This window comes from Lepisma saccharinum, chromosome 17 (genome assembly GCF_977018435.1).
Source record: "Lepisma saccharinum chromosome 17, izLepSacc3.1, whole genome shotgun sequence".
Classification (NCBI taxonomy): domain Eukaryota; kingdom Metazoa; phylum Arthropoda; class Insecta; order Zygentoma; family Lepismatidae; genus Lepisma; species Lepisma saccharinum.
Genome location: NC_139245.1, coordinates 50624839 through 50769017, shown reverse-complemented (window position 1 = coordinate 50769017; position 144179 = coordinate 50624839). Strand labels below are relative to the sequence as shown.

At 37.0% G+C, this 144179-nt stretch overlaps 1 protein-coding gene across 1 annotated transcript; it reads left to right on the top strand.

Annotated features, from left to right (window-relative positions):
* The first annotated feature begins 80894 nt into the window (after positions 1–80894).
* Positions 80895–138629, top strand: LOC146001409 (uncharacterized). Its single transcript, XM_083138726.1, has 5 exons — positions 80895–81488; positions 82832–82873; positions 85890–85914; positions 111882–112284; positions 135702–138629. Exons 1-5 carry the CDS (start codon positions 80895–80897, stop codon positions 136942–136944), a joined length of 2307 nt encoding a protein of 768 aa, XP_082994852.1. The 3' UTR covers positions 136945–138629.
* Positions 138630–144179: the final 5550 nt, after the last annotated feature.

The following is a 144179-nucleotide window of genomic DNA, read 5'->3' as shown; positions in this document are numbered from 1 at the left end:
AGAACTTATTTTTAAATGTGGATTCAGAAATCTATATCGTTAGTTCGATTGTGAAATTAAATTTGAAAAATAAAAATTCATAAGTGCACAAGGGCAAAACTATATCAGAAAATAAATCAATTCAAACAGGTTCTGTCAGTGATAGAGACAAGTAAAAATACACAAATTCCTCACACCCAGACAGCGGTCTCAAGAAGGGCTAAGGTTTCGAGTCTAATTAAGTCTAAGTCTAATTAATTGTCCACGCTGATACCCTCAACGAGTGGCAGAGCGAATAAAACAAAAGGGCTGTAAGGTCACTGAGGTACGAAGTGGGGAGCTGATGGAGCTATAACCCCTCCCAAAATTCTGGTGAAAGCAAAATTTGCAAATGAAAGTAAATAACTGAAAAAAACTAAAGTTCTAAATGTAAACATTCATATAAATGACTACCAAAATGTAACTAAAAAAAATAACTGTTTAAAGTATAAATTATTCATAAATTTGTCAATTTGGTCAAAATGTATATTTCATCCTACACATGTTATAGATTGTCTTTACTTGTCATACTCTTCTTGTGGGGAAAAAAATATAACACACGGAAAAAAAAACTTTTTCCAGCCGAGGGTAAAAACATTTGATCACACAATTTTATACTGTAAACTAAATAAAAACATGATAATATACTAATTTATTGTATCAAATATGCACGACAGTAAAAATCATTAAAAAATGTGATAAAAAGTAATGTTTTATACAAGAAAAATTGTAACAGTTTATATTCTGTGGATATAGTGAAAGGAGATTGCTTTTAGAAACACTGGGGAGATGATGATGGACGAACAAACAATGAACAGGTTGTAGTGGGTGACCTGAAATTAGAATTAAACTTTTGGTAAAATAAGGCAGTATAATTAGCAATCTAAACAACAAAAATGTGATTGAAACAATCAAGAACAAATTATGATAATAATTAGGCAGAAAATAAGTCCTATAACTGATATTTCTGCAATGATTTGTCTTTTTTGAGAAAGCATTTGGAATGCTGAAGACACACAGATAAGTATTATCATTTACTTTTAATACGTAAAGATGACTCAGAAGTGATTTAATTTGTTATATATGACAAGTGAAGATGTCTTTGGACTTGTTTGACAAAAAGTAGCAGATCTAAATCTGTAAAATACTTCGATTTCTACAACATAAAAATGGTGTTTTAAGATAAAATAATATGTAAAAATATGATTTGACTTTGAATTGTAATATCTGTATAACTAACTAAATATTAAATCTTAATTGATTATTCACAATTTAACTATTAATCATAACATGATATATTGTGTGTTTATTCTCTTTCATATTGAATACTTGTTGTATATCACTAATATGATATCTGAAAAATAAATATATATATATAATAGCTGAATTCTAGTTATATGAAACCTATATAAAAGAGTAATATACAGCAACTGATTGTTAAATCTTACATTGTTTTATTTGACGTGGTATGTGTAATTGACGAGTAATACGTATTTGATTATTTTTTATAAAGATAACTTGATCTAATTTTCAACAAGCCTATTAGCTCCTTTGGGTTCCTACTTGTGCAAACTAAATATTTTAAAATGTTTGTTTTAGATTTTACCGAGGAAGAAATGTAGGTAAAGGCATCTCTTATTGTTCTCAGTCTTTATCCTACGAAAGAATATGTAATAAAAGTTCTTAAAACGCTCTAGAATTAAAATTTCAAAATATTCAATAGTGCTTTATAATTATTAAGTAATTTACGAAAAAACGTTAAAACAGGTAATGAAAAATCACATTTTCTCCATGTTTGTAAATATATTTAAAACAATGTGTCCAGTACGTATAATATACTTTATTCAATAAATTACCCAATCGATTTTCTTTCATTTGGTGCGAAAACAAAGGTTTTGTTTATATCCTGTGAGAAGTTATACTCATTTCAAGATTGCTCTACAAATTCTGACGGCGGCCATATTGATGACGTCATATTTCAGAAACCCGAAACGGAATTCTTTGGGACTGTTTGTGAGAAATACACCTCAAGTAGTACTACATGCTCCACCAAGTTTCGTTTCATTTTCTTGAGGTCCAGGTTAAACTATAATTTGACTAAACTATACGGCCATCGAAATCATAGACGCCTACATGTCTCCTGTATATGGAGAGAACTGCTTACACCTGGTTAAATGCCTCGTCACACGTATTTCACGTGTTGAATCTTTGTAAATATTTCTTAATTTGTTTAATTGTAAGTAAACGTTTAGTGTTTTTCTATTGATGGACTTCTTACACGTTCTTCTATCACAAAATTTATTTTAATATGAACAGTTGTTGCATTTCTTGATATTTGCAATTTAGCGCAATTTTCCTAATTCCCTTCTCAGTTTCTTAGTCTACTATTTTATTTTCCAGATAAAATATACAAGTATAAGGCGAATATTAACTGTAACTGCCTGCCTACTTGTGAAAGACAAGAGTATTCTCTTATACACAGCCGAAGAACACGGTAAATATGAATCCAATATAAACTTAGGGAAATATATTTTTGACTCTCAAACACTTGCTGTCCTCCTACGTTGAAGTGCATCTTAGTTATACTCCTTACTAGCTCTAAATAGGTATGCAATAACTCAGCACTATGAGCTTTTTCATAGACAGCCAATGATAGAGAATATGAATAAATGTGATACCTTTATCAGTCAATCCTTTCTGATGGAGGATTTGTAGACATGTTTTCACACAAAACGTTGCTCTATAATTCTGGATATACAGGGTGGCTCAAAAAATCACTTAACACCCTCGGTACAAGACCACTGCAGCGCGCAACGTGGAAATGGTGATGACCAATCGTTATCAGGCCAAGGGGGAACCACATTGACGCCACCCGCGTGGTCGGCGGCCATCTTGAATTCAACTTCAGAATTTTAAATTGGAAGGGGTGATATGAGATATCAAATCAGGCTAGAATTTCACGAGAAATGCAATGGTGAAGGTTTTTTCGACGTATCTTTAACCAGTAAAAAGTTATGACTTAATTCTTGTACCAATTTGCTCCTTTTCGAGGTGTTAGAAAGTTACTTTTTGAGCCACCCTGTATAACGATTTTAGGGCATGCATCTTCAAATGATTGAAAGTCTAATATAATTCACTGTCTTTTCTGTGTTAAATTTAGCAATAATTTGGAATTTGGAACACCGTAACTATGGAATCTGGAATTAGGAAATCTCGAACACTGGAACTCGGAAAATCTGGCATTGGAACTTTGCAATACTTTGCAATGGTGTAACTCGCGATACACTCTCCATGCCATAACTTCTGTTCCATTCTGCAATAGTTGTCCTCTCCGCACCCAGAGCAGACAACATTGCCGTTTCGGGAGCATTAAAGTTAATGATCATTCCACAACAATCCTGAAGCAACTGGAGAAAGGAAATATTGAAACTTGCCCATAAATATATGTTGACATCAAAATCGAGGACAATATGAATCTTGTTGTCACACAATATAACTTTTTTATTTTTTCTAAGAGCTCTAACCTGAGATGTCACAAAAGACTAACTAACTAACTAACTCTCTATCCTTCTTAAACTCGAAGGTTCATGGCTGCAGCAAAAGACAGAATTCAATATTGCTGTACGATAAAAATAAATAAAAACCTATCACCCCCACTTCACTTATACATCCCTCTACAGTTTAGTTAGAAAAATGTCTGTTTGTATTACAATTTCCTATGTATTCAATTTCCTAGTCACGGACACCACTGAGTTTTAACAAAGCAATTCGCACTTTCAATGAATTTGTTACAACCCAAACGTTTTCGTGACTGTATATGTGAAATCGTTTTCTTTCTTTTACATGTGTTCTAAAACCATCTTCTACTCTTTACTGTCTTAACAGTATTCGCTCTTATATCTGCCATTTATCCTTAAAGATGTTAATATAATATTTTGAGAGGAAACTGGAGAAAGGTATACAATTGGATATGTCTTTCCAGCTACCTTAAACTGAACGTGAATGTAATTTTGAAGAGAGAAATGGTTATTAAGCGTCAATTTTGTGAAGAGCATGATTCCTCTTTGCACAGTTCTTTGTGAGTCCTCAATATTTTCAACCAACACACTTATTATATCCTCAGCTAATGGTATACAGCTTAAGAAGATAAGTCTCTATCGTGCACATTACTCGCAACATATATTTATCTCATGTGATTTGTTTTCAGTGTAGAAGGATATCCGACTTACCATGTTAAACTGAAGTTTTTGCACTCTCAAGAAACTGTGAGGCTTAAAGTAGTTCGTGGACCTCTGGATGTATTCAGTAAGTAATATTTTCTGAAACTATGTATTCAGTGTTATGGATTAATAGTGGATATGAAAGCTGCATTCATATAGCTCGCATAGTGCACATACAATTTTAGGAAACAAATTGCAAGCTGACACAAATAAAGGTCATCGTTTCTAATACCAATACACAACGTAACCGATCTTTCTATTATTGTACTATATTTCCTTCGCTTGTTCTCTGCCCTATTTAACTGCAGCGTAATAGACATACATCGCTTGCTTATATCCTATTACTATGGAAGAAGACTGTGAATGGGAGACAAAAATAGTTTATGCCATGACAGTAAGATCCTGATCAACAGGGCATATGGACTCTGATGACATCTCGGAACCTGCTTCGTGGATAGAGAAAACATAAGATTAATTGATTTAAGTAGTTGTATTTACAATAGGATGAGGACACTTATAGCGTAGAAAAGAAGAGGTTATTTGATTGAACAGCTCGATTTGCCTACACTTAAAACAATGCCAAGAGGGGCTTATACTCTAATTCTTCAAGTGTGATATGCTCTTAATTTTAAGAATTTTGAATTCTAGTGTAGAAAAGATGAATCCCCTCAGACAGATTTGTCTACACTTAAAACTATGCCAAGTTCTCATATGATCTTATTGTTTACAGTGTGTTTTTCTGTCAAAATCCCAGGAATCTTGAATTCTAGTGTAGAAATGGTGAGCCCCCCCCCCTCAGATTGATTCCGCCATGTGTATATTGATATAAAGCTCATAGCTCCTGGGTTCTGAGCCCCATGGTTTTTATTGCCTTGTAAACAAGAGCTCTGAGTTCAAGTCCTAGTAAAATGTGAAGCCTCCCCTGATTGCAAAGTGTTAATATTGTTGCCTTGTAAAGAAGAGGCTCGGGTTTGAGTTCTGATAAAATATGAGATTGAAATACATGTGGCAAAATAATATCTCCACACGTGAGATTTTGAGAATAATTACTGCTAGTTGATATACAACTGATAGCTCCCAGATCTGAAACCTGGTAAAGAGTGTTATACAACAGCATAAAAGAGCAAAATTATTTTATATTGGGGATCACCAGAGCCTAGTTACTGCTGTTGTCTGGGTATAAAAACACCAGCTCAGTTACTAACTGCTGTTATAATTGTTTTGGCTACACTTGAAATTAAGCGAAAAATACTTATATTTTTTATGCAAGCAAAATTGCCCGCTCAATACAATAGGAGAAGAGCGGGCAAGCATAATTAATTGCTTGCATGTTTTTTCTAATCTTTGATCAATCCCATGTCCCGGCCAGTAATAAATTATGCACGCCTGGGAGATTATATCTGCTGGCATGCAGGAAATATAATCTACACTGTGTCTTTTCAGGGGAAAATTACATGTCATCCATCATGTTATTTACTCAAAGAGAAATTCTTAGTAAAGACAATATTGGCTTCTTTCTGTACGCCTGGGAGATTATATCTGCTGGCATGCAGGAAATATAATCTACATTGTGTCTTTTCAGGGAAAAAATTACATGTCATCCATCATGTCATTAACTCAAAGAGAAATTCTTATCTACACTGTGCCCCTTCAGGGGAAAATTACATACCATCCATCATGTTATTAGCTCAAAGAGAAATTCTTAGTAAAGATGATATTGGCCTCTTGTAGGTTGTCATGCAAGCCTGAATTGGACGTCTTGTAATAATATAAGCCCGAGTGTGTAACTTACAGAAATATTCATTGCATATTTCTGTATTCCTGCAATGCAGATGTGCTGTAAGAGCTTCCCTGCAATAGGCAGAAATATTGTAAGAGCTTCCCTGCCGCGAGCAGAAGTGCTGTATTTGAGCTTCCCTGCCACGAGCAGAAGTGCTCTTAAATTTGGGGGTAAGTAATATATATAAAAGCTTTCCTGCTGCGAGCAGAAGTGCTGTATTTGAGCTTCCCTGCAACGAGCAGAAGTGCTGTATTTGAGCTTCCCTGCCGCGAGCAGAAGTGCTGTATTTGAGCTTCCCTGCCACGAGCAGAAGTGCTGTTAAATTTGGGTAAGTAATATATATAAAAGCTTTCCTGCCACGAGCAGAAGTGCTATAAGAGCTTCCCTGCAATGCAGAAGTGCTGTAAGAGCTTCCCTGCAATAGGCAGAAGTGCTGTGTACATAGTTCCATGGCTTATATGTTTTAAAATTAAGAGGCCCCCCCAGGTTTCAAACCTGGTAGAGTGTGTGTGGGGCCTCCCTGACGGCAAAATGTTGATATTATTGCCTTGTAATCAAGGCTTCTGTGTTTGAGTCAGCCCTCTAGAATTGCTCTGTGACTCTCTCATTTCTTACATCATAAACATATGATTTTTCACCTATGAGAATAACACTACATATGGTGTCATCGGGGAGTGTATCGTGGAATTCACAGATAATTTTAATGTTTGTCCTGTCATTAACCACAACTTGTTTCCTTTTTGAAGTGTTGATGACAAACATGGGCCTCTGTGCTTTGAATTCATCTGGTGTGTAATACATGTCAGTATTGTCAGTAGTGACTCTTTTGTATGCTGAAAATGCTTCATATAATTTGAGGAAATCATCCTTGGACATGTCTAAATTATAATTTTCTCTAGGAAATACCTCATTTCTGCCATTTTTAAGATATATGTTCTTGATGTTGCAGTTATCAAATTTACTTGAATTTTTTTCCTGAGTATTGTGTCTTCCAGTCTGAAACAGCACCACCACAAAATCCGGCATGTCATATTGTATACTGGAGAATGAATTTGTAGCATCAAACTCATAATAGGTACCAGATGCAGGCTTCTGTACACATTGATATGTATAAAATTGTAGAGGAACCTGTGGATTTTTTAGAATATCTGCTTTGTATTTAAGAGCATAACTGGCTTCATATTCAACAACAGGAATTCTTAGCTCCATAGTCTGAATAATGCATTTGCCCTCATCAGGTAGGGTATTAGGCAGAGCTTCCCCTGTAGAGTTTAATGTGCTGTACCTCATCAAAGCATTATTATCATTGGCAGCTCTTCTAAATGTAATTCTTAAACCACCCTTCCACATAATATCTTTGTAATCCGAGAAGAATCCTGGCAACAGGCGCATGGGGAACAGCACTGTGTGGCTCTTAGATATTATCTTATCACCAGCCTCAAATCCACCTATTTTGTAGTAAGAAGCCTCGGTTTTGGATAATTTTAGTGTGGCCAAAGCTGTGGAGGTAATACCCGGATAATCTACTCTGTTTATAACAACACCATGTTTTCTGATCTCAATTTCAGAGAACAGATGTGGCACAAAATTGTCCACCAATCTTATATTTGAATTTGCCGGATAATCGGTACCATCGAGCTTTACAACATCAAATTTGATGTATAGATCTGCTCTGTGGGGGTGTATAAAGCCATCCCCTACATCAAGATCAACCTCAATCTCTGTGTTGGGTTGATTTAAATTTGCAAATGTCCTCCTGTTTGGGGGGAATGATTGTAGCTCATAACTCTCAATATTTTCCATTTTTTTTTGTATGTATTTTTATTTAAATATTAATCTCTATAATAGCAGTTGTTGTGGCTCCAGCAAAATCAACTAATTCTTCTTTTTCATTAGTGACCATCAATTCAATATTATCTATTCTATTATGGCACACAGGAAAATATAATGTTGGGGATGGATTGTAGATGATGGGCTCCATAAATTCAGAGTTAGGTTTGAATGTTGCAATGATGCCGGTTTGTTTGTGAGTGCCAATGCCATTTGATTTGGTGATCATACCCTCAGCCACATTACAGTGAATATTCAGAGTCTCTATGGATAAGAATTTAGGTATATTCATAGCAGTGTGTTTGATGGCCGCTTCAAGTTTTGTGTTGTTCTCAAAGCCCAACAGCTCTCCTATAGTACCCAGATCCACTGTTTCTGTAGCAGATACAATCTCTACTCTGTGAGTGACAGAATTTTGACTTAACACTACACCTCTGGGTAATTGAGCATTTAAAGTGGACAGATTATATTGCCCTGGAGTGATGACAATTTTTTGATCCCCTACTGCAATTGTGTTGTTGTGGTGTGTAATATTAGGGATCAAGTACATGCCATAAAATGCTCTGAGAGCTATTGTTTTGGGATACACTATATCATCATGTAATTTGAGTTTCAATATTGAATTTTGGCTGGTGAGATGGAATACCCCCATGATGTTTCAGATACCACAAGACTTTTTGAAAATCTTCAATTGATGGTTTATTTATTTGAGACATATATCTAAGAACAGATAAACACAAATGTCCGCAATTAACATCTTTGAAGTTTTGAACACGGGCATTATTGTAATAAAGATTAGTTGATTTTAGATATTTTACTAAATTTTCAGGTGGAACACCTCCAAATGAATCAAACACAAATGCCTCATCTTTTAAATATTTAAGATAACAGATCCAGTGAGTGCCCTGATTTTTGTACTTATCCAAATTAACAATGCCACACCCTTTGTTGAGTGGTTGTTCTGGTAAAGAATCAGACATGTACACACCTCTAAAATTTTTGATCCCCAGTGGCTTGATTAAAGCTTCAATATCTTGGTTTGTAAGCGGCTCTTGTTTTTTTTAAACTTATTCATGGCTCTCTTAACTCCTTTGCCTTGTTTCTCAATGGCCAGGTTATGGCGCTTCAATTCATCTAATTCTGCCCTATTCTTCTTGGCATCTATTACTGTTTTTGCTATGGCAGCTGATCCCCCAGCCAAGCTCCCAACAGCCCCAAGTGCAGCTAAGATGGCCGGGATAGTAAATATAAATCCACCCACATGTGATTTTTTTCTAGATTGTTGTAATTTCTTTTAATTGGGGGGTGCTAAGCAACAATTTCATACCATGGCCATTGGCAATACAAGAATTTTTTTTCTTGCGCTGCTTTTTGGTCAAAAGGCTATCAATAGTTTTAAGATATTTAAGACCTGCATAAGGTACTTGATACATAACACACTTGGGCTTCATTGTAGGTTTATTATATACACATTCACAATCCCCACCCCAGTTTTTGTTTGGTGTTCATAGCTATGGTGGTTCCCAATGCTGCTATTTTTTCACTTAAAGAAGCATCTTTGCTTACAAATCTACCAAATAAAGCCTCTTCTAATTTCTTGTCTGCAACATGTCTCTTGTCAAGATCAGAATGTGTGTTGTATGCTATGTCATGGTCTCTACAAGCAGCATCTAGGGGATTAACACCGGGATCACCTCTGTTTAATCTATGGTCCAATTTTGTGCCTGGACCACAATACTGATAGCCTGGAATGTGTAGTTCAAATGGCAACTTGTTTATAATGTCATTAACCAACCCCCGACCCTCAGAAATATTCCAAAATTTGGGGGGTAGAGTATTAATAATTTTTATAAGATATCCAATCCCCTTAGTGTCATTCACTATAAAATTAGACAATTTTGTGCTTATCATGTCCATAATTCCAACTTTTTCATTGTAAAAATTGTGGTTGCCAGCATTTTCCTCAACAGCTATTACCAATAACCTATCTACAAGTTTCCTGACATCATCAACCCAGACAAATTCTTTAGGCAGGGTGTTGTATTGTTTGATTCCACTACCAGTCTTGATCTGTGACCATATGGGCTTGATTAAATTGTTGTATTTTGCTCCACTGCTAGACTTGACTCTTTTTTGTGTGGGATCATTGTTCTGGTATAGAGCATCTGATTTTAATAATATTTCTTTGTAATGCTCATAATCTTGATCTGTATAGCTGCCAGGTCTCTTCCTAGTCATCAGTTCCCACAATCCAGGTGTTCCGAGATACTTAACAAAACCACATTTTTCTCCAAGATGAGATTCTGAATATACAATTATATCATCTCCCATAAATGTTACTCTGAAATTGCCAATTCTATGTATGATGCTACCATCACGCTCTGTGTCAGCATATAAGCCCAAGACCTCATCTTTGTTGTCTTTAAATGTGCTTAAATATTTTTGAGCAAGAAGACCCAATTCAATAGGATCCTGAGTAGCTTCAATTCTTCGAGGCGCAATAGGACTAGGTGTATGAATACTGAAAAGTGGGGTGATTGGATAATCTAATATGTTGCTTGCAGCTACAGGTACAAGCTCTGTGATCAAATTTTGATTTTGCTCTGTAACAGTTTTGATATTTTTACCTAATTCACTAATAGCATCAATAATAGGCTGTTCTGTGCGCTTGTGTTGCTCATAAAAACCTCGGTTCTCTGATTTCCATCTCTTAAAAATTTTTACAAGATAATCTCTTAATTTAAGATCATCAATGATTGGCCTTTTCATGGTTATTTATTTATGTTTCAATGTCTAGAAAATTGTTGATTTTATTTCTATATTTGCCACTATTGGGTGTTCTTGTCATATCATTTGTAACAAACCCATAACTGTCCTGGTTCCAGCACCTACTGCAAAACTTGGAAAAATCATTGTAGCTCAAGTCCCCACCTACATATTCATCATGTATGTGTTTGAGGTTGGTATGGTCTTGATGAAACACACATATAAAATTGCTGTTGTCTCGGATCAGCTGCTTCGGAATTTTAGAAAAAGTCTGTGCCAGGTAGAAACAATCAATGTTTTTGTGTCGCCCCTGTGTAAAGAAATTTCTAACCTTGTTTTGATTATCCAGTATAATGTCATCAAACACAACAACAGAATTATCGAGACATTCATGGAGTGGCTTAACATCTGGTTCAAAAGTGGCTATATCCAGTCCATCATATAGCTTCATCAGTTGCTGATATTTTAATTGTTCCAAGCTCTTAGAGAAGACATACATGTGCCTGTTTTTCCAGTCTAACCAGTTGGGTGCCAATAAAAAATTATCAACCATTAGTGTAGTTTTACCACAAGCAGATGGCCCAACAATAAGACATCTAATATTATCAGGCAGCAAGTTGCCATTTCTCTTATTCTGCTGTTCAGGTTCTGGCAGCCTCTTTATAACATCCCAGGTGCTCATATTATTATTTTGTTTGCATCGATCCAGTTGTGTTCTGGGAGTCCTAGCCATTTGACAAATAACTTGTTGCCTTTTCGCGGATGATTTTTTCTATGAGATATGTGTCAGGCTGTTTAGTTTTGCTGAGCTCTTCTTCATAGAACCTGCCTTTGAGAATTTCTCCTCGGTGGTCTTTTATTATATATGTGTTAAGGGTCCCAGGTTTAACTTGAACCACTGTAAATAATTCAGTGCTCCAGTTTCTTGTAAAGCCTCTTTTGAATAAGTGCTTATATTTGCTGATTCTTACTTGATCGCCCACCCTGTATTTGGCTTTTCTTGTTGTTGGCTGGTATCTAGGATAATAAACAGTTCTGATCAAAATTTGTTCATCAGATGAAGTTACTTCAGAGGGTTTCATGTTGATTGTGGAATGGACCGAATTGTTATATTTTTTGTAGAAGTTCCGGAAGAATATTAATCCATTTATAATTACCTTGAAGTGTAAATTGTTTATACATATGAATTTTTAGGGTTCTGTTGAATCTCTCTACAATTGAGGCCTTGAGATCACTGTAACTCGAGTAATGTTGTATTGCCTGGCTTTTAATAAATAGTTGGAACACAGAATTATAAAATGCTTTGCCATTATCTGTTTGCAAATAGCGCGGTGATCTTCCACTCTGATTGATGATTGTCCTGAAGGCTTCTGTAACATATTTTCCAGCCTTGGATTTGAGTGGCACAGCCCAGGCAAATTTTGAAAATGTGTCTATTACAGTGAGTAGATACTTGTAGCCCTTGTTGATTTTGTCTAAGTTTTTCAGCTGTCCACTTGCCATCTCAATCAAGTCGCTCTGCCATAAATCATCTATGCCGTTTGTGACTACTGGCAGTCTCTTAAAATTATGTCTGGCTTGTCTGTGTAATTCATCAACAATAATTTGTCTAGACATAATATGTAAACAAGAATATTGCAACTATAGGGTGTTCAGCAGCTGATACTACAGGATTTTCTAAATATAATTTGTCCCCTATTTGTATTTTAAATTCCAGAGAGCCATCATCTTCAACATAGGCTGTTTCTAATGCATTGGGATCTGTAAAATCCTCTAATTCTACACTGGTGATTTTTGCTTTGTTATCAGCATTTGTTATTGATAAGGTAGGGTAGTGGTGTGCCGGTGGTTGAAGCCAATATTTGATTTTGATTGGTCTAAGTGTGCCCCCAAAAAAAAACTGGTAATAAAATTGTGCAGGGGACAGCATATATATTTTGCCGCCTGGTGTAAATGGTGAATCATATTCTTTGTTGGGGATGCTATACAATTCAAGAATTACTGTATGTTTAGGATTCTCGATTATGCCTGTTATTTCCTTTTCTGCTGTGAGCAATCTAATTGTTACAGTTTCAAGGTGCTCATTCATAGTCCTAACAACATCATCATGGCCTGGCTTGATTTTTATGTCCACAACAAGTTTCTTGTATTGTTGCACAATTTCTTGTAGCTGGGTGGCAAAAACAGACAGAGCATTTGCTTGATTGGATTCCATGGTCCCTAGCTGTTGCTTGATATTAGCTACAATTTGCTGTAAATTTTCAACAACTGCCAATTTTGAATTTTGAGCAGTAAGATCATGGACCTGTCTTCTGATATCCTCAAACAGGGCATGCAGTTCATTAATATGTTGATTAGTTGGTAGAGTGGCCACTGTCTGAGTAAGTTGTTTGATCTCTGTCTGGATATTCCTGATATCTTCTGATTTCATATGCGATTCACAGCTCTCTTAATATTTTTAAGTTCCTGTGATGTAGGCAGATTTGACACAGTATTTTGCAAAGATTCAAGTGCCAATTTCACATTGTTTAATTCAGAAGCATCAGCCACATTTTGCATAGCATTTTGGAGCAGGGCTATATCTGCCTGAGTGGGTGTTGATTGTTCTAAAATTTCAAGCTTTGTTTGGATATCATCAATCAAGTGATGAAAATGAGATAGCTCAGATTCAGTGTTGAGGTTTTCAAGCTTTGTGATTTGTTGCTGGACACTGACAAGGGTATCTACAATACCGGGCAGGCGGGATTCTAGAGTTTCTTGTACATTTGTCAAATCATTTTGCACTGCTGCTATTGTACCCTCAAGATGGGTTATGGTACTTTGAATTTTTCCAAAATCTTCATATGTTTCAAGTTGCAGCTTGATGTTGGCAACACTCCGAGTTATTGCATTCAAAGCATCAGAAGATGGCAAATTGTTCATAAAATTTTCAAGTGTCTCAATTTTTTCTTTAACCTCGGCTATGGCATTGTTCAGAGGGTCCAGATTAGGTATCTGGAGTGACTGAATCTGTTCCTTTAGAGTGGAAATCACTAGATCAAAATCTTCTTGTGATTTTATGCTTTTGACAATTGTTTGGAGCTGTGTCTGGACATTATTTATCTGCTCTTCCAATTGTTGTTTCAATTGCTCAGAGTTGGTGGCCTGGGTCTTAAATTTGGCTTGAAGAGCTGCTACAGCTTCTTCTAAACTTTGAAAATTATCCAATGTGGCCAAGTCAGTATATTTTTGAAGCAACAATTTGAGTTCAGAATCAATTTTAAGAAGAGGGTCCATGCATTGTGATTGTAAATTTGTAATTTCTAATTGAAGACTGGCATTGAGTGTAGTTTGTAAAGCTTGTAAATCACTTCTTAATTTCTTGACTCTGACATCAAGCATCAGAATCTCATCACTATGATCTTCATGTCTTGTATGGCCAAATATATCATTAGGCATTTTTGTTTTAGTGGTTATTTATTATTAAATACCTGATTCTTAATTCTATAAAAAAGGTATAAGTTTGTCATATGATCCCGGGACCTCAATATATAAGCAGTCACCAGCAGAAACAGTATAAACAGTGCCAGAAATCATGTTTGAGTGCTTAATTCTATAAATATTTCTCCCTACTGAAATCTTGACATCACCCTCTGGAGTTGTAATAAATTGTAATTGACCACCTACAGGTAATTGGTAATGATTTAAATTATTGTTAAATATGTACAATGTTTTACCTGTTTCATCATCAACATCTGTAAGTATGCTGTTCAGATGAATAATTAACAAAGCACTTAGTTTAGATATTATATCAGAAGAGGGTGATGGTGTTGGCAGCTCCATAATAGCCTGTTTTTTGAACCCAAATAAGTTCATAGGCATGTTTATTTATTTCAAATCATGCTCTGTAATTGGGCATTGATTACCACTTCTCAAATAACAATGACCCCATTGTAGAGTATGTATGCCACATGATAAAATGTATCTCTTATCATCATGTGGGTCCAGAGCCACTTTTCTTACAATATTGCTAGTCAACAAGTGATCCACACTCTGGATTCTATTTTCTGATGTTCTGATTGTGCTACATGATTTGAGGCAATTTTTGTAATCTTCAAATTCAAGCTCTTTGTCTACAGTCACTCTGCCAATGCCCTTGGCTTTTTTGGCAACAGCACCACTACATGTTTCAAAGCTGTACATCTTGGCCCTTAACCCAGCAAATGCCACAATAACATCACCAAGTGTCTCATCTTTTAACTTGCCAGGCACCTTTTTGTTGTGGGGTTGAATTCTTGTATGTTCACTGCTATCAAAATATTCAAGCAATTCAGGCTGGGACATATCTTGATAAACATCTTCTGTCTGAATATCAAGAACAAAACTATCTGTGTCCATGTGCATCAGTTTTACACGATCCTTATAAAAAGGCTTCAACACATTATAATACAATTTTAACATGTGTAATTTGGCCAATTCCAATATCACAGCCCCTACATAAATAGGCTTATCAAACTTAATCTTTGTTTTTTCATATTAAAAAGTGCCATATTTTCATCATAAATTCTTCTATAATTGAAATTAGGCTTTGCAATCAATTTTTTGCTCAGGCTGGGGTCAGTAATTATTTTAACATCAGTATGTTTTCTGACATTTTCAATAGTTTTGCCATACACAGAATTGACCATCAATTTAAACAAAGATTTATCAAATTGGCTCATTGCAGATGTTCGAAGCTCTGTGTTTGTATCAATATATGGCTTCAACCATCTTGAGTGCCTGAACCTCAAAACGTTTCCAACTTTGGTTACTTGAACACCATGATGCATCAGGAACTGGAGGTTTTTGTAATATATGACATAACCCTGTTTTGGCTCCAGTGTCATCATGAGCTTCTTCTGTTTAGAGCCAGGTGAACACTCAACCTCAGGAATTGGGGGCAGATCAGAAAATTTGTTGTGTAAATCATCTGGAATTGTCAGATCAACCTCTAAGAAGAGGCCATAATTACTGTCATCAAAATCCTGAAGATCTTTAATATTGAAATCTTCAACCCACTCAAGCCCTGCATATGGCAGTTTATCCATCATAGCGTAACCATAGAGGCTGTTGGCATCTACATACAGTATATAATTTGATGGCAGTGCTGGATCATAATCAGGAATATATTTGTTATTTGCTCTGGCATATCTCTGAGAACATTGCACCATGCCTCCTCTTATACATTGCTCCATGAACAGATACATGTTCTGATCCTGGATCAGATCCAATTGCATTTTAGTGTTTAAAAACATTGCAGCCCATGCTAGGCCTGGGGCACTGTAGAAATACATTGGATCCAGTTTATAATTTTGCATGGAAGTTTTTCTGAATGCCTGAAGTATATCAGCTAAGAGAGTAACATCAAGTTTTAAATATGCCATGTGATAATCACCAAATGTCTGGCATTTTAAATTGTTCCACATCAACTGGGCATGGTGATAATCATCATCAGTGATTCCAGATCCTCTGATTTTGCTGTAAAACTCTTGTTGTGGTAGCAGAGCACACTCATCAAATTTAGAAAAATCTGTAACATAGTCATATGGATATACACCCTTCCGCCTAATTAATTTCAGGTCCTGATTTGGAAACATGGTACATGTGATTTTGAATTGATCATCAGATAATTGAGTGGCCAGTGTAGCCAGGCTAGCCGATAAAATTCTGTATGAATCAAGAAATCTTAAGTGAAGAGGAACACCATTAACTTCAATTTTCTTGCTAATAGCAATATATTTCTCATCATTTTCAGCTAAAATATTTAAATTCTGCTTCTCAAACCCCTCGTATCTGATCAAATTATGAAAATCATAATTGGATGCACCATGGCAAAATATAGGGACAAATTTTGGTCTCTGGATCTTAATATTACAGCTATTACACAGGGCCATTAAGAATTTACCATCTGTATGAGAATGGTGTTTCACCTTGATATTTATATCTGAAAATTCAGAATCACATACCGGGCATTTTTCTGCATTATTGAAATCTTCAATCTGTTTCTCTGTTAAAGGCAACATGGGTTTTGATTTTAATAAGACATTAGATGCTATGTCACGGCACTCATTTTCTATTCTATGTGCAAATTCTTTGATGGCATCTGGTCCCATGTATAAGTGTGGTTCACTAGCTACACCATCCCGTATAACTATATAACAAAAACTGGAAGGTTCATGTAACTGGTATGGTGTAATTGAAGATTCATCAGGATCTGGGCTGCAGAATGCAAGAGGTTTGAGATTTGATTCAAAATCACAGACTATATATGCTGGGTGTTCCAACAAGGCTTCAAACTTTTTGAATTTTGCATTTTCACTTGGCATTGGCATCACCATATATAGTTGCCACAGTATTTTAAATGTTCAATTAACTTGTTTTTAGCAATTTCTGCATTCACTTCCCGAACCCCATTCACCATTTTTTGACCATCAAATACAGTTAAACATCTTCGGCACAACTTGAATATTGTCTTAGATTTGTCTAATTGTTTTCTGACTAAAGCTTCAAGACTGTGTATCAGAGTGTAATGATATGTGCCACCCCCTTCAATTAAGAGCAGATCAATCGGAACAGCAGAATCATCATCAAATGTACTGATTCTGAGAGGTGCTATCAAGCAATTGCCACGGCCAGTGGAACGAATAAATACATTAATAGATAATTGTTTTCCATTGATATCCCGGGCCTTTTTTTCAAATTTATCAATATTCTGAACAGACATTGGATATTCTAAACCCTCCATTGCTTCATCGAAATTGTGTTCATGCTGTTTATAATAACTTATTCTCTCAGGATGCCTTAAAACTGGAAACAAAGCAGCTAAAATACACCACAAAAAGCATTTCTGGTCGGTATTTTCTATGTTAACCACGGCTCTTTTGTTTTTAATATTGGCAGGTAATGGCAGATATGTGGAACCTTGTAATGGGTTGAATTCAGAAATATTAATATAAAACTTGTGTGGAGATCCACATAGGCTCCATCCAGACTCTTTTGCTGCAAATTCAGAGTGTTTAATATTCAATTGATCTATCAAACTGCTTATTATTTTGTCTGAATTTGTATTTGAATATACCGGTACAGTTTCTGTTATGTGGGGCTGTGTAAATTTTGTGCCATTTGGTTTCTTATATTGTGTAAACAATTTGAGAGACAGCTTATAAGAGCCATTTTGTGCATTTAGAATTGCCTGCACATCAGAATTTATACTGTTCAAAAAATTCTTAATACCACATTTTTGCTCTGATTCAAACCGGTAATCCCTAAGTTGGCCATTAAAACTGCTATGGATAGGTGGTTCATAGCGTGGCTGTTTTGCTGCTCTAGCATTAACAGGTGCTTCATGCTTCCTTTTCAGACCAGATGTAGATGGTTGTGAGGGCAATGTTGATGACTGTACATAAGAATTACACTTGTGCCATTTGTAATATGCCTTGCTTAATATTTTATGGCATCTTGGACACATTTTTGTGGCCTTTCTGCATTTCTTAGAGTCACAAATATGCCGGTGCCTAGACCAATTAGAACTAGATATATTTTTATTACACTGATTGCAATATTTTTGTTTTGGCATTTTTATTGTTTATTTATATAAAATTTCTTGGTCCAAAAAAACAGAACTGTGCCAAAACAATTATAACAGCAGTTAGTGGCTGAGCTGGTGTTTTTATACCCAGACAACAGCAGTAACTAGGCTCTGGTGATCCCCAATATAAAATAATTTTGCTCTTTTATGCTGTTGTATAACACTCTTTACCAGGTTTCAGATCTGGGAGCTATCAGTTGTATATCAACTAGCAGTAATTATTCTCAAAATCTCACGTGTGGAGATATTATTTTGCCACATGTATTTCAATCTCATATTTTATCAGAACTCAAACCCGAGCCTCTTGTTTACAAGGCAACAATATTAACACTTTGCAATCAGGGGAGGCTTCACATTTTACTAGGACTTGAACTCAGAGCTCTTGTTTACAAGGCAATAAAAACCATGGGGCTCAGAACCCAGGAGCTATGAGCTTTATATCAATATACACATGGCGGAATCAATCTGAGGGGGGGGGGGCTCACCATTTCTACACTAGAATTCAAGATTCCTGGGATTTTGACAGAAAAACACACTGTAAACAATAAGATCATATGAGAACTTGGCATAGTTTTAAGTGTAGACAAATCTGTCTGAGGGGATTCATCTTTTCTACACTAGAATTCAAAATTCTTAAAATTAAGAGCATATCACACTTGAAGAATTAGAGTATAAGCCCCTCTTGGCATTGTTTTAAGTGTAGGCAAATCGAGCTGTTCAATCAAATAACCTCTTCTTTTCTACGCTATAAGTGTCCTCATCCTATTGTAAATACAACTACTGATTTAGAATTTACAGTTTTTTTTGAGCTTGTAAAAAAACAGTATCTCAAAAACAGTGTTTGCCTAAGTTATATTCTTGATGATCATTTCATACATTTTCATCTACAGTTACAGATTTTTCCTAGTTTAATAAATAATTTCAATGATTTCACATGAACAATTACATCTTCATCCATCTTTTATAAATAATTACAATGATTTCAGAATCTAACAACACTATGCAACTTTACATGTATTTGTGTACCTCCTGTCTTAGTATCTCTTCCATATTCTCAAAAACCCCTTAGGGCCTCTCCGATGGTGCAGTGGTAGCGTCGTCGCCTTGTAATCAAGGGGTCCTGGGTTCGATCCCGGTGGAGGCACATAGTGGTTCGGATCCCAGTTTAAACTGTAGGTCCAGTCCCGATTAGCCTTAATGTGCATAAAGTGTACATAAAACATCAAGTCAATCAATCAATGAATCAAAAAACCCTTTTCACTAGCATAATCATTGGCAACTATCAGGGAATGAATACGAATACAGATACTCACACCAAATTAGGTGCTAAAAGAATACTTTCATTTTGGTCACGCATGTGTAGTATATAGTTTTCTACTCTAACCATTAGGCTATAATACAATTTACTAATTAAAATAACCCGCAACACATTTGTTTATTAACGTTTATTTCCGTAGCTAATAATACACTGCTCCACAAAACTTAAGCAACTCTACAACGTGCGATAGGTGAGTTGTGGTGCCCATTCAACACTTGTATGAAACATGTACAAACATAAACAAGCACAGGCAGTGCGAGTACCCTCTATAACGCGTGATCAGCACCATATAAACCAAGATTAACAGCTTGTGCCTGCCAGCGAAAACAACAGCCTAGTATTGTCCCAGTCCGCAAGCAGTGAAGTGGTGGTTCGTGCGTGGGATATTAAGTGTAGATACCTTGAATGAATCGTAGAAATAATTTGAGTGACATTGACCGAGGTGTATTAATTGGGCGAGTGGAAATGGGTGGGTCCCAAGTGGAAGTGGCACATGAATTCCATGTGAATAAAAGTGTCGTGTCAAGGTTGTGGCTTCGGTTCCAAAATGGTCCTACTGTCAGTAGACGTCATGGAGGAGGCCGTCCGAGGACGACATCAGCAGCTGATGACTGGTTTCTCACAATCCGTACCAGATGTAACCGCCAAGAGTCATGCTCTCAACTGGCAAATGAGTTGTTTCAAGATACGGGATGACGTCTTAGTCGTGGAACTGTTCGTAGGTGGTTGAATAAAACAGGACTGTATGCCAGGAAGCTTGTGCTGTGTGTGCCATTGAAACGGGAGCACAAACGTGCGTGATACACATGGTGTCAGGAACATGTCGAATGGGGAGAAGACCAGTGGGCACGACCAATGTTCTCTGATGAGTCTCGATACAGCCTGCTGTCTGATTCTGATCGGATATTCGTGTGGAGAGCCAGGAACACGATATCATCTTAAATTCATTGCTGAAAGGCCGTCCTTTGGAGGTGGTTCCATCATGATGTGGGGTGGTAACATGCTGGATGGGAAAATGGACCTCCATATTGTGGAACATGGAACTTTGACGGTACAACGTTATCAGAATGAAATTCTCCATTCACGTGTTCACAATTTCCGTGTATCATTTGGTCCGGACTTCCTTTCTATGGATGACAATGCACACCCACACCATGCACATCTTGGGTCTGATTATCTGGAGACATAAGACATTGCCCGTATTGAATGTCCTGCATACTCGCCGGACCTTAACCCAATCGAGAATGCTTGGGATGCTCTTGGGCGAAGAATAGCGCAGTGCAATCCACCACCACGAACAATTCCTAAACTGCGGACAACACTTAGAGGAAAACCCCCGTCTTCCTCAAGACTTGATAATCACTCTGATCTGCAGCACGGAGGCCAGAAGTCATGCCTATGTGTCTGTTCGAGGTGGCCACACACTGTATTGACAGCCTGTGCCCTCCCAGATTCCAGCTTTCCATGCAGGGTTATAGTGGTACTGAACTTTCTGGCCACCCTGTACACCATATCTGCATTGTTGGTGTTCATTTGTGTTGCATTGTGCATCTGTACCTTCCTTATGTTCATTAAACTTGGTGAATTGACATTTTATTTTCATTTAGTCCTACTTCGTTCAAGTTGCTTAAGTTTTGTGGAGCAGTGTACTAAAGGAGTGACCTTTTGATTTCCAAAATAAAATCTGTTTCCGAAAATATATAAAGTGTACTGCATATTAAATTTGCCTATTTTCGTATTTCCATGGTTAGTTTGGTATTTCTTTGTTAAGAGAATCCTCACTAATTGGACTAATTGATTGGTTAACTCACATAATTCTTTGAAGAAGCAATATTTCAATTTAGATTCTAAAATTGCATTATAATTACATATAAGACTGTAACGCTAATCAACATTTGCAGTTTCTTTAGCAGGTCTGGTTGGACTATTCCTAGGAGCTAGCGTTATGAGCTTTATTGAGATTCTGTATTTCATGGTACTTAAACCAATATTGATTGTATTAAGAATATTGAAGTATCAAGATAATGTTCCACCTAATCACAAATAATGCACGAGTATGTAACTGATTCAAACATATTGAAATAATAGGTTTCTTTATTGATTTAAGTTCAAAATTCCAAAAGGAAAGTATATATGTTCACTTTGTAATGTAATGTATAGTTCATTTTTATAGTGAATGCATTAGTATTTGTAATTAATGTTACACTTTCGCATAAGTTAGAGTTAGGACAGATTGAAAGCAGTAAGAAAGAATTGGAAATTTTGCTACTTTTCTAATGGTTTGTTAGACATATTCGGTAAACAACAATTTGAATATTACTGTGTGGCTGATAAAATGATTATCAGCATGGAAAGAAAAATAGTTCGTTAGTCTTTCAAAACACACGACTTACATAATTGTCACAAATTTGTTCTTGTCAGAATTTACATACCAAAAGCTACTATTCAGTTTTCATCATTATTAAGGCTATTGTCACACCGATAAACAAGTTTTGCTGAACTCAATTCTCAGTTCATCTCTTTCAAGGGCCTTCAATTGTAGAAAGATATGAAAGTCATTCGGTAACAGATTATGGGGATTGCTAGGGGTGTGATTTCATTCATCCCATCCTAAACAAACTGCAGGCGACAAATTCAGCTTCAAGGTGTTTCTTCTAGCCAGGGTGCAAATGGAAATCCACCAAACATCAGACATTTTGTGATTTCATGTGGAATTAACTGTAACGTCTCAGGGATGCTTGCCCTTGGAAAGCCAGAAGATTTTTACTCACTGATAGTTGATGACTATGTTTTCAGTATTATTGCAGAAGAAATAAATTTGTATGCAACGAAGTGTATAATGAATCGCGAAAGTGATGTCCCACCATCTTCTAGACTACATGAATGGGTTCCAGTGACTGCTAATGAGATGAAGAAGTTTTTTTGGCTTAGTAATTTGGATCGGTATACTGGAGTCAAAATTGTTTATACAAGAACACTTTCGCAGCATCAGTTATGGGAAGAAATAGTTTTGAGCTAATTATGCGAATGCTACATTTTTCTGATAATGAACAATGTGCCCCTAGAGATAGATTTCACAAAGTTCAATGTTTGGTTGATCTTCTCAATGATAAGTTTCAGGAAGTATATGAACCCGGTGAGTTTGTCTGTGTTGATGAAACTCTTGTAACCTTCCTTGGAAGAGTAACAATATATGCCATTGTATGAATACATATTTAAAATATATGCTAAAGATTATCCTTTATATTTTAAAAAAAATATAAAATAATACAAAAATATAAAAAATATTAAAAAATAAAATGAAACATATATTTCACATAATTGGTGAAAATAACGTAAAGGCAACAAATGCAAATATTGTGCCCATTCTTATAGGGATGCCTCGCCAAAGAGTTACATAGGGACAAATAGCCTCAGTGTTGATGCAGCAATACCACTGTCTAATTATATATACAAATACCACAAATAAATTAAAAATAAATAAATATATTTAAATGCTGTATTTAAATAATGAGCAAAGTCAGGTTACTTACCCATAAGACGTTCTGAGGAATATACATGCTTCAACAATAATAATAAATATTTAAAAAAAATGGCTTTGCTGCTTATAAGTTGCCAAAAATGCATGTGCCGTTGGATTGTAGAGCGCCGTGCCGGACCTTTCCAATATGAAATATGCGTGCGCGAAGGACCGTTGGCCTGCCAGAGTGATTCGAATTAGACGTTAGACGTTACATGGGACCAACACGGTATCATAAGAAATCTTGATGTCGGGCCCATGGGACCGGCAAGGCAGTTAACGTTATTTGTGCTGACTGCTGTTGTATCCAAAGGACCTGTTTAAAAACGTTTTACCATATTTATTACATTAATAAATTTCTTCGGGTGTACTACATCTTCGAAGTCTTATTTCTGGTCAGAAATTGTTATATTGTACATATATTGGTTTGCACTGTGTTTTCTCATTTTCTCATATACTCGTATACAGTTTTTAAAACATAAGAGATGAAGTGAAGGAAGACTTCAAGAGTCCTAAGTTTGAACAGTGAATAAAGCGACATTTCATTTTTTTCTTAATTTGTTTCATCAATGCATTATTTACCCTTATCTTTTCGAATTACTTATAAATAGCAACCGACTTGAAAAACAAAAATTAAACAAAAAAGTTTTCTTTTTTCTGAAAATCCTTGTCAATACCTAATACTAACGTAATTTGCAAGTTTATACCTATCAATTTGTTGCGTGTTTGCAGTTCTGTAAATATTGAATTGTTTGGCTCGTACAATTTCGAACTGAAGCTTCTATTTTGAATTTCAACTTGAATCAGGTTTTGCTCAAGAAAAAACCAACAACCTACTGAGAAAACACATAGTTACAACACTTCAGGATCTTGAAGCAAAATTCAACGCAACACTATGCACTAAGCAATACATACACAGAGAACTCAAAGTGTGTCAATTGACACATAAAAGTGCATCATTTTTTGCCTCCAATGACATATTAAAAATGCATGAAACCGAAAGATCCACTTAAATGCATCAAAATAAATGTGTGAAATGATTCACTAAAATGCATCAAACTGGATGATGCACCTACATGCATCAAAATAAATGTGTCAAATGACACATTAAGGTGGATATTTCATTTGATGCACCTAAACGTGTCGTTGGAGTAAAAAAATGGATGCATTTTTAGTGTGTAGGTTGACACACCTAAGTGCGTCAGTTTTTTTCCTTATCTTACTCATGGCGGTTGCATACCTGAAGGTGAAAAGTTCCAATGTATTTCTCAACTGTAAAAACTATTGTACTTTTCAAACACTTTCTTGAAGCACTTCACATTTAATGTGCTTCAGGAGTGATGGAATTGCTGAAAAGTGATAGAAATTAGTATTGTTAATATTAAAATATTATACAACTAAATATTACAATATTCAACTGTATTGAAAAAATAATTATTTTTTCACACGTTTGGAACATGCTGAGAACATTTCTTAGTGAAGAATGAAATAATTCATTACTGGAAATTTTTAGGTGGAGGGATGATTAGTGTAAATTTCTCTACTGCAAGTGAATAGGGATGTTAGAGTACTGACTTGAAGCTGCACTTAATTAAATATTGGGCACTTCTTGTTCTATTGTGCACTGACATATAAACACACTTTTCTGTTTTAAGCTGGCATGGCCTTGAGTGTTTATGGTTATAGGTGCAAATATTGAATTGAATATTGAATACATAAAAATAACACTTTCAGGCCATACTGAAAATAACTTTTGCACAAAATGAGAGATCATAATAATTTTTAGGCTGAGAAACAGAAGTAAATTGAATTTCCTTCCCATTTAATCTACATTTTTCTTTGTTTTTTGGTCTTGTTCTGTTTTGTTTTGGGTGAAGCGCTTCTAAATTGATAATTGGGTGTTATATAATTCTATAGTATAGTTTAGTAATTTATATTAGATTATATTTGTGTATGTGTTCTACCTGTGTTATGTCTCACTGTATTATATTATGTGGTTCTCTTGTTTTTGTTTTTCTATTGGCTACCTTCTATAAAAGGAGATAATTTATCTGTTGAAGGAAATAAATAAATAAATGTTTATGTCTTACCATGTACATGCAGATCAACAATCACATAAAAATCCAAAAAGGAAAGATGTTAAATTATGAACAAAAAATAAATGATTTAGGAGTAAAAGGCATTGTCATTAATCAAGAAATTCAACATCCTGTAACCTTAAATTAAACACAAGCAACGTAAAACATAGAAAGACAATGAATGCCATTTTCAATCATGACACCAATGTTGTTAGTGAACAATAAGAGAAACTTAGGTGCAATTCATAGTTACAAATGATACAGAAGATCCTGAGACAGAGTATTTATTTTTTAACACATACACTGGTGCTAAATGCACATCCTGTTTTAAATCCGTGAACTTCTCACATAAGATAGATGACTTGGGGCGACAGTCTGTATTTATGGCCTAATAGTATGTACTGGACTACTGTCATAACTGTAGCACAACTTTTGGAGTAGTCTAATTCAAAAATATAGTATTTGTCAAGTTTTGTAAAGTGGCGCACTGCACTTTCTAGCATCCAGCTACCAGGATAACATGCCTTCCACTAATAGTGCCAGATAGGCTGCTTCAATCTCAAAATCTTCTGTTAGCAAATGGTGATACTTCCTGAAAATAAATTAATATACCACTCAGAAATATATTTTTTCTTGAATTTTATTATAGAACATTGCATTTATTCCTGATCAAGTATTATCCATTTAAAGCAATCTCTCTCATTCACGCAGAATGAGACTTGATGTCCTGACTATACACCAGCCCACAAAAAAAAACAATGCCCTCAAATGCCTGTTGTACCATAACATTTAATTTGACTTACTTAATATCTGGTATGACTCAAGCACACAACTCATCATGCTTTGGCATTCAAGCAGATCCCTCTGCCAATTTGCTTTCATTTTATCTAGACTAAATTCCATTACCCCCACATACCTTCGGGGAGTCGAGGCCTGCCAGGCGGCTTTTCATTGGATAATATGTGGTTGATTCATTGTGTACCGTCAGCACTGTTACTTGTGTTCTAGGTAAGAGTCTGTTATTTCAAGTCGCTCCCCAAATCTTCTCATGATGTTGGGTTAATAGAGAAACTATGGAACTACAGAGAGTTCGAACCAAGGACCACTCATATTAAAGACGAGAGCAGTAACCAACCACTCGGCTCTTCCATTTTACTAATCACTATTTCTACCCCTTGTGACCTATTAGGTGGGTGCTGGATTAATTAGCAAAAAATATGAGAAGACGTGCAAGGAGGCCGTGGATGCGAACTACGCATACCCAACGTAATGGTTACAAACGTTGTTGTTTTTTTGAGATTAATGGAGCGTATTTTGTACGACCACCTCAGTCTCAAGTGAGAACCAATTAAATTAGTACAATGAGGCACGTTAAACAAGCGACTTCTTCGTACTGACGTCAAAAAACTTGTCCCCCTTCCTTCTTCTCTGTTATGATCACGTAAACCTTAAATTAGAACGTAAGTTTTGCCACGACTCCATATTCGAACAACCACAAGCTCACTTTCGTCCAATTATAATCTAAGGTGCAGTTTTGGTATGGCAAACAAACACGTACTACCAAAATTAGTTTGCGACGCGAGGTCAATTTTATTATATTAACCTCGCAACGAAGAATGGTTAATATCTTTTCTCATTCAAATAACAAATACATCCATGTAACTACACCCATTCTTTCTTGATGAATTAGACAAATATTCAAAATTTTGACATTCCCTTGTAACAATATAATAAATTAATTGAACAAATAACACATGTATATAAACGTACGACCGGTACAAAAATACCGTTAAAAGTTACAACATCAATTCTTGGCTTGTAACACCACAGCTTTTTTTCTTGGGAAATGTAACCCCCCCCCCCCCAATTCCTTTGATGCTCTTGTTCTTTTTTTGTCAAAAAAATATATCAAGTGCTTACTTGTTTGTTCGAATGCCAACAAAAATTACTTAATTGCATTCCCCTCCCTTTTTTTTAAATTTAATTACGATCAGTGCTTGCCTTACGAGAAAAATGGAATGGAACAGAGGTCGTGTCACTACCAATTAGTGCAACCGCGATGACGGGATGCAAATAAAGGAGGAAACGTCGATGAACTTCTCATTTGAGTTTTCCTTTTCTGACATTTCGGCGGGTATCGCAACTCGTGGTTAATTGCTGAGTGACACGTTCATTTGTCGGAAAAAACACTTCACTGTTCACTGAGTTAATGGTTGCAAAAGTACATACCTCAAAACAGGACCAATTGGGCTGCGTGGCTCATCAGTGGCGGTTACTAGAGAACCGAACGAGACCTTCCAATAGTACTGTCCGCAATCATCCACGGTATCTTGTCCTGTCGTCTCTATACTTCCTTCTCGTAATTGCCAAATTACGTCTTCTAAACTCCGGGTTCCATTTCCGACACGGGAGAAACGACGATCAAAACGGCCAATTGTCAAAACTGATCCACATGGTCCCATCCACTGCTTACTGTAGTTTCTCCAATAAAAAAAAACACTGTAACTTCCACGTATCGTTCGTAACTCAAGTGCGAAAACAAGGGGCAACTCCACGACGTGTTTGAATGAAAATAGCGTGGTCCCCTTCTACCACAGATCATCGAAAGCCCGACTGAGGCATGTCTAGCGATACGAGTTCCTCATCGCTCCCACAAGTCGAGGTCGTGACTTCCTGTCTTCCGTGCAACTTACGAACTGAATTTTCCTTTCGATCGTGATCACACAAAAAAAAGGAATTTACCACTGAGGGCCTCTAGCGGTCAATCGACCATCTAGCCGCCAAATAACAAACTGACGCACAGGCGTACCGAAGAATGAGGGAAATGTGGGGCTTTTTCACGCAATAAATTTAACGTAATACTTTTTTATTACAGTTTGCGGGGAAAAACGTCACACCCTCCGTTCCTCCCCTCAACTAGTGTATGTGCTCATCTTTGATGCATGAAGACAGATTCATAAAAAGCCGGACTTAAACCAGGAGTGTGCAGGTGGTGTAAATATAATACCAATAATAATTTTTGTAAAGCTATAAGGGAAACAGATACTGAAAAATTCTTATAGGCCAAGACGAAGTGATGTAATACTTTACGCAAAACATATAGGCTATAATAAAACTTTGGCATTGATTACTTTTGTGTTCATAAACGTTTATCCTCATCAATATATGAACATATGATTAAAAAATACAATACAGTAATTTTTCCTGATGCATCATACTACCTAGGTTATAAAATGAACGCAAAAGAGTGAGCACTCTTTCACAGAGGAACTTGACTTTGAACTCGAAAATAAAATAATTAGGGACATATGTGGGACTAAAACTGATGAAAACAAACAACATTTAAAAGACTGCATAGTTTTGAATCATGTAATTTGTATACGTATTACGATCACTTATCTCTCTTCCTCCTTTTCATCCCACCACCTTTCTTTTACAAAAGGATACGAAAGTTGAGAGGGGAGGAGGGAGAGAGAGAGAGAGCCAGATGCAGGGCTTCCTCTCTCCTTTTCTTGCTTTCTCTTCCTTCTCTCTCTCTCTCTCTCTCTCTCTCTCTCTCTCTCTCTCTTTCTGTTTCTCTCTCACTCACTGTCAATAGTCACGTTCGTTCATCTTTTCTTTCTTCTTTCTTTCTAAAAGAGAGACACACTCTCTCTCTCATATATATATATATATATATATATATATATATATATATATATATATATATATATATATATATATATATATATATTAAGAAAGGGATCTCTTTCTCTCTTTATTTGTTTTCATTTCTCTTTCATCCTTTTTCTGAATATTTTCCACCAAAACATCCAAGGTATAAACAATGACAAAAACTACAGATAGAATCACTGTTAACAGATAATCTAGCAGACACAGACATAGTCTGCTTCACAGAACATTGGCTAAAATCAGGAGAAATTTCCTTCATAATTTTTCAGACTTTTACCTAGCTTCAATCTATTCAAGATGCAACATGGGGAGAGGGGGGCATGTATATTTATAATAAAGAACATTGTGGCAAATGAGTGCAAAAAATTTGATCATCTCAATATTGAGAAACACCTCTCTTTAAAATAACAATAATATGCATTTCCAGAACGCCGGATAGCGATTTAAATATATTTATCAATAATGTAGAAAACATTCTGAATCACTTCCAACAAACCAACAATAAAAAGGTAGCATTAATAGGTGACTTAAATATTGATTTTCTGAAACAGAATGTACACCATAAACTTAGCATGCTTTTAAACACCTTCAGCTTCCAGGATATGGTAAAAGAACCGACCAGAGTGACAAAAAACTCCAAAACTGCTCTGGATCAAATACTTTTAAACACACTACATTTTTAAAGTTCAGTAGAGGTTTACGACACAGGTTTTTCTGATCACTTTGCACAATCATTTAAAATTTCCATTCCTTTCTCTGACAAAAGAAATGGAACTGAAGCCACAACTGAATACATAAAGAAAAGAATTTTTAATGACAATAATTATGTCTACTTCAACCACTTGCTTAATAAAGAAAACTGGAAAGATACGTATATACGTATGAGTGCAGTACAGTAAATCAGGCATTTGATAAATTCTATAATACTTTTTCCTACTATTATGATATTGCTTTTACAAAACGATGAGTTAAGAAACAAAAACAGATGTGATCTTGGATCACAACAATTATAAAAACAGCAAGCCAAAAAATGAGATTGCTTAACAAAGCCAGAAAAACTACAAACATAACTAAACATTTTGAAGAATATTTCAGTAAATATAAATCAATATATAGAAAAGTGCTACAAGCAGCAAAAAAATGCACAATGACAAATTAATATCAAACAACTCTAACAAATCGAAAGCTATGTGGGATGCAATAAACAAAGAATTAGGCAGAAACAACAGAGTACAAGAGAACATCAAACTGCAGCACAATGAGTTAACCCCCCAGACAGTCGCAAAAATGTTCAACAAGTACCTCACTGAAATAGAGATAAGCAAACTAAAACTACATCAAACCTATTCACAAATAAAGATAAAATCCTGTAACACATCAATGTACCTACAACCAGTCACTGAAAAGGAAATGGGAAACATCATTTCAAATATGAAAAGTAAATGGTCCACCAGTCTGGATGATATACCTTCGACAGTAATAAAGAAAAGTCTTACCAATATCCTTCATACAATATGCTATCTAGTCTTAGAGTATAGAAGGTATAGAGAGAGCGTGTGTGACGTCAGCTGAAGCCAACATAGCTTGCGGCGGCCGCCATATTGGGATGTGCCACCCAGCTGTTGCGTCTATTTGTTTACATTCAGAAAGAATTTCGTCGGGAAAATTAAGGCTCCTTGTTATGTTTATTTATGTTTAAATCGTCAGAAACAGTAACACGAAGCTCTTAGTAACTAGTTCTGATGAAAAACAAAGAGATCTAGACCTTTTTATGTACTGGGGAGTGTTCATTTACCATATGTAATGCTACGTTAGCATGCCAAAAAGAGTTTAATGAAATAACAATATAATCAAAATAGGAATTGCATTATAACTCCTACACTCATAAATGCATCACAAAACATTATTATATAAAAATATGAGCTACGTACAAAGGTTTAATTCGATTTAATAACACAATTTATGCCACCTCAAAAAGTAAGCCTAAGTCAAGATTATAGGTAGATTTCGGACTGAAACATCAGGCGATAGGCGACAAAAGACAGGAGCCCGTTCATTCAATCAATGGAAGCATTCAAACTGAAGCGACAAGCTATAAGTGTCACTCGGACTGGGTCATTTTAACAATACCATACGTAGTGTCGATTCGGTGTGTTGTTCGCGCATCTGCAGTGAATATTTTGCTTTGGTGAGAATTCACACCGAAGCGACAGGCGACGCGTGTCGCTTGGGAACGAACCAATCAAGAGCAAACGTTTCGCACCATAGCGACATGACAACCTGCATCATCAGAAATTACTTAGACCTTCCGAACCGAAGCGACGCGACAAGCTGCATGTGTGGCTCGGACTAGGCCGTTTTCTTAATACAGTCCATCGTGTCGCCTTGGTTTGTTGGTGGGGCATGCACAATTAATTTTGTTGCATCTGACTGAAGGGACTCGTGTCGCTTGTGGTATCAAATAATTCATTTTTCAGATCTAATGTACACGCGACTTGTGTCGCGTCGGAACGACAAGCTAATGTTTACACCTGCCTTAGCAGCAAGACAGACCGCACAAGGATGCATTGGTCAAATCCTCAAGCGAAATGCCGTGTCACTTGTTGCTTGCCACTCTGGTGTGAATTCTCAGGTGCTCGCGCGACACATGCCGCTTGAGAACGAGCCTATAAACAGCAATGTTTCACACCATTGAGGCGTGACAGGTCGCACTATCGTGTCGCCTCGGTCTCTTTGTAGCGCATGCGCGTGAATGCTTGCTTTTAGGTGCCTTCGCTTGGTGGAATCCTTAAACTACACATGCCGCGTGTCACATTTCGGTGTAAAATCTCCCTAAAAGGAAGCATTCACGCGCATGCGCTACAAAGAGACCGAGGCCACACGATAAACGCTATTGGGAAAACGGACCATTCTGAGTGACACATGCAGGTTGCCGTGTCGCATTGGCTCAAAAAGTTGCATTGATTTCTGAGGGTTCGCTTCCAAGCGGCACGTGTTGCTTGACGCTTCGGTCTGAATAGAGAGATTTCATATCGGAAAGTAGTGTATATAGGAGAGTACCACCACATACTTTGTAGGTATCCCCTATTTCTATACATTTAGTCTGAGTTGTATCATATTATGACGATTTTTTTGTAGGCTTTATGGCATTCGAGGACATTCCAGAACAATTTTCATCGCATCTCGGTTTTCTCCACCTCATACTTTGTAGGCATGCCACTATCTTACGTGATATAACTTAACCTATTCACTTTTTTACAACCTTTTACGAGCTAAGTTAACCTATAAGTGTTGTTTTTTTTTTACGTCCTTTTCTTCTTACGATCGTACGTGATATTACTTAACCTATAATTTGTTGTCTGTTAGAAAACATACACATCCTATGACCTACTTGTGTAGTATTGTTAAACGATATGAGCTGGAGACATCATTTGACCTACGTACCTACGTGGAAATAACTACTCCATCATAAGTACGAATTTCATCACAAGTACGAAGGGCCCTCAGAGTAATCTTCTACAATGTATTTTTTGATTTTTCATGCCCTCGGAGTAGCCTCTGTAGGGTTAAGCTAACCTAAACACACTGATTATTTCTTACACGCCATCATAAGTACATATTTCATCATAAATACGAAAGGCCCTCAGAGTAATTTACTACGATGTATTTTTGGGGGGGGCACGATGTCATGGGACGTTTTTTTTTTCCTTGGGAGGGTAGCGTTCCACACACTAGAGACTCTTATTTTCACCTCCTCCTCGGGCAGGAGAAACTTAACGTGTGTTTTGTTAAGAAAAATCCATGGCCCCCAAAGAAACACAGTTCTATCCACAACACCTCACGCGTTCATTATTTTTTTCTTAAACCCCCACGTGCGTGTATGTAGCTATCGATTCTAGTGTGATTGATGTTGTTTTTGACGATGTGGAAAAAATAGAACCTATTGAAAAAAATAGCATATTGGATGAATTGAATGTTTTCATAGTGTGATAGGAAGGGGATTTCGGTACCTGAAATAAATAAAAACAAGCATAGTATTCGTGAAACTTGTGTCCTTAGTGCTAATTTACAATTTGCGCGAAAAATGAAAACTTTGCTACTTGCAATTTTTTAGAACTGTTCCGTGACTCGTTCATTCTTCACATCCTGGACGAACGATTTACTCTGCCACCAGGATTACGCTTCCTCTTCGACCACAACCTGTTTATTCTTCGACGTGTTGATGACGAACATGGGTATGTGTGTCTTGAATTCGCTTGGGTTTAAGTATACATCCACATTTCCTGTGGTCACTCTTTTTTATGCGGTGTACGCTTCGTATAATTTAAGAAAATCATCTTGTGCTATGTCGAAGTTGTAGTTCTCGCGCGGGTAAACATCGTTCCTACCTTTCTTGAGGTATGCGTTCTTGATCTTGCAGTTGTCGAATTTGCTGGAATCTTTTTCCTGATCGTTGTTCCTCACGGTCTGGAAGTGTATTATGACGAAATCTGGCATGTCGAACTGTATGTTGTTGAATTGCGTCTTGACGTCGAATTCGTAATGGTTATCGGTAGCAAGTTTCTGCACGCATTGGTAACTGTAAAATTGAACGGAAACCTGTGAGTTTTTCAAGATATCTGTTTTCTACTTGAAGGTGTGGATGGTTTTGTATTCTCCAACTGGAAGTCTTAGCTCCATGGTTCGAATGATGCATTTTGCTGCTTCGGGTAAAATGTTTGGAAGCGGAGTGATACCGTCAGGACCAAAGTTACTGTATCAGTAGTATATATTGATTGTTTCAGTCATACGTAGTAGGTATCCCCTATTTCGATGCATTTAACCTCAGTCGCATCATATTATGACGATTTTTTTGTGGATTATATAGCGTTCGATGACTTTCCACTACAATTTTTACCGCAACTCGGTTCTTCCTACCTCATCCTTTGTAGGTATGCTACGATCTTACGTGATATAACAGGAGGGGGTGTTTCCGAGATACGGTCGCCATTTTATGATTTCTAAAAAATGGTTATACTTGTTCTTAATTTTGACGTTAAAACTGTTCCGTGACCCTCTCGTTCTTGACGTCTTGGACGAACGACTTCTCTGCCACCAGGATGACGCTGCAGACGTTGTTGTTGGGGAGTGCATTGTGAAATTCGCATACGATCTTGATATTTGTTCTGTCGTTGAACACCACTTGTTTCCACTTCGACGTGTTGATGACGAACATTGGACTTTGTGCCTTTAATTCGCTGGACATGTATGGGAAAATATAGAACCTATCGAAAGGCAGCATATTCTTAGTTAATTAACGTGGATGAATTGAATGTGTTTTAACTAAAGTTTTTTCTAGTGTGAAAGGATGGAAAAAATAGTTGATTTCCGCATCTGAAAGAAGAAAAAAGAATATTAGTGCGATCACTCAACCACATTGGAATTGACCTTCAATATTTATCCTCGTCGTTGCGATGTAAAGAGGAGAACATTTTTCCATAAGAGTTTTCGTATTTTGAATTAAAGAAGCATGTTTAAAATCAGAAAAAAATACTTGTCACGGTTTTTTTATGTTATCTGTAAAAAGCATGGACTATGACGAGAGTGTGAGCCATGTCGGAAATATAGCTTGCCCCCTCTTCTCCTCTAGCTAGCTTCTGAACATGTTTTTTTATTACATATTTTTCTCTTGCAAGAGAATCTCAGTTTGGACAATATGGACCGTGAAAAACTCGTCCCTTTTTGATACTAAAGTTTGTCATGTGCATTCATGTGAGGTAATAGCATTCGGACAATGTATATCTATTAGTTGTCTCATCATTTAGATCTGTTAGGAGACACAATTTTTTTATCTGTCTTCCACCTTCTTAGGATTTTAAGTATTTATAATATAAGGATTTTAGTTTCTGCGATATTATACATATTATCTTATTCATTCTTCCTTTTACATTAACTAACTATCTCTCTCTCATCTTGTTTCATATTCTTATTAACAATTCTGCAAGCAACAACGTTGTTCTTATTTTTTCTTGTTCAATGCAACAGGACTTTATTTTTTAAACACACTTAATGTATGTACCTCTTTCAATGAAAGAGACTAAATTTTTTGAATCCATGGACAAAATTATTACTGTGTATATATTTTAACTTTCAGTTTCTTACACGAGAAGACAGAGAAAAGTAACACACATTTTCCGAATTAATGCTGCTTATTATTATTTTTTTCATTTGTTAGTACTTGAATTTGGAAACTGACACACACACTGGTATTTTACGATAGGCTTTTGTGAGTATGTGTTAAATCGCAACAATTGAACCACCACGCCCCACCTTGAGAAATAATATCCCTTTGCTGCGACAAACAAAAACAAGGTAGAGAACATGTTTCTAAGAGATAGGGAGATAATTGATCAAGATAGAGATAGTGAGAAAACAGAAAATGTGTAAGCGGAGGATCATGAAAATTTTACATTTTGAGTTCCCCATCGTGATAGAAACAAGGAGATAAACGGATCAACTTTTGCAACATTTTATTCTTTGCTATCATGTCACCCGTTTGCATTATCCCCCTTTCTATCATCGGTTGGAGTACAAATAATGTGTAGTAGGATATACGGTATGTTTGAAACCATTTATTTTGTATTTTTTCATTTACCCTGATTTTAGCTAATTTTCCAAGGGGAAAATATCCAAAAAATCTAAATTTTATAGCATAAAAAATAATTATGTTTTTTTTTATCAAAGTTAAGCTACTAATTTTTATAGGGCAAAATTTACTTTACGAGTCTAAATCAGTATATTTTAAGCATACATTTACAATTATCATATTTTTTAAGAAAAATAGATGTGTTGATAGTGATTTTGAGTTATTTGCAGTGCAGTGCAGTACAGTGCAGTGAATATATTCAAATGTGTATTCTCATTAATTTTATGTCTGAAATGTAGATACTGATTTGAGTTATTAGCAGTGCAGTATATATAATTATTTCCCAAATATATATATATTCTGATTAATTTTACATCTGAAATGTATTTTTTAAAAAAAAGCTATGTATAAAAATATATACATACCTCGATGTAAAGCATTCAAAATTGTGTGTAGTGATGAAGTTAATTTTTATATATATATATATATATATATGTGTGTGTGTGTGTGTGTGTGTGTGTGTGTGTGTGTGTGTGTGTGTGTGTATTGAATAATAACGTAAATTGCGAAGCAATTAGTACTAATGCATCAAAATTGTTTCATATTTAAAATATCAAATGTAAGTGTTAGTATATATATCAAATCTACCTTGAAGAGGCTTTTAAAAATTGAAAGATTAAGAAAATCTTGTAGAATCTTGAAACTATTACAAGTTAAAGCTGGTAATATAATATTTCAAACACACAAACAAACCAGTACTAAAGAGAAAATTTCACAAGTCAAAAAAGTTTAACTTTCAGCTTCATGCTATGCTGACAAAAACTCTGATTGAGACTTAATTGCCTCTGATGGAGACTTAACTAGTTCTGATGGAGCAAGTGGTTGAAGCTCCGTACTGTCTCTATCATATATAATTTTTTAACATGCATTTCTTAGTTTTAGCAAGCTTATTTACTCACGAGTGCATACCAAAATGAAATAACTGAGTAGCCACATGCAAATACCTTTATACACTCGGACACAATAAAGAAAACGGGTTTTCCCCGTTTAAAAAAAGCTCTTCCACTGGCTGCCCATGATGTCATGAAAGAAAGCTAAATAAACATTACTAAGAAATATACGTCTTTCCTGCACAGTGTCAACCAACTTTCTGACGCGGGTTTGTGCAATCAATAGTTAACGGGGTGAATACTCCTTTAATGATGAAGTTGAACTTTGTGGCATGTGCCAGTAAGTCTGGAAAATAACACGCAGTAAATACCGCATTCTAATCATCAGTTTTCACAGTAAACATTCCTTTGTTTCGCGTGACATCCAAAGAGATCGAACATAACTCGGAACATGGTAATGTCTGACATGAAAACAAGTTGAACTCGGAATATGGTAGTGCGAAACATGCAAAGATTATTATCTGCTCTTGCATGCTATGAAGAGAGGCAGTATGCGTTGGATTCCCGTATCTTCTTTTTTGATCTTTTAAATTCTTAAAACACTTATATCTCGAGAAGCAAGTAAGGTAGAAAGGTGCGGTTTTTTGCATTGGTTTTGTTTCGATGTTCTCTATAATTTGATACCAAACTCAATAACAAAATAGAAAATAACAAACAAAAATAGAAATAACAAAAAAGAAAAAATGCCCATGAATGTGTTTGGTTTTAAAAAGCATATTCAACAAATAGTGAGAATTCCAGTAAACATGAATATCATTAGGGATATTCATCATAAACTAAGAGATCTGGTTATCATTCATCTAAATAGTATCTGGTATCAAGTTGGTCAGGATACGGATAAACAATTACATGTATTCAATAATAATGAACCATCATATAAAATTCCCGTCACAGGGAAAATTCAAATAAGTATCTCTCCATCCAATGCAGCAGTCGTAAACATAGGTCAAAATTTGTACAGGATTAAACACAATGCAATAGATCCCAACAAAATATACGATGTGGAAGCAGGTGATTTCTTCTATGCTGAAATAATTGGGAGTATATTAATTAATTTCTCTCTTTATCGAAATAAAAATAATTTATTCTCTCATGAATATATAAAATACCAAAAACAAAAAAAATAAACAAAGTAATGGCAATATTTGGAAATAGAAGGCGACAAGAGATACCAGATAATTCAAGCGACGTTGCCAGATTAGACTAGCGTCTTAAGGAACTAAATGCTGATTTATTAATTTTACAAAATTCACTAAATTTAAATATACATGCTGAGATTGCAAATCTCCAACCTGAATTAATTAATCCCATAGTCAAAATTGATGGCGAAATTAAATCCCTACTCCAAAAATATACTAATTTAGCCTCAATAGACAATGTTCAAAATTTAAAAGAGACCACAGCCAAGTTGAAAAATGAACTTAATAAATTCCGACAAACTCAATCAAGCACTTGGGAGCAATCAAAACAAGAATTAAACAATCAAGCAAATACTATTCGTACCGAACTGCTTTCTATTATTCAAAATATCAAAACGCAAGAGCCATACGAACAGGTAAATGCTAGTATTCTCGAATTACGAGAGCAATTTCTATCTTTCAAAATTCCTACACTAGAAAATATTAAATCTGAATTGGAAACAGATAAGTTACACAGGGCCATAACAGAAGTTGAAGCCAAACTAGAAATGTTTGAAGATTTTATCAATAATTTACCTTCATCTTCCGAATTAAATGCCATCGCACGCAGTGTTGCCAGTATCAAATTACAGTTGGAAACTTATGAAGATATCGGGAAGATACAGGGTACCATAACTCATATTCAAGACACTTTGACAACCATGAGAAATGAATTGAAAAATGTACAGGAAACTCTCGAATTCAAGTTGCCAAGCATAACCGAAACTTTAAACATAATTCAACGACAGATTACTAAATTAGAAAATCTCAATACCGAATCTGAACTATCTCATTTTCATCATCTCATAGATGATATTCAAAAACAAATTACAAATATTACAAGAATCTACGCCTACACAAGATGACATACAACAACTTAGAGATCCTTTGAGCAATGTTGCAGATGCTACGGAGTTGGATGCTGTCAAACAACCTTTGACCACACTTCAAAATACTGTAGCTAATTTACCTACTTCCCAGGAGTTATAAGGTATGTAAAAAGATCAGTAAATCGAATACTCAAGTCAGAGAACATCAAGAACATTCAAGCGGAAATTGCTGTAATTCAAGACACCATCATTACTTTGCCTACCAACCAGATAGTCAACGAACTTCATGTATTGTTTGAAGAAATTGGAAGTCAGGTACACGATATTGCAAGCCAGAGTATTAAATTGAAACTTGTAGAAAGGTTTCAAGAGATTATTTCTAACCTTAAGCTACAAACAAGTCAAGAATCTGACAGGATATTATTTCTAACATTAAGCTACAAATTAGTACCCTCGAAACAAGTCAACAATCTGCTTTATCAAGTTTTACCTCGCAACTTCATGATCTCAAAGAACAATTTAAACAATTAAATGTCGATGTGAAAATCAAAACCAGTTACAATGAAGTGATACGCACTATAAACGAATATCAAGAATCATTATTAAGCAGATTAGACGATCTTGAATTACGTCAATTTTTCACTGTTGAGATAGTTAGACTTGAGAGTGTAGCAAATGTACGAGGGCACTGGACTTATGTTAATGCAGGTAATATTTACAAATTGTATCCCTACAGTCAGTCTCATGAATTTTTTCTTGATGGTAATATTAGGTTTTTAAAACTTGGCTATTGTAAAGAAGGGAAAACATGTGGAAGTGCCAAATTTCACCATACAGAGAAAAGATGGTGTGTACAGAGAACTTTAGATACCTGTTGCATATTGGGATGAACAATTATCTGGTTTTCATGCGGAAGCTGGTCACCAATTATTATTTGAAGTGAAACAATTATACCCCGAAAATAATCCATTTTATGTCATATTTTCTTATAACACTCGATGTCAAGACAAGATATAGTTAATGATTTACATAAAGAAGCTCGTTGCAACTACAAACGATTGAGTGTGGTAACGAAAGGTGTAGATGATTTGTTTCAAGCTTATCTGATAGAAATGAGCACAGGAACTTTAAAAAAATTACAGAAGATAAATCATGGTTACAAATATATGCTCACAGTTATTGATACATTCATTAAATATGGGTGGGCTATTCCTCTAAAGCCAAGACAGGTACTTGTGTTACCGAGGCTTTAACGTCTATATTTTGTGAGGGTAGGATACCAAAATATTTACAGACAGACAGAAGAAAATAATTCTATAATTTTAATTTTACCAAGTTTATGCAGCAATATAATATTAAACGTTATTCTACATACAGTGATTTGAAAGCCAGTATAGTGGAACGATTCAACAGAACATTAAAAAATCGAATGTGGAGGCAATTTACTCTACAGGGTAACTATAAATGGGTACAAATTTTACCCGAGCTAGTTCATAATTATAATAATTCAGTACACTGAACTAATCACATGAAACCTGCTGAGGTAACCAAGTCTGATGAGTCTAGCTTGATTTCTCCTGTTTATTGTCAAAAATATAAATACACTACAAAGAAACCAAAATACAAAATAGGAGATCAAGTGAGAATTAGTAAATTTATACATTTATTTGAAAACGGATTCACCAAAAATTGGAGTACAGAGTTATTCACTGTAGTTCAAGTTTTACCAGGGATTAGAAATACATATATCATAAAATATAATTATAATAAAATATTGAATGGGGGATTCTATGAAGAGGAACTCAGTAAAACAAAATATCCAGATACATATTTAATTGAAAAAAATATTACGTCAGAAAAGTAATAAATTGTATGTTAAATAGCTAGGACTGCCAGAAAGAAGTTGGATAGAGGCAAACTAGGTGATTCTTTGACACCAACATGGAATGTGGTACAACGTTTACCAGATTTAGTAGAAACTAGTAAAAAAATAAGGAGTTGTTACCCGATAATATAAGGTGCCTCATTGTAGGTCCCTCTGGTTGTGGAAAAACCTCTCTGCTCGTAGATAATTTCCTGCTTGCCCCTAATTGGCTAGATTGGGAAAATAGACACCTGTATGTATTCTATAAAATTTTAGAACAACCGAAATATCAACAACTCATGAAGCTGTAAGAGGGACTAAAAATAGCTACATTTGCATCAAAAATATAATCTCTAAATGATTGTTGGAAAAATTCTGTTGTAGTTTTTGATGATGTCATTCTAGAAAATCAAAACGAAATCCGAAATTTCTTTACACAGGGTCGTCACAAAGAAATTAGACTGCTTTTATTTAGCTCAAACTTATTCCAAAATTCCTAAACAATTACTACGAGATAATACAAACCTCATTTTGTCCGTTTGAAGTAATCGAGGTCGTCACTTACTTTCATAGAAAATTGTTTTGAATGCTTCGACTACACATGTTCCCGTCTTGATTTTTAGAGGTAAAGTTCATGCGAATTTTGAAAATGTATCTATGACGGTGAGGAGTTACCTGTTGCCCTTGATGATTTTATGTAAATTCTTCAAATTACCGCTGCTCCTTTCGACGAGGTCACATTGCCACAAATCGTCTATGCCTCTTGTCACCACCGATAAACGTTTGTAATGGCGACGCGCTGGTTTGTGTAACTCGTCAACTATGGCCTTCCTAGATATTGAGTGATAGATTTCTTTTGAAGAGAATGACTAACGTGATTGGATTGACGGTACTTCACTGGTATTTTGAATATAAAGTTTATCTCCAGCGACCACACCAAAAACCGTAAGATCTTCATCGTTATGTATTTCATATACAGAATGAGTTTCTTCCCAGTACGCTAAAGGGATATTTCCTGCCTTCTGAACTCCGCGCTTGCTTATTAATGTCATTGTAGGAACGGCGATCTGTTTTCCATGTACCCAGTATGAAAATTCGCGTATTTGTATGGTACCGTCGATTAAAAATCTGTAATATGGTTTATGCGGGCTTAATACGTACAACTTGTTGTCCTTAACGAACGTGGAACTTCTTTGCATGTTCGGTATGCTATTGATTTCGATAGCTTGCAAGGTAAACAATTTCGCAATTTTAGTATCGATAGTAACAAGATTACTGTGAACATGTCCCAGTTTATATTCTGGGGGTAACAATTGCTCGACGATATAATCCGTTATGACGAAAGTGACGGTTTGATTTTTATTTCAACATTCAACTGTTTGTAGTTACCGTTCAGTTCTTGCAACTTAGATCTGAAAGCGGCTAGCGTCGATTCCTGAGAGGCAGCATTGGTTTCCAGAACACCAACCTGTTCTTCGACGCCTACGACAATTTGCTGAAGTTTTCCAATAGAAGCAATTTGGAACTTTTCGCAGTAAGATCGTTTATTATGTTTCTCATCTCGGTAAACTGCGTATGGAGATCGATCACACTCTGCGATGTCGGTAACGTGGACACTATGTCGCGAAGCGAAGAAATTTCCTTTCGTATCTGATCCGTATTAGTCACTTCCGTTTCTATCTGTTTTAGTATGCGTGCAACATTTCTTTTAACGGCGCGAAGTTCTTGCGAGGTGGGAAGACTACCTACCGTGATTTCGAGTGCTTTGATACTTTCCACGATTCGGACAATGTCGACACCGCTGTTTTCAACTTCTGTAAATTTTCGTTCGACGGAACACTCTTCTTCAAAGTTTCGAGATCATGCTGTATGTTGTCCAAGAAATGACGAAAATGGTTGAGGTTAGATTCGACGTTCAAATTTTCTATTATAAGTAATCAATCTAATCAAGCTTCTGCTTAACCGTAGTTAACTTGTATTGAATACTGATCGTCTGATTTTGGAAGCTCATTATGAGAGCGTGGATATTTTTAATTTCGTCGTTAATCACCTCCAAAGACGCCTGGAGTGTAGCAATCGTAGTTTGAATGTGTTCAAAATCTTGGTACGTCTAACTGAAGCTTGATATTCGCTACGCTCTTACGGATAACTTGCAATTCGTCGGAGGAAGTTAAATTTGTAAGGGTGTCTCCTAAAATCTGCAATTTACTCTTAATTTCTTCGAGAGTGCTATGAATGTCTTCCGTTTGAAGTTTCTCTCTCATAGAATCACTTTCGATCATGGAAAATTCATCACGTAAGTTAGAGATGGCGTTATGTAACTGTTGAACGTCAAAATCATCTTAAATGTCGCCTTTCAAGTTTTTAAGTTCGAACATTTTTTTTTCTACATTGGAAGTTTGCTCTTCAAGTTCATGTTTCAATTTCGTTTGAATCTGCTGTAATTTGACCAAGTCGTTCTGAATCGAACCAACGCTCAACTGTATATCTTGCACGTTGCCAACCGACGGTACGTCGACATAATATTTTAACAAAGATTTCAGTTCAGATTCTGTTTTGAGAATAGGGTCCAAGCATTGAGACTGAAGACTTGCTATTTCCGACTGTAAACTGGCGTTTAGTGTATTTTGCAAAGCTACCAGATCTCTCCTTAACTTTTTAACCCTGACATCCAACATAAGAATCTCACTGGCATGATCCACGTTCTTCGTGTGTCCAAAAATATCGTTAGGCATTATGGCTATTTATTTATTATCGGATACGTGATTCTCAATTCCACGAAGAGAGGAATGAGTTTGTCGTATTCTCTCAGAAGCTCGACGTACAGGCAATCGTTGGCGGAAACATCGTGGCAGCATCCATCGTGTCGTGCTTGATTCGATAAATGTTCTTGCCGGAGGAAACCTTGATTTCACCCACATTCTCTCGATTTACGATTAATGAAGTTTCTCGCCAATCGGAATCTTGTAGAAATTTAGGATGTTGTTGAAGACGTAAAAAGTTTTACCAACTTCGTCGTTATATTAAGTCCAAATGCTGTTCAGGTGAATAATCAGCAGACCGTTGAGTTTAGATAACATTGAAGGAAAGAGATCCAAGCTCGGCGGTGCAGTTTCCATGATAATTTGCTTTCTGAACCCGAAAAAGTTCATAGGCATGCTGGTTATTTGTTTATTTATTTTTGTATGATGGAATGGATGATTTTTTTTATGGACATTCGATACATTTCTTGTCATCTTTCAAACGATAATGACCCCAAGACAATGTATGAATCCCACACTCGAGGATGCATCTCTTATCGTCGTAAGGATCCAGGGGCACTTTTCGCAACATGTTTGTTGTGAGGACGTGATATACGGTTTGGATTCTTTCTTCGGCCCTCAATATCGGTGACCATGAGTTAAGACACTCGACATAGTCTTGGAAGGTGAGTTTGTTCTTCACCGAGTTCCTACCAATACACTTAGCCTTCTTGGTGACGCCACCTTCTGCTCGAATCGCGTACATTTTTGAACGCAAGCCAGCAAACTCAACAATAATATCGCCATTGCATTCATCTTTCAATTTGCCGAGAACCTTCTTGTTGTGGGAAGGAATTCCAAATCTGTTCGGTTGAGGATAGGCAGAAGTATGGAAATAATCAAACATGTAAGGATGTTTCAGGTCTTCGTATAAGTTCGGTGTTTGTATGGAATAAATACAACTGTCTGTGTACAAAAATGATATATTATCATTGTAGAATGGTTTCATAACGTTATAATGAAATTCGAACATGTGCAGTTTCGATAAATCTAAAACCGTAACTCCAACGTAAATCGGTTTTCTGAATTTCATTAATTTTATTTCGAGATTAAAAAGTGCTAAAATCTCTTTGTATATTTTCCGTGATTTGAATCTAGGATCGGCCACCCACTTTCTACATTTTTCATCTGAAATCAATTTTATGTCTATGCTTTTTAACATTGTCCATTGGTTTTCCATACACCGCGTTATTCATCAGCTTGAAGACATCTTTGTCTAAAATCTGAAGTGGCGGCGGTGCGATGTTTGGTGTTAACCTCGATATACGGACGCAACAATTGAGAATGATTAAACTTGAGAACCTTTCGGATATGCACTATACGAATTCCCTTCTCGAACAAAAATCTCAGTTTCTTGTAGTGGAAGACGAATCTATTTTTAGAGTCAAGAGTCATCAGAAGCTTGTTTTCTTTTGAGTAAGGTGGACATTTGATTTCGGGAGTCGGAGGTAAATCCGAAAATATGTCGTGCAAGTGGTCGGTAAATTTGAGGTCCACCTCAGAGAAGAAACCACATTCCCTATCGTCGAAATCAAAAACATCTATCGAAGTGGGATAAACCCATTGAAAACCACCGTAGAGAAGTTTCTGTATCATACCGAATCCACACGTCAAGATAAAATATGTAATTGGATGGTTGATTTGAATCGTATTTATTCTCAGATATATGAACGTTGTTTGCCTTCCCGTGTCTCTGCGAACATTGAGCTATTCCACCCCGTATCCTCCGTTCTATGAAGAGAAGCATGTCTAAGTCCGATATCAATTCGAGTTTGATCTTGGTTTGGAACAACATGGCCGACCACGCCAAACCAGGAAGACTGTAAAAATGTGCAGGATTCAACTTGTAAATATTCACTGCTGTTTTCCTGAATGCTTTAAACCCATCTGCGAGTATTGTTGCGTCTAATTTCAAGTATGCGTCGTGATAATCCCCGAGAGTATTGCATTTCAATTCATTCCACATTAATTTCGCGTACTCATATTCTTCATCCGTAATATCTGAACCTTAGAGTCGAATGTAAAACTTTGACCGTGGCGGAAGAGGGTTGTCATTGTATTTTGATTTACCGGTTACATATTCGTATGGGTAAATGCCTTTACGTCTAATAAGTTCTATATCTACGTTGAGAAAACTAGCTCTAGTTTTATTTTGAATTGTTCGTCTGAAAGATTACTCGAGAGAGCATTCAAGCTGGTAGAGAAATCTGTACGAATCTAGAAACCTCATCTCTATGGTTTGTTTTGTTCCTGGAATCTTCACTTTCTTACTTATAGAGATGTAACATTCTTCATTTTGAGCAAGAATATCTATTTTTTGTGTATCATAGCCAAGATGAAGTCGTAATTGGATCCATTATGAAACAATATTGGGACAAACATTGGTCTTTGGATTTTAAGGTTGCATGTGTTACAGATTCCATTGATGAAACGACCGTCTGTATGTGAATGGTGAAATACTCTCCGGTTCTCATCTGTTAAGTGTTGATCACACACCGGACATACATCAGTGTTACTATAATTTTGAAGTTGATTAGTAGATAACGGAAGCATTGATTTCGATAATTGCAATAAGCTGCCAATTTTCTCAAACTCTTCGACCATTTTATCCAAAAAGCGTTCGACAGCATCTACTCCGCGGTATGTGTACGCTTCACCTATTCTATCCTGCTTTACGACAACGTAACCGAAACTATGTGCTTCATGAAGTTGGTAAGGTGTGGTGGATTAAATTTCGGGATCCGGTTCGCAATGGAGAGTGGTTTGAGGAAAGCCTCAAAATCTGCTATGATAATGGCCGGATGTTCAAGCAAGGCAGTGTGCATCCTGAATGCTTCAGTCTCTTTCGGTTTTGGCATCAACATGCGAGGTGGTCTGTTAACTCCACAATAGATTATATGGTATGCAAGTTTTTCTCCAGGAATTTGACGTCCGGTTTATTTCGGGTTGTTGGGTTGTTTTGAATCGTCGAACACGGTTAAGCAACTTGGACAAACTTCGATGTGGCCACTATGCTTGGTTCTTTGACCGCTAACCAACCGGGAAAGTGAACGTATGAGGCAGTAGTGATGAACATCCTCGTTGGAAACGAGAAGGAGATTTAATACAGGAGGATGTTCATCATCAACGTTGCTTATCCTGACGGGATATACGACATGCTTAATTGATGTAAATGAATATAAATTGATAGCTAACCGATTGCCTTCTGCATCTCGTGCACGAGTTTCGAACTTTGATATATCTTTAAGAGGAACTGGATTCTTGATGCCCGCCATGGCATATTCAAACTCATATGCAGATTACTAATGTCGGACACAAAAGATTTCATTTCACGCAAGGCGCTACTGATGTCAGAGCATGCTTCTGATCTGAAAATATGGAAGTCTTTGAGTTGTGCACCGAAAGCAGTTCGACGTAGTTTGACTTCAACCGGCAACTTCTTACTCTGTTTTGATTTGGGCGCATCAGTTACAGGATTGTCAGTTTTCTTTTCAGAACTATTTGACTAGTCGTTGCTGCTTTGGGAATTGCAGAATTAGGTGACGCTGTGCAAATCTTAACGTACTCTTTTAGGTTGTTAATTCTAATTTTCTTTCCGCATTGAGAACAGGATTTGGTGAGCAACAAACGATTTATGCTCGATCCCGTTTCGCTACACCTTGCCCTGTGTACTAGTAAATTGTTTCTTGAGATTAGCTTCCCACAAGTAACGCATTCGGTTTTATCATTTTTGCGAGTGAAACTGGTGAATGCCATTTTTTAAATACGATTTCACACAAATCAAAAGTTTAGTAAAAAAACAAGAGAATTTTTAGGTATGTTATTTATAGAGAATTTTTTGTAAAAGGCACGTAACGCCCGATCAAGTCAAAATTCAATCTGGTCGAAATCACTAGGAAACACCTTTAAACTTGAAAAACAAGTTAAAGGACTATGATCGCAAATACGATAGAATTTGCATGTATGTTATTTATGTAAAATTTCTCGGGAAGCATACAGAACACCAGTGGGAGCTGATATTCGGTCTGATCGGGAGAAAATGAATTCCTTATAAAAGCGTCTAAACACCTCGAAAATACTCTTTAAACTTGAAATAATTGGATGAGTATGACTATTAATGTTAGGATTGAAAAATGGTTACAAGAACGGTGAAATTTGCAAGTTTGTTATTTATAAAAGATTTTCCTAGAGAGGGCACAAAACACCAGGGCAAGCTTAGGTCGAGACAACACACAAATTCATTATAAAACACCTAAACACCTTCGAGAAACGATTGAAAACAAGTTCTTGCACAATGGTAACAAGGAAGGTGAAATTTGCAGGTATGTTATTTATAGAGAATTTCTTGGGGACAACACGTAACGTCCGATCAAGTGCAAAATTCAATCTGGTCGAATTCACTAGGAAAAACACATGAAACACCTTCAAATGACACTTTGAAACTTGAAATAATTGGATGAGTATGACTATTAATGTTAGAATGAACAATGGTCGCAAATACGATAGAATTTGCAGATATGTTATTTATATAGAATTTCACGGGGACAACAAGTAAAAGCCGATCAAGTCAAAATTCAATGTGGTCAAAAAAACTAGGAAAAACACATGAAACACCTTTAAATGACACTTTAAACTTGAAATAATTATTCGAATGTAGCTTTAAAACAAATTATTGCTCAATGGTAACAAGGAAGGTGAAAGTTTCAAGTGTGTTATTTATACAGAATTTCTCGGGTACCACAAGTCTGGTTGAGATAATTCAATTTCAAACGTGTTTATATTTTTTTTAAAAAATGCAAAATACGCCTTACAAATTTCAAACCCATCCCTTTCTAACTAGATTGGAGAAACCTGTACCTATTGTCATTTTCACGAACTTTAAATTACCACCACAGTAGGTGGTATGGTACGTTCTGGCTGCATCCTTTGACCTACTTTTTATTTTACGACGTTTTACGCACTAAACTAACCTACAATGAGAGAAAAATGGACAGAAAAAGCTCTGGCATCACTTTTTAAGCTATTTTTTACCTCCTGCAAATTTTGCTCTTATGCTAACTCGTCCTTTGACCTACTTTTGAAATGACTTACGACATTTTCCTATAAGGAGGCTGTCTCCTCTTACTGTAAGGTCCCTTAGTGTAATCTACTACGACCTGCTAATAGAGGCTTCTGCTCTCAGTGTAATCCGTTTTACGGACTAAACTAACCTACAATGAGAGAAAAGTGGACAGAAGAGAAGCTCTGGCATCATTTTTTTAGCTATTTTTTACCTCCTGCTCTTATGCTAACTCGTCCTTTGACCTACATTTTTGAAAAAACTTAAGATATTTTCCTATAAGGAGGCTGTCTCCTCTTACTGTAAGGTTCCTCAGTGTAATCTACCACGACCTTGTACTCTCAGCGTAATCTGCCACGATGTTTTTTTTATTTTTTTTTAACTCATGTGTGATCTTCTACAATTTGTGTGTGCCCTCCACCCCCCTGCTACGACCTAAACGGAACACCTCTCTCCTACGATGTTTTTGGGCCCCCTCTCCTCCTGCTACGATGTTTTTCTCCTCATGATGCAAAAAAAAAATGATATTGTAGCGACTGTGCCGGGTGAAGGGCACACACATGTTCAGTGAACAAATAGGATATAGAGCTTGTGGGAGAGAGTATAAGCAAGCGCGCGTCCCCTCAATGTTTTTTTTTTTTTTTTCAAGAAATTCTATTTGTCAAGTTAGTTTTTTGATCCTCTGCAAACCTATTGGAGTGCTTTGGGTGTGTTTTAGATTAAAAATTTTGTAATTGGGATTGTAGAAAAAAGCCATTCTTGCTTGTTGGCGATATTTTTTTTAAAACTGCTCCGTGAGCCTCTCGTTCTTCACGTCGTGAACGAAAACCTTCTCGAAAACGTGACGCCAAGCTAGAGCGTTGATGCAGTCGCTCTTGAAACTAGCCAACGGGGCGGACAGATCGAGCTTCCTCCCCAGATCGAATTGCGTCGCGTGCCTTTCTACAAACGCCAGGTAAGCCTTCGCCGTGGGCCATACAATTGTCGTGACGATCTGTTCCACCGAGTCCGTGGTACGATATCCAGTGTTGAAATATTCGCCCCATGCTTTCTTCAAGATTGTGAGTAAAAAATTTCTCTCTCGCACGTCTATGGCGGTCCTCAACCCTTTGAATTGCACCTCGTCGCTGTCGGCCAGCTGCACGACGTATTTTTTCTTGGTTAGCGCGAAAAAAATTTTCAACACGAATTCGACCTTCACCCGCAAGTTCGGGAACCAACCGCTCGTGCAGGTAATCAATTAGGTTAGCCTGATGGTGATTCTCCATGAGAATGAAAAGCGAATCCGTATCCATGTACATCATGCGCGGACGTTGGGGTTCGAGGGGAAATTTTCCACCACGTCTCGCGATTTCAATAAGATGGTCCGAGATAGAAAAGTAACCAGAGAAGCACAAGCTGGGGGTTCTTGGAAACGAACGAGCCCCCCAGGTTTTTCCGTACGGCCTTCGAACGTAGAATTGATTAACGTGGGGGCGAATCTCTTCCGGAATGTCTTTCAATTCGTACATCTGACCATACATGCTATTCATCATCAATTTAGCCGTATTCTGTTTGGCGTCCATTTCGAGCAGTTTGCCCGGCGGTAAAGTCTTATCGTTTTTAAATTCTTTGATTTTTTTACGCAAGGCCATGATCTTGCGTATGCACGTGGCATTGAGCGTGTCCCGTGAGAAATACACGTGAAGATCAGCTTCCGTGCAGCCTGTTGGATTCGTAACGCCGCGATAAACATCAACTTCCGTGCCGGGCGGAACGGACGTTCCGTCGTGGAAAGCGCGCCACTCCCAAAGTTCACGTTAAAAGGGGAGAGTCCGGCTACGACCATGACGCATGAACCCCGAGAAAATTCTATATAAAATAACATACCTGGAAATTATATTCACAGTAGATTTGAATTTTGATTTTTTTTTGTATTCCCCCAAGAAATTCTATATAAAATAATATACCTGAAAATTGTAACGCTATATATACTAGACTTTTTTTGATTTCTGTGATTTTTTTGGAGAAAGCGCAATGGCATCCACCACCAGTTTCAATCGTAAAAATAATAAAACTGAATGTGTTACTTGTGGGAAGCTAATCTCCAGGAACAATTTATCGGTACACAGGGCAAGATGTAGCGAAACAGGTTCGAGAATTAATCGTTCGTTACCTTCTAAGTCTTGTGCTCGATGCGGAAAGATGATCAGCATTACACATTTAAGTAAACATCTTAAAATTTGCAAACCATCGACCGAACGAGGAACATTGAAAAGAAAAATCGATGATCCAGAAACGGAAGCTTCCACTTCCAAACAAGTTAAATTATCTGATGAACGCAAACCAATTAGATCTGCATTCAACCGTCATATTCAGGATTTCTCTTTTACTTCGGAACCAGGCCGGGACATTCTTAGTTTCTTGCGTGAAACGAAAACATCCGTGATAAATATTCTAAAAAATAAATTGGAAAATAATTCCATAAAAGTATACGTTGATCTATTTTCCGAATATGAAAAAGTCGATGGTACAATCAACGGCAAATGAATTAGGAGAAAAAAGATTTTCTCGACGAAAAATGAGTTGGCAATGCTGCGAACACCGAGGCATTTGAGATAAGACGCTTGAGGAGCCTCAAGCAAAGTTTTCTCAACGCACAACTTCAGTACCGAAGGTCATGTCGATTGGCAACTTTCGGGAGCATGTTGTCTGTCTACCTGTACACAGTTCTCCCCAAATGCCTGTTTGAAAATGATCTGATGTTCACTTTTTTTTTGCCAACATAGTTCTGACATTGCAGTAATGTTACAATATTTTTTTTCTTATTTTGCTTTGTTTTTACCATGACACATTTATAATTTATCGCAACTATGAGGATGGATGATAATTACATTAAATTGATAAGGAAACACTGCAGAGATAGAACTCCATGCTGAGACGAGGCCTCGAACTCGGAAGCAAGAGCGGGGAAGTTTAGTCACATCGTTCTAACTCTCGGCCACGAGTTAGCTTATAATTATTTGTAATTGCTAAGGAGTATTTCATCGGATATTCATGCCTAATATCTGTTTCTGGACACTTAATTTATGAGTGGTATTAGATCCAATGTGTTCGTCGGGGAGAATCCGCTTTTTGTTTGACGGGGCGTTTGGGGAGCCACATCTCGTTCATATCCGAGAAACAATTAGAGTAAAAATTGACATGTGTGAAAGTTTAAGAAATGTGTGAATGACGGGGATACTACCGAATAGGTGTATTCCTCTTTTTTTAAAAAAAATACCGGCCTGGGCATTGTTTTTTGTGCGCTTTTATCACATCATGACTCATCGTCATCGTCGTGATTCTTTCAACCATGGTGTTCACCCTCGTGAGGGCAGACCTCACCCTCACCCTTCGGAAGACTTGTGAGGGTGAGCGCGACTGCGATCTCGGGGGGTGAGGGAGGTTGATTCCAAATGAACACCTCTGCTTTCAACACGTCTAGTATCCGCATATTCTGCAACAATGCAACTTGCGATCAGTAACTAACTGTCACAAATTTTGACTAAGTAATTTTTTCAATCCAGGTTTTGCATAGAAAAGCTAATCGGGACTTGACATACGTTGTAAAGTGAGATCCGAACCACTATGGGCTTCCACTGGGCATGGAACCCCGGTCCGAAAGAAGTAAATAAAAAAAAAGTGCCTTGGCCTATCTCCCGGCTGCCAGTCTCCCTCCCACAATGAAAGAAGTAAATAGATGAATAAATAGTTCAAAATTGAAATTATATACACAAGTATTGCTTTCAGTTATGTTCACATGCTCTAGAGCAAATTATGGGTCTGCATTACAGGGAAGATTCACGAAGACCTACACTCATTTGATATGCAATGATCGAGATGGAAATTTCTGTGAGGTGGATGCTGGATCGATCCTTGAAAACAGGTCGGGGGGAGGGGATGTTTAGTGTATTTTTTCGCATAATTTGTAGGTAATTACAAGAGACCTGAGATACAAAAGTAAGTAAGTAATCTCCATAGGTATAAAATACAAATCTATCATATTCAAATTTTACGATATCACGTGTATCATCAGAAAACCAAACATACCAAATTTTGGAAAGTAGGAGCTAGTAAGTGAAATATATTTGAAGTTGATGATTTATATTTGTTAGAAATTCTATTAAGATGTCTAACCTGAAGCCCATAGTCAAGTTGCATGATGAAAGGATAGAGGATAAGCTTAAATCAAACTTAGTATATGCTCACAAACAAAAATGGCGACTGAGTGACCTACAGCAACGCAAAGCAAAGAAAGCACTCGATATTAACACTCGAATCTAAGTCAATCGAATATACAGCTTGACGAGGGGGCGAAAATGACAAATTTTCCATCCCATGAATAAGCTATAGCGTCCCTGGGCTAGAGTGCTGCATAATTTCTACATTTAATTTGAGAAATCATTTTAAAAGATCTATATTTTTGTTCCACAGGTCCCAAAAATATCCTTAACTAGTAGCCTAAATGTTAACAAACCTGAAACTTTTGGGGCCAAGTGTCTCTCTTTCAGATGCCAGAATTTGAACCCTAAAATAATAATTCTGAATTTACGGATAGTAGCGTGTTGAATGGCAGTGGGTAATTAAAGGTGCTGTGCGTATTATTGCTTTCCGAATTCATTTTCGTTCTGAAGAAAGTTGCCATTCCGATACAGACAGAATATTTCGAAAAGTCCTTAATTATTCTGAGTCTGAGTTTTATGCACAAATAGGCAAACCGGGACGAGATCTACAGTTTAAACTAGAATCCGAATCACTATGTGCCTCCACCGGGCATCGAACCGAGAACTCCTTGATCACAATGCGGCGACGATTTCCTTGCGCCATCGTGGAGGCTCTCTTAATCAGTTGCATATGCATAAATTAGTATAAATTAATTTAAAATATATTTCTCATACTACATAGAATTCATTATCACCACAGTCGGGAAAAATAGCTTTAGAGAAAATTGAAAATAGAGGAATATCTATAGCTCTTCTCGTTTTACTATTTCTTATAAAATCAGAAGCATTTCACATCACTGTCACAATCTAGAGCCGCTATTGAATGCAGAAACAGCAATACTTCAAACTTTGAAATCGACACCAAGGGTGATAGTTTTGTTATTTCACGTCACTGTTCTACCAGTTTCGGATAATCGCAATAATGAAGGTTGAAGATGTGATAGATGGAAGTGGGATGCAGACAATGACACATCCTCACCTTACTTCGAAGCGCGTGCTCTAACCAATTAGCCACGGGGTTGGCTTTTTTGTGTTTATAAGTTCACCAAATTAATTTATTCGTCATTCAAGATCCAGAGGTAGAAAAGCAACGTAAAGTAACAAAAACAGAAAAAATACCATTCACTTATCATCACCCAACAATTTCATGCTGACCAAATCCACACACGAACCTCTTTTGGCATTCGTTTTGCAGAATGGCCTTGGGGATTAAACATCGCCCATTTACTGGTTCAGCTCGAGACAATCCAGGTGATCATGTTATCGAAGCTTATCTTCAATCCTTCACACAACTTCGCTATTTGCTTCTTACAGGTTTGACATCTTAACAGAACTTCTATCGAACATCGCTCATAGAGTATATTTTACCTATCAGCTCTTAATTAACCTTCTAATTCCACATATATTTTTTATTTTTATTTAGCGTCGCTTTTCTTCCACTTTTGGGCAATCGCGACGATGAAGATGAGTGAAGATAAAATAAATAGAACATTCAGAAACAACACCAATGCCCAGACCGGTATTCGAACCTAGGATCCCTGACGTAAAATCGTCTAGTGCTACCAGTCAGTCAATTTTCACATAGAAACTTACACTTACACACCTCTTCCTTACATATGTGTTTTGTTTTACCTGCTGCACTTCTCTTATGGTGAATTCTAACCCCTCATTTCAGGTTTATCTCATGTTTATAGCTATTGCTTTATAGTGAATGATAATCCTATTACGCCATGTGAATTTTACTCCAACGAAAACCCTGTTAGAGGATGGAAACGTTACGTGTGAAATGTTGTTAAAAGTCTGCTTTGGTTAGCTTTTTTAGTATATTGAATGAATATTGCATTTTCATTTCGTGTTGAGGCATATTTTCGTCACCTACATTTTGCGTTTAAAATATGTAGGTCCAGTATATATTAGTCATTGTGAATTCGAGTCAATTAAAACATTTTGCGTTGTTGCGAGATTATCTATGAGGCATAATGAATAAGTAGAGAAAATGCAACTTGTTATGTCCAACTGATCTCCGAAAGTATTGTTTAGCACGTCACATTTCAAGTATAGTCCATGATTGTATCTAGTATATCAACGAGATGTGTCCCTCCTCTCAAACAATACGTGGCTTGTCCCCACCGAACGAAGTGTGTCACTTATAAATTAAGTGTCCGAAAGCAGGTATTAGTCATGAGCAGAACAAAAAATATTCCTGAGCAATTACAAATTTTATACTCCAGTTCATGGCCGGGAGTTATTGACGGTCTCCCCACTTTATCCGCTTTAGGTTCCGGGTTCGAGTCCTGGTCTGGCAATCTCTTTTGTAAGTGTCTCTTCATCAATTTAATATCATTATCATCCATCTTCATAGTTTCGATTAATTGTAAAGGTGACATAAAAGCAAAGTAAAATAAGAACAAATACAAATAATTGTAAAATGACTACAACGTCAGAACTACATTTGAAAAATAAAATGGGAACAGAAGGTTAATCGTCAAACAGGCATTTGGGGAGAATTGTGTAGACAGACAGCATGCTCCCGAAAGTTGCCAATCCACGTGTAGCATGACCTTCGATACTGGGGTTGCGCTTTTTCAGGAAAGTTTGCTCGACGCTCCTCAAGCGTCTTATCAAGATTGCCTCGGTGTTCGCAGCATTGCCAACTCATTTTTCGTCGAGAAAATCTTTTTCTCCTAATTCATTTGCTGTTGATTGTACAACAAGTATTTTTTATCATCGAACAAAAAACCAGGCTCTTCATTTGGCGGACGTCGATAATTTGGACGAATTTTATTCTGATCTTTCAAATGAACTGGTTAAGAAACACGACGATTTCGAGGCTAAAGGGTCGGGATGGTCTCTGTGTGGAAGTCCTCACACGTTAACCGTTTACGTGAACCGATTCTCGCCTCTTCGCGCTTCCAGCTACGTTCCTCTTCCACCGAACATTCAACACAAGAGGGCTGTGTTAAATATACAGAACAGCGATAACAAGTGTTTCCTTTGGTGTGTGTTGGCGGAACTTCACCCGATTCATTGGTCAAATAATCCAGAACGGGTTTATCATTACAAGCAGCATGAACCTGAACTGGAAAATGCAATGTCTGGCATCGAATACCCGGTGACCATTTCTGATATATCAAAATTCGAAACACGAGCACGAGATGCAGAAGGAAAACGCTTAATCATCAACGTGTATTCCTATACGTTTGATAAACATGTCGTGCATCCCGTCAGGATAAGCGATGTCGACGATGACGATGCTCGTGTGATTAATCTTCTTCTAATTTCAAACGACAGTGTTCACCATTACTGTCTCATTCGTTCACTATCACGCTTGGTCAGAAGTCAATCAACCAAGTATGCAAACAACATCGAAGTTTGTCCAAGGTGTTTGACCACGTTCAACGATCGACAACAATCCGATTATCGAAAATACACCGGACGTCAGATTGCTATCGATAATCGGATTGTTGTCGATCGTTGAACGTGGTCAAACACCTTGGACAAACTTCGATGTTGTTTGCATACTTGGTTGATTGACTTCTGACCAAGCGTGATAGTGAACGAATGAGACAGTAATGGTGAACACTGTCGTTTGAAATTAGAAGAAGATTAATCACACGAGCATCGTCACCGTCGACATCGCTTATCCTGACGGGATGCACGACATGTTTATCCAACGTATAGGAATACACGTTGATGATTAAGCGTTTTCCTTCTGCATCTCGTGCTCGTGTTTCGAATTTTGATATATCAGAAATGGTCACCGGGTATTCGATGCCAGACATTGCATTTTCCAGTTCAGGTTCATGCTGCTTGTAATGATAAACCCGTTCTGGATTATTTGACCAATGAATCGGGTGAAGTTCCGCCAACACACACCAAAGGAAACACTTGTTATCGCTGTTCTGTATATTTAACACAGCCCTCTTGTGTTGAATGTTCGGTGGAAGAGGAACGTAGCTGGAAGCGCGAAGAGGCGAGAATCGGTTCACGTAAACGGTTAACGTGTGAGGACTTCCACACAGAGACCATCCCGACCCTTTAGCCTCGAAATCGTCGTGTTTCTTAACCAGTTCATTTGAAAGATCAGAATAAAATTCGTCCAAATTATCGACGTCCGCCAAATGAAGAGCCTGGTTTTTTGTTCGATGATAAAAAATACTTGTTGTACCATCGACTTTTTCGTATTCGGAAAATAGATCAACGTATACTTTTATGGAATTATTTTCCAATTTATTTTTTAGAATATTTATCACGGATGTGTTCGTTTCACGCAAGAAACTAAGAATGTCCCGGCCTGGTTCCGAAGTAAAAGAGAAATCCTGAATATGACGGTTGAATGCAGGTCTAATTGGTTTGCGTTCATCAGATAATTTAACTTGTTTGGAAGTGGAAGCTTCCGTTTCTGGATCATCGATTTTTCTTTTCAATGTTCCTCGTTCGGTCGATGGTTTGCAAATTTTAAGATGTTTACTTAAATGTGTAATGCTGATCATCTTTCCGCATCGAGCACAAGACTTAGAAGGTAACGAACGATTAATTCTCGAACCTGTTTCGCTACATCTTGCCCTGTGTACCGATAAATTGTTCCTGGAGATTAGCTTCCCACAAGTAACACATTCAGTTTTATTATTTTTACGATTGAAACTGGTGGTGGATGCCATTGCGCTTTCTCCAAAAAAATCACAGAAATCAAAAAAAAGTCTAGTATATATAGCGTTACAATTTTCAGGTATGTTATTTTATATAGAATTTCTTGGGGGAATACAAAAAAAAATCAAAATTCAAATCTACTGTGAATATAATTTCCAGGTATGTTATTTTATATAGAATTTTCTCGGGGTTCATGCGTCATGGTCGCAGCCGGACTCTCCCCTTTTAACGTGAACTTTGGGAGTGGCGCGCTTTCCACGACGGAACGTCCGTTCCGCCCGGCACGGAAGTTGATGTTTATCGCGGCGTTACGAATCCAACAGGCTGCACGGAAGCTGATCTTCACGTGTATTTCTCACGGGACACGCTCAATGCCACGTGCATACGCAAGATCATGGCCTTGCGTAAAAAAATCAAAGAATTTAAAAACGATAAGACTTTACCGCCGGGCAAACTGCTCGAAATGGACGCCAAACAGAATACGGCTAAATTGATGATGAATAGCATGTATGGTCAGATGTACGAATTGAAAGACATTCCGGAAGAGATTCGCCCCCACGTTAATCAATTCTACGTTCGAAGGCCGTACGGAAAAACCTGGGGGGCTCGTTCGTTTCCAAGAACCCCCAGCTTGTGCTTCTCTGGTTACTTTTCTATCTCGGACCATCTTATTGAAATCGCGAGACGTGGTGGAAAATTTCCCCTCGAACCCCAACGTCCGCGCATGATGTACATGGATACGGATTCGCTTTTCATTCTCATGGAGAATCACCATCAGGCTAACCTAATTGATTACCTGCACGAGCGGTTGGTTCCCGAACTTGCGGGTGAAGGTCGAATTCGTGTTGAAAATTTTTTTCGCGCTAACCAAGAAAAAATACGTCGTGCAGCTGGCCGACAGCGACGAGGTGCAATTCAAAGGGTTGAGGACCGCCATAGACGTGCGAGAGAGAAATTTTTTACTCACAATCTTGAAGAAAGCATGGGGCGAATATTTCAACACTGGATATCGTACCACGGACTCGGTGGAACAGATCGTCACGACAATTGTATGGCCCACGGCGAAGGCTTACCTGGCGTTTGTAGAAAGGCACGCGACGCAATTCGATCTGGGGAGGAAGCTCGATCTGTCCGCCCCGTTGGCTAGTTTCAAGAGCGACTGCATCAACGCTCTAGCTTGGCGTCACGTTTTCGAGAAGGTTTTCGTTCACGACGTGAAGAACGAGAGGCTCACGGAGCAGTTTTAAAAAAAATATCGCCAACAAGCAAGAATGGCTTTTTTCTACAATCCCAATTACAAAATTTTTAATCTAAAACACACCCAAAGCACTCCAATAGGTTTGCAGAGGATCAAAAAACTAACTTGACAAATAGAATTTCTTGAAAAAAAAAAAAAAAACATTGAGGGGACGCGCGCTTGCTTATACTCTCTCCCACAAGCTCTATATCCTATTTGTTCACTGAACATGTGTGTGCCCTTCACCCGGCACAGTCGCTACAATATAATTTTTTTTTTTTGCATCATGAGGAGAAAATCATCGTAGCAGGAGGAGAGGGGGCCCAAAAACATCGTAGGAGAGAGGTGTTCCGTTTAGGTCGTAGCAGGGGGGTGGAGGGCACACACAAATTGTAGAAGATCACACATGAGTTAAAAAAAATAAAAAAAAACATCGTGGCAGATTACGCTGAGAGTACAAGGTCGTGGTAGATTACACTGAGGAACCTTACAGTAAGAGGAGACAGCCTCCTTATAGGAAAATATCTTAAGTTATTTCAAAAATGTAGGTCAAAGGACGAGTTAGCATAAGAGCAGGAGGTAAAAAATAGCTAAAAAAATGATGCCAGAGCTTCTCTTCTGTCCACTTTTCTCTCATTGTAGGTTAGTTTAGTCCGTAAAACGGATTACACTGAGAGCAGAAGCCTCTATTAGCAGGTCGTAGTAGATTACACTAAGGGACCTTACAGTAAGAGGAGACAGCCTCCTTATAGGAAAATATCGTAAGTCATTTCAAAAGTAGGTCAAAGGACGAGTTAGCATAAGAGCAAAATTTGCAGGAGGTAAAAAATAGCTTAAAAAGTGATGCCAGAGCTTTTTCTGTCCATTCTTCTCTCATTGTAGGTTAGTTTAGTGCGTAAAACGTCGTAAAATAAAAAGTAGGTCAAAGGATGCAGCCAGAACGTACCATACCACCTACTCACCACCATTGTTATTTTTCGCCAATTTTCGACGAAAGGAAACAGGTTGTGGTCAACGACAGAACGAACATCAAGACAGTCTGCGAATTTCACAATCCACTTCCCTACGAAACCGTTTGCAGCGTAATACTGGTGGGAGACAGGTCGTTCGTCCAGGATGTGAAGAAAGAACTAGTCACGGAAAACTTCTAAAAAACGCAAGTAGCAAAGTTTTCATTTCTCGCGCAAATTGTAAATTAGCACTAAGAACACAAGTATCAAAAAGTATGCTTGTTTTTATTTTTTTCAGGTGCCGAATTCCCCGTTCTATCACACTATGAAAACATTCAATTCATCCAATATCCTATTTTTTCAATAGGTTCTATTTTTTCCACATTGTCAAAAACAACATCAATCACACTAGAATCGTTAGCTACATACACGCACGTGGGGGTTTAAGAAAAAAATAAAGATCACGTGAGGTGTTGTCGATACAACTGTGTTTCTTTGGGGGCCAGGGATTTTTCTTAACAAAACACACGTTCAGTTTCTCCTGCCCGTGGAAGAGGTGAAAAAAAGAGTCGCTAATGTGTGAAATGCAACCATCTCAAGGGGAAAAAAACGTCCCATGACATCGTGAAAAGTCGTGGTCCTCAAAGCAAATACATCGTAGAAGGTTACTCTGAGGGCCTTTCGTATTTATGATGAAATATGTACTTATGATGATGGCGTGCAAAAAAAAAATAGTGTGTTTAGGTTAGCTTAACCCGACAAAGGTTACTCCGAGGGCATGAAAAATCCCAAAATACATCGTGGAAGATTACTCTGAGGGCCTTTCGTACTTATGATGAAATTCGTACTTATGATTTGAGTAGAACCAGTTATTTCCACGTACGTACGTAGGTCAAATGATGTATCCAGCTCATACCGTTTCACACTACTACACAAGTAGGTCAAAGGATGTGTATGTTTTCTAACAGAAAACAAATTATAGGTTAAGTTCTATCACGTACGATCGTAAGGAGAAAAGGACGTAACCAAAAACAACACTTATTGGTTAACTTAGCTCGTAAAAGGTCGTGGCATACCTACAAAGTATGAGGTTGAGAAAACCGAGATGCGATTAAAATTGTACTGAAATGTCGTCGAACGCCATAAAATTAAAAGAGATATCGTCATGATATGACACAACTGAGACTAAATGCATAGAAATAGGAGATACCTACAAAGTATGTTGTGGTACTCTCCAATATACATCAAGCGATATTTGCTGCTTTGAGGATTTCACCAATGCTGGCTTGTGCTGTGCGGCCTGTCTTGCCGCTAAGGCAGGTGTAAACGTTGTGTTGCTGGTACCGACGCGGCATGAGTCGCGTGTACATTAGATTGAAAACCCCATTATTTGAGGAAACAAGCCATACGGGCTCCTTCAGTCTGAAGCAAAAAAATTAACCGTGCATGCGCCACCAACAGGCCGAGGTGACACGATGGACTGTATTAAGAAAACGGCCCAGTCCAGCGACACGTTCAGTTTGGCGTATCGCTTCGCTTCCGAAGGTCTCATTTATTTCTGATGGTTTGTTTCTCTTTATTTCCATGTCTGAAGTCTCTCTTTGTTCGTTCAATGAATTTACATATCACAAAGTTCTCAACACGTATAAACATTTGCAATAGTTACCTTTATGAAACGTGCAAACGATTTTCACTAATCCGAAATGTCACAAATTTGAATTTAAAATTTTATATATACCGTTAATAATAATAATAGCACTAATAAAATCACAACAGAAATGCGTGTATAATAAACGTAAATATTTTGTAAGCATGTTTATCTGGGGATCTCTCAATTCCTTCTTTTTTAAAACATTTCTTGCCACTTCTATTGTTGGATCTGAAAGCTGCGCACAGAGGCATAGCTTTTTATCTATTATCTACTCGCAGTGTCACTGAAATGTATAGATAGTATGCACTATAAACGAACATTCCACGCTCAAATCCCTACTTCAACCACTGTATCAGCTGTAACTGCTGCACATCCCAAGATGGTGGATCTTCCTCACCTCCTTCCCCTCACGGCTTCATTCCCCTCGCCCAGAAAACACGCTTGAGCTGTCTCTGTTTCCTTCTATACTCTAAGTATCTAGTCAACCTATCCTTCTCCACAGGAGTTTTCCCAACAAATTAAAGGTGGCAAAAATTAAACCAATATACAAAAAGGGTGATAAGCACAACATAAGTAACTACAGACTCATAGCATTACTCTTCCCCTTCTCTAAGTTCATAGAAAGTGCAATGAACAAACAATTGACAACCTTTTTAAAAAAGAACAACATAATCTCAAATTCACAACATGGCTTTTGGAAAGTCAAATCCATAAATACGGAAATATTTGAATACATAGAACATGTCAGAACACTCTTCGACAATAGAAAGCAATGCGTTGGACTATTTCTAGACTTAACAAAAGCATTTGACACAGTATCGCATGACCAACTCACAAATAAACTAAACCACTAAGGTATGACGGGTTTGTAAACTCATGGTTCAAGTCCTATTTACAAAACCGCAGTCAAATCGTGGAAATCGTACACACAAAAAAACTTGTAAAGTATCATGTGGAGTACCCCAAGGCTCGATCCTGGAAAAAATTCAATTTATAATATACATAAATGACTTGTCATCAAACTTAGAGCCAACCAAAACAACTTTATATGCTGATGGCACAAGTAGAGTGCTGACTGGCAAAATTGAGCAAACACTTAATTCCAACATCAAACACACAACAGACAGACTTTCAGAGTGGTTCAGCAGCAACAAACTAACAATAAATAAAAACAAAACAGTGGCAATAAAATTCCACCACCCAAGAAATAAAACCAACAACATATCAACTGTAAACATAGAAAATGAAGATTAAATTTGAAAATTCCAGAAAATTTCTGGGCATGTGGATACAAGAAAATTTCAATTGGGACACCCATATTAACTATCTAGCAGGAAAAATAAGCAAAATCATATATGGCATAAGAATCATGAAAGATATTACAGAATGGGGCACAATAAAAACCCTATATTTCAGCCTGTTCCAATCACAATTAACCTATGGCATTATATTCTGGGGAAATGCAGCAAACAGCACAAAAGTATTTAATCTTCAGAAAAAAGTATTAAGAATTTTGATGGGTTAGAAATGGAATAAACCATATAGGGAAATCTTCAGGGAACTTGGCATTCTACCACTACCCTGCCTCTATATACTTAATTTATTATGGCATGTAAAAATGGATCTGCTAAAGTTCTCCAAATACAACAACAACACGAGGAATAACTCCAATCCTGCAGTTCCAATGCTTAACACATCACTATCTGAAAAGGTCCAAAATCCACAGGCATCCACTTATAAAACAAGCTACCATATCACATAAAAACTATTGAACCAGTAACCAAATTAAAAAAGAAATTAAGAAATCATCTGTTGTACCATTGCTTTTACTCAGTGAGTGAATTTTTGGACATCTAATCCATCAACTCAGTTGTGGGTTGATGGATTGGAGGTTCATGGATTCATTCAAAAGAGTGCTGGATCCAATCTTACATGTTGTACGTACCTGTTATATCACATGAGTGAAAATACAGTATAACATTATAATGTTATTAGTCTTACCGTTATATTATCTCTCAATATTAATGTTTTAATCCATTACAGAATATTATTTTTGTATTGTAACTTTAACATGTCTTACTGATGTTACTCTTATGTATAGACAGTAAAACTAATATCTATTATTCTCACTTTTGCTGGATTGGTAAGGGAACTTGTGGGCGATAGAACCTGAACAGACTTCACCAGAGCATCGGAGACTCAAAGCAGATGATTTGATGAATGAATCTAAGTAGGGTCATAGGTTTTCATAGTGTAAAGAGATTCTTAAAATTTTTATTTTAATACATTTTTCAGATTTTTATGTTAACAGATTTTTATGTTAATAGATTTTTATGTTAATAGTTAATAGATTTTTATGTTAATAGTTAATAGATTTTTATGTTAATACATTTTTATGTTAACGGTGAATAAGTTATGTAGAGTTTTCTTCATAAAACAAGAGTTTCCCAATTAGTAAATTGAGGTTTATAAATAGAAGTTTGCTATCTTAAATCATTATTTGAGAATTATAGGTTGTGAGAAGATGTTAGTTAATAATTAATTACCTAAAAATTATAGTATTTTGAGAAGAAATATACGAAAAAGTAAATATTTATTGCAGTGTATAGTATATTTTTTATATTTTTATATATGATAACGAACATGTTTCTGTGTGTCTTGCATTCGCTGGACATGTATGGGAATAAAATAGAACCTATCAAAAAACAGCACATGATTGAAATGTGTGATAACTAAAGTTTTTTCTAGTGTGATAGGAGGGGAAAAAAGTTGAATTCGGCATCTGAAAAAAAAGGAAAAAAGAAAATTAGTGCGATTGCTCAACCACATTGGAATTGACCAACATTTATTTATCCTTGTCGTTGCGATGTAAAGAGGAGAACATTATTCCATGAAAAGCTAACTTGAGTTTTCTTATTGTGAATGAAAGATGCATGTTTAAAATCAGAAGAAAAAAAATATCACGATTTTTGATATTATCTATAAAAAGCATGGACTATGATGAGAGTGGGAAGCTGTGTCGGAAATAAAGCTTGCCCCCTCTTCTCCTCTGTTTATTCTATCCGCTAACTTTTGGACATGTTTTTCTCTTGAAAGAGAATCTCAGTTTGGATAATAACTCATCCCTTCTTGATCCTAATGTTTGTCATGTGCATTCATGTGAGGTAATAGGATTCGAACAATGTATATCTATTAGATGATTATATTATTATCTCATCATTTAGATCTGTTAGGAGACATATTTTTTTTTAATCTGTCTTAAGATTTTATGTATTTATAATATAAGAATTTTAGTTTCTGCGATATTCTACATATATTCTCTTATTCATTCTTCCCTTTTACATTAATTAACTATCTCTCTCTCTCTCATCTTGTTTCATATTCTACAAGCAACAACGTTGTTCTTATTTTTTTAACAGGATTTTATTTTTTAAACATACTTAATGTATGTACTTTTTCAATAAAAAAGACAAAGTTTTTTGCATCCATAGACAAAATTATTAATTTGTATATATTTTTAATTTTCAGAAGACAGAGAAAAGTAACACTTATTTTCCGAATTAATCCTGCTTATTATCATTTTTTATTTGTTAGTAGTTGAATTTGGAAACTGACACACACTGGCATTTTACGATTGGTTTTTGTGAGTAGGTGTTAAACCGCAACAATTGAATCACCATGCCCCTTCTTGATATTATTCCCTTGCAGCGACTGTTGTACATTTAAAGAAGGTAGGGAACATTTTTATAAGAGGTAGGGATATACTTGGTCAAGATAGAGATTGTGAGAAAAGATAAAAATGTGTAAGCGGAGGATAAGGAACATTTTACATTTTAAGTTCCCTATCGTGATAGAACAAGGAGATAAATGCATCAACTTTTGCAACATTTTATTCTTTGCTATCATGTCTCCCTTTTTTAATTATTGGTGTGAGTACAAATAATGTGGAGTTAAAAAAAATTAGATTGATGAGAGTTTTGTATCGTATAACCCAAAACAAAAAAAAAATACATTAGCATCTTCGATACCAGGTGCATGTCATTACCTAATAGAAATACACCTGGGTAGTTAAAGAACAGCATGTTTTAGAAGTAACAAAAAAGAGATTACTTGAAAAGTAAAATTAACGGAATTGAAATAAAAGTAACAGAGGTGCAAATGAATTTAGAAAGGGGTGGCAACCTAAAGTAAAGTTGATAAAAATGGCTGATTCAAGCGATATTTTAAATATATGGAAGAATTATTTTAATGACCTTTTAAATGTTCATGTAGGAGATAAATTAGAAATAAATTAAATATGTACAGCAGAACCTATAATTCCAGAAACTAACTTCATTAAAGTTAAGGATGCTAAAGAGATAAATTATTCGAATTTGGAATACCTAAGAATCTTGTTAATATGTCTGACAAATGTATAATTCATGATGGATTTAAAAAAAGAAAATGTATTATATGTATTGCTCTTTAATTTTTGCCTTAGAATATGCTGTTAGGAAGGTAAAAGAAACTAACGAAGTACTAAAATTAAAATGGTTAGCATATGCAGATGATGTAGACTTACTGGCGAATGATGTAAATATAATTAAGAATAATGATAAAATAATTTTTCAAAGCAGCTAAAGAGATACGTTTGGAAATTAGCAATGAGAAATCTAAAAATATGTGCTTACAGGCCAAAACTAAGTGATAACAACTTGTTTGTACCAGTTTTCCAACTTCAAATATTTTGGAGTAATACTAACAAATGAAAAATTATATTAAAGAGGAAACGAAAGGAAGACTTAATTCATATTACTTTTCTCTGTCTTCTTGTTTTATATCTAAGGAACTAAAAAAAAATATATATATATTGATCAGGAAAAGGACAAATTGAACTCTAACCATGAAATTTCGGGTTCAAAAAGGCTAGAGAATATTGATATTATGAATATTTAATGTAATATGGTTTCACATATTTAAAGAAACAAAACGAACTGCACTCAAAAACAAATATATTTTCCATCCTTGAATTCTAATATGTTTCCCGCTCGTTACAGTCAAGCATTTTTTCTTTGTTTTTGACTGCAGTTCTTTAATTCTCATTTCCATTTTTCTTTCAACGCATAAATTCATATTATCATATTCATTCATATTCACATAGAAAATTCTTCTCCTTTTTGCATTGAATAATTAAAGATTTGAAGTAAAAACAGGATGTAACTGCTATCAGTAAATTTACAAGCAAAAAGAGGTTTGTAAGAATTCGTTTTGTCAATATGAATACCATCTTATTACTTTGTTTTTTTTTAAAAAAACACAGAAGACTCATGTTTGTCATCATATATAAAAATATAAAATGTACTATACACTGCAATAAATATTTACTTTTCTATATATTTCTTCTCAAAAGAATATAATTTTTCGGTAATTAATTATTAACAAACATCTTTTCACAACCTACGTATAATTCTCAAATAATGATTTAAGATATCAAACCTCTATTTATAACCTCAAATTACTAATTGGGAAACTCTTGTTTTATGAAGAAAATTCTACATAACTCATTCACTTTTATCATAAAAATTTATTAACATAAAAATCTATTAACATAGAAATCTGTTAACATAAAAATCTGAAAAATTTATTAAAATAAAAATTTAAAAAATCTCTACACTACAAAAACCTATGACCCTACTTATATTCATTTACCAATGCTTTGAGTGTCCGATGCTCTGGTGAAGTCTGTTCAGGTTCTATCGCCCACAAGTGCGTTCCCTTACGAATCCAGCAAAGGTGAGAATAATAGACAGCGACCTTCTATTTATACTCTTAGGCGACTAGTCAGCAGGGCTCACATGACCACATGACCACATTGGAAGGGAATGACATTCCCGAGCCAGTATTATTAATGTAACATTCTTAACAGGTCAATGCCTCAATGTTCATTTACAGCTACTTCATACATCATTTACATCTAAGTGCATCAATGTCTACACACGCACACACTCAGGAATGTTTAAAATGCAAAACTATTAATCGGGAAATTCCCCTTAGCTAACCAAATAGCACAATTCACATGACTCTCTCTTTTTGTAGAGAGAGAGGATCATGACATTCCAAAGCCAGTATTATTGATGTGACATTCTTAACAGGTCAATGCCTCAATGTTCACACACACTCGTAAGTGCATTGATTTCCACACGCACACTCAGGAATATTGGAAAGCAAAGAATTCTCGTGACAATACTATTGATTTGTCTGAGTAAAAAAACTAGGTTCTTGCATGAGAATTCTTGCATGTCACGCAAATTAGGTTCCCAAAGATACTTTCGCCATTGCCATCTAGTTGCAAATAAATGTACTTAGAAAACACGAAAGCAGTAAATATTTGTGTAGAATACACATTTGAGAAATAATTATATACTCTGCACTGTAATATAACTCAAAAATCAGTATATACACATCTATTTTTCTTAAAATCTGCATAATTGTAAATGCGTGCTTAAAATATACTGATTTAGTCTCAGAAAGTAAATTTTGCCCCCCATTAATTGAGCTTTAATTAAAAAAACATAATTATTTTTTATGCTATAAAAACAGTAAAATTTAGATTTTTTGGATATTTTTCTGTTGGAAAAGTAGCTGAAATCTCGGTAAAATTAATAAATACAAAATAAACGTTCCAGAACATAACTAAGACACTATTAGCTCTTGATAGCAATGATAATAAATTGCAAATAATAAATTGCAATGTCCATACTAGAGAATATGGACGCTATAATACAAGTAAACTATGTGATAAATGTTCATAAATTAAAATTATTTTCTAAAATAGTATTAAAAATTGTTCTATCACTCTCTCATTTTTTACATCATATATATATGATTTCTCTACAATTAAAATTGCATTGCATATGGTATTTTCAGATAAAGTTTCATGAAACTCACATATTAACTTAATATTTGTTCGATCATTAATAACTACCAGTTTTCTTTTTGATGCATTTATTAAAAACATTGGTCTGTGAATAATCATATAATTTCAAATAATCTTGATCTGCAATTTTAAATTGTAATTTTTCACGTGGGAATACCTCATTTCGACCATTCTTCAGATATATATTTTTAATTTTACAATTATCAAACTGGTTGCTATCTTTTTCCTGATTGTCATCTCTCCCTGTCTGAAACAATACAGCTACAAACTCTGGCATATCGTATTGTAGAGATTGAAACTGATTAGTAAAATCGAATTTTAAAAAATTACCCTCTACTGGCTTCTGTATGCATTGATATGTATAAAATTGTATCGGCATTTGAGGATTTTTCAAAATGTAAGCTTTGTATATGAGAGCATAATTCGATTCATATTTAACTATAGGCATGCGTAACTCCAAAGACTGAATCCCACATTTTGCAGCTTCGGGTAAACTAGCATCATTGGCTGTTCCATCTGGATTCAAAGTTTTGTATCTCATTATCGAATTATGATCATTGGGTGATCTGTGAAATATGATACTTAAACCACCTTTCCACATAATTTCTTTATAATCAGAGAAAAAGAAAAAACAATCTCATAGGGAACAGTACTGTGTGACTTTTTGCTTGAATCTTTGTTCCAGCCTCGAATCCACCAACTTTTACACTCTCTGATTTGGATAGTTTCAATGTTCCCACTGTAGTGGATGTAATCCCAGGATAATCAATTCTGTCTATGACTGTATCATGCCTTCTGATTTCAATTTGTGACAATAAGAATGGAACAAAATTATCTAGAAGTTTTACATTAGCAATAGCTGGATATTCTTCACTATTATTTTTCTTGACGATGTCAAATTTTATATACAGATCCGATCTATGTGAATGAAAAAAACCGTACCCTTTTGTAATGTCAAATTGAATATCTTTATTCGGTTCATTGTGGTTAGCAAATGTCCTGTTTGGAGGAAATGACTGCAACTCATAATTCTGGATATTTTCCATTGGTATTTATTTATTTATTTAAATATTAATTTCTATAATTATATATAGCACCGGCAATATCGATGATCTCATTTTTCTCATTTGTAATTTTTATCTCTATGTAATTAATTTTATCGAGAGATATAGGAAAATAGACTGGTGGGATTAGGGAATAGATGATATTTTCCATAAATTGTGAATTTGGCTTAAATGTAGCAATGATACCTGTGTCCTTGTGGCTACCAACTGAATTTTCTTCAGCTTTGAGAATCATTCCTTTAGAAATGTTGCAGTGAATATTCAATGTTTCTATAGCTAAGAAGTTTGGTATAAATGTACCTATGTGCCTAACACGTTCGTCTAATTTGCTATTGTTGGGGAAACCTAGAAGTTCGATCATGGTAGATAGGTCTACCGTTTCTTTGGTGGATACGATCTCCACTCTGTGTGTTACAGAGTTTTGAGATAGCAATACAGTGTTAGTAAGTTCAGATTGTAAAGTAGATAAGTTATATTGTGCAGTAGGAATAATACTTTATTTTGCAATATAAGGCCATGGATGTTCCCAAGGTAAAATATTCCGGAGGTAAAATAGTCCCCCGTTCGGATCTCCGGGTGGGGACTACTTTGGGAGGTCCATGGACTAAGGATAAGATCTACGTTAGGAATAAGGATATTAAATTAGGCACCTGGAATGTTCTGAGCCTTTACCGGCCTGGGGCATTTCAGTGTACAGTTAATGAGATAGTTAAGTATAAATTAGATGTAGTAGCTGTCCAGGAAGTTAGGTGGTCAGGAGAAGGGAATTGTAAAACTAAAAATTATACTTTTTTCTATGGTGGTACTGAAAATCATAATTTTGGAACAGGATTTTTCATAAAAAATAGAATTATCTCTGCTCTTAAAACAGTAGAATTTATTAATGATAGGATATCATATGCAGTTTTACAGGGTAGGTGGTGAAAAATTATTTTAATAAACATACATGCACCAACGGAAGATAAAGATGATAATACTAAAGATGATTTTTATACACAGTTAGAACAGGTCTTTGATAAATTTTTTCAGTATGATATGAAAATTCTGTTAGGTGACTGTAATGCACAGATTGGCAAAGAAGAGACATTTAAACCCACGATTGGTAAAGAAAGTCTTCATGAATTAAGTAATGATAATGGTATAAGATTGATTACTTTTGCAACCTCAAAGAATTTAATTGTGAAAAGTACCACATTTAAACATAAAGATATCCATAAATATACCTGGTCTTCTCCAGATGGTAAAACTCATAATCAGATAGATCATATTCTCATTGATAAGAGAAGGCATACTAGTATAATTGACGTTCGTACACATAGAGGTGCTGACTGTGCCAGTGACCATTATTTAGTAATTGCTAAATTAAGGGAAAGACTCTCAGTGATAAATCATAAGCAACAAAATCTAAAAGTTCTAAAATTTGATACAGGAAAGTTTACTGATGAAAGAATTAAGAAAGATTAAAAAAAAGGTAAAGTGTTCCCCTGTGCATAGCACCACGCCATGAAGGCGTATAGGGGGTGTGGGGGTAACGCCCCACACTTTCTTGATCCGGTCGTGAGTAGGGGTGATGTGATCAGCAACACGCCCCTGACCGCCTTTACCCCCCAGGGTTTCCCCCAGGTACCCATGTTATTCGACTCTGGGTGGGCGCCGGGGCCGCTTCCAACCGTTAGAAAAGTTCCCGGATTTGAACCGGCCGGGGATCGAACCCGGGACCTTGAGCATGGTTACCAAATTAAACTGTCAAATAGATTTGATGTTTAGCAGGATTTAAATGATGATGAAAATATAAATGAAACAGACGTAAATAAGAATTGGGAGCACATATGTAATGCAATAGAATCAGCAGCTAAAGAAAGTATAGGATACCATAAACCGAGAAAAAGTAAGCCATGGTTTGATAATGAATGTCATAATGTAATAGAAATAAGAAATCAGGCTAGACTTAGGTGGTTAAATTGATACAAATCTAAACAATTATAATAGAATAAAGCGAGAAGTTAACCGCTAGTTAGAAGTAAAAAAAGAGATTACTTGAAAAGCAAAATTAACGAAATTGAAACAAACAGCAAAAATAAAAATATCAGAGATTTATATAAAGGTGTAAATGAGTTTAGAAAGGGGTGGCAACCTAAAGTAAACTTGATAAAAGATAAAGACGGTGATTTTCTAGCTGACCCAAGCGATATTCTAAATAGATGGAAGAACTACTTTAATGACCTTTTAAATGTTCATGTAGGAGATAAATCAGAAGTAAATGAAGTACACACAGCAGAACCTTTAGTTCCAGAACCTAACTTGACTGAAGTTAAAGATGCTATTAAAAGGCTAAAGAATAACAAAGCACCTGGCATTGATTTAATACCAGCTGAGTTAATTAAATATGGTGGAAATTCATTAATATGTCACATTCATAAATTAATTTGTTTAATATGGAATAAAGAAGAAATCCCTCAACAATGGAAAGAATCCATAATTGTTCCTGTGTTTAAAAAAGGTGATAAAATGAACTGCAATAATTACCGTGGAATTTCTCTACTCTCAACAACATATAAAATATTATCTAACATTCTTTTAACAAGACTAACCCCATATGCTAATGAAATTATAGGTGATTATCAATGTGGATTTAAACGTAACAGATCAACTACAGATCAAATTTTTCACATCAGACAGACACTTGAAAAAAAGTGGGAATATAATCAAAATGTCCATCAGCTATTCGTTGATTTCAAAAAAGCATATGATTCGGTCAAAAGAGATAAATTATATAATATATTAGTAGAGTTTGGAATACCTAAGAAGCTTGTTAGTATGATAAAAGTATGCACGAGTGAAACAGAAAGTAAAATTCGTGTGGGTATTAATATGTCTGACAAATTTACAATTCATGATGGGTTAAAACAAGGAGATGCATTATCTCCATTGCTCTTTAATTTTGCCTTAGAATATGCTGTTAGGAAGGTAAAAGAAACTAAAGAAGGACTAAAATTAAATGGTGTGACTCAGTTGTTAGCATATGCAGATGATGTAGACTTACTGGGGGATGATGTGAATACAATTAAGAATAATGCTAAAATATTTTTCAAAACTGCTAAAGAGATAGGTTTGGAAGTTAACAAAGAGAAAACTAAATATATGCTTACAGGCCGAAACCAAGTGTTAGGTAATAATCAAAATCTAATTATTGATAACAACTCGTTTGAGCCAGTTCCCAAATTCAAATACTTAGGAGTAATATTAACAAATGAAAATTATATTAAAGAGGAAATAAAAAGTAGGCTTAATTCAGGAAATGCATGTTACTTCTCTCTTCATAAACTTTTGTCTTCTCGTTTAATATCTAAGAAACTAAAAGTTAAAATATACAAAACCGTAATTTTGCCTGTAGTATTATATGGATGTGAAACTTGGTCCCTTACATTGAAAGAGGAACATAAATTGAGAGTATTTGAAAATAAGATCCTTAGGAAAATCTTTGGACCTAAAAGGGATGAGGAGACAGGTGAGTGGAGAAGGTTACATAATTTAGAACTACATAATTTGTATTCATGTCCAGATATTATTAGAATGATTAAATCAAGAAGACTTAGGTGGGCAGGCCATGTGGCACGAATGGGAGAGGAAAGAGGAGTTTACAGGATTCTTGTTGGGAAACCTGATGGTAAGAGACCTGTAGGAAGGCCAAGACGAAGATGGAGGGACAACGTTGAGATGGACCTAAGAGAAATTGGTAGGGATGGAAAAGAGTATATAGAACTTGCTCAAGATAGGGAAAGATGGAAGGCCTGTGTTGCTGCAGCCATGAACCTTCGGGTTTAAGAAGGCTAGGGAGTTAGTTAGTTAGTTAGTTAGTTAGTTAGGAATAATATTTTTATTATTACCTACAAATATAGAATTGTTGTAGGTAGTTACATTTGGAACTATGAATTTTGGATAGATAATATTATCGTGGAGATGTAGTTTCAAGACCGAAGTCTCGTTGGAGAAATGAAAATTCCCATATTTAATATTCCACACTGCTCTTTGAAAATCTTGTAATTTGATGTTATGTATTATTTTTTAATATTCTAAGCATCGTCATGCAAACATGACCACATGTAACTTGATCCAAATCTTGAATACGTTCGTCGTTGTCATAAATCTTAACATGTTTTAAATAATGAATTAATTCTGTAGGCGGTACCCCTCCGAAAGAATCGAAAATAAAAGCTTTCTTATTTTGCTTATAATAGCATATCCAGTGGGTACCGATATTTTTCGACATGTCCAAATTCACCACTCCACATTCTCGTGAGAAAGGGAGACTATCTTTAGGGAGAGAATCAGACATGAAAATCCCCTGAAATGTCGAATTTTAAATATTTAACTAAACATTCAATGTCTTGGTTCGTGAGTGCTTCTTCTTTTTTTAATTTTCTGAGTGCTCTGGACTACACACCACTTCCTAAGTCTCTTTGCATGGCAAGATTATGACGCTTCTCCTCTTCTAGTTCTGCCTTATTCTTTCTTGAATCAATTACAGTTTTGCCAATAGCCGCGCTACCCGCCGCTAAGCTCCCCACCTCCCCCTAAGCCGCCAGGATGGCTGGAATGCTGAATGTGATTTTTTCTTGTATTTTGCAAACGTTTTAATTGTGGTGTACTAAGTAATAAATTCATTCCATTTGCTTTGGCTATACATTGTCTCTTCTTTTCCTGTTGCTTTTTAGTTACAATGGGATTAATTTTTTAAATTTTTATGATCATGATATGGAATTTGGTACACAATTCCATTAGTTTTCTTGTTGTTTTTTATTATTATTATTTATTTTTTCAGGGTATTTATAATTATACATATATTATAGACCCCATCCTAATTTTTGTTTTGTATTCATAGCAATAGTTCTACCCAATGCTGTTATTCGTTCACCCAAAGAAGCATCTCTGCTAGTTAATCTTTCAAATGCAGTATCTTCCAATTTTTGATCAGCCACATGACGAGTATCCAGATATGCATCTTGTATGCAATGTCATGTTCTTTACAAGCTGCATCGAGAGGATTGATCTTCTTCTCCCCCCTTTTTAATCGTTTTTCAAGTTTTGTCCCAGGGCCACAGTATTGGTAACCAGGTACATACAACTCGAATGGGAGCTTATTAATAATATCATTTACCAAACCTCGACCTTCTGATATATTCCAAAATTTAGGGGGTAGAGTATTAATAATTTTAATTAAGTATCCTATACCTTTGGGATCATTTACAATAAAATGAGCTAGTTTATTGCTAATCATGTATACAATACTCATTTTATCGTTGTAAAAGTTGTTGTAACCAGCATTTTCTTCTCCGGCTATAGCCAGCAATCTATCTATGAGTTTCCTCATATCATCTACCCACACAAATTCTTTAGGTAAAGTATTGTATTGTTTGACACCACTACCAGTTTTGATTTCGTTCCAGATAGGTTTAATGCGATTCTTGTATTTGTCCCCACTGCTCGATTTAACACAATTTTGAGTGGCATCGTTATTTTGATATTAGGCATCAGATAGTATCAAAATATCTGAGTAACTCTGATAATCTTCTTCTGTAAAATCCTTTGGTTGTTTCTTAGTGATGAGCTCCCATAATCCAGGAGTACCAGGATATCTAGACCAGCTGTTTTCCCACCCCACCCATATTGTTTTTTATGTTGTCCGCTTCGAATGTTACTCTAGATTTCCCAATTTTCCAAACCACACCCTCATTTGTCTCCATGGCTGGATACAATCCAAACACATTATCTTTTTCGAGTTTGCCTGTACTCAGGTAATCCCTTGGCAAGGGACCCAATTCAATTTTCTCTGGTTCTTCTATGACTGCTTTAGGTGGTTGTTGGAGGGTCAGAGACTAGATAATGGTGTAGGAGGAAAAATGCATAATTTTTAGCAGTAAGAGGTACCAATTCATTTATGAGATTTTTATTTTGTTCTGTGACACCCTTAATCTCTTTACTGAGACCACTGATTGCATCGATAATTGGTTGGTCTTGACGTTTGTGTTGTTCATAGAATCCTCGATTCTCAGATTTCCAACCTTTGAATCATTTGGTCAGTTAATCACGTAATTTTAAATTATCTTCAATTATATGTTTTGACAAATTTATTTTTTGATTAGAGGTTATTTTATATCGTTTCAACGTTTAAAAAGTCGTTGATTTTATTTCTAAATTTTACATTGTTTGGTTTTTTAGTCATGTCGATGGAAAAAATCCAAAATCATCACTGTTCCAACGAGATGAACAGAATTTTGAAAATTGGTTGTATTTTAATTCACCCCTCATAATCATCACATACATGTTTCAAATTAGGGTGATCTTGACGAAACAAACAAATTAGGTTTGCATTATTTCGTAGTAATTGTTTAGGAATTTTGGAATAAGTTTGAGCTAAATAAAAGCAGTCTATTTCTTTGTGACGACCCTGTCTAAAGAAATTTCGGATTTCGTTTTGAATTTATGGAATGAAATCATCAAAAATTACAACAGAATTTTTCAAACAATCATTGAGAGGTTTTATTTTGATGCAAATGTAGCTATGTTAATTACCTCGTACAGCTTCATGAGTTGTTGATATTTCGGTTGTTCTAAACTTTTAGAGAATATATACAGGTGTTTATTTTGTCAATCTAGCCAATTAGGGGCAAGCAGAGTGGTTTTTCCACAACCAGAGGGACCTACAATAAGGCATCTTATATTATCAGATAACAACTCCCCATTTTTTTACTAGTTTCTACTAAATCTGGTAAACGCTGTACCACATACCATGTTGGTGTCAAAGAATCACCTGGTTTGCTTCTATCTACCTTCTTTCTGGCAGTCCTAGCCATTTAACATACAATTTATTATTTTTCTTACGTAATATTTTTTTAATTAAATATTTATCTGGATAATTATAGAATTATTTTCCTCTGTTTGTCTGTAAATATTTTGGTATCCTACCCTCACTAAATATCGACTTTAAAGCCTCGGTAACAGAAGTACCCGTCTTGGATTTTAGATGAAAAGCCCACCCATATTTACTGAATGTATCAATAACTGTGAATATATATTTGTAACCACGATTTATCTTCTGTAATTTTTTTAAAGTTCCTGTGCTCATTTCTATCAGATCAGCTTGAAGCAAATCATCTACACCTATCGTTACCACACTCAATCGTTTGTAGTTGCGACGAGCTGCTTTATGAAATTCATTAACTATATCTTGTCTTGTCATCGGGTGTTATAAGAAAATATGACATAAAATGGATTATTTTCAGGGTATAATTGTTTCACTTCAAATAATAATGATCACCAGCTACCACACAAAAACCAGATAATTGTTCATCCCAATATGCAATAGGTATACGAAGTGCTTTGTACACACCATCTTTTCTCTGTATGGTGAAATATGGCACTTCCATATGTTTTCCCTTCTTTACATAGCCAAATTTCAAAAAACTTAATATCCCCATCAAAAAAAATAATTCATGAGACTGACCGTAGGGATACAATTTGTAAACATTACCTGCATTAGCATAAGTCCAGTGCCCTCGTACATTTGCTACACTCTCAAGTCTAACGATCTCAACAGTGAAAATTGACGAAATTCAAGATCGTCTAATCTGCTTAATACTGATTCTTGATATTCGTTTATAGTGCGTACCACTTCGTCGTAGTTGGGTTTGATTTTCACATCGACATTTAATTGTTTAAATTGTTCTTTGAGATCATGAAGTTGTGAGGTAAAACTTGATAAAGCAGATTCTTGACTTGTTTCGAGGGTACTAATTTGTAGCTTAATGTTAGAAATAATCTCCTGTATACTTTCTGCAAGTTTCAATTTAATACTCTTTCTTGCAAGATCGTGTACCTGACTTCCAATTTCTTCAAACAATGCATGAAGTTCGTTGATTATCTGGTTGGTAGGCAAAGTAGTAATCGTGTCTTCAATTTCAGCAATTTCCGCTTGAATGCTATTGATGTCCTCTGACTTGAGTATTCGATTTACTGCTCTTTTTACAGATCTTAACTCCTGGGAAGTGGGTAAATTAGCTACAGTATTTTGAAGTGTGGTGAAAGCTTGTTTGACAGCATCCAACTCCGTAGCATCTGCAACATTGCTCAAAGCATCTTTTAGTTGTTGTATGTCATCTTGTGTAGGCGTAGATTGTTGAAATATTTGTAATTTGTTTTGAATGTCAATCGATCAAATGATGAAAATGGGAAAATTCAGATTCGGTATTGAGATTTTCTAATTTAGTAATTTGTCGTTGATTTATATTTAAAGATTCGGTTATTGCTTGGCAACTTGAATTCGAGATTTTCCTGTGCATTTGCCAATTCATTTCTCATGGTTGTCAAAGTGTCTTGAATATGAGCTATGGTACCCTGTATCTTCCCGATATCTTCAAAAGCCTCCAACTGTAATTTGATACTGGCAGCACTGCGTGCGATGGCATTTAATTCGGAAGATGAAGGTAAATTATTTATAAAATCTTCCAACGTTTGTAGTTTGGCTTAAACTTCTATTTTTTTATTATTATTATTATTAATTAAAACACAACAGGCGCATGCCCAATTACAGTGTTCAATATGGGATGACACCATTACATAAACAAGAACATAACTAAGAAAATTAACAAGAAATATGAATGATGCAATATACATTTTACTTTTAAGAATAATTGTGAGAAATTAACTATTAGATTATAGAAGCAAAGGGAACACAGAGACAAAACAACAATAATTGACGCTAAACTATTGGATATAACCTTACAAGCTGAAAGAAAACCAAAATTCAATGAACAAAACAAAACAAAACATACAGAAATTCAACAAAAAGATATAATGTTACAATTACATTTAAATAGGTCTACGCTTGGATTATTCTTAGAAACTAAATTAAATAACTTGCACATTCTCCTCATGGGTTCAGCTTCGGTCATTTTGGTTCTTAGAAGGGGGATTTGAAAGAGATCAGTTCTGTGCCTTAACATACAGTTTGCCACATAAAAATTTAAATTCGACAACAGATTAAAAGAATCAATTTTACCATTGATAAGCTTGGAGAGAAAAGTTATTTGACTTGTTTGCCTCCTTTCGTCGAGTGACGGAATATTAAAGATTTCGCGTAATATGTTGCTAGGAGTGAGTTTTGGATATGTACCATCAAGTTTAAATAGTAGATATCTGAGAAATTTATTTTGAAGCTTTTCTAATTTTTCGATATCTTTCTTAAGTTGCGGATTCCAAACAAGAGAAGCATATTCGAGTTTAGATCTGACGAGCGTATAATACAGCAAGAGAAATGTTTCCTTTTTTTCTAAATTGATTACCCATTCTCATTACAAATCCCAAATTTCTGTGAACTTCGCTTAAAATGCGGGCAATATGTGATTGGAATGTTAACTTTTGGTCAAAAGTAATCCCTAGGTCGGTAACGATATTCTCACCTTGTACTAACACATTAGAAATAGTGTATGAATGTTGAATAGGGTGTCTGTTGTGGGTGAATGATACAAGTTTACATTTCTTTAGGTTTAGGCTGACTTTATTAATTTCACACCACTGAAGCAAGTTATTCAGCTCTTCATGTAATATTGTACAGTCATCAGCGTTTTCGATATTTTTATATATTTTAACATCATCAGCAAAGATTAAAGTCTCAGATTTTGTGAGTAGTTCAGGCAAATCGTTTATAAAAATTAAATATAGCAAGGGACCTAGGTTCTACCCCTGTGGGACTCCTGAACTGGCCACGTATTCGGTTGATCTGCAGTCTTGATACACGACATATTGTCGGCGGTTCTGCAGGTAGGAAGAAAGAAAAGTTATAGGTGGAGGAGAAAGGCTATTGTTGGCTAATTTCTGTATTAATATATCGTGTTGAACTGTGTCGAATGCCTTTGAAAAGTCTGTATATAAAACGACAACTTGCCCTTTATTAGCTATACTGGGTGCAATGTAGCTTGTCAGTTCGACAAGATTGGTTACGGTTGAGCGCTTTTGCACAAATCCGTGCTGTTTGGGGGAAAGAATGGGTTTAATATGAAAATATATATGCTTGTATATTATCTGCTCGAAGAGTTTTGCTGGTACTGACAATTTTGCAATAGGCCTGTAGTTACATGTCAGCCTTATCAGCAGCTTTGGGAATCGGACAGATTTCAGTTGTATTATGGCCCTGTGTAACTTATATGTTTTAAAATCAGTTTTAATACTTTCTAGTGTAGAAATTTCGAAAGGTAGAAATTACTCTCGTAATTCGAGAATACTAGCATTAACCTGCTCGTATTGCTCTTGTGTTTTTATATTTTGAATAATAGAAAGCAGTTCGGTACGAATAGTATTTGCTTGATTGTCTAATCCTTGTTTTAATTGCTGTGAAGTGCTTCATTGAATTTGTCGGAATTTATTAAGTTCATTTTTCAACTTCCAAGTTTTAAACTATGTCTATTGAGGCTAAATTGGTATATTTTTGGAGTAGGGATTTAAGTTCGCCATGAATTTTCACTATGGGATTAATTATTTCAGTTTGGAGATTTGTAATCTCAGAATGTATATTTAAATTTAGTGAATTTTGTATAATTAATTAATTAACCGGTGGCGCCACACCCAAAAAAAAAATTCTAACCCCAAGCAAAACACTCACTTTGGTTTCGAACAGGGTGGCCCTGTCCGTCATTCCCCCCACCTTCACCTCTGACAAAAAGGAAGCCTGATTCGCCCCTACAACAGCCCCAGGACCACTGGAAAAAGTCATTCAACCCGTCACCTGCAAACCCCTTCAGCCCCTTCCACCCCTTCCTCCCAGACACCAGGCACCAACGTTCAGACATCAAACTCCAATGCGACTGGCGTATCTTCAATAGACAGTGTTCCCGTTTCTCAGACTATCAAGCTAGAGATGCACAGAAAACTGGTATTAGAAATTACTACCCTCGTCGCTAAAGATAAAAACATATCAGAAGAAAGAAAATCCATCCTCTTAGAACTGATGAGCAAATTAGAACAAGTACATGAAGAAACAGTGTCGGAGAACAAATCACTCAACGCCGTAAATAAAATCCTTCAAGATAGAAATCACCATGTCCAATCTGCAACCCCTAGAGAAGACGTATTATACTCCCAGGTTGTATCAACAAAAAAAACCGACAAACAACAACAAATACAGAAAGCCACATCTACCGTAAAGCACACTGTCTTTATGTCCGACAAAGATAGGAAAATGAGTGCTAAGAAGATACAGGAAATTTTGACCACCACAGTAAATCCAGTGAGGGAAAATATCAAAATCAAAAGCATAAGAACCACAAATCAAATGGTGATAGTGGAAACAGCTTCCAGAGAAGGAGCCGAGAAATTAATTAATAATAAACATCTTCCTAAACACAACATCAAAGTAGAAAACCCTCGAAAAAAGGATCCACTTCTGATCATATATGACGTTCCGGCCAATAAAGACCCAGAGGAATTTTACACAGAATTTTACAGCCTTAATCTCCAAGAATCAATTCCATATGAAGAATACACAAATGATTTCAATGTGAGATTTAAAACAGGACCCCGTAACAGCAACACAGTACATCTAGTTGTACAAACCACAAGTAAAATTAGAAAAATCCTTCTTCGCACAGAAAACGTATATTTACCGTTCCTATCTCTTTTCATCAAAGATTATATCGTGGTTGCACGTTGCGTGAAATGTGGAGATCTGGGCCACGTAGCAAAATACTGCAAAAACAAACCCTTGTGCACCCATTGTGGAAATGAGAATCATGAACGCCAACACTGTGATAAAAAAAAACAACCGAAAACATCCATTCCATGTAAAAACAGGAACAAAACATGCAACAGTAAAGACAACAAAGACTGCCCAACATACACCCTCATGTGGCAAAGACTAGTGGACAAGACAGACTATGGAGAACACCCCTAAAACAAAACGGAAAAGAAATCCACCAAGTAGGAAAAAAAACGCTAAAAGAGCGGCAGCATACCGACTAAAAAAAGCAATCGATTTAGTAAACTCTTCCACGCTAAACCCAGAAGCTCCCCCTTCATGTACCCATATAGCACATACTTCAATCCCCCAACCCTTCTCGACCTCTCTACTGAACCGTCCAACCTATCGGAGAATATAAAATTCACTACAAACACCCATTCCATCCTCAACGACCCTTTTCCAACACCTTCTGCCCCAATTGAGGTAATAAAACCCGCTCTGACACGAACACCTACATCTGACACATCATCTCACACCCCTCTCACATTCAAGAAAATTGAACTCACTGCAGAAGACACACTTGACTTATATGACACCGATCTCGATACTGACTCGGAACCTCCATCACCCTCGCCAGAACACTCATCCCATCCCTCAGATCCGTACCTAATATATAGAAACTTCGAACACAACTTGAAACTTTCACGCCTAGAAGAGAGAGATATTCTCATTACTGCACTGAGACTACTAGTCAGGAAGAAGCATAGCAAGGGCAAAACTATTACCTTCCCCATACCAGAAGCAGTGGACAGGATAACGTTAAAAACTTACAACCTTCCTACCGACACAGAGGAGCTGCTCCGGCTAACCGAGACAGCTTTCGGACGTCGCGGAGAGTCCCTGGTACTTGACGATGTTTACGCGGACTTTGTAAGGGCACACGGGAGAATGGAGTTCATAGCAACAAACGAATGGTCCCGATGCCACCAATTAGTACGGCACTCATAGATAACGACAAGATACGCGTTGCACAGATCAACACCAGAAGAAGCAAGCTTGCAACACTTGAAACAATCAATTACTGCAAAGAGCAATACATTGACATAATTCTCATGCAAGAACCATACACATCCAAAAACAAAATTCCCTACATACCACTCAACGTTCACACAATTCAGGACCGCAATCAAACCATGGCAGCAATAATTAACCTAAACAGAAATCTAACAATCACCAAAATAGCACAATTTTGTGACACACACATAAATTGCGCTCAAATATCTTCCGAGCATGGTTCTCGGATCCTAATAAATAGTTATTTTCAATTCAGCCATGACATAGACCCATATTTGGAAAAAATCGATCTGATCTGCAATGCATACAAAAACTACAAGATCATAATCACAGCTGACACGAACTCCTCCTCTCCGTGGTGGTACAGCCAAGAAACCGACACCATTGAGGAATTCATTTCTGAGCACAACCTACAAGTCGAAAATCAGCCAGATAATCCCCCCACCTACAGGGGAAGGGCGGGCGCCTCAAGCAACATTGATCTAACACTCACGAATGCAAGGGCCTTGGGCGATGTCCAAAACTGGAAAGTTATAGATCTCGCCACAACAAGCGACCACAACTTAATACTATTCGACTTAATCTACAGGCAACATCAGCTTGAACAGACAAACCAGGAGAACATATTGAACTGGAGAAAAATCGATCATCAAAAATTCCTAGAAAAGCTCATTATCCCTGAACAATTGGACCAACAAAAATCACTCAACACGCTCGCAGAGGAACTCTCTGCAAACATCAGACAAGCAATTGAAAATTCATCACCCAGAAATAACCAAAGGAAAATGAAGAGGAAGCCATGGCCAAAGAAATTAACCAACCTTAAGAAACAAATGCAAAAAGCCAGGAAACTATATCAAAAATCCATCATCGCACAATACAGAAATGCCAACCTCCAGATTTACCGTGCCAAAGAAAAGCAATACGAAACCGAGCTACTAAATTATAAGACACAACAATGGAATATCTTCATCGAAAAACGTCTGGAAATAAATAAATGGGGCACCCCGTATAAAATCGCTACCGGCAAAATAAAAAAACCGCAAACCATTTCCACCTTAATTAATGACGAGAACAACACGAATATGACAAAGGACTTGGAAGAAACCATCAACTTCTTAATGAAGAATCTCATACCAGACGACAAACCTGAAAACGACAGCGATGAAAATAAGGATACAAGAAAAATCTATCACCAGCCATATCCAGAATCACCAATATTACCTTTCACTACCCAGGAAGTAGAAAACGAAACAAGCAGCATGAAAATGAAGAAGTCCCCGGGACCAGACGGAATTCCTGTGGAAAAAATACAAGAAATAACCCCAGTACTTACGCCTTACATTACTCAACTATTTAATGAGTGCCTTGTTCAGAAGATATTCCCAGAAACCTGGAAGGAAGCAAACTTAATAATCATCAAGAAACATCCAAATAAAGATGAAACCAGGGTCAATTCATACAGATCAATATGCCTTCTCAACGTTTTGGGAAAACTCTTCGAGAAACTTATCCTAAAAAGACTCAAAGAATTTCGCCTGCTCAAACCCATATCAGGGATACAATTTGGGTTCACGAAAGGTAAATGCACTGACGATGCATTACGCCTGCTATCGTCTACAACACAAAACACTCCAAACAAGTACATGGTTGGAATTATGGTGGACATCGCCGGGGCATTTGACAACTTGTGGTGGCCCAGCCTTTTTCAAACACTTAAAAATATGAACTGCCCAGGTACACTCTTCCTACTTCTGAAAAGTTATTTCTCTAACAGAGAAGTTAGCATCAAATATCCGGATCTACAAATGAGTAAGATCACGTCAAAAGGTTGTCCTCAGGGTTCCATTCTGGGACCCGAGCTTTGGAATACTAACTTGGAGCCTGCGCTTATGAAACTACAAGACCATCCAGACATAGACCAGATCATAGCTTATGCGGATGACATTATCATGCTCACTTCCGGTAACTCAAGAAGGGAAATCGAAGATAAAGCATCTACTGCAATCAATATGCTATCCAATTGGTGTGATCATGCTAAACTCAAAATAGCTTCGGAAAAGACTCATTATATTATCCTTAAGGGGAAGTTACAAAGAAACCCTCAAATCAAACTCAGAGAAAGAAATTTAAAAAGAGTAAGAGAAGCTAAATACCTTGGTATTACTCTTCAAGAGAAGATGTTTTTTAACAGACACATAGCCCTGGCAACAACCCAGGCCGAAACAACTATAAACAGTCTAGCCACATTGAGTTCAGCAAACTACAACCTTCCACTATCACACATAAAAACATATCTTATTACCATATATAATTCTATTATTTCCTATGGCTCGCCCCTGTGGGCCATGGAAACCAGTAAACAGTACATTAAAAACAGATTGAGATCTTCACAACGCAAAGTGATACTTCGCCTAACGGGTGCATTCAGAACAACCTCAACCCTGGCTCTTCTCATGATTGCGGGCCTACAGCCTATTGAAATCGTTATTAAAACTAGAGCATCAAAGTATTACTTTAGAAATGGACAAGAGGACGAAATCTATAAACTAATTGGAATACGCCCTGCCACGGTACCAGAAATTTACAACCACTTGTTTAGCGTCTGGCAACAGGAATGGACACAAGCTACGCAAGGAAGGAGACTTCACAGCTTCCTTCCAAACATAAAAGAACGACTTTCGATGGACCATTTCCATCCCACGAGAGGTCTCATACATTTCCTAACGGGACACGGTCCCTACGGTCAACACCTAAATAAGCACAACCTCAGACAGACTGATAAATGCCTGAAATGTAAAACCGAGACGGACACACCGGAACATAAAGCCTTCTTTTGCCAGACATCAAACAAACAAAACGAAGATTTAAGACAAAAGCTACCAAACTTCAACACGTACCAGTTAATAAGAAATCCCGAGCACTTTACGTTACTAAACGACTTAACAAACCTGGTGTCGAAAGAGGAACATTCCCTCTTCAAATCCGGCATCACTCATCTCCCCATTCAACCCCTACCTCCGGAATGTAATATACCCCCCAGAAGATCACAAAGAATCCACCTTCGACAAACTCAACAACAGGACATCCCTCCTTAGGACTAAGATCACCAAGAGGATAATGAAGCAGAACCTACCACAGGAACATCAAGAAGGAGACACTAATACAGAAGACAGTGATACGCCAAAACGAAAAAAGGTTACGCCTCCCCGGAGAAAGGCAAAGGATAACACTGCAAGGACTCGACCTAGGAACCAACCGAATTTAACCCAGATTCTTCTTTTTCGTTTCTTTCTTAAATTGTAATCTTACACCCCCTTCTTTATTCTCGTTACTAAACACACTGCAAACTTCTCTCACTGATTCTTGACAATTCTCTATATTTCCACTACCGAACGTACTAATGTACCCGATACTTCCCAGGAAATCCCTCCCTACTTCTTCCCTTCCTGATGATGTCCCGGGTACCAACCGTCGTACCGATGTTCATCCCAGTCCGACCTACTCTTGCTGGTCTCCCGCAAGTCTCCTTGCATCAGGTACCACTCGTTCTTTCATATATCTTCCTACTATTAATACGTACATCTCAAAGCCAATAATACTCTCACAATCTCAAACATAACATACTAGAACATAGACCCTGCTTAACATTCATAGAATCGTGTTAATGTCCATTCCTCATCTCATCCATCAACACTAATGCACACGACACACAATAAAACTTATCCTAAGAAAACATTACCCACCCAATTACACACTTATGTAATTTCGTATCTGTGATCATAAATAATATTAATGTTAAACACTAACACTTATTTACTTCCTACTATTTCTAACCTTTATCTTAATCTTCTTACCTTGTAGAATGATGTGAAACCAACTTTGTTCAGGAAAACCGAACAAATTTGGTTCTTCACACTGGGACATTCTTGCCAATGTCACAGTGAATCTCGTAAAATCTGGCAATGTCGCTGGAATTATCTTGTATCTCTTCGTCGCCTTTTATTTTCAAAGGTATCCATTGTTTTTTTATTTTTTTATTTTTTTGTTTGGTATTTTTATATATTCATGAGAGAATAAATTATTATTTTTCGATAAAGAGAGGAATTATTTTATCATACTTCCCAATTATTTCAGTATAGAGGAAATCGCCTTTTTCTTCCTTGTATGTTGTGTTAGGAATCATATTATTGTGTTATCCTGTACAAATTTCGTCCTCTGTGTACAAATGCCCCCTCCCCCCTTTAGGCAAGACAGGAACAGATATTTGAATGTTCCCTGTGACGGGAATTTTATAAGCCGTTAAATTATTGTTGAATACAAGCAATTGTTTACCAGTATCCTCATCCACTTGATACCAGATACCATTAAAATTATTATTATAACGCCATTAAGCCTTGTTTCCATGATTATGAAAAAATAAATATCCTGATTACGTTTAGTTTATGTTTTTAATAAAATAAGTTACTGCCTTGGTCAGCATATTTATTTTTTCACTATTAAGATGAATAATAATTCCAACTTTTAATTGGCAATGAATCTCCTTAATTATATTCATGTTATCCATTTTCATTGGAATTCTTATTTCTACAGATTGAATATTTTTTTAAATCCGAAGAGATTCATAGGCATTTTTTCATTGGGTTATTTATTATTCAATGTTGCAATCCATACACAGGTGCTCCTTGCTTTTTGAACGAGGACTGCAGATGGCATGGGTTCGATCACGGGTTTAGTCTCGGGAAATTGCGACTTGTATATGGAATCGATAGCAATCGTAATCTGGTCGCAAGAAGACTTACCGCACGTTTTTGCCTTATCCCGTGAAAAAAATATTGCCGGAGTGTGTTTAGACCATGAAACATTACGCCGAGGGCCCCTCGAGGACATAAAAAAAAATACATCGTAGAAGATTACTCTGAGGGCCCTTCTTACTTATGATGAGTTTGAGATTTAAACATAACATAAAAAATAAAAAAAAATACATCGTAGAAGATTACTCGAGGGCTCTCGAGGTTCAAACATAACATAAAAAATTAAAAAGTACATCGTAAAAAATTACTCTGAGGGCCCTTCTTACTTATGATGAAATTCTTACTTATGATTGGTTTGAACCGATATTATTATACTACTGCAGCTGTTTTGTGCTCTTTTCACAGAATGAACCCATCGACGTCGTTGTCGATTTTTCTTTAAAAAAAAAAAGTTCTGAAACGGTCTACACACTTTTTTTCACGAGAAATGAATACAATAATCCACAAGGACATGTCTGGAAATAAAACTAATTTCCTTGATTTTTCTATTTTCGATCATTCTTGGTTGAACGTATATTCCTTATTTTTAATTTTATTTCTCCTACGTCAAATGCATCAAGTCTCATCTCTTGAACTTCATACACCCGTAGTTTATTTTGTGGCCGAATCTGCTGCCACGCACGTGTCAGCAGTAAGAATAAGCGTCAAATTTGCTCCTGCCACGTCATTCGTCTGCTAAAAGGATGTTACAAATCTTAAGAACAGATGAAGACGAGAAAAATGCAAGTACATAATTAGTGGGAATGAATGTACAGGTAATTTAGAACGTTTTTCTTTAGAAAGCATTTAGCTATATTATTTTAATGCTAACGGAACCTAACCTTACTACGAGAGCATTTAGGTTTATTATTAGAAGAATGCTAAGGGACCTAATCTTAAAACATTTATGTGAAAGTAATCGCTACAACTTCACAGTATGTGTTACAGACGTAATTGCATACATAGCATGATGAAATCACCAGTGGCATAGCATGGACATTTCGAGTGGGAATGCCAAGTCCGAAGGAAGGGTCGGCCCTTTCTTGCTTAATAATTTACTTATGGTAGTAGTCGCCACAGGTATTGTTTATTTGCCTGAAGTCAGCTGGGTTTTCAATAAAACATCATCCATGCATGTTTTAGCTAAAAAATGAGATGCCTCACTATACCATATATGTTTTACACTCTGGTGTTTTATACCTTTTTTTTATACCTTTCTACGAGGGACGTTCATTAAAGATTTCCCCTTAACCAGTTCCCATGTTTGGAAATAAACGAAAATTGGTACAGACATTAGTCCTTCTCTACATAGGAACCACCAATGGCCACACACTTTTCCCATCGTTCTATGTATCCGTGGAGACCTTGTTTGTAGAAGTCTGCAGGTTGCTCCAGAAGCCATGGCTTGACCTCAGAAATCAACGTTTCATCGTCGTGGAAATGCGTTCCCTTCAGAAATGACTTCATGGTTGGGAGGAGTGGAAGTCTGATGGTGCGAGGTCTGGAGAGTACGGGGGATAAGGAAGGATTCCATATCTGCAGGACCGTGCTTCTGTCTGGGCAACATGCGAGTTGTGAAGTGGAGCGTTGTCTTGCAGGATGCGGACGCCTGTGGTCAGCATGCCACGCCTCTTGGTTTTGATGGGCTTCCGCAATTTCTGCAGCAGTGAAGTGTAGTACGTCCTGGTAATTGTGGTACTCTTCGCCAAGAAATCCATCACAACTACTCCATGCTGGTCCCAAAAAACCATGAGCATCACTTTGCCCACTGAGGGTTGGACACGGGCCTTCTTTGATGGTGGTGAGTCAGGATGCTTCCATTACTTTGAGTGGACCTTGGTCTCTGGGTCATAGTGATGGACCTACGTTTAACCCTGGGTGATTAGTCTGTCAAAAAATTCCTCCTGGTTTTCCTGGCACATGGTCAAATTAGCCTGGGAGCACGTGACTCATTCCTGCATTTGGAAAGGTGTGAGTAGCCGAGGAACCCATCTGGCAGACACCTTCCGCATGTGCAAATGGTCATGGATGATTTTTTCGACAGAGCCCACACTAATCTTGACATCTTCAGATAGTTGGCGAACAGTTATGCAGCGATCCTCCAAAATGGCGGCATTCACTTGCCCAATGGTGTCATCGTCAATGGATGACTGCGGTCGCCCGGGAATGGGGGCAGTTTCTACTGAAGTCCGACCACACTTGAACTGATGATGCCAGTGCCTCACTACGCCATACGATGGGGCATCCTCTCCATAGGTCACTTTCATCTCATCAAAAGTTCCCTTTGGTGTGCGGCCACCCAAGTAAAGAAACTTGATGACTGCTTGGTATTCCACTGGACCCATCACTACACCTTGTCTCAATTTAGTACTTGTAAGACAAAAACTAAGAGGAGTTCAGAATTGCAAATTCTCTCATGACCTATGCACATATGTATCATTACACATATAAAATTTCAGTATTTTATATTAACTAGAACTGGGTCAGGAGAAATCTTTAATGAACGTCCCTCGTACATGACGCAAGTCATTAAAAAACTTACCTGAATCACCAGCGCCTCTGCACAACAGTAGACGTCATTGTTGTGGAGGATCCAACTACTGATTGATTTGGTTCATTTTACTTCGCTTTTCTACCACTTTTGGTTAATCGCGCATACGAATATGAGTGATGATATTGGACCTCTGCTCCGTACGCTGGCGTACGAGAGAGCATTTGCGCGCTTGCTGAAGAGATCCAAGCTTTCCCACCAGAAAGGCAGCAAGGAATATAGAGTCCTTTAGGCCGAACCTGCTCGGCGTCCGGTCAGGAAAGGCATTGAAGAAAAAATTCTAGAACGAGTGTTGTTAGTGAAGCGTTGCAAGCGGATCGCGAAAAATAGCTATTATAATGCCATGAAGGTCAAACATATATGAAATCAGTTACGTTTTACTTTATATTCAGAGCATTTACGCATTTTTGAAATTTTAAATCTGGGAACGCCGGGCGTACGAGCGTACTATAACGCTACGCCACTAGAAATCACGATAAAACAAAGACCGAGTTTGCTGCCATGCGCAACTATTTTGAGGTTCCAGCAGAACCGGACTTCGGGAAATGATTTCCAGAATTTTCGGGATCCCGTGCAGTCGGGAAATACCGAATTGTCATTTGAAAATGTCGTTATTTCTCGACGTTTTCTGCATTGTAAATTGTTAGTTTTTAATCCAGAAATCACTCAAAGTGAAAATGACGTGTATAATTAGACATTTTCAGAGCTTCGGGAAATTTTGAACATTTCCTGACTCAGTAGGGAAATTGAAAATTTTTCCCGTCCCGTCACCCCTAATAAAAGCCCACGAATTCCTCAAAAATATCATTTTTTTATTCACAGTTCGAATGCAGAATATTAATTGTGCACGGATGGATATGTCACAAGTTTCGTCAACCATAATAGCAAAATATTCCCGACTTTTATTATCTGCTACCACGGAGCGCGAAACAGATCTCCCTAATATATCAATGATCTCGTTCTGAATGTCATGCGAGAGCCATTTGTAGCCCGAACGTCCCATCCACTACCCTAGTTCATGCACATCGTCTTTTGAAACTTTTTTTTAGTAAAAATTTTAACAATACTCATAATTACATTCGTAGTATATACTAGTAATAAATCATGAGTTTTGCTGTCTCTGGTCATAGCCTCCCCAAAGTTGATGGTTTAGCGGTTTCAGTCCCCCAAAGTTGATGGTCTAGAAAATTTTAAATGTGTATTTAAAGTTAAGTTCATGTAGCACAATTCAGAGTAAACTTTACAAGAAAAGCAAAATAATACATTAGATCCTCTTAAGCAAAATTATTTGGAGGGCTCTGCCCCCACATTGTTAATATTGGGGGGCTCGAGCCCCCCAAGCCCCATGGAGTCGGTACCTATGCCTGCAGTAAACGTGTGCGGGATCCCGAAAAGTCGGAACCGGGATCGGGAAAGAAAATTTCCGTCCCGATCCCGACTTCCGGAAATGACTTCCCGACTTTTTGGGATCCCAAGCAGTCTGGAAATTCCGAATGGTCATTTTAAAAAGTCGTCAATTCTAGACGTTCTCTGCATTGTGGTTTTGTACCAGAAATGCAAAAACAAGCACTTAAGATGGAAATTAAGGTAGAATTCGAGATTTCAAGAGCTTTGGGAAATTTCGAACACATCCCGTCCCGACAATTTTCCGAATTTTTCGGGAAATTGAGAATTTTCCCCGTCCCGAATGTCGGGATTTAAAGAATTTCCCGTCCCGACCCAAAAAATTCTGTCCCGCACACCCCTACCCTGCAGAATGGTAAACCTTATCTCCAAAGGGAAATAAACTGTCCTTGTCGCCAATGTACTCATAAAATGAGTATTTTTTTCTTTAACGACTTGAACTATAATTTACTGGGAAAAGGTTGAATTTGTTTTGTTTAAAATATGTTTAAAACATGTTTTTTTTTAAAACTCGTGGTGTTTAAAACTATGTTTAAAACAAAATAAACACGTTTTAAACAAAAAAAAACGTTTGTTTTGTTCTTTTTTTTAAAAAAAATTGCCAACCCTGTATATTACGTGCAAGGTAAATTATAACACTTGGTGTTGGAAATATGATTGTATAAATTTACGAAAATACATGTTACTGGCTATTTACACGACAATATAAATACATAAGAATTAAGAAATGAAAAATTCAAATACTTGCCACAGTACAGTAATAATAGACCGTGTTAAAAATGTAAACATAAACATTGGTGAGGTCTTGCCCGGTCCCCCCGGAACTTCCGGTTTAGGCCAGTCCCCGTTGTTACCAGTGCAGATTCATTGGCATACGAAGTAAGAAATGGGCGCTTGTTTTCATTAGTTGTGCGACGATAGTCAAGAAAGGTATTTATTAAAGTTCTACTATGAAGTAGTGTGCGTCTAGAATCCGTCGGATGATCAACTGCAAAGCAGATTATTAAAATATGACATGTCTTTGTGGCCGCTAGTTGTATAGGATACTACATACAAGTATCTCATGTACACGCACGGCGAACTCAAAATGTACGAAAGTTTAGATATATTCAATTATTTTGTAAATGGAAAAGTGAGGGAAAGATAATTCTATGAAACTAGTGATATTATTATATTATAAAGTATGCTTAAGTGAATCTTTGCCAACAAATCTGCGGAAGTAATGAAATGACACATAACAAATGCTAGTAAATATATGTGCTTTCAACGTCGCCTTTCCGCCTGAGGGATTTAGGGAAAACCTATGACATGGCATACCACTTTCACTTGCATGAATTTACTTCAAGCAACAAGGGAGTTTTCAGACTGAAGCGACAAGCGATATCGGGATTTCGCACAGAAGCATTCGATCTAAAGCAAACCATTCACCAGTCACGCTTGCGCAAGTAACAGGCCGGGGCAACACAATGCACGGTATTGATGAAACTGCCGGAACTGCCTATTCCGAACGACAAGCGACACCTGCAATTTGTCGTGTCTCTTTGATTCGGAAGGTGTTGGTTTCCAAGACACACGTATCGCTGCAGCCTGAAAGCTTCCTTTCGAACCAATTCACCACGAGAAAATGCACGTGTCGCTTGGACAAGGGCTGTTGTTTTCTCAGTACCATGCATCGTGTCGTCTCGCTCTTTTGTAGCTACACGTATGCAAGTTGAATTGTTTCCTTGAGAGTAAAGGGGCTGTTGCTTGTCGCTTTGGTGTGTAATCTCCGTGCCACTTAAAAGTGAATCCTCAGTGATCAATGATTTTTTTTTCGAACCGAAGCGACACGACAAGCTGCACGTGTCGCTCAGATTTCTAATGGTGTGTATTGTGCCGCCTGAGACTTGATTTCCCATGAGCGGTAAATGCTTATTTATAGACGAAATGGGCCTGTGTCGCTTGTCACTTCGGTACGAACCACTGCTGTCGCGTGTCGCTTCGGTTTGAAACCTCACTAAGAGGCGTGCTTTTCACCACAACACAATACGCAGATAAACGATCAACATGTTTGTAACAAAATGCAAGTCGTACAAATCCTTTCCGGGTACCAATCCTTTCTTCGTTCTGCTTGCATCAACAGGTTTCGTCTCTCTACGTCCTCGGAAACCTACGATGTGATACTTGACTCAATAAATTTGTTCCCGATCGAACTATACAACCATATGCTACACAGCTGACACCCTATTTCCTTGTAAAAGAATCTCCACTTTGCCCTTTCATATTATCGTCCATAGCACCGTAAGCGTAACCGGATGTTCGAGGGGGACCAGACGAGTGCGCATGCTCCGCAGTAGCTCCGCCTTTAACACCGTCTATTGAAATAATAATAATATATCTTTATTTGAGCGGGCGATGTTCAGCATAAGCTGTTCTCTCAAAATCGAATGCATTTGGTAAGGCATTAAAGTCCCGTAGGAGAAGGTTCCATGCTTTCTCCTTCTCCTTTTGTGTTGTGCCGTCAGTTCTTTTTTAATATTATTATTTTTTTACACTCCACTACATCCTTGCACATATTGACAAGGTTGATTAGTACATCTCTCAAATTCATAGAAGTTTACAACCCGAATTATTTTCTTCTCCTACATGTTGATACTTTAACACATCACATTACTCTATGGGGTTCTTGATTGCCATTTTTTTTAGGCAACCAATCAGGTATAGCATTACAAATTAATCTCGGATCAGTTGAACGGGTGCAATGCAAATATTTAAACCAAGTTCATTTAGAGTGGATTACAATTGATCTCGTTCAACTGAACTTCGAAATAATCGGCATTGGTGCACGCGGCCATACTGTCCTCAGAAAGCGTTTACTCGGTCGAGTCGCTGTCCTCCGTGGCTCCGTGGACAGCCACTCGACTATTCTGACTACTGGAGCGAGTACTGGCTCCAGTGCTCTCCCCGGTTGTTTACACGGGGAAAGTAGCTCGCTTTACTCTACTCGCTCCAGCTACTCTCCCGTCTACTCGACCAATGTAAACCAGGCTTAACATCGCTGACGTCACGAAGACCACATCACGCGTCATTTCCCACGTCTCACCCCCGTGGGTGTGTGCCAAACAAAAAAGACTATCCGTGTGTCACAAAAGTACAGTGCCTTGAATAATGAAGCGCGGAAAACGGACGGTTTTGGCCTCTCTGGCAGGTTCCACTCAGAAAGGATACCGCTAGAGGCGCTGATGTTGACCCCGGTGCTTGGTATTCGTCTGCTCATAATGGAAGTAAATGGAGTTTTCGATGCAACGTCAGATTCTTTTACATGAAGCATTTCTATGAATGTGATAATTGCTATGATATTTGGTACAGTGGTCGCGAAGATATTAACGAACATTCTAGACAGTCGAAAAAGTCCTGTTATCGTCATACTTTCGTTAATAATACGGGAGAAAAAATACGCGTGGAATGTTCTTGGCAACTAACTTTTTGTGTATGAATTAGGTTTATTATTATTATCATAATCATTTCTTTTAAAGATATACACACTGAAGCATTTGCATTTTTGATATTTACTGTCTCTGTTCTTCCGCTTTAAACTAATCACGGCGATGATGATAATGATGATTGCATGAAACGACAAGGGGAACCCCACAAAACTTTCTTAGTTCCATCGACATGAGTGTAAGGCAACTTTCAAACCAATGGGACAAGCGACACGGTATATTCACACTGTCACACTAGTGACACACACTTCCAGACTGTAAAATAGCATTCATTGCACATGAGGGTCCAAACAGCAAACGACACGTTCATATGACGTATTCGCGTGCTACTTGTTACTTCGGTCGGAAAGCTCCTTAAAGGAAGGTTTCTCAGACCGAAGCGACGTGCTATAGGAGGAGTTCCCAAGTAAGTGACAAGCGACATGGTGCCTTCAGTCTATTAGCGTTCGCTACTAATTGTGCGAACAACAGATAGGCGACACGATAAGCCACACTTGTCGCTTTGTCGCTTGTGTGTCGCTCAAACTGGGACATTTCCTCAATAGCTTGCAACATGTTGCCGTGGTTTGTTGTTCGCACGTGCGCGATTCAATGAGTGTCTTGCTTTAGGGAGATTGCGCAACAAAGCGGCACGTGACACTTATCGCTTGAGGATTTCACCAACCGAACGCTGGTCTGGGATTCCCGTCATGCCGCTACGATGTGAAATGTTGCTCTTGATTGTCTCGTTTCCAAGCAACGTGTGTCGCTTCGGTATGAAAGTTGTCTTGAACCGAAGGACCCGTGTCGCTTTGGTGTGAAATCCTCGTATCGTTTGTCGCTTTGGTGTAAAATCTCCTTGAGGAAACGGTGCAGTCAGAGCTTGTGTCCGTACGGTTCGAAAGGCTGCATTGATTACGGACTGCTCGCTTCCAAGCGACACTTGTGGTTTGTCGCCTCGGTATGAAATATCTCTCAGGATACTATTTATATTCTAATAACATAGAAAAATGAAACTCTAGTACACAATCCATCACTTTGCGATGTTTCTTCTTGTGTTATGCATGCTATTTATTTATTACTTTTATTTTACTTATCTTTCCAAATTAATGCCGTTTCGTGACTGCAAATCACTCCACAGATAAAACTGTTTCCATCAATTCACGTACCGCATTTCAAGACAAACAAATCTACACAATATATTCCAAAAACTAACTACGTACCACATTAGCATTAGTACTGATCGCACTGCCATCTATGTTTGTCATGCGACTGGGGAACTAGTTTCTTGGGTCGTTTTCCACACTACGTTATTCCAAGGCGCTGTAACAAAAGAAACGAGGAATATATTTGTTTTGCGACTTGGTTCAGGTACAGCGCTGTAGTTCAAGTAACTTGAAAAGAAATGTACGCACAGCTTACGTACGTGTAAAAAAGGGTTTTATTGAAACCAACTTCAATAAATTGAGGAAAATTGTTAAAACAGTAAAGTAAGTCAAGTTTAATTATTGCACCTATAGAGAAGAAGGACTACAAAGAGAGATTCGAAGAAAAATACTGAACTGTCCGTCACAAATTGTAAGTAATCTTAACAAATATTCCAGAACACAGTAATGATAATAATTTAAAATTGTTACCGAAACTACTTACCGTAATAAATTCCTGTAGCATTGTCTAACATCGGGAAGGTGTTTTGTGTGATGTGGGGATGTTTCAAAGCGGAAATTCATGTTGTTGAAAATGAAGGTAAAAATTTGCTATGTTGCGAACACCTATAATTTCTTTGTTTCGTCAATTTTTGACATTCGTACTTACCTATCTGCTTCGCGGAACATTCCTTAAGGTGCATTGACGTTTTTTTTATCAAAGTAATTGCAATTCTTCACTATTTTCGTTTGAATTCGGAGTCGAAAGTTCCCACCGATTCCGGGCTCCTAAGAAAGAAGTACTCGTAATGTGAAAAATTGCAATTACTTTGATCAAAAAAAGTCAATACAGCTTAAGGAATGTTCCGCGAAGCAGATAGGGGTACTATTATCGTATGAGGGAAACACCTACGAATCATATATTTCGGACTGCTTTACATTGCTAACATGTTATTTTTGAATGCGGACCATTTCTTAAGGTGAGATAATGCATTTCTAACTAATATAATGTCTATTTCTTCTATTTACGAGTACTTACTGTTTCTTGTTGTTTCAAATCTGTAACGCCCTATGGGGTATAATTTAACAATACAGGGAATTTCTCCTATTTGTTTGAAATTTCGGATACCTAATTTGGGTCTCCTAATCACGAATCTGCACTTAAAATTTGGCACTCTCGTGCAGAAAGCAATTGGCGGGAGCAGAAACAGCGTGTCGGACAGAGATTTTCGCAGAAAACAACACGCATTCACCTTAAAATGGATCAAATCTACATTCAGGAACTTCCACAACGCTAAAGAAAATGATTTCCGTAAGTACTTTCTCCTCTAAATTTGAAGGAATCCGTTTCCCTCATACGATAATGTTACCTTAATTTACAATACCGGAAATACCTTCAATTTGTTTGGAATTCAGCATACTCACTAATTTAGGTCTCGTAATCATGAATTTGCAGTTAAAATTTGGCGGCCACGTCTACAAATTGCAAAATAATGGGCAGAAATTACCTCTCTACCATGTTTGATGATATGAACAAGTAGCATGCGAAGATTGCTCAAGTGTTGTGCAATAAGTGAGACCCGTTGATTTGTATGTGGGAAAATGGCATCTTGCGTAAAGAAGGAAAAAATGTTTGGCCCACGAACTATTCACAGTAAGGTTAGGTTAGGTTAGGCAAGCATAGACGTCGGTGATGTTAGCACCGAATTGAAATGAGAAGTAAGCGACATGAACGCAGCTGAACCAACAACAATAGCTGGTAGCGTGGGGTTGCCAGGAGTGTAAAAAAAGGCATCCAATGCTGGACATGAGGGAATTTTCAAATTTCCCCCTTATACTCGGTACGTATAATTCCATTGAAAATGCCCTAGAACCTAGAAACCGATTCGAAGAAATATTTGGAGCATACAGGGTGATTGACGAAGGAACGTTCTTTGACTTTATAGTAAAAGCAAATACTTGCGGGCCACAGGTTGAGTACCGCGGGACATAAGTTTTTTCATTATTCTCTCGTATAAGTTATTTTGTGACATTTCAATTCAGTGCAAGTTCCCTAGAGGCAAGAATATCGTTCGAAGAAATATTTTGACTATACAGGGTGATAAACAAAGGATGTGCTTACGACACCCTAGATTATCAGATCTTCGCGGGGCACAGTTTGGACCTGAGGGAATTTTCAAATTTCCCCCTTATACTCGGTACGTACGATTCCATTGAAAATGAAGCATACAGGGTGATTGGCGAAGGACCTGCTTTGATTTCATTGGGAAACCAAATCCTCGTGGGCCACAGGTTGGGTACCGCGGGACATTAAGTTTTTCATTATTCCCTCGTATACGTTATTTGTGACATTTCAATTCGGTGCGAGTACTCTAGATGTTTTTTTTTTTTTACAATTTACTCATTACAATTGCATTTGAATCCGTACGTGCATACATTTTCGTAATATCAGTGACTTTCGTGTATTCCCCCCCCCCTCCCAATAAAAAAAATAAATTCATAAACTTCTATTCGCATAATTTTCCGGCTGTCTTGCATTGGTTGGCTTTTTTTTACACTCCTGGCAACCATGCGCTACCATCTATTTCCGTTGCTTCAGCTGCGGTGCTAACATCACCAACGTCAAGCATAGTTAAAATTCAGGGTCATCATGAACATAGTTTTTAAACGTTAATCATTGCAAAAAATATTTGTATCCTTCATAGATCAAGGGTGTTTACTCCGTTCATGGACTCGCTTATTTCAGCTTATTTGCTAATTTGTAGACGTGACCGCCAAATTTTAACTGCAGATTCATGATTATGAGGCCAAAATTCGTGAGTATGTCGAATTTCAAACAAATTGGAGATATTTCCGGTATTGTAAATTTGCTTCTTTCATCGTTGTACACAGGTCTTTGAAATAAGTTACGTTAAAAGGAAAAACACAATTTAAATATTACCTTACGCAAGCATACACCCTTCCCATAGACAAGGTATTCTCCTTTGATAAGGGACAGTAGGGCCGTGGACGCACTATACCCCCTCAAGGATTGTGTTGAATTTAATTTTATTATACAGATTTCGATGTTTTACATAATATAAAATAACGGAGAAATTTGAACCAAAAGTATGGTGTACGTAAGTACAAACCTGCAATTTCGGAGTACTTTCGCCGCTTTTTGGTATTAAAAACTGTATGTATACTAAAATAGCGATAGATAACGTCGGTCGAAAATGGCTATCAGTACCCAACCTAGCAATCCTAACCTAACCACGTAAAATTATAGCTGCTGTTGTGAAATGTCATTTTGGGTGATATATTCACTTGTGCGAAGCCTTCAGGCTGTTCTGCTTCACAGTAAAGTAACACGCTAAGGTTACAGCTGTACTTTACTTCACAATAACACATTTCCGCAAGCTAAAATCAACTCAAAATGTTCATAAATAGAGCCCGGAAGTTTGGCAAAATGCCTCTTTTTATCTACTGCATATATTGATAAAAAATTTCCGTATATAAGTTTTTTATGTTGTTTCGAATGTTTTAGAAGCCTTTTCATTTTGCCTATTTGGGACCCCACTGCCTATTTTTAATTATAATGCCTTTTTTTGCCTTTTTCAATGACATTTGACCATTTTTTTAAAAAAATATGTTGGCATTTATTTTTCTTCCGTTTATTATGTGAAAAATTTTCGCTTTATTTAAGTAATATTGAACTCACGAATGGTTCAACATTGCTGAAGGAGAAAAGTGTGAGAAAAAAGTATTTCATGCTCAGTTAGGATATTGCCTTTCGGTTAACATTTCCTTGTGCATGATTGACTGCTGAAATGGAGAGGTTGATTTCGAACACAAAAAGATATTTCTGAAACCTCCCTCTGAAACCCGAAAATTTCAGGAAGTTGCGCCTGAGCTTAGTTTACCTCCGCAACCAGTCTTGACAAGATGGGGAACCTGGATATCAGCAGCTATATATTATGCTAACAACCTTGAAAAAATCAGTGAGGTGATCGATGCTCTTTCAGAAAATGAAGCGACTTCAATTCGTGAAGTGAAAAACTCCTGTGCCTTTCAGAACTGAATAATGAACTGTCGTTTATTTTTGCACATTATTGTGCATTGCCAGAGACAATTACAAAGCTAGAAAAAAGAGGTGAGACTCTTGTAGCATCCATGAAAATCTTCAAGGAATCTATGCAGCAGATGATGGAAGTGCCAGGAGAAAAGGGGTCAGCTGTTGCGAAAAAGTGCAAACGTGTAGTGAGTGCAAATAAGGACTTGAAACAATTGAAAACAATTTGTGATATTCTAAAAGGTGAAAATGCTGTTACCGAAATGAGTCCAGCTACATTAGCTTGTTTTATGTATGCTCCAATAACTTCTGTCGAAGTAGAAAGATCATTTTCTATTATGAAAAACATTCTCTCTGACAGACGACTATCAATGAATGTTGAGAACTTAAAAAAACAGCTTGTAGTTATGTGTAATCAAGACGGAGAAAATTGAAATGCTCTTCCCAATGTAGATTTTAACATTTTGCCAGAGATTATAGATAAAAGTAAGTGACTTCCAAATGTGCCTTTCTTCGCTTTATTTTGCTTTTTTTTTTCATTTTTAGTGCCTATTTTCCACATTATAAATGCCTTTTTGACTGCCTATTTTAACTAAAATAAATGCCTGAACTTCCGGGCTCTATTCGTAAACAACAATATCTTCATGAACCATGCTAGATATTTAACTTTGTTTAGTGGGTACAGAGGGTCAAGGATACCGTGACAGTAAGTATCATAGACTAGTGGGGATTAATATAGAAGTAGGTAAATCGGAACCTTAGTAGAATGTATTTAGGGACTTTATTTTAATGCTAAGGGAACCAAACCTGACCTCCCTAACCTAACTCCACAGTATGTGTTGACAGACATAAATGGAAATCAAACCATGTAAAAATTGCATTCGAACAATAATTTATTGGCAATAAAACAAAAGGAACGTGGGCCGGTTCGATTTCTATTCATATCTGATAACATACTTTGTAGTTTTAGTGATTAATTACTGCATGATTGCTTTAGAATATTTTTTCCTTCTATTCACTACTATATGATTCGTTTGTTGCTATTTTTGTTCTGGACTGTTGCTGCCATGCAGAGCAAAGGGATTTCATAGGTTAGGTGGATCAGGTATAGCACCTTTGGAATCAAACAATGTTCCTCTATGCTCTGTTTAGTTACGTTAAGCATGTCAGATTTAGGCTCTTAGCTTAGCATTCAAATAATGTCCCAAATGCTTTCATAGTTGGGTTAGGTTGATCAGGTTTAGCATTCAAATAATGTATCTAAATGCTTTAGTGGTCAGGTTAGTTGGGCAAGGTTTAAGGGCTCTTTAGCATTACAATAATTTCCCTACTTGCTTTTTGAACATTCATCATGTTGGTGATGTTTTCAAGCATGGCATCCCTTCAAGTGTCATGTGAACAGATAGCCGAGCAAACATGGCAGTAGTTCTGTGGAAAGCCTTGTTGATGTAAAATGGATTGTTTGTGTAAGAAACCTTTTACATCTTTTCACTGACAAATATTACTTTTCAGAACTGCGTACAGTGGTAATTACTTTCAGGACTCTTCAAATGTACTTTCAAAATCATTTGCACTATTCTGTGATACTTTCTCTTTTTAATGCCTTGGCAATGGAAAGCACGGATACTTGTGTAATAAAATCTTTACATACTTTTTATGTGTAAATTGTACTTTTCGGAAATCGAAAGAGTGGTAATTTCTTTCAGCAAAGTTCAAATCATTTCAACAGTTCTGCAATACTTCAATCTTCACCCCTGGATCTTTGAAAAGAAATTTAAAAAACATTACAGATTCGGAACCATTACCAAAAATAGAAAGCAAGGAGATAATAAGACAAATTAAACTAACCAGTCGAAGCTACTCACGTTAACATTTTTTTATTTTTGTTACACACAAGCCTATACTACAAATATTTCTTGGCTACATAGCTAAATGAGCATATTAAGAAGCATAATGAATACCTACTGCATAGGCAGACGTAGATTTTTTTTCTGGTTATGCATCATGTAGGTACTGTTTAACCATGCATATATATTGTGTGTTCATGATTGATTTAGTGTTTTAAGTCTGCTTTATGCATGGAAAGGCTAATTGTACTTTATGCATAGAAAGGCTAATTGGGACTGGACCTAAAGTTTAAAGTGGAATCCGAACCACTATATGCCTCCACCAAGTATCAAACTCAGGACCCCATGATTACAAGGCGAGGACGTAACACTATGCCATCGAGGAGACCTGGATTTCCCTTTAAACTGTAGGTCCAGTTGGGCCATTCAATGTCAAATCAACAAATGGAGAATGATCTGGAATGCCAAAAAAAGTCTGCAAATGTAGAACATGAATACTTCACAAACAACTAAATGGAGCACAGGCCTGCCACAGAAATTTCGCTTTAAATCGATTATTTGTTCTTGTTTTCATGCTGCAAAATGGACGTTCATGAAAATTGAACTTTTATACTGTATTTTTCCTTGCTTTTGAGGCTTGTTGTAACAATATTTTTTTTCACCATAGACTATAATTGTGCCAGGCAGTTTCATAACTTCTCACTAATGCACAGAGAAAGATCCCACATGTGAATTAAAATAAAATATAAAATGTTGTTTTTATTTTTGACTTCAAAAGTTACCTTGATCTAACGAAGATTTTTCAACTGTTTCTTGCAACAAATTCTAAAGCAAGGGCTACTTTAAAGTATTGACCTAGCATCAATTCTTTGAACCCTAGGTGTTTATTTTTTCCTTAGGATTTACAATCTTATACATTTCTATGAATTTAGGGGTCAAATTATGAGATCCAAATTTTTTCAGAATTTTCGATCAATGTGCAATGGATTGAACATTAACACCTCAGAAATTTATAATTTTCAAATTATAATGCATTGGTGGTATCAGTAAAGTTAACAAAAAAACTGTAAAAGTTCAGAATTATGGGGCCTTTAGTTTCTGAGCTTTTGACTTACAAAAAAATATAAATTTAACGTGTTGAAATCCCTATACTGCTAGAGATAAAAAATATTGGCCTAGACATCTCAGATTTCTGTAATTTTCTTCTGTTCTTAATAAGCTTTAATTTGAAATACAGGGTAGGGTTTAAAAATCCTGATTATTTTTAAAATGATGCAAAGGAATAATTAGAAAGAGTTAATCTTTATTCATGTGCTAGCCTTACAGCCATATGTATTCCATTATTATTGAAAAAAAATAACAAATATGATTTACACCAACATTAAGTGCGGAAAATAACATCTTGCAAATGGTGTCCATTTCAACAATGAAAGCACAAATCCATCATGATGATTGAAATTGCAGCTAGTGAGGAGTGGAATCCCCAACCCCTCCTTCCAGAATCTACCATGTGACGTGAAGAAAAAACAAAACAACAAAATTATGTTTTTCTTCCCCAGAAAAGATAAATTTTAGCGACCCGACTCAGCCGTGTGTAGACCAAAATTGCAACATATGTTATTTTCCGCAATTAATGTTGGTGTAATTTTTTTTTTCAAAAATAATGTGGCTGTAAGGCTAGCACATGAATAAAGACAAACTTTTTTTATTGACTGTGTTGTATCATTTTTTAAATCATCTTGTTTTTCTGTGCCACCCTGTATAACATGTCCATATAAATCTCAAAAGCATCTCTTTTAATTTGTTTGAAATAGAAATATGTTTGAATGACATCAATTGATGATTTGGTTGCAAAATTCATAATGGAATGCCAATGGTTTCAAATGGAAAATAATTTTTATGTATTATTTATGAATTTGACAAAATGTTTTGACTTACATCTAGGAAGAACTCTCGTAGCATCTCCATTGCAAAAGAATTTTGCCCGTTACAACATTGTCTCAATTTAAGTGTTGCAGGTTGCACCATCTTGATGGAACCAAGTATAACATTGCCACAAAATTATGCATAATGTCTGTGTACACAGCTGAATTAACAGGAAAAAAAAAGGTACCACAATTTGCTGCATAGAAATTGAACACCACACTGCAACTTTTTGGGAGTACACATATTTTGACTGTTAACATACCCATCCAAATGAAGCAAGGCATCATCACTGATGAAAGTATTGTTAAGCTGGTTAATCACATTGTTGTTCTTGTTTCTCTTGAACCATCGACAGTAGTCAACACACTTTGAAAAATCCGAAGGTTGTAGCTCTTTCACTACACAAACCCTGTATGCTCATAACTTCAGATGCTTGGTAGTCCTATCACAGAAAGAAAAAGATGTTCCTACCTGCTGTGTCAACCGCCGAAGTGACTTCAAGGAGACCGCTGGAGCCTAAGCTGAACTTCCTCCATCAAAGCTGGCATCGTGATGCACAGTTGGCCACTTCTAGGCTTACCTTGAAAACTATAGCTGCGACGGCTTAGCGGGGCCGCCTTTATGGCAGTGACCCTCCTCTGTTGCTGCATTTACCTACAAAGGAACTCGTGGTCAAACACCCAATTAGGCCTACTGCTTGAGCAAGAAGTGGCAACCTTAAAATTCAACCTCCCCAAAGCAGCCAGCAGGGAAACCATATTTTGTCAAAATAACCCTTGTGCGCTGTGAATGGACACCTGTTGGTATGGCAGCAGGAGAATACCTGCATTGCAAAACCACTTCAATAGATGAAAAACTTTTGTTTTCCCTGGTACAGGAGTATCAGGGAACCTCTGATGGAAGATCTGGATGGAACGTTCGTAAGACTCATGGTGCACAGGATTTTCCTTCTTACCAACTCTTCCGTGCACCCTCCGTCACATCCAGGTGCAACACATTTCCAAGGTCATCACAAGCAACAATACTCGGAATATTTTCTAGTTTTACGTCAATGATTTTTTGAAATGAGTGTTTGGAGACTTTTGAATCACATTGTATTCATCAATATCGTAACTTTGGATTGCAAATGATAAGAAAATGCATAATATTTACCATTCATCCAAAGATCACAAATCACACTGTATTAAGCATCACATCACAGCAGACAGCCCAAACTGCCAATATCACCCTCCAGTACCATCGAATGACAGAAGTCAACAACTGTAAACCTAGAGCACAGCAGAGAACTCAAAAATTTAAAAAAAAAAAAATTATCCTAAATATATGCAATCCCTTACAGAGCTTTGTGGTTTTCTCTGGCATTTATTTTTACTGCCAGAAAATAATTTAAAAGTGACATTATGCTATGGAAACAACATCTTACCAGCAGAGGCAGTGTGCAGGTGTCACTGCCCACACATATTGCTTATCGTATTTGATGCATTTGCATAAAATAAATTATTCAAAAGATTTGTTAGAGGTATCAATCACACTCTGCATGATGCCTACCTAGTCTATCCCTTACTGCACTATGAATTTGTTGCTTCCCAAAGTGCACTTTATATTCAGATAGATTGATCGGGATTTAAGTCTGTACATTTGTCATTCCACGGGGTATCACACCTACGACCCTTTGAGGCAAAAAGGTTACCACTGTGACATTGGGGTGGCTATTATTGAGCAAATCTGTTCATCTTCATGTTCCATACACCTTCTGAAAGTTTTCTGCATGAGTATCAGAGATGCAAAATAGACGGCTTTTTTGAATGGACTTTTTTTTTCTCTATAAAAGGCCGGCTTTTTTTTAGAAAAAATGAAAATTTTGGCCTTTACCAATTACAGCTAACCTATTCCACTTGAAGTTACTATTATGAGTTTACAGGTTTGTAGTGACATATTTTACAACTAGCTAAAAAAAATGTACATGATGTAGCAGCCAAGAGACAGATGTTGGCCAATCCCAGTGGACACATATTGCATAGTGGTTCAGATACAACTTAATGCTAGCTTTAATTAGGAGGCAAAATGCACTTGGTGGGCATATCAGGTGCCATCTTTGAATTAGTCTCAGTCAAGACAGTGACAGTGTACAATTGGTTGGTAATGATGCTATTTATTGTAATTATTATATTCAATAAACAACAGCACTTCTACAAACAAAAAAGCATTAATAAAAAAATATAATGCATTTTTCGAGTTTTAGTGAATGATAAAATATATGCGAGACACACACATGCAATAATTGGTTATTATTTTTTATTAATGATAGTAATTTTTGTAATTATTATAATTGATAAATAACTGCGCATATATAATCAGCAAAGGAAGCAGTGTTTCAACAAAAAAATGGTTTCTTGAATTTCAGTAATAAAGAAAAAGTGTGGGTCTGTGAGCTGCCCCCCTGTATGTCATTTCAAACTGTAGGTCAAGTCCAGATTTCTTAAATAGAAGCCATTTGCGGCCAGTATTATTTACTTCTGCGAGTTTTAGTGCCAGTGTATATAATTGAATTATAATAATGCCATTGTTGATATATTAATATTAATTAAGGATGCATATTAATTTCCATATACAATTTAAAGATTCAGAAATGTGTTTATGAGTGAAATTGTTAGAAATACATTTACTGAGCTGTGCTCTCACAAAGGTTGAGAATTACTGCAACAAGTGGCCAAAATACAAGGGGGGATCAACTGAAACCCGTTCAGTGGTCATAATTCGTGAAATAAATTTTATTTCGAGCTGAAACTGGTACACTGTCTAGAGGCGTCTATGGTTAGCGCTCAGTAAAAATATTGTTCAGAAGAAGTCACCATGAGCGTTGAGACACTTGTCCCACTGTGTCACTAACTTACAAATGCCGTCCATGTAAAATTGCGAAGGCTGAATCTCAAACCAATCACGGACAGCGTCCTGAACTTCAGCGTCAGACTGAAATCTCTGACCTTTCAAAGCCTTCTTTAGAGGCCCAAAGATGTGAAAGTCACAAGGTGAAAGGTCAGGGCTGTAGGGCGGGTTTCGCAACATTTCCCACTTGAATCGTTGAAACAAATCCTGCACTTGGTTTGCAACGTGTGGACGTGCGTTGTCGTGCAACACAATGACTCCACCAGTCAATAAACCAGGCCTTTTGTTTTTGATGGCTCTCCGTAACTGTGTCAAGGTCTCAAAGTTAGGTGCGACGTTGATGGACTGTCCTGGTTCCTTGAAGTTGAGCAATAATGGTCCATGGCAATCAAAGAACACAGACGCCATAACTTTCCCCGCAGACGGTTGCATCTTGAACTTTTTGGGACGTGGAGATGAGGGGTGTTTCCACTGCATAGTGGAAGGCTTTGAACTCGGTTCAAAATGATGGCACCAAGTTTCATCCTCAGCAACAATGCGCAGCAAGAAGTCGTTACCTTCCAAATGGTAACGTGACAAATGTTCAATGGAGCATCCCATATGCTCCAACTTTTGGTCCTCCGTCAGTACCCTGGGTATCCACTGCGCGCACACTTTATGATAACCCAGAGCTTTCACAATTTTGTGAGCAGTACCATAACCCATGTTTAACTTGTTCGCTATCGATCGAATACTCATGCGTCTCTATCTGCAGATATTGCCGCATTCACCTTTTCACACATGTCTTCTGTGGCAACAACATGGGGTTAACCAGGACGGGGATAATCAGTGGTTTGTTCACGCCCCTTCCGAAACATTCTTGCCCAGTCCACCACTGTTGTTTTGGACACGCATGCATCACCATACACATCTTTCATACGCCGGTACACTTCAGCTGGTTGACAACCTTCGGCACTCAGAAACTGGATGACAGCACGCTGGTCCTGTTTGGTCGGATTGGGGATGTTGAATGCCATCTTTCACTTGTTATACCTGCAAAACGGAAACACGTATAAACTACATTCCTACACCCAACACACACAGGGACATTAGCCATTACACACTATTGGACAAACAATATCCTCCTACACACTATACCAATAATACATGGAACGAACGGGTTTCAGTTGATCACCCCTTATATATCTCTAATTGCTCGATGAGCAAGTTTAGCGACCAGTTGACCAAATTATACATGATGTAGTGGAAATCAAGATTACAAATGTTTACTGAATATACAAAGTTTAATGTAAAAAGATTTGATACTAGATTTTTAAAAGGTAGAGCAGTATTTTCTTGTTTGCTTCATGTAGGTACGTGTTCATTTTACAAATTCAAACATTGAAAGGCGCCCCCGATGGCATAGTGGTAGCGTCATCGTCTTTTAAGTAAGGGGTCCCAGGTTTGATACCCGGTGGAGGCACATAGTGGTTCCGGTCCGACTTTAAACTTGTGGTGTTTGCTTATAACGGGTATAATTTTAAAAGCTCTACCATATTCTCCTCGTTAAATTAACAAGGAGTTTTGCGTAAGTGTGTTGTTGACACTTGGCTCTAGATGTCGAACAAAGTAAAACCGGCAACGCGGCTTCCCCTAGCGGGAGAACCTTGTAACTCAAGAGAGAAAGCCACGGCTACAGGCGAAGTTTTCTCCCGAGAGAATACCAGTTGCAGCTGTGGCATACGTACGATAAGGAGCTTCCTTCTCCTTGCTCGAACACTGGCGAAGGTGATCGGATCCACGTCGACACATGAATTTGACTGTGCCATTTGACTGATGGCTGGACATGGAATAACTAGGTATACTAATTTATCTCATTTTGGTTTGTGTTAAGAGTTAATGACTGGTCACTTTTAGTTCATTATGATTTTCAGGAATAGTTTTGAAGTATCCATTTTTGTGCATTGAATCTTAGTTCGTTTATTCCATGCCAACCACAGTACAGTCAAAATTAGTCCGCTTGATTTCAAGAATATCGTCGATATAAGAACATAAAGTTTCCAATACCTAAACCATGCAAATACCATTGTATTTATTTAATATGTGTGTTCATCGTCATAATTTTTAATGGTATGTATGGTTAACCTTCGAGCGGGCGCACCTGCGCAAAATTTACGCCAAAAGTAATTTTCTTTAATTTTCTTGTGTTTCCCTTGAATTCGTCGACCTATGCTTTTTATGTATTCCTCAAAGAGGTATTTTGTGTTGCATATTAGCAGTCATTGTTACTAATCCATATGTTATACTCTGTCAATTGTTGTTTATTTCAGATCAGAACACCGTGTCGTAAAGTTTGCGCTTCGCGCCTGCTCCTGTTCTGTAATTTTTTCGCCCGGTCATTGTTGAAAATGAGTCGACAAAACGTAGACGTGAGCGAAATTCAGCGTATCCTTCAAGTTTCTTCTGATGAAGAGGGATCACATGAATTGGACAGTGATAGTGACTTAAGTGACGAATATATAGAAGTCAATCAATATGACAGTGAATCATTTAGTATCATTCGTTAGGAGCAAGGATTTTTATAATATAAACGTAATTTTTTTTGGGTCTACATTTATTTATATCATATCTGAGGTTAATATAAATTAAACATGTTGAAATGCAAGTTAGAATGCTGAAAAAAAAATTACTTGTAACATTTAGGTTTTCAGCAGGAATATCTGTCGTAAAAAGTATGACATGCGCCTGCTGATGAAAAGCGTGGTGCGCTATAAATATGTAATAAGTTACGTACTGTATTTTTTATTTGTTTCAGCATTCTAACTTGTATTTAAATATGTTTAATTTATGTAAACCTCAGATATGATATAAATAAATGTAGACCCAAAAAAATTTACGTTTATATTATAAAAATCCTCGCTCATAATGAATGATACTAAATGACGTAAAAAATGCGTCACACGCCTGCTGGTGACACGATTATGAACGCGCCCGCTAGAAGGTTAAAGGAAATTATTTATTACTCATGTGGGTTTTAGTATGTTCTGTGGACAACTATATTTATGAAGAGATATTTGTCAGTTGTTGGGAAAAGGTTGCTAGTTGTACGGGGAATAGTTTGTGAAAATAAGTGTCAAAGAAATTGAAGTTTGACGTTTCTAATTGTTCTTATTTTGTTAATTAAGCCTTCCATCTTGTTTTGGTACATGTTGAGAGTGGTTCCGTTTTCGTGGCCAGACGACCACGAACACGGAAACCAATATCTAATCGCGACTACTAAATAAAATGGGAAGTATACAGTATGTTTGGGATTGGGTGCTCGAGATCCACGTTAATTTGTGAGTGCATAAGGGGTCATATATCTGTGGTCATAGCTTGGAATGAACGATGATTTTACCACAGAGGTAATAAATGGTGGAATCTAGTAAAAAGAGAAAAGTGTTGCGGGTTTGAGTATTCTTACAGGTCTAGTTTTTGACAATTATGACAATTAACCTTTTTTTTTCTTTTGCTCTAATTTTGGCCAATGCTGATGTGAAGTGGTCGTGGGCTTAGTGGTATAAGAAAACCTATTTAGTATTTTTTTGCTTCCAAAATTTTACCACTATATTCGAATGATGCGACCACGTCACAAACTGTAGGGCCAGTCCCAATTAGCCTTACAGTGCATAAAGTGGACTTAAAGAACCAAATGGATCAATCAAACATTTAAAATCATATCATATATATTATTAGGTTCTATTTCAGACACATACAAAACTACTCTAGTTATGTGAATATGTTTATACTACATAGATTTATGTTATAAACCTACCGAAATATGAAGATAACACTTGGAAAGAACCGCTCATTCGGAAAAGCCAGCTTTTTTTAAAATGCTGTTTATGTCTAGCTATAGATTTCATATTGTAAATTGTATTTTATATTTAGAAATGAGTGTCTATTTTACAGCAGGGAGATAAACACATGGAACAGGGAAAATACTGCCGACTCCTTTATTTTCATTGATTTGAGACACTTTTGTGAAAAAAGCTGGAAAAAAACAACCAAAAAAGCCACGGAAAGAAACTCCGGTTATTTTACGACCACTTCCAACTGTAATGAGGATTCATTGCTCCTAAAGAATCAAAACATAAAGACAACACTTGTTATTTAAGTTCACTTTATGTGTGGATAGGCTAATTGGTTATGTGTCAAATTGACCAATAATAATATTTTTGAACCTTTAGTATTCATATAAGATTTTTTTTCATTCATTGTACTTATCCAAAGGTCAAAAATTACAAAACTTCGGATTTTTTGGGCTCTTAGTTTTTCAGCTATTGACTTAACAAAAAGAAAGAGTTGCAAAAAATTGACATTTTGTAATTTTTAAACAGCTGTAAATGAAAAACTGTTTGTCCTAGAGAGCTCAAATTGATGTCATTTTCTTCTGCTTTAAGAGCTTAATTTGAATTCTGTATTTTTTTAAAAAAAAAAGTAGATTGATTTTTCCAATATTCAAAACACCCAATTATTTTTCTTAAATTACTTGTTTTCAAGACATCAATTGACTATTTGTGTGCCAAATGACATAATGGTATACCAATGGATTCCTACGAAAAATATTTTTTTTGTGTGTTATTATACGTGAAATTTTCTAATTTTGTTGACTTCCATATTGCAACCATAACTACAAGATGAATGAATGGTTGATGTTGGAATTTTTAAAGAATGGTGTCTCAGATGCATAGTTTAGTTTGCATTGTTTTTTTTTTTACTCAGCTTGCTTTCAAATCAGAAGGTGAAATTACATTGAATGTAGAGTATATGATTAAGCCATGTCAATCCATGAATGTGGTACATTATTCTGCAACTGAAAGTTGGATTATTATTATTATTAATGCTAGAATGACACAATCCATAGAAGCTTGTAGGTCATTGAAAATCATCTGTTTCATTACCAATTGATATATTCTCTTGGAAAATCAAGTACAGTTGAACCTGAGTTATATATATGTCAATGTGAAGATAAAATAACATGTATAACTAAGTAAAGTTGTTTTTATAGTTACAGAATCAATGTAAAGAAAATTGTAAACTTAGTTGTAACCCTACTTTAATAATAAATAATGATAATAATAATATTATTTAGAAATCAGATTTAGATACCATGTCATATCATTATTAAAATACAGTAATTGTATCTATTTTGAGGAACGAGATACATGTAAAACAGATTAATTGTGTCATATAAAGGGATAAATGAATGAATCTAATAATTTGATTATTAAGTTCTATGTGGATTAGCATCCGTCTCCTATAAAAATTTTACTTTCTGGTCATGCATGTAACTTTTCCTCTTTCTGTTTTTCATGGCCAACCAGTAGCAACTGAAAACATTTACTGAAGGAACCGCTGTTCTGTACTTATTATTATGGAATCTATCGACATATTTTTATCATGTTTTCATATTGTGATTATGTACAAAAGAAAATGCGTCTCATGTTCTGAACAACTGCGGCAAATCTTTCTCCTCTGATTTCTCTGTGACACACTTGTATTTATCTTCCTTGGAACTTGAGACCGACCGCCACCATGCCTGCTTATCCTGTTTCATATTTCAAACTCGCCTTTCATTTTGTAAAGACAAAAAATCTATATTTGTGTGACATTGTTGTAGTTTGGTTACATACATATGAGCTGTATTTTATGAAAAATAGTACATATAATGATGAATTACATATAAATGTGTTATGTACAACTAATGTATAATTAACAAAAGTAAGAAGTAAAGTGCTTCCATGTGCTTTGCACCATGCCATGAAGGCGTATAGTGTTGTGGAGTTAGGGCTCCACACTATCTTGTTCACGGCCGAAGGTGGGGGATCATGTGATGAGCTTCAAGCCCCTGGTCGCCTTAACCCCCCAGAGTTTCCTTCAGGTACACACTTTATGTGATGCTGGGTGGCTACCGGAGCCGCTTTTAAATAAAACTTCTGGTGTTATATGGTAGTCAGATGCCCTAACAACTGAGCTACCACAGTTTAATTAACACGTTTTTAAATTTCATTTGGCTTGACCTTCAGTAATTTACATATAAAGCAGATTAATGCAAAACTTAGTTACATATGAATCAGTCTCAACTGTATATAAAATACATATATTTTCTCATTTTTATTTTCAATTAAAGCAATCTGATGTTCATGTGTAAAATGTCTTTGCAGATTTTGAGATGGAGTTTGATAATCACCCTTCGTTCCTGCAAGTTAAGGTAGAGCCTGGCATCATGAGTTACTCAATCGAGAGTGAACCCAATCCTCTTCTTTATCATGGAGATTCAGCTGAAAATACTTGGGAGCCATCATCATCAGTTATTAAGGAGGAACAAGTGGAAACGGAACAAGCAGAGAATTTTAGTGGCAAGTCTGTTCACATAAACTCTTGTATTGTGTCAAGTGAGTTTTTACAGGAGGATTGTAAATATTTGGATACAAATGATAACATTACACATTTCAGTGCTGTTGAATTAAAAAATAATGAGATTGACAGTGTTAGAGTAGAACCTGAAGATGTTAAAAATAGTGAAGGAACAATTAAAGATGATGGCCCAGCTTCCGTGACAGAAAGGTGAGTGCATGAAGTATTTTCATGAATGAAAACTGGAACCCAGGGTGGCTGCTCACCAGAAATTCTTTGAATTCTGTGGGAATTATTGGCTGTGAGAATTATGCGTGAATTTTTGTCCGTAGATGTGAAAAATTGCCGCTTTTACTATTCCAAATCCCATTAAATTTATACATATTTATAAATGCTCTGAGGCAAGTTTTTCATAGTTTAGCTTTTATTTTTGTCTAGGAAGGAAAAGAAAGGTGTGAGGAAAATGAAACAGAATTCAATCTGTTTAGCTTTTTCGAGCAAATAGAAATTCTGTCTTAAACAGAAAAATCCATTTACTTTGTTACTACTTTGTTACTGTTTTTTGCAAGACAATCTATCTGACAAATGGAAGATTATTGCAGGAGAAGATATCTTGACGTTGATTAGGTTAATTTTACTTTGAAATTGTACAATTAACGATTTTTTTGTAGATTAGTATATCCTGTAATATTTATGTCTTGCGATTATAGATGTATTTCGAGTCTGAGTATGTGATATGGCAAATGTGAACTTCGCACCTTAGGATACCATTTAATTCAGTTGAATTTAAATTTTTGGACACCTCAGAATCACGCAAACCCTTTATATTGTTAATATATATGTCTGTGTGTGTATGTGTGTGGGTGATGTGAGGTGGTAATAGATAATGTTGACATAGAGGAAACATCTGCTTGTACGCTTGAGTTTTTTGGAAGTTTGCCTTGAAAACTGGGAACTGTACTTGAATTTGATCATGATCCTAGATGGTTAGCCACCCTGGTACCACATACTGGATGGCCACAAATAAAGTTGGCCCACTCAGAACCCTGTGGAGTATATCTGAAGCAGCAGATTGCACTGAAACTTGATAGAGGCTATGGGGAAGGGAATGCTGATCAAAAAATAAAAAAAAAAATGTTCAAATTTCAATATGCTCCCTGTCAATATGAATAACCCTTTGGAAACGTAAGGCAGTGTGATCAATGGACAGACAAAGCATTTTCTTAGATGATGATCACTGTGCACCAGATTTCAGTAAAACATTTCGGTCAATCTGCTTGTGAACATTTGAACTTTTTTTTCTCATCGGCATTTGCTTCCCCGTGGTCTCCATAGCCCCTATACCAAGTTTCATTGCAATCTGTTTCTTCAAATGGGCTCCAAAGGTCTCTTAGTAGAGCATGTTTAATTACGACCATTCACTACTATGACTATATTTTCTCAACTTGAATATTTAGTTGTATTCAAAATTGCTTCTTACACATGAGTAGATACATTGATTTTCTTAAAGTCACAATGAAGTGTGGATTTCAAGGCCCCTCTCCCCCTTTTCCTCCCATCTTTAGAAAAGAATTCTTGGAAGCCTTGCAGTAAGTGGCTGATGACCATCCACAAGAAAGTAACTGTTGCAAGGTTAGGCATAATGTTTAGAATATTTAGCAGATAATTGAGCAGCTATTGGCATTAAGCTTTCAGGTCTTAATTCTAACAAGCAGGGACCCAAGAGAAACTGGAATTGTTCTCTAGTGTGCAGGCCCATTGTATGAGGGACAGTCAAATGAAAACCGAACACCCACCATGAAACATATTCCTCGCAAAAGTTGGCAACACTGTTGTTACGTATCGATACTGCCATCTGTAGGGTAGGAGAAATGCATAGTGAAAACGCAAAGGTCCACACAGTTGCTTCGTCTTTGCTCAGGAGGTGAGTGTAGTGAAAAGTGTGTTCGTCCAGCATTGGAAATGGAGGCAAGCAAAGAAGAGCAGAGAGGTGTGGTTCGTTTCTTGGTGGCTGAGGGTGCTGGAACACGCGAATTTCATTGTCGCATGGCTGCAGTGTATGGCGAATACTGCATGTTGCTGACAAGTGTGCACGAGTGGCAGAAAAGATTCCGCGAAGGACGCACATCACTGCAAGACAATCCGTGCCCGGAGATGCCCATCGAGCCATTACGCCTCATGTGATTGCGAGGATCGATGGTCTGATCTGGGAAGACCGATGAATCACAGAGGAAGAAATTCATGTTCATGTTGGCATTAGTCATGTCTCTGTGCATGCCATTATCAAAGATCAGTTGCAGTTCTGCAGTTCCGAAAAATTTGCGCACAGTGGATTCCGCATCAACTGATGGAGGGACAAAAGATTGACAGAATGACTGCATGTCTGAGTCATTTGCACCGGTACCACGAAGAAGAGTATGCGTTTCTGTCACGTATCGTCACAGGGGATGAAACGTGGTGCCACCATTTTGAGCCAGAGAGCAAACTGCAAAGCCAACAATGGAAACACTTCGATTCTCCCATGCCAAAGAATTCCAAAGCTGTCCATACGAGTTCCGGTAAGGTCATGATGAGCTTCTTCTTCGACTGCAAGGGCCCTCTGCTTGTCGACTTCCTAGAGCGTGGAGCGAAAATCAATGCGCAGCGCTATGCAGACACGTTGCAGAAACTGTGACGTGTCGTAAAGTCAAAGTCAAAACGCCCTGGAATGCTGTCAGCCGGAATCATCCTTTTGCATGATAACGCCCATCCCCATACTGCCAATCTGGTGAGAGATAAGCTTCAGACATTTGGCTGGGAAACGTTTGAACATCCTCCATACAGCCCCAATATTTCCCCTTGTGACTTCGACATTTTTGGTGGCCTGAAGAAAGACATTCGTGGATGTCTGTTTCATTCGGACGAGGAAGTGCAACAGTGGGTGAGGTTGTGGATCCGTCAGCAACCTACCTCTTTCTACAAGACTGGAATTGATCGTCTCGTCTCCCAGTGGGATAAATGTCTTAACACTTGTGGCAATTCCTTTTTATAAAACAAACTCCACTGTCACTTTGTAGCGGGTGTTCGGTTTTCATTTGACTGCCCCATATAGTATATGCTTCCGCCACTAGATTCCTCTTGCATCAGTCTGCTGATGTGTCGTCGAGTGAAGTCGAGGTGTCATGTAGTAAATGTTTTGTTAAGCGTTACTTGTTTTTTGTAGAATTTTCTGATGGAAGTTTGAATAACATGCGCTTGTGAAATTCTGTTTACTGTTAGGAAAATCAGCAGGGGAAATAATTGTAATGCTTGAAACAGCTTACAAGGAAGCTGCTCTGGGGAAAACATATGGTTTTCCTGCTTCACGAATGCTGAATTGTCACTTGAGGACAACTTTGCTAAGGGTGACATGTCAGGACAATGCTGATTTCTTTTTTTGATATAAATGGTATTGTTCACTCAGAATTAGTACCTAATGGTCAAACTGTTAACCAGGCATTTTACCCACAAGTTCTGAAACGTTTGTGTGACATAGTGAAATAAAAATGCTACAAATTGTGGCAAAGTGGGTAGTGGTGGCATCACCACGACAATATTCCATCGCACAAACCTTGAGTGTGGAACAATGAATGAATGAATAAATGAATTAAAAGTTTTGGGTGCGACAGCACTTAAGGTCATTTTGCACCCTTCAATATACTCCGGGAAATATCCGCTTATTTAATAATCTGACTTAAGAGATTAGAACAAGGGTGTAAAAAAAACCTTGGGAAAAATTAAAAGTGCAAAGTTGTAAAAGGACCTGCACAAGACAAACACAACATATTAAAAGTCAGAAAAAACTAAAAGTTCCTCAGAGATGGTGGAAGAGACCAGCTGTTTGCAAAAATTTAAGAATGTTGGATAAAACACTGTTGTCATCACCCAACAGGGATGACAAGCAGCTCGGAAGATTAAAAGTCTGTCTGAGGATAGCAAAGTTTGCACATTCAATAAGAATATGCCGAACACTTAAAACAACGTTACAAACACAACACATCAGAGGGTCCAACCCTTGTAGCAAGTGACCATGCGTTAGATGGCTGTGTCCTATACGCAGACAGGTAAGAGTAACTTCTTCTCGGTGAGAGGGAAGGGACAAGGAACCCCAAGTAGCAATGGTGGGCTTGATGGCGTGAAGTTTGTTTCCCGTTTTTGCATCCCACTCTTCCTGCCAAGTGTCAAGAAGACAACCACGAAAAACATTCTGCAGGTCACTAGCCAGCAGAAGGTGGACAAGAATGTCGCCGTTTGAAGATGTGTTGTACTACTGGATGCCGAGAATTTGGCGAATCAGAGTATGCAACATGCTTGTTGAATCACTGCGCACAAGGACTCTTGACCATTGACGTCTGCAAAGTCCAGTGCCTTTAGAATGGCGTACAACTCTGCTGTATAGATGGAAGAGGCAGGATGGAGCGAGTAACTGGAACTTTGAGAGTCTAGGATGAAGATGCAACCGACTGATTCAACTGTCTTGGACCCATCGTAATAAAATACATTAAAATTGGGGTGTTTCACGCGAAGCTATAAAAACCACTGCTGGTATATGACCATTTGTGTTTCTGCCTTTCGAAGGGCAGTCAGAGAATAATCAATGGAAGGTGCAGGAAACTCCCAGTCTGAAATTCAAGATCTTCAATGGCACCAACAAATTGCAGCCAACAGCACATTGAAGAGCCTGCATCCATTTTTGGATAGCAACAACCTTCTTCGTGTTGGAGGAAGACTGAAGAATAGCAATTTGACGTATGATTAGAGCCGATAAAAAGCAGGCTTTTTTGGAAATAAACTGGAAATTTTGGCTTTTACCAATTACAATTAACTTATTTCACTTGAAGTTACTGTTATGAGTTTACAGGTTTGTAGTGACATATTTTATAACTAGGTAAAAAAAAATTACATGATGTAGCTGCCAAGAGAGAGATTATTGGCCAATCCCAGTGGACACATATTGCATATGGTTCAGATACAATTTTAACCTAGCTTACCGAGGTGAAGAGGTGAACTTGCAGGCCCACCTCATGTATATTTTTTAGATTTTTTAACTGTTTGAAAATAAATTACATTGTTCTCTAGGGTGTTCCCAATATTTCTATATTACTTTTGCTCATAAAAACATAAATGTAATGTAAATAGGAGGCAACATGCATTTGGTGGGTTTATCAGGTGCAATCATTGAATGCATCTCATTCGAGACACTCATGCCAGTGACAGTGTACAATTTGTTGGTAATGATGGTAATTATTATATTTAACAAACAACTACACTTCTACAAAAAAAAACATTAATAAAAAAAAATATGGATTTTGTGAGTTTTAGTGAATGATGAAAAATATGTGAGAGACATTCATGCAATAATTGGTTATTCTTTTTTATTAAAGATAGTATTTTTTGTAATTATTATCAATAAATAACTGCACATATATTATCAGCAAAGGAAGCAGTGATTCAATAATAAAATGGTATCTTGAATTTTAGTGATAATAAATAAAGTGTGGGTCTGTGAGTCACCCCAGTATCTACGTTTCTTGTATGGCATCATGGATAAGCTAGGGTTAAAACTAAACATGTAGTCTTGATGAGCACATCTGACCATGAAATGGACTTAAAACAAGCTCTTACATGTTTGTGTCTCAATATAAATGTTGGTCATAAAATATGAAACAAATGTTAATATCAAAATATTTTTGTTTCTGAACAATTAAAAATGTATTTACTGTTCACAACACACATGCAGAAGTATATGTATTACATGAATGTGTGTATATATCCTGTTTAACGGAGCTTTGAGATGGAAATGACACACGGCATTGCTTCATTAGAGTGAATGCAACATTTCGAACTGAAGCAAAATAAGCTGCAATTGTTGCTTGCCACTTGGCCTGTACCATTTTCTCCGGGAACATTCAGACCAAACCAACAAGTGACACATGTCACTTGGAAGCAGAACGTCAGTAATCCATTCAACCTTTTGAACTGAAGTGTGACAACGAGCTAAACATGTCACTTGCATGTTGCTCGGATTACACTGTTTTCTCAGTGGCATGCATCGTGCCACTTCTGTCTGTTGTTCTTACATGAACGTTGAATGTTTTGCTTTATGCTGAAGGAGACTGTGTCACTTGTCATCTGTGACTTCAGTCTGAAAGCTTTTTCAATGGCGTGCATCATGTCACCTCGTTAATATTTATGCATGCATGACCATCATGCATGGATGCTTGCTTACAGACTGAAGGAGCCTATGTCAGTTGACACTTTAATGTCACCCCCCCCCCCCCCCCAACTGTCATGTGTTGCTTCTCTCTGAATGTTCTCTATACTTAACAAGGTTGTTACCTACTTCATCAGACATTAAGATTTTATTCAGCCTGTAAATCACAGAGAACAAATTGCAAGTACTGTTGTTGGAAAATGGCCAGCTTTTTGATAGAAGGTTCCTTTTATTATCATGAATGGGCTTCTGGAGTGAAATAAAGTAATCTTGCCTTGTAATAACTTGCCTTGTTCAAACTAGGTCCAATTCAGATTCCTTAAATAGATTTTTTTGCCATTTGCGGCCAAACCAGTCATATTTGCTTCTGCTTCAGTTTTAGTACAAGTGTTATTCAAAAAGTTAATTGCACCCAAGGGTTGACGACTAATTTAAATCTAATTTTATATTTGACAGCAAGTCTATACATGATTGAAGTATGATTATATCATAGTTGATATATTAATATTAATGAAGGGTGCATATTAATTTCCATATACACTTTAAATATCAGAAATGTATTTATGTGTGAAATTGTTGGGATCAGGGCATCGACTTATAAGAAGAAAAAAAATTACTGTGGTGTGAGTTCACAAACGTTGAGAACTACTGCAAGAAGCAGCCAAAATACATCACTAGTTGCTCTGTTACCAGGTTTAGTGGCCATTTAACCAAATTATACATGATGTACTGGAAAGCCAGAATACAAATATATTTTACTGAACACAAAATTTAATGTAAAGAGATTTGATACTAGATTTTCAAAAGGTAGAGCAGTATTTTCTTTTTTGCTTCATGTACGTGTTTGTATAACAAATTAATTGAAAATCCTATCATACTAATCATACTATCAGGTTCTATTAAAAACACATACAAAACTATTCTAGTTATGTGAATATGTTTATACTATGTGGATATATTTAATAAGCCTACCGAAATATGAAGATAACACTCACAAAGAACCTCACATTAAAAAAAAAAAAACAGCTTCTTGAAAACACTGTTTGTTTCTACAGTCGGAATCACAAACCTTACAACCCTCTGTAAACAAACTGCCTCATTTCAAGTAACGTATTAATCTGCGTCAGCTGTTTGTGAATGGCACGAATATCATATGCTGTTTACTCGCACCTTAGCCGACTTTAAAATTTAAGTAACATGGAAACATGTATTCCTATTTTAACTGACAGATCTACACATTGATATATAAGAAATTTTCAAGAAGTTATTAAATGCGTGTTCTTGTTGAAGAATGAACGTAATTCCCTACGCCAAACGTTCCTTTGTCTGATACTGGGTTAACCGATCACACTTCCCCTTCTACTCCTCTCTCAGCATGGCAGCGCAAGAGTGAAACTGACAAGAGAGTGAGAGAATAGTTTCAGTAAATTCAAGCACAGCCTGCTGGATCCCGTTCGAATGAGCAAGCGGAATCCAGCAGGCGGTGAATTCAAGCCTTTTGGTTTTGTTGCTGCCCCTTCCACCAAATTATTGCCCAACATTGTTGACATAAGAGTATTGTGTTCTCCCTTGTGCAACAAATATACCGACAGTTTAGCGGAAGCTAAACAAAGATAAGCTGAGGAATAAAAAGAGATTGTATGTCTTTCTGTTTCTCGTGCATTGGAAAACAAGAAGACTGTAATAAGCACATTATGCACGTCTCATGCAAGTAATGTATTTTCTTACCTTTATTCAGCAGTTTCCGTTTGAACTGGAGGCATTTTCGGTGGTAGACAACAATATCATCCCTGTCAATGAGTGCCGTCTGTCAAATTTGCTTCCCAAAAATGAACTCAACGTACCACAATAGAAAATTTAACGGCGACTGTTAAAATGGGGGAGATTGTCATCACCACTATTAACATCCGCCAATATCTTCCCCACAATGGACATTTCTTTGATTGAAATAATACAAATGAACCTTGCGCCGTTTTGCGCTTATCTCAAAATTTGTGTACTTGTTTATGTGAGCAACAACGTGTTTGTTTGCAGAACTTACAACTTCACCAGTCATTTTCCTTTCTTTCACCACACCAAAAACACAAGATGCAGATACACAACAACACTTGGACACTAACTACACTGCTTTCTCAGGATACCACCGACACAACATCACATAAACATTAAGAACAACCTGCTTCTTGCCACTTTTTAAACGGCTGTATTTCCGAAAGAAAGTGGAGAACACGGAGACATTCCTGCACGCATGGAAGTCGCCATGTTTGAAACTGGCGCTATTTTATTGCTGCTCACGTGTGATCAGTTGTAATTTATACAATCATCACGTATTATTATTATAAATAGAATCCTTTAATGAATATATGTTTTAAAATGTATAATCCAATGTAATTTACACATTTTTCTTTCATTACCGTACTTTTATAGAACAGACTACATACTGTGGAAGAAATCCGTTATTAGGCTGTTGCCAACCTCAATACTTCTCACTAAGTTAAGTGCAGAAATGGAAGTGGTATGTCGAATGTCGGGATATGATAATGTGATTTCATTGTCAGTGAGGATGATGCTGCATGGGGACAGGGTGGGGGGGGGAGTGTCTGCACAGGAGCTGATCTATTATCCAGAGGTGTACACCATCAGGATGGTGACAACATGAAGGCATCCTCACATTCCAGAATACTCACGTGGGTCAAGGAGGGGAAGGACAGGAGGGAGGTTGATTCAAAATGAACACATCTCAAGGAGAGAGAAGAAAAATGTGACAATATTTGAAAATTCGCCCCCAAATATGCATTTTATTTTATATGTAGGGTACAATAAAGTGTCACTGCCTCAAAATATTTCTGTAACTTACTGTCTTCTTTCCCCACTTTTTTGCCAGCCACAATGCTTCACTAAGTTGCCATTTTAGTTTCCCTTGGTGTTCTTGCTGCATAACCCAGCATTTTTGAAAGTGGTGAGGGTTTTTTTTAGTAAAAATTTAGAGAAAAAGTAATCCTTTGGTGTGAATCATCTTACCTCCTGGGGGATAAAATGTAAATTGTGTATTTGATTTTTATTATTTCCCTTCGCTTTTCTTTCACTTGTGACTAATCCCGATGATGAGGATGAGTGATCATTACATGAAATTAATGAAAGGACACTGATATATGACACCCATGCCGGGAATCGAACCAGGGAACTTCGGTTGCGGTTCATGTCCTGAGAGAGTTATTTTATTTAAGTGAGCTCCAGCTATCATTAGTTTTAACATTTTGATGAGTAGCACAAACACATACAGTGTGGGTACCACTTGACTTACTTAATTCCTGATACTCCCTGTGAAACATAGGGCTTCAACAAAGCATCTCCACCTGGTCCTACTGACAGCAATTCTCTTCACTGCATTCCAGCTCTTTCCTTCCTCCAATGCTTCGGCGTGAACAGATGTTCCCCACATCTGTCTAGGCCTCCCTCTTTTCCTTCTTGTCTGTGGGTTCCAGTCTAGTGCCTCTCTCGACAGCCTCATTTTCCTTGCTCAACGTATGCTCTATCTAATTCCATTTTTGCTGCTTTATTTGTATGGACACCTCGGTTTCTCCAAATTTCTTGGTTTTGAATCATTTCTGGCAAAAATATATTCAATTTTTTTCTCAGCCAGCAATTGATGAAGGTCTGTAGTTTAGAGGTGATCATTTTAGTTACCTACCATGTCTCAGACCCATATAACAGTACAAACTTAACATTACTTTGAAAAATATGAAGTTTGGTCTTCATAGATATCTTCTTGTTTTTCCATACTGGATAGAGCCTCACAAAGGTTCCATTTGCTTTTTGGATACGTTGAGAAACATCCTGTTCAGCCACTCCGTCTTTTGCCACCAAACTACCCAAGTAAGTAAAGCTATCCACATTTTCAATAATCTCTTCACCAGTACTATACGTGTCTTTTTTGTGTAGTTAATCCTCAGCGCTTTGGTCTTCTTGGAGTTAATCACAACTCCATCTTTTTTTTGCACTTTCTATCAAATCTGCTAGTTTTGTTTGCATATCACCATGTGGTTCAGACAAGAAGCACAAATCATCTGCAAAATCAAGGTATTCTAGTCTGTTATCTGTTATTCAATCCCCATTGGATACCACGTCTTTTCCCTCCTATTACATTTCACATCACTGCATCAACAACAAAAACAGGAACATTGTGGGTGATAATATACAACCTTGCCTCACTCTAGACTGCACATCTGTTGGCTCAGATACATGGCCTTCATGTATAACTCTACATGTATAATCACGATAAGTTTCTCTGATAAGATCAAGAATTTTTGTGGGCACTCCATATCGTTTGACTTCCTTTCACATTGCCTTTCTGTTGACTGAATCGAATGCTTTCTCGAAGTCAACAAAAACTCTATAGAGACGAGATGACAATTCTATACATTGCTCCAAAATTATAATTATCTGCAAGGTGTTAATTTTGATCGATACAACAGCGATTTGGTCGAAACCCTGTCTGTTCTCTTCTGAGTCTCAAGTTAACATGTTCCTTAATTCTGTTTAGGATAACTCTAGTGAAGATCTTGCTCAGAATGGAGAGATGTGCTATACCTCTCCAGTTGTCACACTTTGATGTATTTCCCCTTTTTCGGTAACTTTACCAACAGGCCACTCCTCCACTCCTTAGGCATCACTCCCTCTATCCATATCTTCTCAAATAAGGGCTGCAACATATTTGCTGTGGTGTTTGTCACTTTTCATCACATCCAGTGGTATGTTGTCCACACCCGCTGCTTAGGTTCAGCTGGAAACACACATTCAGGATGCATTCCTCACCAAGGAACATTTAATTGCAGTTTTCTTTGACCTCCAAAAAGCATATGACACAACGTGGCGCTTTGGCATCATAAAGCAGCTCCATTCTTGGGGCGTCCATGGCCATATGGCGTACTTTATTCAAAACTTTTTATGTGATCGTTTTTTCCACGTACGTGTTGGGAACTCCTTTTCGGATCTTCACGAACAAGAGAACGGTGTCCCGCAGGGCAGCGTACTTAGTGTGACTCTGTTTGCCATAGCAGTGAACAGTGTTATGGAAAGCATTGTTGCCCCTGTACATGGTCTTCTGTATGTAGACGACCTCACGATTTTTTGTCGCTCACGAAATCTTGCGTCAGCTTCTCGTCAACTCCAACTGACGATAAACCGTTTGGTTGAGTGGTCCTCCCAAACAGGTTTCACCTTCTCATCCGAGAAATCCGTGTGTGTGTGCACTTTTGTCGTCAGCGTACATGTCATCTAGATCCTGATCTGTACATGGGGAAATCTCCCCTGTGCTTCGTGAATGAGGTCTGCTTCCTGGGCCTCATTTTCGATAAGAAATTAACATGGCTACCTCACCTTCGCCAGTTAAAGTTCTCTTGTCTTCGAGTTCTCAACCTTTTACGCGTTTTATCTCATACTTCTTGGGGTGCTGATAGGACGGTACTGCTTCGCCTGTACCGTGCACTCATCAGGTCGAAGCTTGATTATGGATGTGTTGTGTATTCTTCTGCCGGCCCATCTAGACTTCGCATCCTAGACACCGTCCACCATGCTGGTATTCGTGTGTGCTCTGTTGCCTTTCGTACCAGTCCAGTCGCCAGTTTATACGTAGAGGCATCTGAGCCGTCGCTGTCTCTGCGAAGACAGCGGCTGGTAGTGAACTACTTCCTCCACCTCAATGCCCTCACATTCATTCTATCATGCTGTGTCAGACGAGGGTAGGCTGGCAAGGTATCGGCTCCACCCTAGTGTCACTAGACCATTTGGTGTTCGTGCAGACGAGATCCTGTCAGCACTTGGTGTTGACAGTGATCTTCCTGGCGTCTCTCCACTCATTCCGCCTCTCCCTACCTGGGAGTTTCCTGCACCTCCCATCGATTTTTCTCTGGCTGCCCTTCCAAAAGCAGAAACACCAATGGTTGTATACCAGCAACGGTTTTTAGAACTTTGTGCGAAGCACCCTAATTTTAATGTGTTTTACACGGATGGGTCCAAGACAGTCGAATCAGTTGGTTGCACCTTCGTCCTAGACTCTCAAAGTTCCAGTTACTTGCTACATCCTGCTTGTTCCATCTATACGGCAGAGTTGTACGCCATTCTAAAGGCACTGGACTTTGCAGACGTCAATGGTCTGAAGAAAGTCCTTGTGTGCAGTGATTCGACCAGTGTGTTGCAGACTCTGGATTCGCCGTATTCCCGGCATCCGTAAGCGCAACACATATTCAGACGGCTTGTGTCCTTATCTGCCAGTGCGGATGTACACTTCTGTTGGGTCCCTAGCCACGTGGGCATCCAGGGAAACTAAGCAGCCGATGCTGCCGCCAAGTCTGCTGATGCAGATGGCGACGTTCTCGTCCACCTTTTGCCAGCTAGCGACCTGCAGAATGTGTTCCATTGTTGCCTTCTTGACACATGGCAGGCCGAGTGGGATACGGAAACGGGGAACAAGCTTCACGCTGTTAAGCCCACCATAGGTGCTTGGCGTTTCTCGTCCCGCCCTTCTGGGCGAGAAGAAGTTACTCTTACTCGCATGTGTCTAGGACACAGCCGTCTTACGCATAGTCACTTGCTACAAGGGCTGGATCCCCCATTGTGTCGTGTTTGTAATGTTATTTTAAGCATTCGACACATTCTCGTTGAATGTGTCGATCTTGCTTACCTCCGGCAGACTTTTAACCTTTCCGGCTGTTTGTCATCCCTTCTTGGGTGATGACAGTATTTTATCAAATGTTTTTAGTTTTCTGCGAAGACCTGGACTCTTCCACCGTCTGTAAGGAGGTTTTTAGTTTGTTTGTTCTGACTTCCTAATGTGTTGTGTTTGTCTCGTGCAGGTCTTTTTACAACCTGCACTTTAATTTTTCCCAAGGGGCTATTTACCCCCCCTTTTTTAGTTTTCAGTCAGAATTTTAGATAAGGGGATATTTCCCCGTATACATAGAAGGGTGCAAAATGGCCTTAAGTGCCGATGCACCCATAAATTTTAAATGAATCAATCAATTAACCATTATGTAACTTTCAGAGCCGATTTAAATTTCTCCTATTGTTGGAACATCAGTCCTAATTCTTACATTGTAGTCAACATCACCATCATTATCATTTTCCTCTTCCATCTAAACATCCACAGAGCGATTAAGGATTGCAGAGAAGTGCTCCTACCAACGTTTCAGTTGGTCCTCAGTATTTGTAAGGAGGGTGTGGGTACCACTGGCTCCTGCTATTATGCAACTTTTTGGTCTTAATTCTACAAATTTTGAAAACCCAATCTTAAGTAGCTGGTATTTCTCTCATATTTCTCAGGATCATTGTTTTCTGAATGTGGGCACATTTGCCATCTCTGTCCCTCACGGAAACATAATCTTTCTTGTCAGACATTTGACTTCATCACTTTGGTAAAAATCTTTAACTAATGAGTAGGGCTCGGAAGTTGAGGAAAAATCTTTTTTTTTTTCCTAGCGTCTGATTGAAGACGAGGCCCAACATAATTTTGGGTCATTGTAGGCCAGAAAAAGGTGTGTTTTATTTGTCCTTTTTTGCCTTTTTCAGCAATTTTTTGGCTTATTGGTCTTTTTTTAGCCTTTTTGTAGGGTCTTAATGGCTTTTTTTTTGCAACTGCACCTTCTTTCCACTACGTTTTTACTGCCCATCCCCAACTGCTGTCTACAGGAGGTGCAAACTTTTATGTTTTCTTCACGTCTTTACTACACCAGTGTTCCTTTAACTTCAAAGGATTACAACAGTAAATGGACTACTACTTGTCATTCCTACCAAGATTTCTTTTTTAAAAATGAAGACACTAATAAAGAATGTTTCAAACAATACACAGCACAGAAGTTAACTGAGATGTACTTACACTCGCAGCTACACCACAACTGATCCAGTTGGACAAAGAAGCATAGGAGAGCAGGAATAAACAAGTCACTGCAGGAAAGGGATGACTCACACTTGAATTTTGACTGAACCTTCAGTAGAAGTGTAACAATTTTGTAAATTTTGGAAAATTACTTTTTTTGGAAATTGAAAAATACATTTTTGAAAAAACTTACAAAATTTGTTTTTCGCAAAAAAAAACCAAGCATGTTGTATATCAAATGAAAAGCCCTCTTGATAAACTTTAAAAATGAGACCATGCCCAGATCTGTAGTTGAAACATGTCTCTTGCAAATTGTGTTTAAAATTTCAACAGGGAGCAATTTTTGGGCAATTTTGTCAATTTTCAAATTTCAATAACTCAAAAACCGACAACATGAAAAATATTTTTTTTCTATAGTTCAGATGATGAGGAACATGTATACCAAAATTCAGCCAAATCCATGACATCAAAGGTTTATGCACTGGTTGATTTGACATGGAATTGCCATCCTGTATTAACCTTAACAAAAGATAAAAAAAAAAAAGGTAAAGTGTTCCCCTGTGCATTCACCATGCCATGAAGGCGTATAGGGGGTGTGGGGGTAACGCCCCACACTTTCTTGATCCGGTCGTGAGTGGGGGTGATGTGATCAGCATCATGCCCCTGACCGCCTTTACCCCCCAGGGTTTCCCCTAGGTACCTATGTTATTCGACGCTGGGTGGGCGCCGGAGCCACTTTCACCGTTAGAAAAGTTCCCGGATTTGAACCGGCCGGGGATCGAACCCGGGACCTTTAGCATGGTAGTCAGACGCGTTACCGACTGAGCCACCGCGGCCAACTTAACCTTAACTGTCCCCTTAATGCTGCATGGACAATTTTTCGACCAGCATTATGCCGCTGTAATTAGCAAGCAATTTCTCAGAAACTACACATGATAGTTCAGTTCTGTCTTTTTTTATCTTTAGTATACATATGAAGGTTTGACGTACTCGAATTACAAAACAGTACATCCAATGTTACTACTATTAACACACTGTGTGGTATTTTTAGGGGGTGGATGGGGGAATTCCTTCCCCTGAATACTTGCTTGATAAATTTTATCCCTGGGGTGGAATGATGTTTGGGGGGAAACAAGAAATTATTGGCAATTTAGATACTTTTCCCACTTCACCATTCAATTGCAACATTTTCTGTCAGACAACCGGAAGCTCCATTTGGCGAACACAGATGTGGTCTCAAGCGGTGGTCTATTCCTGGAACTGTGAAACAAGTGCCCAGGGTTGAAGATTACCTCCCCTCTTTTCTTTTCTTTGTCCACGGAATTTGGCAGGAAAATGCACATGAAAGTTAAAATTTAGTTGTCACGAAACTCGAACTTGTCACCTCAGAATGCCTCTATTTGTATGAGTGGAACAATAGTACATGAAAATAGCCTACATGGAATTTTTGACACAAACGCAATAGCCGTTTATGAAGCCATGTTTTAAAGAACAGTGTGTTTTTTTAATAATGAGCTAGATTTCTTTGTGAAGCTAGAATGTTAGTGGGAAAAAATGAGCATTACGTATTCCAGACTCGGCTACGATATATCAGGAATCTGCCTTCAAAATGAACAAAATCTGATAAAGGTGGTGGAAGTGAAGGCTATCTTGATCAAAGAATCGGTCTTGAAAATTTGCAAGTGATTCTGCACAAGAAGGAGTAGTAGTCACGTTTTGAGTTTCTTTGTTTGTTGCCAATGAAAGATTTAACAAAAGTAAAATTACGTGGCCATGGATGACTTGATGTATCTAGTGATGAAGTTACATGTACATTATCTTTCATTGTCCACCTAACAAATTTTCAGAATTAACCAGCTAATGGAACTTGTATTAAGCTCCTGTCTCGTGAGAAGCAAGTTAATGAGTAATTTTTATGATTTCGCAAATGTAACAGTAATTTAGCAAAGTAGTCTTGGGTGCCATTTTTACGTGGTAGAAAACTTTTTGATTCTGTCTGCCCCAAAAGTTATGCCCAAGTTTGATTCAGATTCCCACAAGTTAGGTCTCAGACTAGAGTTCTGGGGGTGGGTGTCAAAATCTCACATCAAAAACTAGGCAAAGTCCTGATTAGCTGTTCTGATCATAAAGTGGATTTGGCCATTTCTTTCTGTCAAGATACAAATTTACATCGGCAATTTTTCATCAATTATAAAAAATATATTGTTCAAAGCTTCAGTGACAAAACGAAATGTGGAGAGACCCCATTTACCAATTAAAATTGTCACCTTGTTGTCAAGGGGTCCTGGGTTTGATACCCTGTGGAGGCTCAGAGTGGTTCGGTTTCCACTTTAAAACTGTAGGTCCAGTCCTGATTACCTTTACTGTGCATAAAGGTGGAATTAAAACACCAAATCACCCAACCATATAATATATATATACACAAAATATAAATAAATACATGTGTAATACATATATATATATTACGCAACAATATACAGGGTGTTTTTTAAAGTTCATGTGACGAAATGCCGAAAACAGCACACATTCAAATTTATTCAAGTGCGAAAATTATGTTTACAAGGAAATAGTGGCACAACGGTGTTCCACAAAGAAATGCAGCATGCTCTCTTCAAAAAAGCACATGGCAGATGTGTGAAGTTGATATGCAAGGGATTCCCCAAAGGAAATGAATGGGTCTGTTGAAGTCATGTGGTTAGGAAAGGGTTTAGCAAGATGTGTTATCCACGGAAAGTGATATGTGGAGACTGACAACCAAGAAGAAATCAAATATCCGTAGTGGACATCACGATTACGTAGAAAAACAAAGATGATGGTGGTGGTTCACTAGGTTGCATATATGTCGACATGTTCACTGTGTGCAGAGTGGAGGTGCCGAGGGAACCACACCACACACGAATTTCAAACTGTCTGCCACTAACTTCCACACAGAGATGACAACACTGCATCAACGATTGTCTAGTGCAAGCAAACAACCCTGTGGTGTCTGCTATCTTTGCTGTGGCGACATTAATGCATGCAATGAGATCTTCGGCTGACATGACAGGTGTTTCGTGTACAAGGTGTTTCATCTCTCCCCATAGAAAGAAGTCCAGAGAAGTGATGTCCAGTGATCTTGCTGGCCACGACACAGGCCAACCCCTACCAATACACCGATTGTGGAACAATCCATTGAGGAAATGCACATTTCAGTCGAAATGTGGTGGTGCACCATCGTATTGGAGCCATAGTCCTTGCCTGAGTGCGAAGGGCACGTCCTCCAACAGTTCAGGCAAAACATCACAAAGAAATGCATGATATGTGCCACCACACAGGCAAACAGGGAAAATGTATGGCCCCAATCAAATGGTCATGCACTATCCCACCTCACACATTAATCGCAAACCTGTGCTGATGGTGTGCCACAAGAATTGCATGTGGATTTGCAAAATCCCAAACGTGACTGTTTATACTATTGAGCACACCCATTTTGGTGAACGTGGCTTCTTCGGTCCACAACACCCTGTTCGCAGAATTTGGGATAGTTTCCATCTGATGCAAAAACCATTGGCAAAACACCACACATGGGCCAAAGTTCTCAGGTAAAAGGTCTTGTACGTTTTGGAGTTTGAAAGGGTATATCCCTTCTTCGGACAGGATGCGCCACACATTAACCATTAACATGGGAGGTGTTGTGGGCACTGACTATAGGGTGCGTACTGTTGTTAGGACTATCCCTGACAACATTTAACACCACATCCACAAACTTATCTATGCGCACACTTCGTGGTCTTCCAATTTCTCAAGGGGGTGGTAGCACTGATCCTGTTTCCCGAAGTTGAGTATGCACTCTTTCAAAGAAGGTGGAAAACGTTCTCCATACAAATGCCGTGCTGCATGGCTATTCCTTCCTGTCTTGCCATAAATGAGATGCATGTCTGCCAGGTCCTCTGCAGTGTATGCAGGCATACCTATTGCTGGATATCTGCCGACCCATAGACAATGAACACTAGTGTACTGTACACGATGGGCCATGCCTATCAACAACACCTAGCAGTACCTATTGCGAGGTTTGTTCAATTAGCCAAGTTTCAAGTCCTTCCACTCGTACGTATTCAACCGCAAACGTGTGATGGTAACCTGATGGAAGATAACTACTGTGTTAGCGCCCCTAGTTGGGAAACACCAAAGTGAAAGTCACACTTTGGCTTTTCTTCATGTAGGTACGTACAACTATTGACAACACAACATCAAAACTACTGCTGTTGTTTTTATGTAATTTTGACTTAAATATAAAACAAAAATATCTTAAATATAAAACAAAAATATAAATGTTTAATAGCATTCTTCAAAGTATTTCAAAGCTTTATGGCACTTGACTTGGAAAGGAATGTTGCATTATTTAGAAACTTTGCTATGTTCATCACAAGTTGAAATACGAACAGTTATCATCCATCATTGACACATCCCAGTGTTTTTGATATTAGGTTTACCTTCTTTTAGAGAAGGAGATAGAGAGTGAGAGAGAATGCATTGATGGAAAGGTTCACCCTGTTCCTCAATCAATACATCAATGTTTATAAGGAAATAATCAATTAAACCCTTGGAGAAATGCACTTTTAAACTTGTTTTGCACCATCTTTTTTAAAAGTTCTAAAACATTTCCTGATGGGTTTCTGATTTTTTGTTTCTTCTGTAGGAAGTTTTCTATCATTTCCTTGACAACTAGGCTGACTTAAACCAAGGAAAGGTTTCAACCTGCATGAGCTCATGAATTCGTATTCCATCATAAATACCTGCTGTTATTTTAGTTTCAGTTTTCTGTAGTAACATTCAAAGAATAAAACGAAAGTGCCAACAGTAACTACCTTTATTTAGAGCCAATACAAATTGTTTCAAGAGACCTAGTTTAATATTGAGTGGTAGAAGATGACACTCACCTACACTGGTCCACTAGGGTCTGTGAATGGTCGCAGCTAGATTTTCCAAATTGGACTTCTCAGTCAGGCTAACAGGGTAAACAGATGACTAGGCCCTAAATGGTTCCTGGTGTCGGATTTATACTTATCTTTGTGAAATGATAAGTTTATGAACATTTTTTTCCAATATATGTCTTATTTATTGTCCTTTATGCATGGTTACATCAACACTTATGCACTGGCAATCCTGGATGGAGTTGACAGATTCAGATCTGCATACAAATCTGTAAGGGGCAACCCTTCCAAGATTAATCACTGTTTGATAGTATCCGAAGAACTTGGCTCGTAAGCAGTAGATTTATAAGAAACTAGCCCAAACATAAGCTGATTCGCCCATTTAGGGTACGGGTAGTTCTTCTTACAAGTTTGAACTGTGATACCAGCCTAACGGCAATGAGTAAAAAAGCCAAAAAATACAGAAATCTGGTCCTTTTTATACCGAAGCGATGTTGAAAAAATACCAATGAAACTTTTTCGTAATTTACACATATCCATGGATCTGCATAATTACATCATGTAATTTAGTCTTTTACAATATTTTCATAAAATTATCAAATTTCTAAATTACATACCTTCTTAAAATATTTTTGCAATACCAAAAAATATCGCAAAGTAATTAATTTTGGTATCTAAAAAGACTGCAGATTAATTTGAGAATGTTCGAATTTCATGTGTGGCACAGATAATGTAGTTATGCGCAGATGTTGCTCTGCTGCTTACAAATGGAAGCATGACCAGATTCGACTGGGGCGACACAAGGAAGGTTCTTGTATGTGAAACCATTATCATCCTTCGCTGTTTCCTGTTTTTGGCTGGATCAGGTACAAATCGAGCATCTCCATTTTTTCCTGGTCTTCCACCACTCCTCTCTTTCCATGGTGTTCAAATCTTGTTCTCTTCTCCAAACACTCTCCTCTATCTGCTCTTCCCAACAACACCTTGGTCTTCCCTTTGGCCTTATTCTCACTCCTTGTGGGGGTGTAAGGGGTGCTCCTTCCACGTAGTGCATCCAATAGTCAACCTCACTTCCACATAGTACACCCTTGACTGCAGACTAACGAGGCTCTGGCGACGGGCCCCCATAGCCAGTATAATTTTGTTTGTGTTGTCCTTATTTGTACTTACTTCCTTTACAGCATCAGCTTTTAACGAAAGTCAAAAGATTTTAATATTTTATGATTTTAGTTATGCAACGTTAGAGTTGTTATGTGTAACGATAAGGGGCTGGACCCCGTATAATGTGATGGGTGCAAAATAGCCTTAGTGCTGACGCACCCAAAATTTTAAATTCAAATCAAATCAAATCAAATCACTCCTTATACGTGGTAAGCTCTTACTGGTAGTCTTTCTGCACCCATCTTCTTCATGTGTCCGAACCGTATCATCTGTGCCTGATCTATTCTGTCCTGAAGCTTCACAATCCCCACTGTCTACCGAATCTCCTCATTCCTTATTCTATCCCTTGTAGTCTTCCCCAATATGCTCCTTAAGTATTTCATCTCCTCTGCCTGCGTATTTCTTACAATATGTAATTATTAGCACATAGTATGTGTTGTATATTACCTTCTTGCATTTCATAGGTACATTCCTGTTCCATATTAATCTTTGAATGCTTTGATATAGTCCACCACCTACTGCATAATGTTCAATATCCTTAGGTCAAAATCACCAGGTTATCTTTACAAAAAAAATGTATTTAGAGATGCAGTGCATTCACACTACACCAGAGGTCGACGTAAACTCGACATCCCCTGCCACTCTGTCGTCAGCTTCAATGGCTCTTTCTCTCTCTGGTCCACTACTATTTGGAATGCCTTACCAGGCGATATTTAGTCTGCTACCTCAATCAAACACTTAAATGAAAAAATTATACCATATTTACTGAAAAAATAATGAATAAATCATTCCTCATATGTGTAATCCCTCAAAACATCCATACACTTTCCTGACATCACAAATAATGCATATTGTTTACACATTTCTTTACTTTTAGATACAATTTTGAATTATGTGTGTCTGTGTAAGTGTGTGTGTGTGTGTGTGAGAGAGAGAGAGAGAGAGAGAATTTATATGTGTGCTTTTTTTCATGTATTTCATTTGTTCTAAACCATTTTGTTTCATAATTATCATATAACCCTCCTTTGTAATACCTTGTCCTGACTGAGGTGGTAGAGCAGCTATAGGCTGAACCTTGCTCAGTAGAAAATGAAAAGGCCATTTTATTCTATTCTTCCTCAACTCCTTTCTCTAGTAGAGCCTTCCAAATTTTAATGTTGTAGATACTTTTAGAAGGTTCAAGTCTGAGTTGCATAAATTGTTGAGGCTGTTTTAAGTCTTCAAGTTCACAAATAGATTGGATGTCCATGGCTAATGCCTGTGTTACATCATCTTCCATGCTGGAGAAGCTTGGATTGGTCTTTCTAGAAGCAATGGGCAGTTGTCCACAGGGTTTGCCATTTTGCCTGGGTTCCATTTTTTTAGGTTATGTTCATTTCATGTCAAGTTATGAAGACCATGTCACCACCTGACATGGATCTTCATGAAATTCTATACACTTAGGTAAGAAACCATATCTATTTCACTTCTACGATTCATTTAGTTTTGCATTTACATAAGGTAACATTTTCAGGAATACTTGTATGTGTCATTTCTGACCTTTCTCTGCTGGAGTGAGGTGTAGTAATGAAAGAAAAAAATATATTGCATTACATATCATTGATATTTCTTTTTGTTTTTGCAAAATAATCAATGTGTGCAAATTTAAAACAAAAAAAAAAAGGTTTCTTACTGTTGTGATAAATAATTTTGCACAAGCAATGGCAGTGTTTTGAACCTCTCTATATTTATTTTCCATTAACCCTCCATTAGGCACATGTGTGGGTGACCAGTGTATCATTGTGAGATTGCAACACTGAACATCAGTGCTTTTGTGTAGCTGAACATTCTTTGTCTTCATTCTAAGCTTAGCTGTATGGTTCTGTTGCACTTCTAAGCAACATAATATTAACAAGTTAATGCCAGTCACATGCTTGGATAACAGTTGGCACTCAGGAATCTAAATACATAACAAGGAAAATAACAAATCCTCAAAAGACAAAACACACATGGATGCCACCGAATCTGGGGAGGCTTGAAGCTCAGGTAGAAAACACATTTTACATCAAAATCGCAAAAATTAGGTCAATAAAACCTCGATGGGGCCTAAAATCACAATATTTTCTCAACATAAAAGCTGGAAAAGGTTATTTTGCTGATAAAATAACCTGAAAATCCCGATAATAAGGATTTCAGAGGAGGGAGAAAACATGCCCTGGCCTGATTTCTGCCAAACTAAGAATGAGATAAGCACAGTGGTATCCCCATCGCCTTGTAATCAAGGGGTCCCAGGTTAGATACTCGTTGGAGGCGCATAGTGGTTCGGATTCCTCTTTAAAACTGTAGGTCCAGTTTCGATTATCCGTACTGTGCATAAAGTGGACTTAAAACACCAAATCAATCAATCAATAAGAATGAGATAAATGTTCCCTAGGAGACAAATACCAATGACTTTTGTTTGTTGTAAACTTACTGCCCTACAGTATATGAAGAACTTATAATGGGGGCTCACTGTTCATCCTGTGTTCATATTTTTTTAATTTATTGTCTTTTTACTGCTGCCTTTAGATTATCATAACAGTAACCATGAATTATGATTGGATGAAATTGATAGATTTCCACACAAGGAGTACCCATGCACTTACTACGACTAGAAAGATCCCTCGAAGTTCCGTGGCAAGATCAAAGTCACTCGCTTAGCGCTGCCAGTCACCATTGATTAGCAAGTAAGCTTAATAATACTTTTTTGTAAACATGCAATATTTCTTTTTTATTTATGCAGAACATAATTACCATGTATGTGCCAAATAAATCAGAACTATTCACAAACCGACATGGGTCAGATGCAGCTTTGAAAAAGAGAAACCCTCCACCATTTGATTTGAGAGGCAACCCTGAATAATTTTCTCATGTTAAATTATGTCAGAAATGTTTCTTTTAAATTATTTACTTGATATTAAAATACTGGAAATATTCACTTGGTTTAATTCTGATTTCTGAAAAGCCCCTCATAGAAGCAAAACAAAAACCAGGTAAGAAATCAGAAAATACAAACAGTTTTCAGTCAGCAAAAGCCACGTACACGAGAGTAATTATCAGATAATCTAGGTACCACCCTGTCATTTTCATGACCACTATCCATATTGAACAAGAAGTTGAAGATATTATTAATAAAATACTAATATTGCCTTCTACTGACAGAACACTTTTCTTTTGGAAAATATAGTAGATAATTAATTATATCTCAATACTTGAAATTATTTTGTGTTTTGCAGATTACATTTTTACTTAAGAATAATTGTTGATAGTTCTGTATTGTGTCGTAGTTGATATTACGCAATATTTATTGTGAAAAGGATGGAATGTTATGTATATCAGGGAATGTTACGTAAATCTGAGTGAAAGTACTTCATCTTTTCTGAAACATCCTGTTGATAAATTGCCTTTAATGATGTATATCTTCTTCTAGGTTACCACTGCATTACACATCGATTAGAGGCTACTTTCAACATGAATACATGCATAGTGATATGTATTCAGAAAAGTCTTTTTTTTGTTCATCTTGCAACAAATCATTTCCTCGGAAAGAAGCTCTTAGAAGACATTCAAGAATTCATACTGGAGAGAAGCCCTATTCATGTTTAAAGTGTAACAAATCATTTGCACAGAATAATTATCTTAGAAAGCATTTAAAAATTCATACTAATCTCTATGTGTGTTCAACGTGTAACAAGTCATTTGTAGAAATGAGAACCCTTACAAGGCATTCAAGAATTCATACTGGAGAAAAGCCCCATACATGTTCAAAGTGTAACAAATCATTTGCACAGATGGAAGATCTTACAAGACATTTAAGTATTCATTGTGAAGGGAAAACTTTTCTGTGTCCAACATGCAACAAATCATTTAAAAACTTACAGTATCTTAAAGCACATTCAAAAATTCATAGTGTTGAGAAGCCTTTCAAGTGTGTAACATGTAACAAATCTTTTGCACGGAAGGACGATCTTAGAGGACATTCAAAAGTTCATGGTGTTGAGAAGCCTTTCAAGTGTGTAACATGTAACAAATCTTTTGCACGGAAGGACACTCTTAAAGCACATTCAGAAATTCATAGTGTTGAGAAGCCTTTCAAGTGTGCAACATGTAAAAGATCTTTTGCACGGAAGTACGAGCTTAAAGTGCATTCAAAAATTCATATTGAAGAGGAACACTTTCTTTGTTCACAGTGTAACAAATCATTTGCACGAAAGCATAATCTGATACAACATTTAAGAATTCATACTGGGGAGAAGCCCCATGTGTGTTCAAAGTGTAACAAATCATTTGCAGAGAAGGGTAATCTTAAAGCACATTTAAGAATTCACAGTGGTGAGAAGCCATATTTGTGTTCAACATGTAACAAATCATTTGTAAATCAAAAAGCTCGTGCAGCACATATAAGAACTCACACTGGAGAGAAGCCCTATGTGTGTGCAAAGTGTAATAAAGCATTTGCAGAGAAGTCTTATCTCACAATACATATAAGAATTCATACTGGTGAGAAGCCATATGTGTGTTCAATGTGTAACAAATCATTTACATCCAAGAAACATCTTGTAAGACATTCAAGAATTCATAGTGAAGGGAAACCTTTTCTGTGTTCAACATGCGGCAAGTCATTTCAAGGGTTGAGATATCTTAAAGAACATTCCAAAATCCATTATACGTGAAAGCCTTTTGTGTGTTCAACATGTAAGAAATCTTTTACACAGAAGTATGCCCTTAGAAGATATTCAAGAATTCATAGTGAAGATATACGTACTGTTTGTGTGTTTAAAATGAATCAAATCCAATTATGTAGATATTTGGTGTATTTTTCTGATCATTCACAAGTTCATAGTTTTGAAAAGCCTTTTCTGTATTTAACATGTAACAAATCATCTGCACAGAAGGTAGATATTAGAAGGGATTTAAGAATTAACCCCTTTGTGTGTTCCAGATATAATAGAGGAATTTCATATAAAATGTTCTCGTAAAACATTCAAGAAATGGCCACGGTGGCTCAGTAGGTAACGCGTCTGACTACCATGCTCAAGGTCCCGGGTTCGATCCCCGGCCAGTTCAAATCCAGGTACTTTTCTAATGTTGGAAGTGGCCCCGGCATCCACCCAGCGTCGAATGACATGGGTACCTGGGAGAAATCCTGGAAAACCTTTAATAGGAAGGGGATTTACTTGATATTAGGCATATTGAGTTATAAGAACCTTGTACAAAGCATATTTTGCAACTAGTGTGTGTCTTTTGAATTGTATAATAATTTGCTGAACCCTGTTTTATAGATTCGCACAATTTGGAATTATAGTTGTGATGAATGACCAGAGGTGGAAGAGAACATGAAATGTTCCTTGAAAGTCAGGGAAATACACTGAGAGGTGATTACAGAAAAGCTACAGCACATGTTAGTCATGTAATGAGAGACATTTATCATCTGGAGCTGGTAGTTGCTGACCTCCACATTAAAATCATTTCTCCGTTCGCAAGAATGTGATTTTTTTTAGTTAGTTTATTATGTTTTAACAGTGTTTAGATAGTAGTTCAGGGTGGCTAGTCACTGGAAATTATGCATGAATTATTGGCTCCGGGAATTCTGCGTGAATTCTACTTGAATTTTTCTTTGTATATATGAGTGAGCGTAATCCGGTCGAGAAGACCTACTATAACGGCTGGGGATACGTCGGGCTGACCCCCCAACTATTCCAATACTGGTTGAAGATCTCCACGCTTAGAGGTGACGAAGGAAAGCGTGGGAGGGAGATCGGCAGTCGGTAGGTATGCCTAGGCCCTTCATGGGCTGTTGCGCAACGGATTATTATTATTATTATATATGAAAAATTGCTATTTTTATTACTTCCAATTCCATTGAATGTATACATATTTATTAATGCCCTGAGGCAAGTTTTTCACAGTTTCTTTTATTTTTATCGAGGAAGGAAAATAAACAAAAGCTGCATGGAAAATAAAACAGAATTATCTAAGTCTGCTTTGTTAGTGTGCTTCGCAGAACAATTTATCAGGCTGAGGATTATTTCAAGTACTACATCCCATAACATTTGTGTCTTGTGTTTGTAGATGTATTTCTAGTCTGAGTATGCGAAATGGCAAATGTAAACTCTGCACATATATACCATTCAATTGAATTGAATTAGAATTTTTCGACACATTGGAATCGCACAGATCCTTTATTATGTTAATATATTTGTGTGGTTGGTGAGAAGTGTTGATATGTAAGGTTGAAATAAAGAAAACATCTGCTTGTACCCTTGAAAGTTCGCCTTGAAAACCGTGAATCATACTTGAATTTTATCATGTGCTTAGAGTGGCCACCCTGCAGTTGTTCATTTTGAAACTTATAATAGGTTTCCTTTTCTTTGAAATTTGCAAATTGTAGAAGCATGCACACAAATCCATGACAAATGGAATTGGTATTATAAGATATTTTGCATAATTTTTTTATAATTTGTGGACCAGTTCGATCCATTTGTACTAAAAGTCACAGAGAATGGTGGCATATAAACTTACCTGAGAGGAAATGTTCACGGCACACTCTGTAATGATGTATGTTTACAGCCAAGTTGTTTGTCATCTGCAAAGAAATTCTCATCCCGTAGCTTTCGTTACACCTTCGCCAACGGTATGTTTGTTAGTACTGTGTAAAATGTCGATAACATTGCATAAAATTAATGACAATGTCGTGCCATCTGGAAATAGCAGTAATTTTTCATATGTTTAAAATCTTTGCCTCCCTGATGGTGCAGTGGTAGCATCTTCGCCTTGTAATCAAGGGGTCCCGGGTTCAATATCTGGTGGAGGCACATAGTGGTTCGGATCCCACTTTAAACTGTAGGTCCAGTCCCGATTAGCCTTACTGTGCATAAAATTGACTTAAAACACCAAATCAATCAATCAATCAATCTTCGTGCAGTCGACAGAGAAAGATATGTAGAAAAGGCGAAGTTTTGTGGTGTAGATCCTTATGAACTGGACGATAACAAAAGTAAAAGGAGCCTAAACCTTTGGCCAGCTGTAGTTCATGTGTGTTTATTTACTTGACCCATCTACCTGGAATCAATTCTTTTCGTATTTATTAGTGGTTAGGATTCTGCTTGAAATAATTACATCCAGGACAGATTAACTGTAAATTCCAGCCTGAGCATGGATGTTTGTAAGTTTCTTTTTCTTTATCAGTTTCAACATATTCAGCCTCATCTCTACGATTAGCCAAATCTGGCATAAAAACAAAGTAAATTAAACCAATCAATCAATCAATTTGGGATACTTTGATAGCAGTGTTTTTTTTTCTGACAGTTCGCAAAGTCTACTACCAGCACATTTTCTCATGGATCGAATAATAACAGTTTGCATTAATGAACGAAATATAATAAATAATCAAGTGCAATTATCAAGATGAATTAAACTTTGAATATTATTATTTTTAGTGAATTTAATGAAGCTAATTTTAGTTTCTTTAACTACTTATTATGTAAAGAATCGTGGGATGGCCTATACTACCAAACTGATGTGAATGATGCATATGAGACATTGCTGTCTGCCATTTTATACTCATTTAACTTAGCATTTTCCAAAATAAAAAAATATACATTGAAACAAAATCAAATTGGATAACACCTGACATCAAAGAAAACTGGTAAGATTTCATCATAATGAATAAATGCAGACACGAAAAGTGACACATCTAATTCATACCTAAGAGAGAAAAAAGAAGGAGATTGAAAACTCAGTCAAGAAAGAAAAAAAAATACTATAATAAGCAATATGATCCTAAACTCAAATAACAAACAAAACCTTGTGGCATATTCCAAAAACGGAATTAGGAACAGTAGAAAGAAAAACACAAATACAACGTAACACTATAACATTAAGGCAAAAGCATTGTCAATCCCCAGGATGTAGCATCAAATTTCAATAAATACTTTACTGAGATAGTAGAAAAAAATTACAAAAAACATAAAACTAGTGATATAACTAAAGTAGATTCTAGTATATACTTACTCCCTGCAGACAAGAAGAAAATTTTTAGCTTAATAAGTCGCTTGAAAGACAATTATTCTGCCGGCATGAATGAGAAGAACAACGTGGTTTTTGCAAAGGAAATCTACTCAATCTGCTATACACACATTCACAGAAGCAATTAGAGAAATTTTGGATTAAAAAGAACACTGTGTAGGGCTCTTTCTAGAGCATTTGACACTGTCAACCACAAAATCTTGGTAAAAATAATGGACCAGTATCAGATCAGGGGAGTAGCAAAAGAATGGTTTTAGTCATATCTAACGGACAGAAATCAGGTAGTAGAAATAACTCACTTCGACGAGGCTAATAACAAGAAAAATTATCTATCCAAGAGACAACGTATTACATATGGTGTACCCAAAGGACCCATTTTAGGACCCTTACTTTCTTTAATTCACATCAGTGACCTTCCACAAAACTGTAAAGATGCAACTGCAACTCTCTTTGCTGATACAACCATTCTTATAGAAAGAAGCAACACGGAACAGTTAAAACACAACGTATAGAATACAATCACACACGTCAGAGTGGATAGAAAATGGTATTGTGGTAAACACTAAATAAACAAATGCAATTAGATTTCAAATCAACAGCTGTAGTAGTGAAACACCAGAAATTAACTTTCAAAATCAGGGCATAGAATATGGATCTAAAATAAAATTTCTTGGCGTAAAACTATCTGAAAATGTAAAGTGGGATCTACATATTTAAGCTACAACAAACAAGGTTAGTGGGTTTTATTATGCAATAAAAACCGTAAGAAACGAAGTAAATTTAGAAGCAGCAAAAACACTATATTTTGGCATCATTCATTCTGTACTATGGTATAGCATCATTTTTTTGGGCAAACATGAACAAGAGCATTACATTATTCAGACTACATAAAAGAGCTGTTAGAATTCTGGCAAATGCTCCAACAGATGCACCATTATTTCAAGAATTACAGATATTGCCAGTTCCATGCATATACCTAACATGAAATCCTAACAGGCTTGAAAATTTTTCAAAATACATACACAGCAAATAAAGACTGCTACACCTACAACACCAGGGGAAAGAATGACTTACATATGGAATTACACAATACCACATTCTACCAAAAAGGTGTAACATTTAATGGTATACGCTTATTTAACATGCTAACAGATGCATTCAAAAACATACATTGCCACTATACAAGGTACATCTAAAAAGATTCTTAAGGGAACATTGTTTTTACACAGTGCAAGAGTACATTGACACCGTAAGTGGCAGGAATAACAACAATAAGGTAACAAAATAAAACTGCTCTATCATTAGGTATTTATTTTTCCTTTGTAACTGTTTTCGGTTTGATTCCATTTATCTAGATGTAAATATCGGTGACTAATGCTCAATATGTGTTTGTGTGTGTACATAATGTCATAGCAGATGAAGCAAGCATTTAATATAGAAACCAATTTTTTAGCCAATTTGTCTCATGCATTGAGCATGCATTTATATTATATTAGATCTTGTATCTAATACTATCTCTTGTATCTTATATTATGCCTGTAATTTTATAGATGTATTGTAATTGTACATGTACAATGTGACAATACCAAACTTTTGTAAAGTTGAACGGATGCTAATAAATAAATAAATCTGTCAATCTATCATCAGATATATCAGAAGTATCAGCATCTTTTTACCAAATAAACAAAGAAACACTATTACAAGTTTTAGTAAACACACCAGTTCAATCTATTTGTGCTAAAAGTCACTGAGAAAGGTGGCATATGAACTTAGCTGAGAGGAAATGTTCACTACACACTCTGTAATGTTTGCTTTGTTCATTAATGTTGACAAGATTTACCAGACGACGCGGTATCTTCTGATCAATAATTATCGAGTCCCATGCCGTGAAGCGCACCTTGTGTTCTTACTCAGAAAATTCGAGGATAAACTGAGTTTCTATTAAACAACCGAATATTGCAAAGTGCCATCTTAAATGAGGTTCAAACCTCCCGTTTGCACGCTTGAATTCCATATGTTTACATGAACTGGCCTCAATCATGGCCGCTGGATCCCACAATACAACAGTTTGTGACGTAGGTGAAACACGCCTATAAGTAGATCGATATTTTAAAAAGTTGGAATACGGCACTATGCCCCTGTACCTTCCTCAGTATATCTAAATGAGTGAAAAAATGTGGTATGTAGTGGTGGTACATTCTTACAACCGTGTAAAGTTCTGTTGAAATCAGACTGATACTTCTTCTTAAGTTAAAAAATAATAACCTTACATAAAATGGCAGTGATGCTAGCTTCGGGACAATGTCTGGAATTTCGCTTCTAGAATCGGCCCCATGAATGCTGGATAAACCAAATTTGGAGGAAAGTACGACAAAATACCACTTTGTGAGCATATGTCATGCTCGAACTTTGAAAAAAGTTTGCATAATTACGAACAATTTCGAAATTTCGGCCTTTACCCCCACTTTTCCCATGGATCCTTAATTTTCGGATGTTACTTAACTACATATTAAATTTGCACTTCTGTGCCACCCTGGATTTGGCTGCTATTTTTTAAAAAAATGGCACCAAAAATCAGTTTTTTGCAATTATCTAACTTGGAAAGCATTTTACGGAAAAGAAGGTTATGATGAAATATAATCTACAAAAAAGGTTCTGTGCATTTTTCTTCTAGGATGCGTCATTTGGGTGATAGATGATCGAGAAATTTTACATTATTTTCCCGTCCCGTTATGCAAGCACGGAACTCAGGGAAGCAGTGGCATCTCGTGGCCTCAAATTTGGCCGGGGCTTATTTTTTAAAGAATTAAAAATGTAATGACAATTCACATGAATTACAAAAAATTGGTATTTTTCTTCTTCTAGACTACAAAACTGGACTTATTTTTCTTAAAAATGTATTGAAAAGGTAATAACAATTCATATGAATTACAAAAAAAAAACAGGTGTTTATCTTCCTCTAAACTACAAAATTGGACTTATTTTTTTAAAGAATTTAAAATATAATGACCATTCACATGAATTACAAATGAAATGAACAGGTATTGCTGTGAAACTATGACCAATCAGCATTGGGCATACATGCCCACACACAAATAACCACAGACCAACCTAAGTACAAGGGCCATCAGGTTAGCATCAGAGAAAGCTTGTGAGAGCTATCTTCCCAGAAACTTATACCCCCCCCCCCCCAATTAGAATCATGGGTAATGTTTACCAACCAGTTGTTACACTCATGGGAGGGGTAGAAGTGCCTTATTTATAAAGGATCAACAATTTTTAGGCTGACAGTAGCCATCTTGAATAACAAAACCCATGTGCTCCAAATCACATGTTTATTAAATATTTTATCCTTTATTGAAAATCAAAGATAACACTTACCCATAGGTAAAATAATGCCTAATTTACTAAAAGTAAATTCATTTCCAATTATCTGGCATAATTAAGCCAGAAAAGGTGAAAAAACACTTTTGTTTACACTTTTTAAGCAATTGATAACTCTGCCATCTGGTGGGAGAAAGTGGCACTTCTCCCACAAACAAGGAAAGATCTCGGAGGACTCCAGATGGCCTATTGTATTGTATTGGAAATGTATTAGTCCAGTTGCTTCCCTAATTGACACAGAATCCCATGAGCCATCTTGCTGAATAATTTCCAAACACTCTATCAGGGCTTCCTTGCACTGGAAAACAGATAACACTACCCTACTCTGGAAATTCCATCTAGTTTGGCATGTTCGCGGTAACCGTCGATGACATACCTCACAGTAAATCTGTTCTCTTACTAGATGAAGAGAAGAACGAAGAAAATGCAGATAAATTGGCAAAGAAAAATCTGATAGCTCTGATCGTAGAGCATACTTGTTGCATTATGAGATTGA

Bases quoted from the DNA above. Each gene is read 5' to 3' on its own strand.
- LOC146001409 (XM_083138726.1), top strand. From the start codon at position 80,895: ATGTACCCATATAGCACATACTTCAATCCCCCAACCCTTCTCGACCTC. The intron at 81,489-82,831 runs GTAAGGGCACAC...ATCTATCACCAG, and splicing joins ACGATGTTTACGCGGACTTT to CCATATCCAGAATCACCAAT. The intron at 82,874-85,889 runs GTAGAAAACGAA...TAGGCAAGACAG, and splicing joins TACCTTTCACTACCCAGGAA to GAACAGATATTTGAATGTTC.